The sequence below is a fragment of the Ambystoma mexicanum genome, chromosome 8, assembly GCF_040938575.1.
Source record: "Ambystoma mexicanum isolate Mex_15411 chromosome 8, UKY_AmexF1_1, whole genome shotgun sequence".
NCBI lineage: Eukaryota > Metazoa > Chordata > Amphibia > Caudata > Ambystomatidae > Ambystoma > Ambystoma mexicanum.
This window is the reverse complement of record NC_090929.1, coordinates 191,763,257-191,907,435: the sequence shown is the minus strand read 5'-3', so window position 1 is coordinate 191,907,435 and position 144,179 is coordinate 191,763,257.

Genomic DNA, 144,179 nt, shown 5'->3' with positions numbered 1-144,179 from the left:
CCTGCAGCACCTCGATCCACTAATCCCACAATGTCAAAAGCGGTACAGACTCCTCTTTTACCAAATTCCCTCATCACTGGAGCTGTGAGCAGTGGTTGGACAAAATCAGCTAACACACATTGAAGGTGCTGCCACCAGCAGCCAGAGTCTTAAAATACCTAAACCACTGCATTTAAAGAATCATCCAAAATGCTAGAAAGGTCACAAAGGAGTCTTTTCATGAAGAGTATACAGATGTACTGCTTCCATGTCCAACAGTTCCTCTATGTTTTGAACATAGGTTGACCTTTCACACAAGTTGACTCTACAACATCTAGTGCACATCTGCAGGGATGATGATAACAATGCAGCTACAAACAAATCGAAAACTAGGCACATTACAAAAATGAACTTGCACAACACCACCAATTGAATTACCTCACAAAACACTTCAAATACCTACAAGTAATGCATCACTCAAAATGCATTACAAGTACAAAAAGGTACAATCAAAGAATCATTCAGCCTTAATAACAAATACAAAAGCAACATGTACACATTTTTCAAACTTAAAAAATACAGTACAAAGTACTTGCCACTCAAACACAGTAAATGAACAAAACAAACAAAATAATAATGAACACTATCTGATAGCAATGGTCACAACAACTAACACACACAACACTGCAAAAAAACCTTCAAATCTGTACATACAGAGTAACAATTACTTTGGCATTAGCCACAATCCTGCCACATGCAAAGTCAGAATTCAGGAATCAAAAAGACAAAACTGAAGAAAATAGTGGCTTTTATACTTTCCAAAAGAAGTGAATGATATACCAATAAAATGACTAATATGTCTGCCATATTTTCAGCACAACCTATCACTAAGCCCTACACAAATGCAAAAGTAAAAACAACCAATAACAAACAATGACACTGGCCCTCATTACGACCCTGGCGGAAATCGCGGTGCTAAAAGCACCGCGGAGCACGGCGGAAAGCTGCCGATAGCGCCATGGAGGTTGGCGGATTTTCCGCCCCATGCCGACCTTGGCGGGGCGGTAAATCCCCATTCCCCATTTTACCCTTCCCCATTCCCATTTTTGCCCCATAGGGTATAATGGGAGTGGGGAAGGCGTTAATTGCGCCACCGCAAAATACGGTGGCGTAATTAACATCAAGGTCCCGTAGCGCCATGGATTTCTCCGCCCGGAAAAACCAGGCGGAAAACGTTCCATGGCGCTACGGGAACTCGTAGTAGGGCGGACGGGTCCGCCGCGAATAACGCTGGCGTAAACCCACTCCGCCAGGGTCGTAATGAGGGCCACTGACACAAACCCACCTAACATCTTTCATAGCTGCGGCTATTCGATGCGGATACGGATCACGATTTGTACCCACGGCTAAACATTTTCCTGCAAACCCAAAATCAAACTAAATTTGATTTCAAATCTTCAAATCAAATAGGTGAACAACTAAGTGCATAAAATAACACAGACAAATAACATCCTGTACTTTATCATGCACATGAGCACATGATTATTGAACAGAAAATGTATATTTCTGGATGTGGCTGTAAATATACCCGTGGCTCAGGCTGCAACGAATGAAACACAGATTAATATTGACGTGCCTACACACATGCTTTTTATAGACGCGACTATTCTAGCACCTGTCCTAATCGTCTGCTTGTAGTCATGACTATTTGCAAAAACGTCAAATTCAAAATTGAATTTCCTCTTCAACAAACGTTAAAAACTGTTCCCAACATGCCTACCAATCCCCACTCCACTCCTCATAGTCCTCCCCCACGTCCCTAGTGTCTTACAATACCCCAAAACACTAAATGCATATAAGATACCACCCCACCCAAAATGTGGGTACAATGGTAGGTGGTGTAGCACCATCCACCAATTAGAAAGTACAACACACACACACATACCCTGCTTATACAAAGCACTAGAAATTCAAACTAGCAATAATTTTCCTGAAAACAGATAAATATTGCAGATATAATGGCTGGTGGCAATTTTTCACCACCTTTTGAGGGACACAGTACTATGCCTGTACTGTGATTCACCAATATGTAGGGGGGAGCAGTTTCAGAGTGCTTTTGAGGCCGTGGTCAAGGAGCACCAGAAACATTGTCCCTTACCTTAAATTTAAGGCCTGTCCAACATCTTCCTCTGTCCACCTGCCCCTCTGTCTCTTTGGTTTGGTAACATACCCCAAACTATTCCCTCCACAATGAACCATATTCTCACAAAAACAGGAGCACGTCTGTCCACTTCATCCCTCATACTACATACCAGGGCACTTCAAATTCCAAATGTACCCAATCCACAGTGTTCAACATAGACCTTCAGCCACTCTGCCTCCTCAACGACATAGCTATAGACATTTCGATGCTCTCAAAACCCTGCAAACAAAACTTATGTTACCATCTCTTCCTGTACACCACACCCAGGAAACCTGATTGGCTGATCCCCCCATGTCCATGGACATCAGCATCTGTCCGTGGTCTCTGCAGTCCCATTTCTATGCCAGGCATCCTCAAAAGACACAGATGTGGCACGTGCAGTCCGCGGACTACTGCAGTGTCCGTGGACATCACAGCCATTCAAAGAGGTGCATGGGAATTTAAACACGATTTCAGTATGTATTCTTTAGTGGTAGCTCTGAAAAGAACCTTTGTTTTTTAGGGGTTGTTGCGGGTTTTTGTTAACAAACACCTTTTTTCCTTGTTCACAAAAAACATTCACACCATCAGACCTTATATTGTCATTCTCAAAAGATGAAATTCCTGCAGCATACAAAAAGCATATACAGCTTTATTTACAAGCTGCCTCGATTCTTCCATTTCCGTACTGAAAAGGTTTGGTCATCTCCATGCTTGCCTCTGATTGATTCCAGAAAAAATAACCTTTGCAGCAGGAAACAGTTCCATTAGGCTTTTTAAAAAATCCTTCAGAGCAACCTGCAAATACAGTTGAGTCACATACCCTAAACTGTCCAATCAACAATGCACAATTAGACTATCTGGACATTTAAAGTGAACCATACTCTGACAGAATGAGAACAAGCTTGCCCTAAGCCACAAACTACATGCCACACATTTTCCACTTCTGCCAATTCAATATTTCCAAAGATGTCATTATTTTCAGAATACACCTTCAATGACAATTGAAGAATCTCCCAAAATCCACACACGCTGCGGCCTCAAAGCCATATCCATAGCCATAGCCATCTTCACTACACACAACAATCAAAACACCTACTACCCTCTCAACCAGTACACGGTATTGGCTAATTTCCACAGTCCCCTTTCCATTCCAGGCATCCTTGAAAGACATGTGTCATGTGTTGTCTGTGGACCACTGTGGCATCCGCGGACCCTGTAGCACAGGGGCAGCCCTTCTACCCTGCCACTTTCATGTTCTCAATACTCCCGCATTGGCAGCTTTGAAAAACTCACACATTTATAATGGGAAAAGGGGAACTACAAGTGCCAGAAGGCAAACAAAAAAACTAGGACTACATAACCACCTACAGAATTGAATGGATTGTGGTGGCAAGTATGCATGTAATGCCAATGTATTAAACTTTTTTTTTTTTTTAAATATTTTATTGATTTTATATTTTAGAAAAACTAACAACACACAACACAATACAACTGTTAATTATTTACAGAAACACAAAAGAAAATACGAAAAAACTCCCCCCACCCCCCATCAAGCCAGAGCCGGCTCCCTTGTATCCTCATTCGGGGCACTGTCAGGTGGAACATTGTCCGTAGGCCCATCTTCCGAATTCTCAGATTCGTCCAAACCCTGTTGTGGGTTGGTCATAGAGGCCATCAATTGTCGCCAGGCCAGCAAGGGCCCTATCTCCTCCTCGCCCCCTCTAGTGACCGCTTCAAACCATACCACGGATTCAGCCTCCGCCCACCTCATAAGGTCCGCCCACCATAGTTCCACTCTCGGCCTGCAAGCCGATTTCCAGTTCATGCCAATCCTGCGTTTGGCCAGAACATATGCCAGGTCCCTCAGCTTGCTCAGGTGCCTAAAGTGTCTGGGCCTGGGGAAGATCCCAAGCATACACGACCAGGCAGATCCCACGTCCAACACCACTCCCCCACCTGCGAGCTTCATCTTAACCTCCTCCCAAAATCTATACACTTCCGGGCAGGCCCAAAACATGTGTAGCAACCCAGCGTCCACCTCCCCACACCTGGGGCATTTTTGAGTGATCGAGCCTCCGAACCGTGCGGCCAATGTATTAAACTTACACTCAGCAAGTGCTACATATCTTTTCCATCTGTTTTTATTTTCATTTACAAACCAGTTGCACACAGTGTTCCTACAAATGCACATATGCATTTTTTAACTTTCATGAAAATGCTCCTTAAAAGAATCCTTTGTAAATGCTCAGCATTTTCCATTCCATAAACATGTCGCACTTACCAACCTCACTCATGATACCCCTTACACTGCCACCAATGTCTGCCTCCTCAAAAAGATGTGTATATCGCCAAACTATCCATATACAGCACTTCAACTTATATATAAAATATTTTTTCAACCTCTACTATAATACACCAAACAGTGCTACAACATCAATCCACCATTGCATTACCACTAGGACACACTTTCCCTATTCTTAAAAAATACTGCAACACATTACAAATACATTTCCCCATAAACAGCACTTCTTTCATTAAAATTGCCAACACTAAAGTAACCTACACATGCACCTTTTTCTTACACCCATTTCTGTCCGGTTCTTTCTAATGCCCCAACCACCAATACTCATTCTCCAATTGTTCTAAGAACATACTTAAAATACTTTCGTACACCAGCCATAAAACAACTTTATTAACTCTTAGTCCCAACAACTCCTCCTACCTTCATAGACAACAACCTCTCTTACTAAAAGTACTTGAACATTATCACATATACCTACTACCTGTCTTTTACAATTACAGGAAAGAAGAACATTCCCAAACACAGCTACCAAAAAAAGAACACTCTTCACACCCTGCAAAGTAAGTACATTAATAGAGTATTAATCTCTCTACTATTGTAACAATGTAGTGTTACTATATATTAGCCTAGAGCAGAGGTCTTAAATCTGTGGGGCGTGCCCCCCTTGGGGGGCGCACCACCATGCCTGGGGGGGCGCATGATGCCTGGCGCAGAAGAAGAGTAACGCTTTTTTTCTTTTTTCCTGCACTGAACTGAGAATGCGCAATGGGGAGCCACTGGCTCCCATGCACATGCTCAGCCAATGGGATGTGCTGGGGGCGTGGCCATGAAACAGGAAATAAACGCAGCCTGGATGCACGCTTTCCTGCATTTGGATCACGCGTCCAGGCTGCGTTGTGGTGTCCTGTGTTCCTTGCTCCTGCTGCCGCCGCCTGTGAGAGGTAAGTGACCCTTTATTTACAACGCGGCTCCCCCGTGGCAATTTGCCACGGGGGAGCCGCGTTATTAATACAGTACCGGTCCCCCCTTCGCCTCTCTCCCCCTGCGTCCTCCACATTAGGGGGCATGGAGGAGAGGAGGCGAGCGGGGGACCAAAACTGCTCAGCCGGTGCTGTATTAATAACGCAGCTCCCCCATGGCAGATTGCTGTCTGCCATGGGGGAGCTGCGTTATTAATACAGCACCGGCAGAGCAGTTCTGCCATGGGGGAGCTGCGTTATTAATACAGCACCGGCAGAGCAGTTTTGGTCCCCCGCTCGCCTCCTCTCCTCCATGGGGCACGGAGGAGGAGAGGGGAGCAGGGGACTGAAACTGCCCTGCTGGTGTTTTTTACAATGCGGCTCCCCCATGGCAGATTGCTGGAGCCCAGCAATCTGCCATGGGGGGAGCCGCGTTATTAATGCAGCACCGGTCCCTCCTGTGCCCCTCTCCCCTCTGCAACCCCCCACATTAGGGGGCATGGGGAGAGGAGGTGAGCAGGTTTTGGGATTCTGAAAAATTGAATAGTAATGCTGTTGATGAAGGCAACGCTCTGAGCGGGAAAAGCAGAATAAATTCTGTTTCTTCTTGAAGCCCATCTAAAAATCATTTGAAGCGCTAAGAAGTTGATTATTTACCTAAAAATCCTTACACAATGTATGATATATTTCATTCAAATGTATCATATTGTGATGATCATTACCGCTCTGCTCTAATGATCCTTACCTCTTTCGAGAATTTACTCTGAAGAAGTATCCTTGTGTGCAGGGCACGGGAATATCTTTTATTCTTGGAGACCATTTCTTGGGACTTTTTTGTATTTACAATTTTTGTGCCAGGGTTGTTGTCTTCTCCCCTGCACCTTTATACTTCTAAAATGTCTTTACCACCTTAAGCAATACTTTATTTTTTTCTTAACAAGTGGTGTGCAATTTGGACAACTCATTTTTTGCAGCTTCACTCCCCCACCCCATGCCCCATGGAGAAGAGGAGGCAAGCAGTGGAGTACCTTTGCTGAAAATTTTGGGGGGACATGACATCTGCTGAAATGTTTCCCCAGCTAAATGAATGGGGATAAAATGGTGTGCCATGAAAGTTGGGGTGGGGGGGACAAATACCCCTGTCCCCTCTAAAATTACGCCCATGAAGGCAAGTGGGGGACTGAAACTGCTTTGTTCTCGCCTCTGCCTGTATTAACCTCGCCTCTGCCTGTGTTACCCTTGCCTCTGCCTCGGTTACGTGTTGTATGTGACAGCCATTTAATTTTTAATATGTCGATGGCACGAGCCTACGCTATACACAGTGTTTACTAGTCACTCCTCAGATCTGCCGGTGCTGTGTTTGTTAGACCTGCAGCACTTGCACCAGAAGACCTTCGCCTTCCAATACATTGACGGATCTTTCCTGCCCGTCGTCCAATCTTCGTATTTCCCTGGCAGGTGCCAGTGCCATTTGAGAGTAGGTAGGAAGGGCGTCTGGGGGACAGGGGTGGCAGTGCCATGCGGGTCATGTATTTGGATCAGGGATTTCAAACTTATCAATTTCTGGGGCTGTGCCTATCTCTGATGCATTTTACCCAAGAGCTGGGTTTAGCTCCTGCCATGTCTGCCATGGGGGAGCTGCGTTATTAATACAGCACCGGCAGAGCAGTTCTGCCATGGGGGAGCTGCGTTATTAATACAGCACCGGCAGAGCAGTTTTGGTCCCCCGCTCGCCTCCTCTCCTCCATGGGGCACGGAGGAGGAGAGGGGAGCAGAGGACTGAAACTGCCCTGCTGGTGTTTTTTACAATGCGGCTCCCCCATGGCAGATTGCTGGAGCCCAGCAATCTGCCATGGGGGGAGCCGCGTTATTAATGCAGCACCGGTCCCTCCTGTGCCCCTCTCCCCTCTGCAACCCCCCACATTAGGGGGCATGGGGAGAGGAGGTGAGCAGGTTTTGGGATTCTGAAAAATTGAATAGTAATGCTGTTGATGAAGGCAACGCTTTGAGCGGGAAATAAATATTCAACACTATTTTTAGTTGAATCCTCTGTATTGTAGCAAAATCGGAATGCTTTGTTCACAAATATTTGTCCTCTAATCTGATTTGAATCATTGCAAGCAATGCTTTTGAAACAACGTGGTGTTTGGCATTCACTCCTTCGTTAGGGGCACCATTCTACTCCAGCGCGCGATTACTGTTTGAAACCGAGTACAATTTTGGAGTCCATGTTTATAGGGGGGCCTGGGCCGGAGAAATTTTTCTTAGGGGGGCTTGGGGTCAAAATTTTAAAGACCACTGGCCTAGAGTATCCTTTTCAAATAAACATGTATTTAACTCATATTCATTATATTGTAGCATGCACACTCGTTCCATTCCCATTTCAGCACCACTGGTAAAACACCCACTGTTTTCCTCAAAACATCACAATCTACCTACTTATTCATTCACACCACCACTCTCTTACTCACTCACCCAAAACCATCACACCTGTGCACACTGTTAGAACCTTCCAAAGCACAGCTATCATCCCACTACACAATCACACAACATGCTATTCATCTCTACAGTCACACCCACGCAACCATGCACAATACATCCATTTACATTCCACAACTCTCAAACCCAAACTTTCTTTTTTCTAACAAGACAAAACAAGACAAAACACATTGGGCCTCATTACGGGTCCAGCGGTAACTGAGGCGATAAAACCGCCTGGTTACCGCCGGACTCGTATTACCATTCCGCCTCCGTGATTCCCAGAATTAACGGGGCATTACAACCCCAGTTTCCCGGGAATCACGGAGGCGGAATGGTGTTAATCCCGATTCCCATTGAGTCCTATAGGACTCAATGGGAATGGGGATCATGGAAACACCGGCAGCATCTCGTGATGCTGCCGGTGTTTCCTCGTCCGCCTGCAGGTGGGCGGTGTTAAACCCGCCAGGTCAGACCTGGTGGGAACATCACCTCCCACCTGCAGGAGTCGGGATCAGGCGGTCCAGAAACAACGGTGGCGGCGGGTTTACCGCCACTGTTATTTCCAGACCGCCTGATTTGTAATGAGGCCCAATGCCTACTAAAAATAAACTCTGTAGAAAAGAAAGAAAAAATAGAGCATATAAAAATAAAAACAAACCATATACTCATCCAACTCTAAAACAATTTGTAGAAAACAAAAGAGCTGGTAACCTCACTCAAAAAAACGGAACCAGCCATGACTAAAAAAGGTGAAGCCCCTCTTGCAAAGACTCAAAGTAAAAAAATATCTAGAAAGAAAAGCAAACCTACTAATGAACCTAACACTATGGGGGTCATTACGAGTTTGGAGGTAGCCAAAGTCGTGTCCGGGTCCAGGTTCCCTGAATGGGGACTTACCAGGGCATTCCAACCAAGGAGGACCTGGTAAGTCCCCATTCAAAAAACCCATCCCCATTCCCATTCAAGCCTCCATACGGCTCAATGGGAATGGGGAGGGATCTAATAACGAGCCCGTTAATTACGGGCCCGTTATTAGCTCCCAGATCCCTTAGCGGCTCCCGCTAAGGACGGCTGGTTTTACCAGCCGGCCTTAGTGGGACCCGCTAAGGGACCTCGTAATGCCGTGGTAAGGGGTTAACGGCACCGGCATCCTTACCGGTGCCGTTAACGACTTGCCGCCATATTCAAAATGACCCCCTATATGTACCAGTCTTAACATGACTACTATAAAGCAATCCAAAAATGTTACACGGTAGAGTTCTTCACAATCTCATCACAAAAGCTGAAAAGTCAAGATCTCACCTTATAAACTACTTCAGGAGACTGATCCTTCAACCCCTAATTGACTATGCATTTCTACAAAAGAGAAAATTGTTTATATTGATTTTAAACAGAATGAAACCACCAATTAAATTGTTCAATAAATTACAAAAAATACTTCTAAACACGTGCAATGTCAATATAGATACCTTTTCAAACTTCTGTGAAGGTGAATGGATTCACACAAGCAACACAGAACCATATTTCAATGAAGGGTCTTCTAAACAAGAACAAAAAAACAATTGCCATAGACAGGGTATGAAATGTTAGAAGACACTATTATGGCAAAAGAAACCCTTATAGAAAAAACAGCCCCAACAAACATTCAACCAAATGTTCCTTTCAGCCAAACAAACCGTCCAGTGTACTAATGGACATGCAGCTTAATTTGTAACATAAGGCAACACTCCTCCAAATGTTAACAACAATTCCTCAATCACTATATCGAACTAAAAGACAAAAGTAGAATGAATACTTTGTGAAACCATGGACTGTTGTCCAGTGCGTAGCCACACTGGTCTGCGAGGAGGTTCATTAGCCTGCATTTCGGGTGCTGCTTGAAAATCATCCTTCCACCACATCAAAATGTCAGCAACACACCATTCCGCTATATGGAATCTTGTGCATAGACTATTCTATACAAAATCTCCTGCTCTAGAACTACAAAATGTAAATAACATTCTCCTACATGGAACAGACAAAGAACTCCTTCAAAGAATAGAGCAAACCCAAAGTAAATACTTTGGAACTGATGTCTAAGACAATTCAGTAACTTCAGAAAACATTACTGAATACCTCACACACAAACACCTCCTAACAAACACATACATAAAATAAATAGTTTCAAAACACATCTGCTGAAATACCAGACCAAGCATGGGTCTGTTGTCGGAAAACCTTTTATAAAAAGAGCACAAAAACAGTACATATGGCCTACAAAATAGAGAACAATGACGAATCGACAATGGTTTCAATTAGCTTTATATTTAACAGCAGAAAATAAATACACAATATCTGACTCCTCAATAATTTGCACGTACTGTAACACAAAGCTTGACAATAACCAAATGCCATCAAATGCTATCACAAATAACCCATATATTCCCACTTCCAAAGGCTCTCCAACAATTTAACATGTATGAGAGCATTATAATCCAAACAGTACATCCATTTCAAGCTATAATACGCCTTCAGCCGAAAACAGCCAAATTACCTTCCTCTGAGTTACTAAAGGGCATCCGTGGCAAAGTAGTATAATATTTGCCATTAAAACTTAAAGAAAATGTAGAAACTCTAAGAGTATAATGACCAATAGAAAAAGCTTTGATTGTACTAGTTAATGGTGTAACAACAAAAGACAAAAATGTACTAGTTGACTTGAACAAAGTTAGACAAGCCCTACAATATCTAAAAGAAAACATTGAATACTACAAAGAAATAAACATAGAGGAAAATGTAAAAGAAACCATCCAAATAATTCAAGATTCACCAGCAAATGGCCAATTTGAACGTGTAGATCCTGTTACTTCAGCCAACATTTTATACCAACATACAATTCAACCACGACACTCCAAGGACACCATTGAAGATGCATTAGAAACATATAATGTATCAATCCAAAGGATCCCCAATGAGCATATGGGAAAAAAAGATTAGAAGCATGTTCTTTTCATCTACTCTTTCCTACAGGAAAAGGAGGAAGATATCATGAAATATTCAGACAAAATGTAGAATACTGAAGTGGGAGAATAGGAGAAAAGACTCCCCCCAATCTCCTCGCGCCCCTGGCCTAGAGGATCACGGCCCAGACACCCGCCACAAGATGAATTCGTCTATCTACCAGATGACCAAATACCTTGGTACAAGAACATACGGATGTGCCCACCAGCCTGCCCGCCAGCCTGCCCTACTCAAGCCGACACCTGCGGCATGGATGAACTCGACTAAGCCCTTCAACAATAAGGACCTACATCGTTAGAGATGCCATGACGACCTAGCCAACTGTCAGAACACACGTGCAACCATGCACACTGGAAACTCCCACACCAATCCACACGAAGAATATACTCAGTGCTATGACGTAGGTGACGGACACACCCACTGACGCGCCTCTTTATTATTTTTCACATACTTTTTCCGAAATGCAGAAACGCAAGACGCACAAAGCACTCGTTTACATGCTTGCTGATGCTTCTCCCGACCCTTGCATCGTGATGAAAATACAACTAAGACATGATACTGCCTATGAAGCAATGTGACACCGCAACTTAAGTGCCGTGCATTACACATCCCCAACTATGAACCAGGCCCAAGTAGGCCGCAAGCAAGAGCCTCCATGAACACTGGGCGAGCAAGAGTACAATTGCTGACCCTGCAGAACGAGCCCAGCGAGAACTGACAGCCAAGGGAGCAATGTTGCAACTCGTATGCTACCAGCCGACGCCAAGGTCACACCTGTAAGCAAAACCAGGCACGCAGAGGCAAATACAACTTTAAATGTGCAGAATTCTGCCTCAGCCACGGTCTCTCCTGACGTGACCAAGCCAAACCTGACAGGGTGCCAGACCCACGAGGGAGAAGTCGCTTGGGTCCCACACCAAGGTGTGCGGCGAAGATTTGATAAATTAGTGTTGATGGTGAAGTGATTGGTAGCTGGACAAGTGCAAGGAGCAGTCCGCTACGCTACGAAGAAGAGTGGGCGGAGCACGAAAACATCACGTGCGACCACTCGTAGACACTGATTGGCCTAGGTCGCGACCACCTGTAAGGGTGTGTGGGTGTGTGTGTGTGTGTGCGGTTTCCTACGAATTGGCGATTATTGTTCAATGAGTAGATGAGGATTCCTATTGATCGAGTAGCGAAACTCGATAGATAGATGACGTTTTCCTGTAGGCGGTAGCTAACTGGTTGCCTAAATACGGAAGATAATTGGCTGGTTAAGCCCTCCTGTTGAGGGGCGTATCACACGCGAGGCGACGCAGCGTGCGCAGTCTGATTATATTATTGGTTAACTTGTTCCAGGCCTGACAAGAGGACAGCTGTGGGGTTAACAGGGATAAATAGCAAAACTTATTTAGAGCATTCTGAAGTATGAAAAGCACTTACCGGTAGTTTTGAAAGAGGTCGGTGACGTCACCCGTAGGACTTTCATAGGATACCTCGACCACGCAGCATTGTTGAAGAGTGGTGGGGAAGTGAAAAGCAGTAAGGGGAAGGGGACGAAGGTCAACGGCAATGATTAGATCGGGGCAAGGTGGAGAGGGGGACGTGACCGCGCACGGAGAACGCCGGCCACGACGAGTGAGGAAGGAGGAGGAGGGGTGAAGAAAAGTGGGACGGCTGTATAAGAACGTCACACAGGGCACATAGCCGCAGGGGGCTACGTGCGCCTTGGCCGTAGGGGGCCGTAACGGTATTAAATGAGAGAAACAAAGACAGAGAAAAGAATACATACTTGCAAGCGTTATATTTGACTGCTTTCTTTTTAGCGGACGATCGCAAGTCCCCAAACTATGGGGCCAGGTAAAACATCTGAGATTGTAAAATTTGATAGAGTTTATTATTAGCCAGGTAATGACTACTATATCGAGGGGAGCTAACAACACAGTGCTACCATGTCATACGGGATAGGATCGGGAGGGTGGGGGAACACCCTCACTACCCCGCTACAGCATATATGCAAAACACTGTCACCCCATAGGGAGAAACTGATTAAATACAGCATAGAATGGACACAGGGGACGGACAACAAAATGACGACACCCTGGCCGCCTGACGGCAGTTTCGACCCATATGTCCAGCACTCACTACTGACCCATCTACATAACACATACAAGGGGAAGAAGTTGACGCACCATGTGGAGGTGTTTAACTTATGGAGGATGTTCCAGGGGTCCCGACCAGGACCGACCGGAATGTTCACTGTGGGGGAAAAGAAGGAGGAGAAGAAGGTTAAGGAGGAAGAAGAGAATGGGTAAAAAGAGAGTGAAAGCACACAGTGCACGGGAAGAGGACAAGAGGGAGGAGAAAAGCCTAGCAACGTAAATGAAACAGAAATAAAAAAGGAGCAGGCCGACGACATGCCCTTAGCGAAAGAAGTGAAAAAAGAGGAAGGGGGCTTATATCCTATAACGAAACTACGAGAAGTGGTAAGGCAACAATTAAGGGAGGCCGAGGGGTATTCGAACCCAGCATACAGCCCACCACCATATACAGCTACAGGTGGCTACATGGGGGGGGGTGACAAGTGCGGTAGGGCCAACTTATACGAAGATGCCCGCAAGGGAAGGGAAGACCAGTGAAGAACAAATTGCAGCCATAGGACACAACGAGTGTGTAGCTTCGCAGGTGTTATTAAAATTGCGAGGGACATTAACGGGAGAAGAGAAGGAGGTAGTAAGAAAAATGAACGAGGACGATGAGAGTAAGAGCGAGATAAAAGGGGAAGGGGGGAAAAGGAAGGAAGGGGAGCTGTTACGAGAAGAGGAGGAGATTTTGGAGGAATGATTGGCGGAGTTAAGGAATGAGCAAAACGCCCTGATCAAACAGCTTGAGAGGGAGAAAAGAGAGAGAAGGAGAGAAAGGAAAGAAAGTAAGAATGAGTGAGAAAAAATGAGGGAACGAACTGAAGAACAGAAGAGGGAAGCTGAAAGGGTAAAGGCGGCAGCAGAAAGGGTATCTCGAGCAGCACAGCGCGACAAGAAAAGGGAGGAAGAAGAGAAAGAAAAGGAAATGGAAATATGGAAGAGGAAAATACTATCAGAAACCACAAAGAAATACGAGGAAGGGAGGGTAATAGAAAGCATATTAGAACAGGAAAGAGAGAGATGGGAAAGGAGGAGAGAGGAAGAAAGACTATTAGAAAAGATGAGTAGTGAAGTAATGGAGGAATTAAAAAAGAAAAGAGAGGAAATAGGTGGAGAAATAGTAGAGAAAAAAGAAGGGGAAAGAGGAGATAGGAGAGGGGAGAGTGGGATAAGGAAATATGTACGCAGGGACACAGAAGTAGCAACAACATCAGCACAAAGGGGAGCAATTGGTAAAGAAGAAGTGGGAGGAACGGATTTAATAGATTTAAAAACAGTGACGACTCGGGGGAAAAAGACAGATTGGGGGTTGTCGCTCCTGGATGATTTTTGCAGCGAGGAAGAAGAAGGAATGGGGGGAGAAGGAAGAAACAGGGAAAGGGAAAGCTTAGATAAATTGTACATGACCCGAACCAACAGGGAATCACCATGGGCTTGCCGAAGGAGGGAAGAACCAGGGGGAAGTGAGGAAGGAGAGCAAGGAATGGCAGGAAGGCAAACACGTGCAGCTACACCCTCATCATCCCGTCCAACATGTCCACCCACACCCGCACCCGCCCCTCCCGAACACACACCCTACGCTGGCAGGCTTAGAGTTCTCCCTGGACGCAGGGAGGAAGAACGAACACACACACCCACATCAAATAAAGGAAATAATAAACGAAGGGGAAGAGATGAAGGGGAAGCAGCTATGAGCAGGGGAAATATTGTCATAACAGACGACGTAGACGACACAGAATAAGAGGAGGGGTATACGGACTCAACACCGCGACACCCGGGGGGTCAGATAGGACACAACCTAATGCCACTTTTGGAGAGAGGAGGGGTTAGACCACAATACGTCCCTTGGAAGCATGCAGACAAGGAAAATATAAAGTGTAGGCTCCCATCACTAAGTGGAGGAGCGGGGAAATGGATATATGAGGTGGAAAAACACACTGCAGGACAGAAACTGACAGTAGGAGACGTGAAGGGCTTACTAATATCAATATTAGGGGATGCAGCAGATGACATCTGGTAGAGGGCGGGCTTCCCAGGGGTCACAATAACGAACACATCACATGACGGGGCGCCATTTGCAAATTGCAGACATGCATTATGGCAAGCACTAAGGGTACAATAACCAGACACCTCAGACATAGGAGCAATTACATCACGCAAGATGCGTGAGAACGAAGATCCTGTTGATTATATCCAGAAAATTCAGGAGAAGTGGCGTATGGAAACTAGAGAGCAGTGGGACAAGACACCAGCAATATTTTACCATATACTAATACAAGGGCTCCCGGAGGCAGTGCAGAACCAATTGAAGAAAGTAGTGGGGATGGAAGCAAAGGCTTGGCCAGAAATACAACTGACGATAGTACACCATTGTAGGACGTGGCAAGAAAAGATGAAACAAAAGGAAGAAGATAGAAAAGCGGAAGAGGCTAAATTAGTGCAGAAAAAACTGACTAAGTACACGATGGAAGGTGCACTAATAACTACACCTACAACAATGACACCAAACCCCACGCAAGTAGTGGCCGCACAAGATCCCTCCCAAATACAATCACCACAAATTATAACACAACAGCTGCCACCACCCCCACCATACACGGCTAACATGGGAGGAGGATACTTGACATCAGGAACTGCATATTATAATAACAACAGGGGAAGGGGAGGAATGATGAGGGGGAGGGGATATGGCTATCATGCACAACAGCAAGGGGGAGGATTCAGAAGCTTCTACCCCACTGGGCAACCAGTATACCAGGATAATTCAGGAAGTTTCCCATGGCAGACCAGGGAACCACCTGTATGTTGGATTTGTGGAATGTTAGGACACATGTCACGCACATGTAGAATGAGACCCTCCACACCAGCGTGGGGGGAACAAGGACAACAAGGGCCTACAAGGGAACAACAGGGTTACCAACAACAGCAGGGGCTGCCACAGGGCAGCACGCAGCAACAGTTAGTAACACAACAACAGCCACAGACATATTCATAGCGCAACAACAGGTAGCGATATCACAACAACACCAAGTGCAGCAAGTACAGCAGCCCACTCAAATACAGGACCATAAGGTAACCTCCACCAATACACAGCTACAGCAAACACAACTGGGAAGGGTGACTGTCCTGGGACACAACCCTTACACAGGAAGTGGTCAATCGTTATACCCACAATAGGACAGCCCACAGATGTCCTTGGTGTGTCCCATCCTGTCAGTAACACCTAATAGTGCGGAGGAACCACGCATTGAGGTAACGATAGATGACACAAAATTATCATTCCTTGTTGATACTGGGGCAACCGGTCTTGCATAAGGGAAGGTAAATTTAAGATGTCAGGTGAGGCCATGAACACCAAAGGATTCTCTGGGGTTAGGGCGTTGGTTCCCTTTACTGATAACATCTCCTTATCAATAGGGGATTATGACATGTCCGTCCCGCTCCTGTATTCAAGGTACTCGCCAGTAAACATACTTGGGAGAGACATAATGAGCAGACTAAATATGACAATGTCCTTCACCGAGGACGGCATAATTTGTTCCACTCCAGGAATAAACATGCTCACTGCACGGCAAATTATGCAAGCATACTGTGGGCAGACAGTAACTCGGGCTGAGCCAGTAGATGGCGAACTGTTCCAGTACGGAACAGACATGGCATTCGCATGGATGCCAGGAATAGAAGGGAAGATCTGGAGGAGGCCAGCACCATATTTGTTCAGACCTGAGACACCAGCCAATGAACCGGAAGGGAAGGTGATTTCAGTGAGTATCGAGAGTATTATAGCGACTGCTGACTATATCACAGTACATGCCCAAGACCGGGAAGGGAGAGCATGGAGGGCAGTGATAGTGCTGGCTGAGGGATGCAGGCTCACCCAGGTGTCCGATGAGGAGCTCTTTTCAGAAGACAAGGAAGAGGGTGAAATGGTATTTATGATGAGTGTAGATATATGGCTAAGAGTGACATCTACCCCAGTTCCCTTTTACGAGGAATATATGGCAAAAGTTCCAACATCACTGTGGACCACCAGTCCCTATGACGTGGGCTGCATAAAGAGTATCGGCGGAGTAAGAACAAAGCTGAAAAAGGGTGCAATACTCCCTAGAGTGAAGCAATACCCACTATCAAAAGAAGCAGATGAGGGCATATACGAAACAATAACGGTCCTAATAAATAACGGCATACTGGTACCATCAGAATCACCATGTAACACGGCCGTGTACCCAGTGCGCAAAGCTAAAGGAGGGTCTTGGCGTTTTATCCAGGACCTCAGGCCCTTGAACAACATTGTGGAAGCAGAATACCCCATAGCAGCAAACCCGGCCACAATATTATGTGGAATTCCAGCAGAGGCCTCACGGTTCACAGTGATTGACCTCAAAAATGGCTTTTTCTCAATACCCCTGCATCTAGATTCACAAGACTTGACAAGCTTCACGTACAGAAACACGAAATGGAAACACACCAGGTTACCACAAGGGTACTGCGAGTCACCCTCAATTTTCAACAGAGTAATACAGATGGATTTGGGAAACGTTGAATTGGAAAGTACGGTGCTGCAATATGTTGACGACATAATAATTTGCAGCACAAGCGAGAAAAGGTGCAGGGAAGACTCATTGAAAATGCTGACAATATTGGCTGAAAAAGGTTACAAGGTAGACAAAGAAAAGTTACAGTACTGTCAGGAACAGGTATTATACATTGGTCAACTAATATCCCAACACGGAAGAAAGATTGCACCACAAAGAGCACAGGCTATATCAAACACGCCACTGCCACAAACAGTGAGGGAGCTGCAGCAGTTCCTGGGATTGTGCAACTACTGTAGAGCATGGGATTTTGATTACAGCTCATACATAGGACCCCTACTTGAAGAATTGAGAGAAGAAAAAAAAAGGGGAGAAAAAATTGGGGTGGACAAGGGAAATGAAGGAAGCATTTGACGAGTTGAAGAACGCAATATCAACTGCTCCGGTACTGGCCACCCCAGATTATGAACGACAGTTCCTTATCTTTTCACATTGCCACTCAGCAGTAATGAAAGCAGTATTGGCTCAGAAAACAAACATGGGATACAAGCCAATAGCGTTCTACAGCGGTCACTTGGACCCTGTTATGTTAGGTCATTTCCCTTGTGAATAAAGTCTTGCCGCAGCTGCATTCGCGGTAGAGAAATCATCATCTATTACAATGGGGTGCCCAACCACACTATTCCTGGAGCATGCACTATTTGCAATATTGAACAAGCCTAAGTCCACACTAACCATGCAGAGGGCGTCAGGTTATGAGATCATCTTGTCTAGACCAGAACTATCAATTGTTAGATGCAGTACAGTTAACCCTGCAAGGTTTATAGCGGAAGTTATTGAGGAAGGTGATTATGCTCACGGCTGTACGCAGACTATCGAAATGTACTCATGTACTAGAAAAGTTGAAGAGGATGCACTCAATGGAGGAGAGCTCATGTTCATTGATGGGTCATCAACAATAGACCAGAGTGATGGGATAAGGAGAACTGGGGCAGCAGTTGTAAAAATGACAGAATATTTGGTGTGTGTCCCGGTGAAATGTGTACAGTTACCACAGCATTATTTGGCTCAAGCAGCAGAATTGGTTGCACTGATCTTGGCGTTGTAGGAAAGCGTTGACAAAAGAGTTACTATATATTCCGATAGCGCATATGTCACGTCAACTGTCCACTCGGGGTTGATTAAATAGCAGAGAAGGGGGTTTAGGAGAGCTGACGGCACCCCAGTGCAACATGCTCTCTTGTTAGCTGAATTAATTGAAGTAATAAATGATCCCCAAGAAATAGCTTTGGTCAAATGTCCCATACACACTAATGGAGAAGATCATATCTCAAAAGGGAATGAAACAGCAGACGCACATGCCAAACATGCAGCGTATTTTGGTGAAATATGGAACCCCCCAGAGTCAGAGAGAGGGAGAGGGAGAGGGAGGGGGATAGCTAAACAGATGTTGATGAAAGAAGGGTATACCCATCTCCCAGCTACACAGATAATGGAATTACAGGCGGCCGCACCAATGGCAGAAAAGGAACTATGGGTAAAAAGAGGATGGATAATGTCGCCAATTGACGCACTGTGGCGTCAGGGTAATACTGGAAAGATGGTCAAGTCGCTGGCACTATTGAACACCGCCCTGGCCCAGCTCCATCACCCAGCTCATACAGGAAAGGAAGTCATTGCAGCACGAATTAGGGAAGACTGGTTCTGCCCCGAGTTAAATTCTCATGTAACAAATTTTATCAGTAATTGCCTTACATGCCAACAGTTTATGGCCGGGCACACGCTGCAAGTGATAAAAGGTACTATACCCCGGCCAGAGGGACCCTTCCTGCACATTCATATTGATTACGTTGATATGATCAATGTATGTCAAGGAAATAGGTCTGTGATTGTAGTGGTAAGGCCATTCTCCAGGTGGATTGAGGCAGGACCCTGCTCACATGCAGATGCGTTTAGAGCAGCTACATTTCTAGTGAGGGAGATTTTCCCCAGGTGGGGTGTGTGTGAAGTGCTGCGGTCAGATAACGGCCCACACTTCGCTAATGAAATGTTTCAGCACATCACGTCTTTGCTGGGTATTAAGCATAATTTTGCGTGTGCATATCACCCGCAGGCCAACGGTGTATGTGAACGCCTGAATGGCCTATTGATAGAAGAAATAGCAAAGATACAGCAAACAACAAAGAAGAGCTGGTTGTATAGTCTTCCGCTAGCTCTATTTGAGCTAAGGAATGGGCCAGGGTCTGACCACCACCTCACTCCTCACGAGGTGGTGACAGGACATCAAATGCGCCTTCCTCTAATGCCTACATCAAGAGCATTCACAGATTATGAAAACACTGCAACTGTTCTTGGTGATGAAATGTACCAATATGTGTCTTCTTTGATTACTCGTATAGCGTTTGTATCTCAACAGCTCGAGCGCACGCGGGCGGGTCTAAGAGTTATCAACAAGAAGACGCCGACAAAGAATTGGAAAAGGAAGGACTCAGCAAAATTGCTAAAGGTGACCACGTGCTACTCCGCAACTTCAATAGAAAGTGGAACAGCCCACGCTTTACTGGTCCTCATTTGGTAGAGGAGGTAGCTACGAGAGCGGTGAAGTTGCAGGATAAGCGTGCTTGGAATCACCTACACGACGTGAAGATCTACAAACTCCAGACCTGCCCTAGCGTTACCGACAGGGCCATTGGAAGAACAACGACAGCATCACCTACAGAGAAGGAGACGTCGACCACAGCTGACAACATTAGTGTCACTACACCCGATCACCCCCCAGAGTCCCCAGAGACAAGTACTGAAATAGACACTGAACACTTGCCCACAGCCCATCCCATGGTCACGAGATCGAAAAGTAAACAGACTTCTGCCAATTGAGCCCCAAACCCCCTGCCCGCTAAGGTCACCCCCAATTAAAGGACATTGTTTTGTGCACACACACACATGTAAACACTTGTATGTTTTCTCTTTTTCTTCTCTCGCACATGCAGGTACCGTGTGTAATTGTATTGCCGAGAAAATAAGTAACCAACAGCGTACATTGCCCAGGAGTAGATGCTACCCACGGACGATAACTACCCTGAAGCCCTATCACACCAATTTGTATAGCATATAAGAAGGCCAAAGTACCTAAAAATAAGGAGGGTACACGTCTATTACACTGCATTTGTTTTGGCCATAGAACAATCATTTCCCCATCTTCACCGGCACTTACCTGCTCTAAGAGATAGATCACTTAGGTTGGCGTGGGAACAGCTCTTCGCCTGGGCACTGAACGACTACTTAATAGGGAGAGCTTGATAACAACAACTAACCATAATAACAAGCGTATTGAGAATTGTCAGGCGGCCGACTTTAACGTTGCAAGAATAAGCTGCCGGACTGCAGCAAGGTAAGAGCAAATGCTGGAAAGACTAGCTTTTGTAATAAAAATGATAGGAGTATTGGTCATCACTGGTCTATTGGCTGCCTCTGTATGGCAGAAAAGTTATGCTATCAATATTATGGCTGCACCCAAACCTAACGTACCCGCTCCCACGGCTGCAACAGGTGTTACGTCAGGTGGTACTAGCAACCCTCCGCATAAGGGAAGTAGAGTTAAACGCAGCACATACTCAGATACTAAGGGTATTGATAATTACATAACAGATTCAGCACACGTCTCGAACAACATGTGGTACCAGCACACGACCCAAATAGGTAAGCAGACAACAGAAGACAGCTGTTATGTTTGCTCATTGATCCCATACGCCATGAGCGCGTCTCGAACATTAGTCGCCACAGAAATAGAAGAAAAGACGGCACGATGTATAGTATATCTGGCACTGTTCCAAACGAGAGGGCGAATTCAAGGAACGGTGATGAGAATGGAGTGGAAAACGCGAGACACATATCCGTACGAAAACAATTTCCTCAAGTCATATTTGAGTTACCACAAGAGCAGTTTGCATGCTGAAGCGTTCAGATACATGACAAGTGGCCCTGAAAAGGGAGAAACAAAGAAAGTAACACTACAATTCCTACCAGGTGATTGGTATGCCACTGAAGTTCCTGGTACACAAGGCTATTGGGAAAGGCCACTGGTAACAATAACAGGGAAGGTATACATGAACAATGAATGGGACATAGGAGTGTTCGGTAGCAACATGGTAACAAGAGAAAATATTACCACCATAAAGGAACACAATGACAGATGTTGGACGACATGGGGCAAGTACGTACCCATGCTGACATGGATGGAGAAGGATGAAGACCCAATGAGCATACTACCGCTGACCGCGCCCAAGTTATGCTACCAACACAGAGGAGATGTGGAGGTGGGATACAACACCAACTGTGCAAGTGTGTTAGAGTTACCAGAGGGGGGTGCAGGAACTGCAGTGATAATGGATCACTACTGAGCCTGTGGAAATAAGGCATATCACACCCTACCCCATTGTGGAATGGTATATGCACAATGGTACACATCAATGTACCATCACTAGTGGTGCCCCAAAAACATGTGAACATGGCTAACTTCCCCAAAATGGATGAAGGGAACAAGAGGAAGAAGAGATCGGGACAGTCACAGAGGGGTGAGGACAACAACAACAATAATGTCCTGAACAGGAAAAAGAGACAAGGAGAACCTCTGACAGGAAACTACCTGTGGGGAAGGTCGGAAACAGCACTCACTTCTATCCCACCAGAACACAGATTATTTAGCAGAGCCGCAATGTTCTTCTCGTCAATAATACACCCTGGACTACAAGCTTATGCAAACGCTAAATGGCTCCAGATAACACGATGGGAACTAATGATGACCATTAATTCAACAGTAAACGGATTCAACGCAATAAAAGAGGAACTACGAGCGGTGAGGATGGTAGCACTACAGAACAGATATGTATTGGATCTCCTCACAGTGATGGAGGGAGGAGTTTGCGCAAAGATAGGACAATCATGCTGCACATTTATTCCTGCTAACGATGCAGACAATGGTACACTCACCGAAGCAGTATCACAACTGGCCCAGATGCACTCGAAAATGATGGAAGAAAGTAAAGGAGTGAAGAAGGATGATAGCTGGTTTTCATTGTTATGGTCATGGATGCCATCATGGCTGTCGGACGGGCTGAAGATTATAGTTGGATGCATAATACTGGCTCGGGCTGCATTGATTATAATAAGGTTTTGGAAGGCCAGGAAGGCACGCACTACAGACGAAATGATCGAAATGGTTGGTATGCACCCCTTGATGCCAACTGATGATGACCAGCACACAGACACCATAAAAAAGGAAAGAGAAAAACACGCAGACAGATCATCACAAACCACCTGGACCCACCATCCATAAAGCTCGAAAACCCAAGAAACCCGAGGAGCTACATCGGAAGATGGGTATACTACAAACTGGGAGGAAGTTGTGTATATATGTATTGGTCATTTGAGGACCATGTCAACCACTACGGACACCTGGGAGGAGTAACTAAAATATGGACAGTAAGAGGAGATAGAGAAAAGGATATGTTTGTGGTCGACAAGTCGAACAGAGGGGGGACTGAAGTGGGAGAATGGGGGAAAAGACTCCCCCCAATCTCCTCGCGCCCCTGGCCCAGACACCTGCCACGAGATGAATTTGTCTATCTACTAGACGACCAAATACCTTGGTACAAGAACATACGGATGTGCCCACCAGCCTGCCCGCCAGCCTGCCCTACTCAAGCCGACACCTGCGGCATGGATGAACTTGACTAAGCCCTTCAACAATAAGGACCTACATCGTTAGAGATGCCATGACGACCTAGCCAACTGTCAGAACACACGTGCAACCATGCACACTGGACGCCCCCACACCAATCCACACAAAGAATATACTCAGTGCTATCACGTAGGTGACGGACACACCCACTGACGCGCATCTTTATTATTTTTCACATAGGTATTCCGAAATACAGAAACGCAAGACGCACAAAGCACTCGTTTACATGCTTGCTGATGCTTCTCCCGACCCTTGCATCGTGATGAAAATACAACGAAGACATGATACTGCCTATGAAGCAATGTGACACCGCAACTTAAGTGCCATGCATTACACATCCTATGAACCAGGCCCAAGTAGGCCGCAAGCAAGAGCCTCCATGAACACTGGGCGAGCAAGAGTACAGTTGCTGACAATGCAGAACGAGCCCAGTGAGAACTGACAGCCAAGGGAGCGATGTTGCAACTCGTATACTACCAGCCGACGCCAAGGTCACACCTGTAAGCAAAACCAGGCACGCAGAGGCAAATACAACTTTAAATGTGCAGAATTCTGCCTCAGCCACGGTCTCTCCTGACGTGACCAAGCCAAACCTGACAGGGTGCCAGACCCACGAGGGAGAAGTCGCTTGGGTCCCACGTCTGGGACACAGGCTGCAACAATGAAATGACCCAATGGACACCTACAGCGATGGGAATGGTCTGCTCTCAGGCATATGAGCAAATCCATGCATTGTCTGCACGAACACATAGTTACATATTGTTGCAAATGACAGGTACACCGCGAGCTGGGAACAACGATGGTCCCAGGCTGGGGGGCTTGCGAGTGGACCAATCAGAACATGGGGCACTCATCACTGACGCCACTAACATTAGCCAATCATTAGGGGTCTTCGTGTAACAATTTTCAAGTATCTAATAGAAGGGACAACCCAAGTATACCACCTGACTGACCCTTAACCACTAACAACGTTCTCTATACGTATGCTATACTAACCCTACCACTCGAGGAACCAATCCAGAGTGGCGATAGGTTTTTTGCTAACTTTCCCAGGTGACGCAAGTAGCGCGTCATACTGAGGCAAAAAGGGGCTTGCGAGCCCCAGGAATTTCGAGAGTCTGGACGGACGCGTACGATCCTAGACCCATCCCTGTCGTTGTTCAATAAAAAGCAGGACCACCTTGCTTCTTGTGTGTGTCTCATACTCATTTTTGGGAAACGCGGGAGGAGTTGGGGCCTCCCAGCCTGGAGGTCCGCAGAAGGCCCAGCCGACCCCAGGAGAAACTCCCCGACAATACATTTTCCACCTCCTGTTTGAAAGTAAACTAACAACTCTATGTTATGGAGTGGGAGCGCTGTTGCACACTGAGCAGCATGCAAGCCTCGGCGTGAGCTCTGTGGGCAGTCTATGGAGTCCAGTGTAATTTTTTATATAAAACCAGTCTGGGGTGCCACCAAATTGAAAGGAGTGTGTTGTGGACCAGGCTGGCATGTCTTGACCAAAAATCAGGAACTTTGCCCCGCCAGCACCGGAGATACATGACGGAATCGACATGTCCCCTCTGGCCAGGCATCGCGTGGCTGATTGTGTGGGTAGGCCTGAACTCGCAGAGGAAATTGCAGCTGCACTCCTGAGGACACGGCAGCCTGGCGGCACAGGGATGGCTACAAACTGAACCGCTACTTCAACTTCCCAGCTGATCCGGAGTGAGACCCTCACATCCCGCTACTGGGTGACAGTGAGACAGATCCCTGACCTGAGGACCCAGAGGTGACCAGCATAGCTCAGGTGGGATACACTGGACTTGGTGCTGTCTTGGAGACCCTACCCTCCTGCATGCCACAATGCATTGGAAGGAGACATCTACCCAAACCAGATTACACGGGGCATGGACAAGGAAAGGACTTCTGGCTCGCTCAGTGCACACTTCCGAAATATGTGACATATGCGACACTGAGCAGCGGAGGCTCTGTGGGAAGTTGGCAGTCGGAAGGAGGAAGGACACTGCTGAGCGCCCTGGCCCGTGTTGGCAGCGGACCCCCCCTGGCGGGCCCGGTGCGGGTCCAGATCTGCCCAGTTCCCAGAAGCTGAGGAGGCGACAGCGGCGAACACAGCGGCTGTTTGCGCATGAGACCATGGCCCTGAGAGCTTCCAGAGCCAAATCATCCCACTCCTCCTCCCCAGTAGCCACAATATATCATCCGGCTCTGGCAGCTTTCACCCCTGGCCCACGGGTAAGAAAAAGGGACTTGTTGCCACCACAAGCAGGGAGGCACAGTGTCGCCCGCATGTGGTGTTTACTGCTTATTGCCTGCATTTTGGGGCCAGCATAAAGAGTAGCACCAGCCAGGACCAGCCAATACCCTCCAATAACTGTAAGCAGCCGCTTACTGGGGGCACCAACTGGCTTCTGGGCAGCATGGCCGTGACACACTGGAGGCTGATCCACAACGCCCTGGATTGGCAGGTCACAGCACTGGGGCAAATACATACTACGGAGCAGAGATGGACACATGAGGCGCACACTGAGATATAGCACACTGGCACATTTGGCAGGTAAGCGCTGCAGCGCTTAATACACGACCTCACTGGCACAACTGCTCCCATTTGCTGCAGGTCCCACACAACGTACTCTGTATATTGCAGTGAGGGATCTCATGGATAGTAATGGGCGGTGAAGCTGTTAGAACAAGTGTGCAGTAAACTACAGCATTTGCATTGATAATGCTTTTAGTTACATTTGTAAGATGAGCCACAGAAGAGAAATAACTTTTGGAAATGCGTAGTGGCAGGCTCCCACCATGCCAAGCCGAGATACAACCAACCCCACTGCTCCCTAAAGACCTTCAACCTTCCCGCCTATATACTCACAAGCTGGGGGACCACAACAGGAACTATACGTCAAGCCACAACCTCACAACCTCGCAAGCCACATCATTAAAGGAGAGCACTGAGGAACAGCGAATTGTGAACCAGCAAGGAACTAGCGAGGCTTCCGCAACACCTGTGCATAACCCTTCTAGCGAACCAGCAAACTGTGGGACTGACTCAATCACAACGAGCCCACCAAACACTGCAAGAAAATGCCAAAAGGTGCACCCTTTAAAAAAGGTGCTACAATAGACAGATTAACTAAACCAACTACCAAGTACTCGAGTGCTGACAGCGAAGATGCTGGTAGGCAAGAGATGGTGATGACACCACCTCCCATTGACCTGCAAGGAGTCATCACTATCATGCAACAGGGATTTTCTGCGATGAACAAGTTGGATGGCATAAACCTCAACATCAACACGATGCGGGCACAGATGGGAAAAAGCAATGCATCATATCACTGAAGCTGAAATGCGTATTAGTACAGTGGAGGACACTGTAGAAACCCTAAAAATCACAGTGACAACTATGGCGAAAGACTTAAGCACAATCATCAGAAATGCGAGGACCTAGAAGCGAGGTTGAGGAGAAACAACATATGCATCGTGGGAGTCCCCGAGGATGCCCTGAAAGGCCCCATGGAACAAGCAGAAGAACTTCTGAAAAACCAACTGGGAGAACCAGGATGGTCCTCGATGTTTGTTGTTGAGCGGGAGGATAGCTCAGTGGCAACGTGCTCGCCTTGGAAGCAAGACGATACGCAGCAACGCAGGTTCGATCCCCGGGTCCGCGCTTAGAAACCTCTGGGTATTAAGTGTGTTATAAATAACCAATCATACATCGCTAATTGCGAGACCTAAGCCGGGAGCGTTTCCTCGGCCTATAATAGCTCGCTTAATGAACTACCGGGACAGGGACCTGGTATTAAGGGCGGCCAGCGAAAAGCAGGATCTCCGCCTGGACTCCAGCGTAATACGTATCTTCTCAGACAACACGCTGGTGGTCCAACAGGAGAGACGCACATTTGTAGGGGTGAAGAAATTGCTGAGAGAGCGCAAAATACCCTAAGCTATGTTTTACCCAGCAAGGCTACGTATGCGGTTGAAAACCAAAACCTACTTTTTCACTTTCCCGGACAAGGCAGTCTCATTTGGGGATGCCAATATCCCCCTGCCGGAGACTCAGCCTCCTGGAGAGATGGAATGAAGACGAGACAAAGACACACTCCATCTACAGTGGCGTCGGGCAGGCTCAGACAGAATGTACTGTAGCAGTGAGTAAACACTCGCAGAAGCCACACTAGTAATTGAACTGCAGCCTGCGATCAGGCTATTAAGTATGTAGGGGGTGGCAGGAGATTGTATAATACTCTTGGTAAATGCCTTTACACATGAAGAATTCTGTAACCCGAAACACCTAAAGGTATTCATGATGTGTTTTTGTAATGCAGGACTATGCTAGTTGAGTGGTAAACCCAGAAAAAGTTATTCCATTCTGTTAAAATGAGTAGCTGGTACTTCTGGACACCACAGAAGCTTTCGTCCCCAAGGTGAGTGCATAGTTTAGTTCATTTTGTTGAGGGGGGGCACAAATGGTGGGAATCACATAGTCAAAGTTCGGGGTACTATAAGGGCGGGAGCGGGGGACCTGGGGCGAAGATGGGGTGAAAAAGTTAAAAAATTGCACAGACAGAAAACAACATGTAATGATCACATTGTAGACAAGCACAGATTTATGGAGCCCAATTACCGATATGTAGGAGGGGTTGGATTACACCATGTTTGCTCGGATAAAATTACTGAGTTGGAATGTCCGGGGCCTGGGTGTCCCTATGAAAGCATGCAAGGTGATTGCATGCGCAAATCGACAGGGAGCCCAGATACTGTACTTGCAGGAAACACATTTCCTGGAAAACCATGCACACAAGTTTGCCTCTGGCTGGGGTGAGCATCACTACTACACCACTTATTCCACTAAGGCCAGAGGGGTCATGATCCTCATTCACAGATCGCTCTACGTGACAGAGAGTGACAACTGCGGCAGATCTGTATTGGTACATGGGAAGCTGAGGGGTGCAGAAGTACTGCTGATGAACATTTATGGTCCCAATATTGATGACCCCGAATTTTATTCTGATCTGTGGGGGAGATTTCAACACCATATTTGATACAGAACTTGACCACACATCAACCGCACCCAGACCCCTGATAAATGTGGGCTGCACAATACGCACACACATCACTGACCTAGATCTGAGAGATATGTCACTAAACTCCAAGTTCCAGTTGATCGACTTTAAAATATTAAATAGAGTACTCCTCACCCCAGCTTGCTTGAGCAAAATGTATGCAACAGCTCCTGGGAAATGCCCAAGATGTGCTAGTGAGGATGCTGACTTGATACACATGTTGTGGTCCTGTAGGACGCTCTCTGAATACTGAGGTAAGGTATGTGAGGCACTAGAGACTATGGTGGAGCAGCCTGTGGACTGGGAACAATCAATATGTATACTGGGGTATGTATGTAAAATGAAGGCGGTGAACAGTAGAGGAACGGATAAACAATATGGTATGGGCGAATGACCAGGAAGAGGTATACTCTAGTTTATTTCCTCGCACCAGCAGGGTGAGAGATATATAGGGGGCTTCACCAATATCTGAGCAATAGAGAGATACGGATAGTAGCGACGGTGGAATATTGTAAGTGATCTTCAATCATATGTGCCTGTATACTGTCTTTATAATATTACCTGTGTAAGCATTAACCTGATGTACATATGCTTTATGGTGTCTATTGTGCAACTCAAATAAAGGTTTTTAAAAAAACTCTATGTCATGGAGGGACACACACATTAAAAACAGGATCTATTTTTTTTAAAATGTCCGCTACCCAACTGCTTCAAAAAATAAAAGACAAAGATGAATTTTTACCATCAAGTATCACAAATCTGTTGGCAAACATGCGTGGTACAAAAGAATACTGGCTCCAATGTCACCCTGATGTACGTTGTGTGCTACTAAACCTAGCCCCACCCACATGGTTTGTTACTTTAAGCATTGCAGTGTACGCATGGGATGACTTGCACAATTTCTTATGCGCTGCAAACCAAAATAAAGATGAAATAGATATAGAACACTAGGCTAACTCTGTTCTCTTCACCCTGTCAATGTATTAAGGTACTTTCACCATCACTTCATTGGCCTGCTGCACTTCATGTGCAATACAACTACCCCTACGCTCGGAGAAGTGCAACACTTCTTTTGGAGAAAAGAATATCAATCCAAAGGAGCACCACACATCCACATGCTTTTGTCATTAATAGATGCTCCCAAATTTGGCCTTGACAGTGACATCACTGTTTTAAAGTTTATTGAAAAATATTTAACCTGTGACATCCCTTCAGAAACCACAGACAGTGTCCTATGTACACAAATCTTAAGCTTCCAAAAACATAAGTGTGGAAAATACTGCCGATGTAGATATAAAAATAAACGTAAATATTACACCAAATGTTGCTTTGGCTTCCCTAGGCCAGTTTCCAAAAAAGGACAAGTAGGACATAGATTGATGTCTTCCGTTAGAAACAGTTTAAAAGGCAAATCCCCTAAAAACACATAGACTATTAAAAGGGATGAAGCATCCAAGTACACCAATGATTACAATGCAATCATTGCCCTCTCGTGGAATGCAAACATAGACATACAATACATTTCAGACAATTCCACTGCAGTTCCAAGATATATCACAGCCTATCTCACCGAAGCTGAGAAAACAGAGCTAAAAGATCTCTGGGATGACATATTTTCTCACAAAACACTATCACAAAAACTGTACAGCTTCAATATAAAAATGCTCTCTCATACAGAACACGGGTGCTACGAGGCTGCTGGCCATTTAACAGGTACAGCCTTATGTGGCAAATCTGAACACATTGGCCCTCATTCCGAGTATGGTGGAAGTCATTGCGCTAGTTGTGCCATGACTGCCTCCCATACCGGTACCGACTCCGGTTTGGTTTAATGGGGATTTACTGGTCCTTTCTGACCTTGGAGGGACCGGTAAATCCCCACTTACCAAACCATTCCCCATTCCATTTGAGCCCCCATAGGGCTCAATGGGAATGGGGAGGGCACAAATAACGGGCTGGCTTATGCCAAGCCCGCTATGTGCGCCCGGGTCCGTTAACGGGTCCCGTCCTTAACACCTGGTCAGACCAGGCATTAAGGAAGGGAACCGCTAAGGGACCTCGTATTAAGGCGGTAAGGGATTACCGGCACCGGTCTCCTTACTCGGAATGAGGGGGATTTTCTGGCTAAACCTTGGTCTAGGTCCCAAAAAAGAGTACTGAAATCCTATCAAGAGATAGTAACAATAGCCATAAATCATCCCAACATCAAGGACATTTTAAAAAACAATTGGATTGGCACATACTATCCAAACAGAAGTACTGCTTAGGAAAACATGTGCTTGTACAACGTAGCCTAACACTACTCCTTCAAAAACAATGTCACACCAGATGAGACAACTGGCAAATATTCAGTCTCAACTTGTGAATTAAGCCTAGTAAAACTTACCAAACCCACCCTAATTCATCATATGACATTATCATTTAAATCTCTGTATCATAGAGAACTTTATTACATGGCCCTACTGAAACTTTGTAAACCTTGGAAAAAAGAAAAATAATTATTAGGTGACTATGACTCACTTTGAATTGCATTCAATGCAAATGAAAGCAGTATAGCACATGCCAATTTCAAACAATGGAAAGAAATGTTGGACAATGAACGCCAACAAGAGAAAGACATTGAAGCTCAACTAGATAAAGACACTCCTGAGGTCAGTCAGCCTTCCCTTACAGGAAGCCAAGAACCACTTGGAGAGCCACCGATTCTAAATGAAGCAAAAATAGCCATGACTGGGGTAGAAAATACCATGTGTCCATATAAACCATCTGAAGAAGACTTGTCAGTGCTCAAATTACAGCTAAATGATGAAATACCATTTATCTAGAAGTCACTGAAGAAATTGAACATGATTTAAAACATGAAACTAAAATGTGGAGCTGTAAAAATTATAAACCTCTGCTCCTGTATGTAAGTGGTAAAGCTGGCTCCGATAAATCATTCTTAATTAAAATGATCACCTAGTATCTACAAACTTTAACAAACAACAACGTTTAGGCTGTTGTAAGAACCCCCACAGGTTTACCTGCCTACTACATAGGAGGTGTAACTTTACACCAACTACTCCTGCCTTCAGTAGAACACCAACATATATTAGAATACTACAAATTATCAGCAGAGTCTGCTACTTAAGTACTCAGAATTCTGAAACAAAATGAAAATGCTCTCAATAGATGAGGTAAGCATGGTTTCCAACCTCGTGTTGGCTTTAATTCACCTCAGAATGCAAATCCTAAAAACCGACTGCAAAGAACTGTTTGGAGGAAAACATGTTATTGTTTTCAGAGATATTGTTTTCGGAGACCTCCTACAGTTAACACCAGTAAACGGTCAACCACACTAGGACACAACAATGCTGCAACACAATGTTGGAAATATAAATCTCTGGCAATATTTTCAGTACATAGAACTAACTCAAAACATGCATCAGTCTGATGACCTCACTTATGCTAACATTTTAAAAAGCATTAGAATTGGTCTGCTTACAAAAGATGTAAAATCCTTCCTAAATACTAGACTAATTCATGAGCTATACATGCGAAACACATCTGCTCCTGATGTCATGGAAAAATGAACTCAACTAAATCTAAAATTCATGTCCTGAATGCCAACCCTTGCAAGCTGTAGTCAATTCAACGAGAACATGTTAAAAAAAGAAATGCAACCATACCTGCAAATAAGCTCCACAGATAAACTAGAAGTGCACAGCATGATGCTCCCTACGTGGTAACAGGCAACTGCACAACTAAATAACTTAGAAAAATCTATCTCTAGAACAGCTTCATTGGAGAACATTTTAACTTTGTGCCTAAACAGCAGAGTCATTCTAAAAAGTAACGGTTTTGTTAATGGAGCAATTGATACAGTTCGTGGCTTCCAAGCATACCCACATGACAACAACATTCAGTTTGTCAACATCCACTTTGACAAAGTTGCAGAAGTTTAAGGAATTTGCTGCACAGTAGCACATTTCCTTCTTTTCAAAGACATGTATGTACGCAGAGAACAATTTCTCTATCTCTTGCACATCTGTGTACACGCAAAGGTCTATTTATAGTTAACTTTGATGCAAACAAAGTCAATGCTGACATTCCTTGCATTCCAGAATACAACAGACTACATGCACTGTACATCCCCCATCAATATATGTACCCTGTACCTCTAAAATAAAACCTTTAAAAAGAAAAGTAATGCAAACAGAATCTACAACAGATCTCCCAACAATACCGCTATAGAAACATCGACCAACTCCTCCTCCATCAAATAATACAACCACAAAACTGTCTACTACAAACTCAACTGCACATCCATCAAAAAAGAAAGAAACAAGTATATCTTCTCCAAATAAATCTGCAGGCCCATCAAATGGTGCAGACACACAACTCTCTGGTCCATTTAAATTCAGCAACACAACTGGAGTAAATTGCTTTGTGAATGTAACAATCAATGTTCTCTTCCAATTGCCACCAATTGTTCACAACATTTACTTAAACGGCTCAGACCAGTTGTGTTTGCAAATGTTGGTCCTTCATAGAAATGTCACAAATAATCCTGACAGCACTTACAGTGTCTCAAGTATAAGGCAATAATTGGACTACTGTGCAGGAATTGAATATTTACCATAACCACATAAGATGAGCCTCAATAATCCCTAATGATGAAAGCAATGCTGACAGTGGATGGTACCAAGAATTGGGCTGTCGTAGAAGCTATAAACGTTGCTTACAGTTTTGCTGTGCCTAACAGTTGAGAGCCTGGTACCCGCTGCTCTGCAGCCTCGCGGTAGTGCTGCCGGGCGCACTTCCTGTTGATCCCCTGGTCCCAACAAGGACAATTTTGTCGGAGGGGAGAACTGGCTGGAGTGCTCAGAGACCCCAGGAGGGGCGGACAGAGCAGACGTGGAAGCAAGAGCCGATCGGATAATGGTCGGTTGATGAACACAGGTATTCCAGCCTTGTATTCCAGTCCGCAGAGTTTCATGCTGAGTTTCCAGTCTGCTCCAGTCCTCTCACTGCCACAGACGTGCTTCGTGCTTCTCTGCTGCTCCTGCCTCTGGGATCTTCGTTTGATGGTATACACCTTTAAGAAAGTGAAACCTCGATCTGCTACAAAAACTCATTTCTGCGCGGAGCGCGTGCAGAGTTTCGTGCTGAGTTTCCAGTCTGCTCCAGTCCGCGCCGGGACCCGGAGGGTAGACCAACGCGCGTGCAGCTCATCCATGCCCGAAGGACGCTGAGGTAGTCACTGATTGACTTATTGACTTATTGACACTCGCCAGCTGTGCCCACGCCTCTGCCCTACCGCAGCTTCCTCCGCCGCCCATTTCTCCAGACCGTCCAGATTGATCGCTACCCGTCCCTTCTCTCTGGCCTCTTCCGAGCCCTGCTACCCACCCACCCCCACTTTTCCCCATTCCTTCCCCCCTTTCCCTTCCCTGCCTCCCCATCCCTTCTATCCTCACCCCCTTCCATGGAGGAAGACCCGGACCAGCGTCTACTAAGGAGCCGAGTGAAAAAGAACTTACTTCTCTCGTCTGTTTCCACCACCGCTATCTCTCCACGGCAAGCGGCTGCGGCGAACGCCATGCAATCCCCTCTGGACACGGCCCCCCCTAGAAGCATTCTTCTCCTTCCTCAACTACCTGACAGCAACGTTCAGCCGTCAGGGATGCGGCCGCCGCCGGCCTTAGACTCTATGGACCCAGTGTCCTCACATGCCCTCCTCAGGCCCGGAGACCTGATGATTCCAGCACCTCTCAAGGCATCCAGAGGCGGCTCCCTTGAGCCTTTCACAGACTTTTGGCCGGTTCTAGCACCTGATGCCACGCGCCCTCTTACTGCCTCGGCGAGCGGCCCGTCCTGTGCGGGGACCGGAGGGTTCCCGCCAGGGGGTCTGAGGGCGCCTGCGTCGGCGACCACAGCCACCCCGGCCTTCTTGAATTCTATGGCACCTGACCTCACGTTCGATCCTCGACCCATTTCTGCTTCGCCTACTGGAACACCTTCACCTGCATTGGCTCCCCGGCTGTGGGGGCATTCTCCTCAGCCCAGTCCAGGGCACAACCTTCTACGACTGAACTCCACCTTAACTCTCAGAAGAACCTGGCCTATAAGACCACCATGGCCACGATTCATGCCATCTCGGATGACAGCCGGCTCACTCCCGACACGGTTGGCCCCGCCTGTGTACAGAATTTGCCAGCAACTCACCCTGCATCAGGGGAGCCCTCCATCGACTCTGTACAGGGAGCAGCCTTTCCACTCTTGGCGGCTGTTGATGATTTGACTGGCCCACCATCAAACACAGCCGCGGACCACATCCTGCCTTCTGTTCCAACTTCGGAACCCCAAAACAAAGCTCAAAATAAAACCCAGGAACAACTTCTGAAGCCTCTTTTGGAGACAATAAATGACTCAGACACCTGTCCGCATAAATCAAGTTCATCCAAAAACAAAAAAAGAACGCTTTACAAAAAAAATGCCAATTCCGCATTGAAAGCTACGCCCTCACAACCATTGCACAATAAACTACCGACCTCAACAAAAAAGCAGCAAAACCTTCCTGGCACTTCACTAAAAAGTAGCAGGCAGGCAGTCCAAAAGCACTGCCCCGCACCAGGGCGGAAAAAAGAGGGGGTATGCTAAACTTCCTCTACCCACCCCCTCCTGTCAACCGCCCTGTTGAACTTTTTCAAGACTCAAGGGAAAAGAAAGCTATTTACCGACTCCGAACTTTCAGACGCAGAAATTCTGGAAGCCCTTGACGAAACCTCACCTGCCCCTAAAACCAGGAAAACTCTCGTTACCCAAGACTCCCAACTCCCTCCACCTACTCAAGCTCTTGCCCAAACCCTTGCATGTGGTGGAAACCTGTTAGATACTCTGGCTCTGACAATCCTGGACTCTGATCGCGCACACAGCACTGTTCCAACTGCCCCACCAGATGGCCAGGCGAAGAAGACCTCGCCTCCCATTCCAAGTCCGGAGGTCAGTCCACTCCCTCCGTCAATTACCAACGATCGACCGGTCAAACAGGGCCTCTCGGTCATTAAGGACTTTCTACAGCCCAAAGCTTACCCACGTCACAGAGAAATGTCTGCCCAACCTTGGACCAAGACGCACCTATCTACTTACACCCCTCTGGCTATGCCACGAGATTTCTCAGGCAACACCTCCCTCTTGGAAGATCACGAACTCCACCCGAACTCTGCAACTGCAAGGAAGTTCAATCCATCAGAATTGAAAGGTAGTACTTCAAGGCACAGGCACTCATTGGCAAACCCCACATCTCTAGGCCCCAGAGACACACCACTGAACACTAGAAGACTCTTGGATCCCGCTTCCCCTCCCCATAAAGACTTACCAAGTACCAGAAAAGACTTAACCACAATCATGTCCGCAATAACCATCGCAATGGCCCCCTTTTGTAAACTTTACGAAACACTAGGTGACGCATCAAGAGACAACACGGCTATCTTAGCTACCATTCAGTCTAAGATAACCTTCCTGGAAGGCTACATAACCGCCATCGACTTGAAGTACGACATCCCCCATATCCAAAAAGACTTGCCACTTCTGGTGCCGGACGCCCCTCAATCTCCTTCCATCTTGACGAAGAGTCCTTCACCGAAGACCATGGCCGATATGTCTACCCAGACCCTCCAACCCAAGTCCTCCAACGACTTTGCTCCAATATTCGCAAACAAACCGAAGCTGGTGCCATCTGTCAGCATGTCTACTTCGATTCTTAAGCTAACCCCTGCAACCAACCCCAGTCTGACCCAACGGAGGGCCCAAGGTAAAAAGGTTTTAAAACTAGCGACGAATGATCATCAGCCAACCTCGACCCGTCAACCGTCCAAACGCTTGCTGGAAACGGGCGCAGTCAGCTCTAATCACCACACGCCGCTGGCCAGTGCAGACCCCGCCGGGTCCCGGCCACAATCCGTGACGGACTTGACCCAGTCCCCGATATCACCAGCAGATTTCCTGAATTCAAGTATTCTTTCAACAGCGTCTGCGCAAGAACTTTTCATCGGCTTTGCAACCCCCAAGTCTTGCCTGACACCACACTGCTGTCATCGGGGGAGTCAGCTCCTCAAAGTCTGACTCGGACGCGGCATTCTAACTCTCCCCTAAGTGCTTCACCAGAACCTCAGAGCAGATCCAGACCAAGACCCTATCTAGATAAATCCACGGCGTCGAGGACCATCGCCTCCCACAAACTAACTGGAAAGAACGAGGCTCACTCTGAGAAGGACAGCCCCATCCGCCTTTTTAAAATTGAGCAGATATCTAACAAAGACAAGTACACCATTCTGAACAGAAGAACCGTCTTAAAAATAACATCGTCCATAGTCTCCCTAAAGCAACTGAAATCGGACGACTTCAAGCGGGTCGAGCCTTACCACAGGGACAATAAGGCCAAGGCCTACCTGCATATCTACAGCTCCGCAATCCAGGACATATGCAAGCAAGCAGGCGAAGAACTCAAATCACGCGGTCTTCTTCTGTCGGAACTAAAACCCCTCGATCAAAAAACAGCCACCCGAGAATCCTATTCTAAGAACAGAAAAACCAATTAACACAGTCCACCCCAACGACACGTTGACCGCAGAGATGAACTGAGGACCCACTTCACTGACGCTCCAAGAAAATTTACATCCCGTCATGAAGCACCTGACTATCGTCCTCATTCCTCCCAGCTAAGAACTCCATCTAAAGTTGTACGGGCCGAGGTACCAGCTCGGACGGACTCTCATTTCAACTAAGGCAGACAAGAAATATCCACGTGCCGCCCGACCCACCACCAACAAGATAAATTTTGCGCGGACAGAAGAAATCAAATTTGGAGACAGCGGTCTCCCCGAAGAGAGGTACATATCCAGAGACCTCGTAACCGAGCTCTGCCCCCCCCTATCACCTGCGCCCAAAAAGTCCTCAACATCGGGTGGTCCATGGGACTGGATTAAAGGAGCTCTATCCTCAAACAGAGCTAAATAGCAATCACCGGAGGAAGCCGACGTTCGCCTGCATCCTCAACTACTGACGTTAGCCTCCTGGAACACAAGAGGACACGCTCACCTAATTAACGAGAACTGCTTGGATCTGGGACAGTTCGATATTTTTTGCCTGCAAGAAACATGGCTTCAAGACAAACCCTCGATGGACGGATACAACATCGTGATCTCGCCAGCTGTCAAAGGCCTCTTAGGCCGGCCATCGGCAGGACTTCTAATTGCGGTGCGGTCAGACCAAAATCTAAAAATCGTGAAGACCACGGCCAACTGTTATGGGGTCCTGGCGGTGCTAATTGAATGGAATCATCTGGCTGAAAACTCTAACTCATCCCCAAAAGGCTGACCCATGCCTCCCCTCGCTCTGATCACTGTCTACTGGAATCCCCAAAGGACCTCGACATCGCTCTTCTGCCAAACCATGGCTGAAACAATTGATTTCATCCTTATCGATTGAGACACCCCATGGGTACTTATCTGCGGAGATCTCAACGCAAAGTGCGATCAATCCACGGATCTACGTACGCAGCACACTGAGCCTACACAAGCTGAACTAAGAGGCGAAGCATGGACGACCCTTATGTCCTCCAGGAATCTACACAACGCCGCCAGGATTCGGGAAGGTCAGCCCCACTTACCTACATGGAAGAGAGGCCAGTGGTCGGCTACCCTGGACTACATCTTCGCTTCAAAAGCCCTGTGCGCAGAAATCCAATGTTTTCAAGTGGTTGAAACTACAGCGAGTGACCACAACATTCTAACGCTGTCATGGTTTTCCATGGCTCGAAAGACAAACCACTATCTGCCTTCAGTGGAGTCTAATCGACAACAATCACGGCTGCGTCTGACATCTGCCAACATAAGGGCAATTACTCATCAATATGCTGCCGAAGCGGCGGGCGAGTTACCCTCCGCCCCACCTTGTAGACCGAACTACCTGCCTATGCTTCTAAACTACAAGCAGCATTCACCGTCGGGTGCGTCCCACCTTAAGACCCACACCCACCAGTACGATGAGAAAATAGCGCTTAAAAAAACTGCATTAAGGAAGTTCAAACGCAACGCCAAGGCAGAAAACTCTATCACCGCTTGGAACCTGTGGATTAGCGAACATCGAATCTACAAATCATGGATCAGAACGCGCCGGGCAGCCTTATATCAGCACGATGCAGAATCAATGCTCAGAGCCCTTACAACAAAAAAAAACAGCCGACTTTTGGTCCCTGATAAACCACACTCAAGGGGCTACTGCGACAAATATGATCAACGCAGTACCGGAGCAAGCCTGGGTTACCTTTTTCAGCGACCTTTTCGCCAGCCCGACCCCACTGTCAACTCTGCGTTCGGACTCCACAGACGCCCCGTGGATAAACCTGTCAGCTGCACCAGACATAACTCTGGCCATTAAAAGGTTAAAATCGTCAAGAGCTCCAGGCCCGGACGGCCTGTCCAACATAGACCTAAAGAAACACCTCCACGAGTGGTCCACCTTTATCAGCATCTTGTTCGACCATTGCAGAATAACCAGGAAGATCCCACTGTCATGGTGTAAAGCTATCATTATCTCCATTTTCAAACAGGGAAGCAGGGATCTTCCAGGAAACTACCGCCCGATTGCCCTACTGGACATTATGGGTAAGCTCTTCGCTTCTCTCCTCCTAGTCCACTTTCAACGCTGGGCAAAAATGGCACCGTGCAGTGATCCTCTTCAAACGGGCTTCAAGAAGAACGGCAGCACTGCACTGAGCATCCTTATACTAACCCTCCTAAAGGCAAAAATAAAACAAGGCTCACAGCCAGTGTATGCTGCATTTATCGACCTCTCTCAGGCCTTCGATAAAGTCGACAGAACGAGACTATGGGCTAAATTGAAAAACTGGAACTGCCCTGAATCTGTCCTAAACCCAATAATGGCTCTCCACACTGGCACCACTCTTAATGTTCGGCTGAACAGGCAAGGTGCCCTCTCCAGGGAAATCCAATCCAACAGAGGAGTTAAGCAAGGCTGTCCGCTGGCTCCCGCGCTCTTTGTTGCATTTTTGGGGGACTACAAATACTCTGAAGGCATGATCCACAGCTTCCCCCCGAAGTTCGGAAACACCACCTTGTCCTGACTTCTTTACGCCAATGACATGATCTTGTTCGATCAAACTCCCATCGGTCTACAACGGCAGCTGGACAACCTTGCAGTCTATATGTGCAATAACAACCTGCAAATAAACCGGGCCAAAACCAAGATCATGATTTTCACGAAAACCTGCCACCCCCGGAAAAAATCTACGTCGTGGTCAGTGAATAAAATCAGAATCGAAGTGGTTTCCCACTTCAAATACCTGGGGGTGTTTATTGATGGATCAACCCAGGAATTGAAAATGCAAGCCCATCTCTGGTCGAAAACCAAACTGTTGACCTCACAACTCAAAGCGATTGACAGGAAGTTCGGCAAATTTTCGTTATCCCCGGCTATCAACTTCTACAAGGGAAAAATGGTCCCAGCCATAACTTATGGCATGGACGCCATGTTCACCATTCCAACGCACCTCTGGCGAAAGTTAGAGGGGTACATCTGGAAAACTCTCCTTGGCCTACCTAACGCCAGTCCCATTGAAGCGATTAGAAGAGAGCTAGAGCTGCTCTGGTTAAGTGCCACTGTTAGTGTGGCCTCTCTCGCTCTGTTCAGGAAGACCCTAATCAAAGATGTCCTCCCGATCTGCAACATCATCGGGCAGGAGTTGGCCACTACGACCTGCAAAGCTGTCCTTCTCTGGATGCGCCGCCAAGAATCCATACTGGATGAACTGGTATGTTCCAAATCCGATTTGATCACGAACCCCCAAAGAGTCAACGAAAAACTGAAGATCCAAGACTGGATCAACATCATCGACAAAGCTGCTGCAATTAAATTCTTAAAACACCTCCCTCCCACGTATAACAAGCTGAAATCCCCCATGGGGTACTGTCTAAAATTCCCAGACAAAAAACTTTGATCGACATTCTTAAGAGCTCGATTCAATCTGCTCCACACGAGGGAAATTCTAGGGATAAGATCTGTATCCACTACTACCACCTGCAGGCTATGCAATGCCCCGGATTCCATCGAGACAATTCGCCACCTGCTGCTAAATTGCCCTTCGCTGGAGCAAGCACGCTCAGCTTTTCTAACCACATTATGGCACGATTCCATCCTGATCGAAAAAAACACATGGTGATGCTGCTTGATCTCTGGGGAAAAACCCCGCTGGGCGGTTGCCATGGCTAAAATAATCGAGGAGGCCTTTGCCAAAATCGCGAACCTGGGACTGCAACCCCCACTTGATCAGCACGACTCTTGATAGGCCTGATCCACTTGAGGTCCCCTCCTGTCAGCTTGTGACTCTCTACCGAAACGGGGTCTACCCAAACTACCCATCTTTCCTACTGGTCGATCACGAGTTACCCTCCACGCCGTTTTGGCCCTGACCCCACCTTGGAAACCAAAAACATCCCTATAAATGAAATATTTCAGATTTCATACATGTGGTAACATACATGCACTCTCTGCAACCATGTTTCACAAGAGCACATCTCTAATGAACAATGTGCATATGTATCCATGCCAAATTGTGTATTCATTCAATTTCCCCAGCTTCTGCAGAATGCAGATCATGGCATATTATGCCATTTTTACAATTCAGACAATCGTTCCAGTATGCAAATTACCTCACATAGCCAACATGTCATACTAATGCTTCTTAGGTACAATGCAGATGGTACCAAAAATAATGGTAAGCTTATTAGCTTCACACATGGCCAAGTTTTTTTTGCAAGAAAACCTTCACAACAGTAGGTATAATATACCACACAGCTGCCACAACCACTAGAGGGCACTATACTGCATGTGTCAAAAAAATGAGTGGTTGGTTTGAATGTAACAACACCTCCGTTATTCCAAAACATAGGTTACCAGCAGATCTAGCAAATATCTACTTAATATTCCTTCAACATAAATGTACTCACTAAACTATAGGACAATAAACAGAATTTGCCAACAGGTATCTAACTACATCCATAATACAACAATGGTACTTTTAAAAGTCAAGATAGTTAGAATATGCCAACAGGTGTCTAATTACTTAAAAAATACCCTTCATTTCAATACACTTGAAATACGCCATCAAAGTTTTTGTTAATGCAAAACTTCTTCTAAGTCTTATGTAGTTAGAATATGCCAGCAGGTAACTAACTATGACTTTTTCGGCCATCAAGTAACCCAAAATATCTTTTCCAGACTTTTCCCTCAGTGACCTGTCCGCACTCACCGTCTGCTGTCCATAGATCCAACATGGTGGGCATTTCAAACATATGATGCACCTCACACTTTTTAATATGCAATCAGCAGGCTTGTTTGATGTCTGCAGACATCACGGTGGCCCGTGGACCAATTGGAGGCCTGTCCGCGGACCCAACAGGGGAGTGAGTCTGTGGCCTGAGCACAGATATCACTGATTTATTTTACCTACCTTTTCGCAGTTTTAAAAAAAACGACTGAATTGATTTACACCAAATTTACAAAAGCATGTTTTTCGTGATCCAGCTGCCGCTCCTGCCACAAATTTGGTGAAAATCAGTCCTGTGGTATGGGCTGTAGGCCTGAGCACAATTTCTTTTCCATTGCTATTATGAGGAAAACCACACATTTTGTGACCCCTCAGGAAGAAACCAAACCCAACTTTGCAGAATCAATCCGAGGGGGCCATATTTTCTTTTTGCATTATATGGGGCGTCCAAGGGGGCGAAGTTATAAAATGCTCAAAAAGTGCTCTTCGTATGGGGTGAGCAACTTAACCATAGCTACACAACTGCTACCACAGGCCCTGTAATATATATGTTACAGGGCCTGCAGTAGGGGCCTTGTATTTATGGTTAAGTTGCTCAACCCATTGGTTGGCTTATAATTCTGGTGCCGTTTCATGAATTTCCACATTGCACAGCCCTCAGTAGCGGCCGTGTAGTTATGGTTAAGTTGCTCAACTAATCGGAAGAGCACTTTTTGGGCACCTTATAACTTCGCTCCCCGTGGACGAATCCTCACCAAACTTTGCAGACAAAGTATATGAGCCCCTCTTTTTTATGGAAAGTTTAGGGAGGTTTCGTCCAGGGGGGCCAAATTTAGAGGGGGGATCCATAAGATGTTTTTTTTTCCATAGACTGAATGGACACAAACTTTGCGCACGAGTACAGGTCAAATCGTTGGATGGATTTTCATGAAATTTGCAGCACGAGCAGCGGCTTGGTCCCGAAAGCGTGTTTTGTAAATTTTGTGAAAATCAGTCCTGTACTTTTTTTTTAAATTAGGTGATATGTACCTCTAAAAAAATGTGTGATATCTTGCTCCGCTCCACGGTCCCATTTCCCTGTTCGCTCCGCGATCACAAGTCTGATTGGGCTAGAGTGTGGTGTGATGTTGGCGGACATTGGACGCACCCGGTAGTTGGCAGGAGGGAAGCATGAGGTGCATCATAATTTTCGGTAACGCTGCCATGTTGTATCCGAGGACAGTGCAGCTCTGAAAGGGGCTGCAATACATGCTTTGCAGCATCTGGTGGTGGGAAGACAGAATGGAAAGGATGAGGGTCAGAGAAGTGAATCATCTGATATATTTCATTAGGTGGAAGAAGATGGTGGTGTGTCAGCGGTATCAGTGCATACTGCGGCAATTCGGGCGTACGTCCTTAGGCGAGAACCTTGTGTAGTGAATGTGGGTAGCCTTCGTTACGGCTGCATAGGTGCTGAGGCAACCTCTTTCTGTTGCTACTGCTGGCAGGCTCAATTGCAGATGCCGAGTGCATGTCACATGACATCAGCATTTTTACATAGGGTGTAGTATGCTTTTTTGTGTGTGGTAAGCTCCTAGTGCCTTGCATGCACGGTGGCAGCCTTTGGATGCATGGCTGCAGGCTTTGAACCAAAAAGTATGTCCATTGGTAGCAAGTACATTTCACATTGTTGCCTTGGGTGTGTGGTTTGGCAGCATTGTACACATTGCTGCTTGGTACTGGTAGGCTCAATTGCAGATGGCGAGTGCACAGAACATAACATGAGCATTTTTACATAGTGTGTAGTATGCTTTGTTGTGTGTGGTAAGCTCCTAGTTCCTTGGATGCATGCCTGCAGGCCTTGGATGCATGGCTGCAGGCCATGCACCGAAAGGTATGCACATTGGTTGCAAGTACGTTTCACATTGTTGCCTTGGGTGTGTGGTTTGACAGCATTGAACACATTGTTGATTGCATGGGTGTGGTGATTGTTAGCATGATCTCCAGTTTTTGGTACATGGCTGGAGATGGTGGAGTGAACAGTCCTGCGGTGTGTCCACAGGGCAAAGTGTTGAAATACTGTGTGTATATGAAGTGTATAGGGTTCCAGTGGATGGTGTATATGGTTGCGTTGTCGCCATTGTGCAGATTAATCAGTACTGAACTGTATTATGCTGTAGTGGTTCTTTGTTGTCAATAGAGTGTTGGGGCCAGGGACAATGTTGTGAAGATTTTGTGGTTTGGTTGGAAGTAGTAAAATGCTATATGAATGCAAGTCATTAGGGGTGCCAGAGGCTGCATTATGTTTGTGGGTTCTGGTACCTGATAACATGTTTGCATGCATGGCTGCATTATGTTGTGCGAGTATGGTAGGACTGCCGGTGTCTTTGTTATGCTTCGGGGTTGTGGTACTGGTCACGTGCTGGCATGCATAGCTGCATTATGCTGTGGTAGGTGTGGCCAAGGTCTAGGCTCCTGGGTGCATGGCCGAAGGTCGTAGGCTGTAGGCCATGCCCGCAAGAGGGTAGGTCTTGGCCACACCCACCGCAACCTAATGCAGCCATGCATGCTAACAATGTTATACTGGTGTATGGATGCCACAAGTATGTTTATGGAGTCATTTTTCTTTTCACCTTCGCTCCTTTGGGTAACTTGTTATAAAGATATGTGGGTTCTTCGGAGCAGTAGAAGTGAGCAGGGACATCGTTTTCGGGGTCTTCCTTGTGACCTCTGGGGTCTCCCTTGCGACCTCTAAAAAATAAAAAAATAAAAAGTTTAATTTTTTGAATTTTCATTTTTGTAATGCAACCTCCTGGGCTGTGACCAGCACCATGTGGCTTTTTATTTCTGTAGTGGCTGGCTTTCTTGTTCAGGTCCCCTGAAAAAAAGAAGAAAAATAAGAACAGGAGTGCCACAAGTCTAACACTTTTAGCACTGACCCTAAATAAGAAAGAATACGAATATCAAATAAAGTGTCTTTCTGGAATTCTATACAATTATTGCTCGACTCATTAAATGTTTATTTCAGGTACACTTCAGGGGGTGCATCACTGATTTAGTCTGTTCTAAAATGCCTCAACTCAGCCTTTCATCCTTCTGAGGGCGATAAATGAGTACCAACACTGTAACATTGGGTGTATATTGTTTCTATATAAAGCGCTTAAGCGTAAGTGCTATATAATAACACATCATTATCATTTGGCCATGGACGTCTGGTTGCATTCACAGTAATTTGGTAATATGGGCCTATACACACTGACCTTAATGATACATGTGGCGATCCATTCTTGTATGAAATGTACATCACATTATAGTGATATCGTAACCATATTTTTCGTAGTGTAAAATGCTATGTGATGCCACTTCCTGTTTTGTCAACGGGTGAAAGGTCATGTTCCATCGCTTCCCGCGATATCACTTTGGGGTGGAGTCAAATGATATCACTTCCTGTGATGTCATCAGGGGGGTCAAGGGTCATGTGATATCACTTCTGCTACCCCTGGAATTTTGGTGAAATGACGTCCCTGGAAGTGAGCTGTGAAGCGTACACTTCTATATGGTGTAGGTTACAGTACTTGTTCCACATTAGGGAGCAATATGACACTACTTGGGTTCGTGAGGTTAGTCTCCGAAGAGACCCTTAGCTTAGGCAGTGCAATAAGTTATTGTGCCATGAAACGAGTTGCTCTGCATCACACATTTAAAATATGTAAAATGTACACAGCCACCCACATATAGCTGAGGTTACATAGAACTTACTTTTACCTACACGGAGAGAAGCTACTACCTTTCACATGATGCACTGAATGTACAACTGCTAGAGTGTATCAATGTACATTTACGGGCCCCAGCTGCTATCTCTATGTGTAAAGTCTTAAGACTGAACGGTGTTGGTTGGCAGACTGTGTGTGCGCGATGGCTGTGCATATGTGGATGGTATGGCCATTTTACGCACTGTTATGCCTTTGGGCAAGGACATTTCACGCCCTCTTGTTCACAGAAGGGAACACATTACTTTACAACTCCTTTACCGATTGCACTTGATTTCCAATGTCTGCTTAACAGTGAACTGAACTGATTGTGTTGTATGTGTGGTAGATTATGGCCATTGGTGAGAAGGTTTTGTTGGCAAGTGGTACCTGACAGTGTGAAGGTTGTTAGTGTGCAGTTATTTTTGTTTCCATCTGCATTACATGTTGAAAGCATTCTTATTACGTATTGCCTATGTGATTGTATATGTAAGGTGGAACGAATACCGGAAATGCAAGGCCTACACAATATGGTATGGTTTGCATTTTGTGCCACTTGCTAAAATGCCATGGAATCTCAGTTAGGCGTAGATATATAGAGAAACCGTTCGTTCAGGACTTGTTCTGGAATATCATGATTGCAGAGAGACTTTGTATGTTGCCACATGTAGGAAGTCTCAAAGATTTAATGTATGGGTATGTTTTTGTTTACCTATATTTGTACGAACTACATGAGAACTTTCTGCACATCCCCTTCTCTGTTTAACATGGCCTTACCATTCTAGCACTGTGGGATGTTTTAACCATGCATCCGACCCCTACCTCAAAAACTGTGCAGTACTGGCATTCAAAACATCATGATGGCCAGAGCTTCCCAGAAAATGCCCAGGGAAATGCATGAAGAATAGGCTGCCACCCATTTTTGCCGATGTTATGGGCACAGAAGGGCACTGCCTAAAACCACCATTGGACTACCCACACAGTAGCCTGAAACCATCGGGAATGGCAATGCTGATTGCCAAAAGCAACCTAGAACTGTGGGGAATTCATTTCTTAAATCCCAAAAATGGTTGCATTACCAGTACTCACCACTATCAGAAAGCCGGCGTTTTAAAACAACACCAGACATTTGTGTAAAACTGAATAAATGAACCCAAAGCAGGCCAAAGAAAGACTTACTGAGAGGTAGATACAATGTAAAGTTATATTCTGAAGTGACTTGAATGTTCATAACAAGACTGGCTGAGCTCTGCAGGTCTGCAGCAGCCTAACTGAAACTGGATTTAATACTACCAAAAATCGAAAATGTTTTAAATGAACTGAGTGACCTACTTTTGAGTGTCACATAGTTTGTCACTGTTGAAATGTCATTGTTTTGAACTTAGAATCAGCATTCTAGCTGCATTTGTAAAAATTGTCTTGACTTAAACTGGGGAACAAAAAGTGACATTTTATCTGAAACCTGGCTTAATGAAACTGAATTCTGCCCACCAGCTACCCCCGACAGGAGTTGAGACTTGCACAACAGCTGTGTTCCCAGGCCTAGCTGCCTTTTGCTGTTCCCACCAAAAGGGATATGACACTTCTCTGATTGAATTACCTGGGCTCTGCAGGAAATTGAACAAAGCCCTGTCCTGACTCAGGCAAATGTTTTATTATGGGGGTCGTAAAAGTGGCTTCCTCCTGGAAGGAAAGGGGAGGAGCACTGCCTGTGAGAGCAAGCTGGCTTGGCAGAACTGGACAAACCAGAAATTCAACCTTGTGCTGGGGGAAACCACACCCCTTTGGGGCCAGAACATAAATCTAAAAAGATGGATCATTCATAGAGCGGACTTGTGAAAATTTTATAAGTGATATCATTATTCTTGTGATTTTTCTGTGCACATTTGAAGACATGGTAGGACCCGGTGGTATGTTCAGGGGGGTTTTAGCGGAAAAGATGATATTACTCTAAATGTATGTATGTTAAAAATCTGACACTCCACCACACACCATGGGCACATCTGTGTAAATGCGGGGAAAAATCCAATATTGGTAACCCGACTAAAAAGTGAAATATGTTACCATTTTTGAACCCAAGCTCCTAGGAAGAGCAGATTTGGGACAGAGACTACCTCATGTGATAGGTAATATGTACATGCAATGACAAACCACTATGTATTTGAGAAATGTGCATTTTGAATCAAATATAGATTTGTGGGCAAAATGACCAGGGGAGGATCCTCTGACCCATAAAACCTACAGCATCACTCTGACTCACAGTTCCTTCCCCAATCATGGGAGAGGGGAGAATTGGGCCAATGACAAGTTGAAAGAGGGGCTGGCTAGTGATGCTGCACACACACCCACTTTCAAAACACATAAAAGCAGACAGTCAGGACAGATAGAGACATTCAATTCCATTTGCTGCGGAGCATGCTGCCGGACCATACAACATCCAGAGATCCAGACTTCAAATCCATCAATCTACAGAACCTGTAGCAGTACTTAGAAAGCAGAGCAGTATCCAGAATCCAGAGAGGCTAGACCAGCAGACCAGAGAGCTGACCCAGATCACTGTGAAGAGACCCAGACCAGACCGGAGTCCAGTCCAAAACCTGACCAGATCCGTGGCGAGGCCTATTTTAAAATATATTGTGAGTACCTAGCAGAACTGTGCAGAACCAATCTCTTAGTTAAAATAATCTAATCCAAACTATTTTAATCTAAGTACAACTGCTTCCTAGTTGTCACTTGTCATTTGCAAAGCTGTCACCTGTCATTTTCTAGCTGCAAGCTGTAACCTGTCGCTTTGAACTTTTGAAATTTCAAATCCGAAAAACTACCTTTATTTAATCGTCCGTATCTCCGGAACCGTTTGGGCTAGGAACTTGGTTTAACGTTCCTCTGAAGGCTTAGTATCTCAGCTTTTCAACAAGCTTAGAACCGACCTGCTACTCCTTATACTTTTCCCCTAATCACGATTCTCGCACTCGTGAATTTTACCACGATTTGCGATTTGGTTAAAAATCCAGCCACGTGTGAAAACAGCAGCTTCATTGCTTTCCTTTGCCAAAAATTCGTTTAACCGGCTAGTTACTCCTAAATCCTTGCTAAAGTGAGCCTGAACTCATCCCAAGTATATTTCACTCACCCTGAACATCCTAAAGGGAATTAAAACCATTTTCAGCATATTTCTCACTGCATTGTCACCATAGTCAAAGCATTTTGCCTGTGTTTCAAAACTCCTATCTGTTGTATAAGCTGCTGGGGGGGAATTGAACTGAATTCTATTTGATTGAATTCCTAAGAACTGTGTCATCTTCATCTCCTTACAGTGCATAAAAGGGGGGGGGGTGAATTGTCCAAGAAAGTGATTACATTGGCCCTCATTACGACCCAGGCGGTAAGTTACCGCCTGGGCCGTGACTTTACCACCATGGCGTAAACTATGTTTACGCCATGGTGGTTGGCGGACTTACCGCCCCATTCCGACCTTGGCGGGGCGGTAAGTCCCCAATCCCCATTTACCCTTCCCCATTCCCATTTTTGCCCCATAGGGCATAATGGGAGTGGGGAAGGCGTTAATTACGCCACCGTAAATTACGGTGGCGTAATTAACTCCATGGTCCCTTAGCGCCATGGATTTTAACACCTGCTAAAAGCAGGTGTTAAATCCGCCATGGCGCTAAGGGACCTCGTACTCAGGCGGTAAGGGTCGGCGCTGTTTACGCTGCCGTAAACCCCTTACCGCCTGGGTCGTAATGAGGGCCATTGTCTTTTGCTGAAATCCTATCAAGTTAATTTCTGTACTGCATTTCATTCCACATTGCATCCATTTGAAACCATAAAAGTATTGTTGCTATCGTATCCATCCTATAACCACTCATCATTGATTATAAAGAAGTGTGCTAGTGCCAGACTATCCATTATTGATTACTGCTCAGATTAAGTGTGATATTCAATTATTAATTTATTATAAAGTGTGGTATATATATTGTTTAAATTATCAAATATACCTTTTAAACTTGCAAAACAGAACTACTTCTTGGCTTGGCTTGAACTACTTCAGGGGGGTTCCAAGAGAGGGGTGTTATATAGGGGTAGTCATCCAGAACGCATGAACTGGACGTAAAGATATATCAATAAGGGTTTCCATTCAGTATCCCAGACTAGGCATTGATTTAGCTGTAGTGTTGAATTGAATCCTCTTACAGCACAGTAGTCCAATTCCTGTCTTAATCCTGATATTCTACAACTGTTTGTAGGATTTTTTGCAGCACTTCTGTGCAGGAGTACCATTTGTAAACATAATTGGTCAGTGCCGTTTACAGAACTGTTTTCAAAAATTGCTGGCATGGGTAATACATAATTGATTCCTACATTTGCATAGTAATGTACACCACTTGTATTGCAAAATTTGAATGGACCAGGTAGTTTTGTGTTTGAGTACTATTTCCTTAGTAGATTTTACAATGGTGTGTTGCTAACAATTTCATATGGTGGAACATACTTTTGCAAGGTGGTTCCGAAATGTAGCTTACCAAGTGTACTGTTACTCCTGTGTATTTCTGCACTGGACAGGAGTTAAGATTTTGTAGTATGTTAATTCGTCCTTTTTGTTCCCTTTCATATAGTGGTCGAGGAACTGCTGCAATGACTTGATAGAGGTCTGCCACCCGTTACACATTGATGTTTACTCTGGATTGCATTTTCAAGGTGAAACGTTACTGCCTTTCAGAACAGAGGTGCTTACTGCTACTGTGAAAGAATATAGTAAGAAAATATGTTTCTTAATGGCATATTGAGTGCATTTGGAGACTACAGTACTTAAAAGGGTTGGAGGATGTGTTGGAAGGAAGACTTAGTGTGTATGTGTAATGGGATGTATTTTTATATGAATGGAAACTTGGCAGGATTAGTACCGTTGGTGAGGGGGCAAAAGCTTCACTTGTGAGTGTGTTGTACGATGTGCAGTTTAGCATTTGTATGCATTACTGTATGAGTATTTACTTTGCAAATGGGTTACTTGTACTTTTAGAAGGTTGAGAAAAAGTTTCAGAAAGGTGTTCAGCTTGGAATGGAAAATTCTTTTGCGTGTGAAATGTTATGACCTTTTCTGCATATATATGCTTTCCACATGAGTAGAGCAATTATTTAACTTTTTGGTTTCATTTATCCACATTTACTATTGTGGATGCACAGATCATTTTTTCTGCTTTTTTACATAATGTCATACTCTGTGCAGTGCGTAAGGCAAGTGCTTAGGTTTATAGTGATAGTTTTGAATCAAAAGATTCGAAAAACAAACGTTTTGAAACAAAAGTTTTGAAAACAAAAGCTGTGACATGCTATATTTAACATGCAAAGTGCATTTCTTTCAAAACCAATCCGTCGACAATAGTCATGGATTGGTTTCAATTCAAATGCACTTTTACATGTTAAAAGTAGCATTTCAATGCTTTTTTTTGTAACGTTGAAACGTTAGATGGAGCTGTCCAGTGCTGTAATTTCAGCACTGGACAGCTCCATGTAATGTTTTAACGTTTTTATGCATATTGGCATTTAAATGTTTTTTTTTTACTTTGTAACGTTACATGGAGCTGTCCAGTGCTGTAATTTCAGCACTGGACAGCTCCATGTAACGTTTCAAGGTTTTAGTGTGTATTGGGCGTTCCCCCTCCAGGCCCCTCAACTTGCACGCCACCCTCCCACCCCCCAACCCTAACCCAAGCCCCACCATAACCCTAACCCATGTCGACGGCACTTTCAATTTTTTTTCAAAGTAATTGTTATTCGAAAGAATGGTATTTCGAAAAAAAAAATCAAAAGTTTGCCTTTCGAAACTTTTGTATTCGAAAAAATTACTGGACACCAAGTGCTTATGCATGCAATGTATGTAGTTGGTTTCTATTGGTAGGGTGCATTAGGTGATCCTTTTCTGCTACCATTTTTTTACGAGTGTTATACGAGATACATTAGTGAGCACAACACTTGTGCAATTGCCAGAAGAAAAGAAGAGATTAACTATTTGGATATTGCAATGGTTGATATGGGTAAATGAAACATTTGAAAGGCCATGCCATTGCAAGTGGTATTTGATGGTAGGTGATGGAAGAAATTAGTGTATGTTTCCTGAGTAGCTTAGAGGCATTTATAACAGATGTGCAAAAGTTATGTATACAATATATTGATACCTGTCCTTTCTGCTGGCGGGTGGCGATGTGCATTATTCTGGATGCATACATTTTGCATACATTTACAGAAGTTTCAACTGCAGGTGCTTTACGATTACACTAGACTTGTACTGTGAATGGTTTACGGTACATATGGGGTGTTGCATAGAAATGATATTGTTAGCTGTCGAGGTCTTGGGTGTGAATGGTGGATGCGTGTGTAACTGTTTAACAGTACGCTATGAGGGAGTGCTGGCAAAAGAGTAGTGGAAAGGGAAGAAGCACTGCCCCTGCTTCACTAGGTCATGGTCCTCGCAGTAGGTGGGTAAGCGCACGTGCCACTGCCTGCACTTGTCAGCATACTGGGTGTGCAAATGGGAATTTGGGGAGTATCCACTCAGGTGGTGAGGTTGTGCCTCAATGGAAGGGGCGGTAACAATTTTGTTCATTGCTCTGTGTAGTGAGGATGGCAGAGATAACGTGGGTGATGCCTTTGTGCAAGATCTGCATAGGTATGCCCTGGAAAAAGGCATTGCTGAAAACTTTGATATGGAAGGAGTAGAGGCTTTGTGGTGAGGTGTGCGTGTGTGCAGCTTCGGGGCTGTGGTTGCACTTTGCAGACATGTGGCCACTGTCATTACTGTTCACAGTGTTGTCGTGCACTATGGGGCATTGCATTTGGGTTACATGCCTTGTGCACGTTTTTGCTGTGTCAACTCAAGAAGTTATTCAAAGCAGTGAAGCAGATTTTCCCCACTGCCACAGTCATTTTTTCATGTATGCCACCAAGAAGAGTATGGGATTATCCGAATGTAATTTGTCCACAGTCAGAGGTCGGAATGTGTCTAATTAACAGAAGCATGTTTGGATTTTTGTGTGCAGCTGTGATGTTCTACTGTGACAATGACATCCTTAATCCTACAAATGTGTACTTTTTCCATGCTAATGGCATTTCTTTGACCACCATTGGAAATACCCGGGGTTTTTCAGGATGGTAGGCATGGCAATGGCAATGGGACTGTGGAGGCTAATGGATTGGTCAGTCAGATATCTGGGTGTGGTGGGCAGTGTTGCAAACTTGGCGACGTTCTCCCTGCATTAAGGGGAAATTATGGAGCCCTAGTGAATTTTTGCACTGTAAAAGTGGCTACCGACAAATGCACATACTTTCTGACATTGTTTTTTTCAATTAGTTTGCAAACCCATACAAAAAAGTTGCTAGATTTTTCACTAGCCGTGTAGCTAGTAGTTGGCCATTGTTTCTGAGTAAATACTGTGCAAACTGCACAAGTTGCATCACATTTTATCAAAAACTGGCACTTGGCTAATATTGAAAAAGTCTGCCACAAAAAAGATGTAAGAGCCATTGCAACTGTGGGCCACTTTTTCATTGGTGCCTGAGAAAATATTATGGCGCAGTTCAAATGTGACGCTCACCTAGCAGGAGGTTCTGCAGATCAGAAGCAGCTAGGTGAGGTGCTTTGGCAGAGCAGTGCATTGTGTAGGTACTAGAACTGTCACATTTCCAGTGCTTTGCAGTTCCATTAGTGTTCAAACCTGTACAGCTATTTAGGGCTGAACAACTTTCTGGGTTGAAAGGGCCCTGCAGAGGAATTGTATACGTTGTTATTGAGTTCCTCCACATTCAACGTCCCGCAGTAGTTATGGTTAACTTGCTAATCTCATAGGAAGACCACTTTGTGGTTGGCTTATAACTTCGCTCTACCTGGGCGAATTTGTATAAAACTGTGGAAAAAAACCATATGGCGCACTCAGAATGTTTTGGGGAAGTTGGGTGACGTTTCGTGGAGGGGGGTGAAAGTTAAAAAACTTTGCGCAGGCCTACAGTCCAAACGGCTGGATGGATTTTCACCAAATTAGTGGCAGGAGTGGCACCTTGGTCCAGAAAGCGTGCTTTTGTGAATTTGGTGATAATTAGTCCTGTATTTCTTTTAAAAGCAGGTAAAATGTACGTGTCAAAAAATTAGTTGTATCTGGCTGCGCTCTGTGGTTCCATTTCCCTGTTTGCTCTGCAGTCACACGTCTGATTGGGCTGGAGTGTGGTGTGATGTCGGCACACATTGGACGCGCCTGGTGGTTGGCTGGAGGGAAGCGTGATGTGTGTCAACAATTTGGGTAATGCTGCCTTGCTGTAGCCGAGGATAATGCTGCACCGAAAGGGGCTGGAAAACATGCGTTGTGGCATAAGGTGGTGGGAAGATGGGATGGAAAGAGAGGGGCAGTGTATATGTGTGTACTGCGCCAATTTGCGGCTAGCTTGAATGGTGACTGCAGGCAGCCTTTGTTACGGCACGATACATCCTGAGGCGACTTGTTTGTGTGGTGAGTGCTAGCTGCCACAATTGAAGATAAGGAGTGTATTGCACATGACATGAGCATTTTGTGTGGTAAGCATGTAGCACCTGTGATGTATGACTGGACATGTGATTGTGCATTTCCGATATTACTGATTACTGCATTGTACTATAATGTATTGATTCTTCGTACTTAATAGACTGCTGGGAGCAGGGGCAATGTTCTGAAGATTTTGTGGTTTGGTTGGCAGTAGAAAAACACTATGTGAGTGGAAGTGGGTAGAGGGGCTGTAGACTGTGTTATGTTTGTTGACTTTGATAGCTACCTACATGTTTCGATGCATGGCAGTATTATGGTGCAGGGGTTGGGTAGCAGTGCCGGTGGCTGTGTTACGTCAATGGGTTGTGGTACCTGGCCACATGTTCACATGCATGGCTGCATAATGTTGCCGTGGCTTTGGCCAAGGCATAGGCGCTTGGGTGCATGGCCAGAGGTTGTAGGCCATAGCAGTGCTCGTGGTTGTGTAACATTTGTGGGTGCTGGTACCTGGCCACATGTTGACATGCATGGCTGCATAACATTGCAGTGGGTGTGGCAAAGGCCTAGGCTTTTGGGTTAATGGCCCAAGGCCATAGGCCGTAGGCCATGCACACAAGAGCCTAGGCCTTGGCCACACCCACCGCAACATTATGCAGCCATGCATGGCAACCGTCTGATACTGCTATATGGATTTTCTTTTCAAATTGCCTTGAAGGTCTACATTTGGCACAAATCATGCATTCCAATGAAGCCTATTTTACAATGAGCTGTACCCCTGTTGATAGAGAGGTATGGCAGGTTTGCAGTTCCTGCCACCATGCGGCTAAAAAAACAAAGTCAGGCGTGGTATTACCATGTCATTGTGCATTTCCGCTGCAAAGTACACCAGTTACGTACACCTTCCTCGTGCACTAGTTGCAAGTAGGTTTCACATTGTTGCCTTGTATGTGGGGTGTGTCACCATTGTACATATTGTTGGTTGAATGGGTGTGGGGATTTTTGTTCCATCCTACAGTTTTGCGTCCATGGCTGGAAATGATGGAGTCCACAGTCCTGCAGTGTGTCCACTGGGTGATGTGTTGGAATATGGTGTTCATAAAAGTGCGTAGGGTTCCAGTGCTTGTTTTATGTGGTTGGGTTGTGGTTATTGTGAAGATTACAGAGTACTGCATGGTACTATGCTGTATTGGGTGTGTGTACCTAATAGACTGCTGCGCGCAGGGCCAATGGTCTGAAGATTTGGTGGTTTCATTGGCAGTACAAAAATACTATGTCAGTGGAAGTTTGTAGAGGTGCCGATTTTCCTACCTACCTACATGTTTGTATGCATGGCTGTATTATGGTGCCGGAGTTGGGTAGGAGTGCCGGTGGCTGCATTACGTTTTTGGGTCCTAGTACCTGGCCATATGTGTGCATGCATGGCTGCATAATGTTGCGGTGGGTGTGCCCAAGGCCTAGGCTCTTGAGTGCATGGGCAAAGGCCTTAGGCCATGCACCGAGGACGGTAGGCATTGGCCACACCCACCGCAGCGTTATGCAGATATGCATGCCAACAATGTGATACTGGTATATGGATTTTGTTTTAGAATTGTATAGAGACTGTACATTTGGTCCAATTCATGCTTAGCACTGAAGCCTATTTTATACTGAGCTTTTCCCCTGTTGATAGAGAGGTATGACAGGTTTCCATTTACGGCTACCATGCAGTTATAAAGACAAAATGAAGGCGGCAAAGTGTTACTATTTGATTGTGCATTTCCAATGCTAAGTACTCCACTTACTTACATCTTCTCTTTACGTATATGGGGAAATGTTGGTACATTGTACATGGTGCACTGCATGTACAGCTGACACAATATATACATTTACATTTATGGCCCCTATCTACTATTTATATGTGCAGTGAGTTATGAATCAACAGTGTATGTTGGCAGACTCTGTGTGCAATGGGTGCGCATACGTGGGTGTGAGGGCCATCTTATGGACTTTAGTGCCTTTGGGGAAGGAGATTTTTGGGCCTGTGCTTCATGAAAGGAAACAAATTCCATTAGAACTCTTTCAAAGATTGTACGTGCTTTCCACTGTACGAAGTGTAGTGACCTGATCTGGTTGTGTCGCCTGTGTGGTACATTACGGCTATTTGTTGTGAACGTTTTTCTGCCACATGGCACCTGTACGTGTGTGAAGGTAGTAAGGTTGCACTTACTTTTTTTACATCCTCATTGTACATGGAAAGCATTCATGTTATGTGTTGCCTATGCTATTGCATATGTAAAGTGGAATGATTATCGGAATTGTGCGCCGCTGAGTCATAACAGGATTTTTAAACCAAGGACAAGCCACATATACACTCAGCAACAATTTACATAACCTTTATTTCCACACATTCATAGATACTATTGGGAAGGGTAAGGATTAGCAGAAGTGGATAAATATTGTGGGGAATTGGGGATTAGTACAAGTTGGTCGTGAGGGGAGGAAGGGATTGAGATATCACCGTAACGTCTCTGATCACACAGATTGTGAGGGGATGGCGGGCTGTGAAATGGGGAAGGGGTACATGTGCAGGTCGGGCAGTGGTATTTTATTTTGTCCATAATATGTATTTGTACATAATCTTTTAAGGCGGCAAAAGTGTTCACCAATTATTCCATTTTGGCTGCCAGGCTGTCCACTTTGCCATTTACAGCATTTCTTTCCTTTCCTTTGCCCGTATGCTGTTGTGGAAGGGGTGCCGCTTGAGCTGCATTGCTTTCTTTTCCAATATGTTCTCTTAAAGAAAAATATATATACATACATATATATATTTAGTGAAAAAACGTTGTTAAAGGGACATTATGGTTAAGTTACACTAATAAAATCCGATGAAACTCACTGAAGAAACTTTCTTAGAGGGACGTTATGTTTAAGTTGCACTCACAAAAACCCTTGAAATTCATTGAAAAAACATTGTTAAAGGAATCTTATGTTTGCAATTAAAATTGAAAAAGCAAAGAAATGTGCTATGCACTGCTAAGACTAAGAATAACACTAAGACTAACATCCAGGACATCAAAGACGACATCACAAACAGCATCATCGATGACATCACTGATGACATCACATATGACATCATCCTGATAGATAGTACCTACAGAGACTGCTATGAAGAGTGCTGCTAGCAATATTTGAAGGGTGTTTGCGAGGCATCTCATGAACTACTCCATGTATCACAAAATGCACTGATTGTTCTTACCATAAATGAATTTTTAGTTTTTCGATTTTACCTTGCACCCATAACGCCCGTTTAACAAAGATTTTTCAGTTAATTTCATAGGTTTTCATTAGTGCAACTTAAATATAACATCCGTCCAACAATGTTTTTTACTGAAATTCAACAGGTTTTATGATTGAAAATGTTTCATGAGGTTACAGCACTGTATATAAGTTATTCATAATTCCTCTTTTAACATATATGAAAGGACTATAAACCTCCTTTACAAACATATTGTCAGCAGCATATGCTGGGGATGCAAGTCATGATTGAATTTCCTTGGTCATGAAGCTCGACCATGGCCCTGGCCCCACCAAAGAAAAAGCCATTATGCACTACATATAGTCTGCATATTGGTCCAGTGTCCACCATAAACCCATAATATGACATTTGCCAGCGTTCATGACTTGCAGCCATGGCCAGTGGCCACGATCCATTAGGAATGGGATTTTGCCATGCCGCAGTCCATGGCCCCGGTGATGCTGATTTTTGCATCTGCCCAACCACATTGTCAGTCCCTGGTGGCAATGGCCAGTTTTTCCCCATAACTGGGCCCTGGGTGCCATGAGCTGTGGGTAGATTGTCCGACCCAGCTATATCACAATTTTTTGTACGTACATGTTGACACTTTTCCACAAAAAAAAACAGGGCATATTTTCAAAAGCATGCTTTCCGGTCCTTGGCAATGCTCCTCGCACAAGTTTGCTGCAAATGCGTCCAGCACTTCGGGGTGTAGCCGCAAGCAGAATATTCTTTCTCATTCAAGCTTATCCCCGATGTAGAAAACGATGGGACCCTTCTACAATTCGGGCGTAAGGGGGTGGCCTCTACCTTGCTTTGAAGCTAAGCAAGGTTGGTCCCGGCTACTGCATGGAAGGAAGACAGTCCACAGTCCTGGATGCTGTGTGTTTTCTTAGTTTCAACTGTCTCATGACACACTAAGAAAACAAATGGTATACGCAGTACTTTTTTTAAAAAACCACTCTACTGTCAGTCCTTGAATGTATTGCACTCTAAAGCTTTCATGAGGCCCCTATGAAAATAGCTTATATCTCTGGCTAAGGAGCTTCAAATTGATGGAGAAATGCAAATCCAGCATTCACGAGCGAGTGAGAATACACATTCTGGAAAAGCCATGTCTCCTGGTATGCGGTTGTTTCAGAGTGCAACGTGATAAAGACTTGAGTGAGTACATGATTTGGAGAAGCATAGCCTCATGTTAAGAGAGGCAGAGTAGTGGTTATAACTATACAGGTTGACAGGTTGCATAGATCAGAGGCAGTGAGAAGGGAGCGGAACACATTAAAGAGACTGAGTATCTAGGATAGAAAATATAGGTGAGAGGCTATGGGTGCAATTCTGCTTAGGAGGTATCATTAAAACATAAGAGCCTAGACCCCGAAGGCAAGAGTTACAAATTACAAAATCTCACTGAAATTAAATCTCAGTGAGAGCAAAGCTTTAGACGGACATTCAGTAGGCTGCATAATTAGTAGGAATGGTTAGTCATGATAGTGCTCTGGACTAAGAAGTGGTATTGAACCTGTAGGTTTTCAGAATGCCAGCAGCACTATCTGGTTATGTTGGGGATTGTCAGATATACAGACCATGTGGTACATGTAAGGAAGTTCAGGCAGGCGAGGTTGAGGAGGTGCTCTCCTTGTCTTGCAATGCAGGTGTTTGTACAGCAGCGGCTGTCATACCAGGTGTAGACACAATGATGATGCCGGGTGTGATCTCAATGCACATTGCTTAAAAACATTATGAGTTCTCAAAGCCTGCAATCTTTTATACATAACAATACCACTGTCAAAACAGATCAAAATCAGTTTGCCATTGATGAACGTCTTTCAGAGATGGGTTGAAAGTGTTTTAAAATGGACAGTGGGCATGGCTGAAGACCATGGCCAGTGGTCTGGTAGTATTCTAAAATATAAAGTGGGCAGGGCCATATATTTTCTATACGTTTTCACTGTATATTTTATATACTTTTGTCCACTGTTTTTGCTTCCGTCGACATCCGCAAACATCTGATGTCATTGTGGAACATCCGGACAGTGCCAGATGACCATGCGCTTGCGTGCGGCATGATGACATGTCCATGATCGCGTTTGCACTTCCCGTTCTAGTCTTTGCTTCAAGGACAGTTTGGAACTGCATTTTCTACTGATCTAGGAAATTTCAAGCTCAAATTAAACCCTTGCACAGCTCCTACACCTATTCTTACTCATTATCCATCAACATTCTAGTACAAAGCACATACTTGGAAGAATAGTAGCAAAAATGTTATTTATCTTTAAAATGGCATCAGCTATTGCCATCCCTCCTCCCCAAGAGCCACCGCCACCACCAGCTGGAGGACAACACAAAAAAGCACAGTATTTCCAAAGACAATGAAGAGGACCAAGAAGATGAGGTAGAGGAAGTGCCTACCTCTAACACCAAGAGAGAATCATGTGCACGGCAGTTCTTTACCACTGTTGGGAATGCACCAAAGGCTAAAGCTACAAAAGTGAAATGCACTGAGTGCAACTCAGTCAAGGACTACCTGGACATTACTCCTACGCGACCACCTCCATGCTCCGCCACAACAAATCCAACTATCCCAATACTCTCAGAAAAATTCTTCCTTTCTTAGCAACTAGTAGGCTGTCTTCCTCCACATCATCTTCCTCAACCAATACTGTAACCACACAGCCTACTTCTGTGGGACACAAAATCCCAGCAGCTACCTGGCAAGCAATAAAAGAGGCTGTTGATCCATATCTTAAAACAACAAAAGAAAGGTTCTTTTAGGAACCATGTTTCACAGTAAAAAAATAACAAAAAAAAATCTTATAGGCTCCATATACTTTACATTTCTCAGTAAAGTACATAGACTCAATACTTTTTTTTCAACATTTCCTTTAGCATTTTTTGTTATTCTAATGGAATAATGTGATGTTCATCCCCCGTTCCAGGGACCGAAACGGGGGATAACGGCCCGGCAGCCCAAGTTATCGGGCCAAGCAAACTGTGTCTGTGTGTGCCCTGATGCCTGCGGGCTTTGGCCCATTATAAATAAATAAATAAATAATGAGGGCTCCAGACCATTATCCTCCATTGCCGCCCCTCCGATGGGGGATAAAAGTCATTAGAACACCTGGTTTCCAAAGCGGGAACCCGCGGTGCTAAAAAATAGATTGTTCTTCCTACAGTGGGATGCCTGCAGCATCCCGCTGTAGGAAGGAAAATCCTTTTTCAAGCTGGCTACCATCGAAAGAGAAGGTGCGCTCCGTACAGAGCCCCTCTTCCATTTCCATGGCAGCCTGCAGAACCCTATGACCATATTAGCATGAGCACATTTTTTCTTTTTCTAACCTATCCTACTTTCGAATAACTTTACCTCATAGCCGGTCCTAAGTGGACATGGCTACTTTAACACAATTTTTCATCCCTCGCAGTCATGGCCATTAGCCAGATTGTCTCGGTCATGACCTTATACCATGACCCGGACAATATGGCAACTGCCCATGGCCACAGGCTATACCTCAGTCATTAAATGTATAGCACTATTTTTGGTACCTACATTATGACACTTGTAAAAAAATAAAACACGGGCACATTTGCAAAACCATGCTTTAAGGTCCTTGCCAATGCTCCATACACTGGTTTGCTTGAAATCCGCCCATGTTTTATTTTTTCTAAAGTGTCAAAATGTATGTACATACAATAGTCATATAACTTAGCCCCACTTGACTAAATCCATTCAGTCTTTACACAAACATTGAAGGTTGGGTCTTCAATATTTCTCAAAACCTGTGTCCACATTCGTCAAACGGAAACAAAGTTATAAGCCATCTAAAAATGTTGAGACCCCCCCTCTAATTTTGCCCCCTCTTGAGCAAATCCCACCAAACTTCAGAAAAACATTCATATATGAATATATAAAATCTTTTTGCAAACGTTTGTGTAGATTTATCAAATAGCACAACATTTATAAGCCTTTACAATATTTTGGGACCCCCTCTAATTTTGCCCTTTTTTGACAGAATCCCACCAAACTTTGCAAAACCCATTTATATCTAGATCCAAAATCGTTTTGCCAACTGTTTTGCAGATTCGTCAGATGGCACCACATTTATAAGCCTTTACAATATTTTCGGACACCCACTCTAATTTTGCCCCCTCTTGAAAGAATCCCACCAATCTTTGCACAACCATTCAGAATTAGGCATACAATAAAATTCCAAAATGACATTTCATTGAGTGGCACCAACATTATACGCCATCCAAAACTGCTTTTCACCAACCCTCTAATGCAGAAATAGCCACAGATGTCATAGGACATCTGAAGTGTCCATGGACACCACAGGACTGTCCCAAGACATCTGGAGTGTTCGCAGACTTCAGGGATGGAAAACACCAATTTTTTGGCTTCTTATGGCTATATCCCATCCTCATCACCCCCAATGCCCCAGAGATTGTTGGTTGGGTTTGACAAGTGCAATGTTGCATTTTTTTGTTAGGTTTCTACCGCAGTGTCAGCGGACACCGGCAAAAGTCTCCAAATCCGACATGGCGGGCATTTCAAGAAAACTGAAGCATTTCACTCTTTTCCCTGTGCCATCAGTGGGCGCAGCCGATGTCCTCGGACTTCACGTCACCCATTAGGCCAATGAGATGACTGTCTGCGGATCGACAGGGAATAGGGTCTGCGGACCGAACCCAGATATCACACATTTGTTTGACCTACTTTTTGGTTGTTTAAAAAAAAACTACTGGATGGATTTACACCACATTTACAAAAGCCCACTTTTTATAACCTACCCAAAAAGTGCTCTTCCTAGGGGGGTATATATATATATATATATTCAGATTTTATCTCTCTCTCTTTCTCTAAAAGATACAAGGCTCAATCTGCAGAGTAAACACCAGTGATGGAAAGGAAGAGTGATAGAACTGTTGACACACTCCTCCTATCCCATAGGACTAGGTTCTCCTTAAAGATGTGAGTTTATGAGTGAGGAGACGGGTGCTAACAACATTGTTGAAGTACAAGCCTGATGTCAATACTCTAGACTAGTTGATCTAACCAGCCTTGCCCAGGCACCATAGCCAGATAGCCCTTACACGACCTAGGTTCACAGCATTACAAACGGATTTTAATGGGGAAGGTTTGCCCAGAATTTGTCCAAACAAGCAGGGCAGCTTCACCTGGCAAATCTTCTGTGGCACCAGTAATGGTCTGACACTGTGTGAGTGAAGTGGTGTCTTCTTACTGAAAGGACATGGAAAAGGATGCCTCACTTTAACTGACATGTGGGCCCATAAACAAAGTACACTCTTCCTACCTCAGCTCACAACAAACACACACACCCACACACTACATTACGCCCCTGAGGGGGGACGTTTACAGATTTGTCAGGAGAATATTGTCATGCAATTTGTGTGGTTTCCAGACAGGGGGCCTCATTACGGGTCTGGCGGTAACTGTGCTGGTAAAACCGGCAGGTTGCCGCCAGACCCGTAATGAATTACAAGTGCCTGACTTCCCGGTGCCATCGGGCTATTCTGAATCCGGGGGCCAGGAAGTCAGGCACCAGTAATATTGTAATTCCCCATTCCCATTGAGTCCAATAGGACTCAATGGGAATGGGGAACACGGAAGCACTGGCACTGTTAATAATGGTGTCAGTGCCTCCGTTACGGCTTTCTTACCGTGGCCGCGGTGTCAGACAGGGTCAGCCCTGTCGGGGCACAACGGCTCCAGCAAGCAAACACGTAGTGTGCCGGTCCAGTAACAATGGTGCGGGTAGGCTTACTGGCACTGTTGTTACCGGACAGGCACACTCATAATGAGGCACAATATGCTTGTAAGCACAAATCCATTGTTGCCAGGCTGCTTTGTCAGCTGGTCTTGTCCATCACTGTTGCTCATACATTGGACAGAAACAGCTGCAACGGATCATCAAATGTCAGGTCAAAATTTTGAGTGTAAAATACTTGATTTTGTCTTCTGAGGAAACAGGGATGTGTCATAATTTGTGTTATGGGTGTGATGTCATGGACAGTTTGGAATGTACTGATATCAGTGTGGAATGCTCAGTTGTGAGTGGCTTTGAGTTGTCGGTCCTGGATTGTTTTGAAGGGAAGGTTTAGGCCCGGAGTGGATTTTGATGTGGTGTAGGTTAGCAGGGGCGTTCTGTGTAGTGGTTTCGAGTTTTGTGTTGTGATTTCTGTGTGGTGTTACTCTCTGTTGGTTGTGTGGTAGGATTCCATTCCACAGGTGTCCATGTGAGCATTGGCCCGTGTACGTTGTAGTTCATGTATCCATTTGGACGATGTGCCACACGTTTGATTTGTGAGGAACTTATTTGTTGTTGGGTTGCTTTTGAATAGGTAGTATGGAGGGAGAGGAGTCATAATGTGTCTTATGGGTGTGATGTCATGGACAGTGTGGAATGTACTGATGTCAGTGTGGAATAATCCGGTGTGAGTGGCTTTAAGTGTTCTGGGAGTGTCAGTTGAGATCTTAAACTGGCTGGATGGGATGTGCCAGTGTTTCTGACCTATGTAAAACACTAGGAATAAACTTACCTGAAAACGTGCCTGCTGGCTATGGCGTAGTGTCTGTCTTGAAGAACCCCATTACTTCAGGATGCAATTGGTTAGTATTTCTACACATTAAAGAATTGTCTCAGAGCCCACCCATTCCCAGTTACAAATGTTAACTGGTTGTTGTTATTTAAACAGTTGAGAAGTAATGATGACAAGACATTTTGGGCTCCGATCAAGATCTATACAGCTGGACAGTCATCTCATGAAGATAATTCAATATCAGAGGCTGAATGGATCAAAGCAATTACTGATCTATATTATGATACTAAACATACTGCCCCCGATACTGAAACATGGCTGCCATTAGCGAGTGAGGAGTTTGATTTTGAGACCATCGATATATTGTCCATCATTAAAGGGCTTAAGAACTCAAGGGCACCTTGACCAGATGTATTAGAAATGTGATAATCAGGGCTAACCCTAACTTTTGGGAAATGATACTGCAGTGCCTCTTCCGTGATATTATGGTAACAGGTCTGATCCTGACTAGCTGGCGGGTGTCCATATTAGTATCAGTATTCTAGAAAGGAGACCAGAACAATCCTGATAACTATAGGCTCCATGCCATGTTAGACACTAGTCAAAGATCTTAACTAGAATGATCCCAAAAAAGATTAATAAATAGGCTGAGAAAAAAGGCCTGATACACAAATTCCAAACTGGACTCCGCATAGACCACACTATTATACATAATATTTCTACATTGTGTTATGGCCGAGGCGGCGGGTCTCAGATCCAGGAAACGTTTCCTTTGCTTTGTAGATTTTTCAAAGCAAGTGACTCAGTGTCCACTTGTCTCTGGAAAAAACTGTGTTCCTAGGGAATTGATCCTAGATTATTGCACTATATCAGGGCACTATACACTGACACCTCTGTAGTAGTGTGTGTTAATCAAGAAGGACAAGTAACACAACACATTCCTACCAATGGAGGTGTCAAGTAGGGGTGTGTACTTGCATCCATGCTTTTTAATTTGTATATCTCAGACCTGGACCTTGCGATTGGTGCAGCCCCTAACTTTGCTCCTTGCATTAGGGGTGAACCAGTAGCATGGCTATGCTGATGATACAGTGTTACTGGAGTACACCCCCATTGATCTAAAACATTCTATCTATGCTTTTTTTTGTATACGAAAAAGAATAATGTGAAAATCAATATTAGTAAAACTAAAGATGTAATCTTGGAAGTGGATGAATCACTTTTAGGTGGACAATTAATGGGAAACCTCTTGAAGTAGTAGAGAAATATATGTATCTTGGGGTCTCAGTCAAATCCTGCCCGCAATGTATTTGTTGTGGTGATTTTATTATGCCCAATGAAAACTACTGCACTATGACAAGTGCAGTTTGTCATGTTATAAGCACAAGGGCAAAAAATGCCATTGGGCAAAAAAGATACATGTTCACTCCTTTATTGCCCCAGGACAAAGTTTGCCCTAGGGCTAATACAGAATGGCATTAGCACTAGGGCAAACCTTACCCTGGTGAAAAAAAAACAATCGGAAATGCATCTTTTTTACAATATGGCAATTTTTTTCCTGGCGGTTATACCATGCCAAACTGCACTGATCATGGTGAAATAGTTTTCTAATATATCCAAATGTTTAAACGAAAATAGGGAAATCTTTGCCCTAGTGCTAATACCGTGCAAAATTTGGACTTGACCGGTGCAAAGTTTCTGTAATCTTGCCCCTGAACTCCTGACTCACAAGAACAATGATACTGGTGGCATTCCCATCTACAAATATCACTTTTTAGGTTTAGCGTTTGCAAGCGCAAACGAGTGGTCAAGTTCCACTGCTTTTTTCAGTATCAACATCATATATCATGAGGATTCTTCCCAACTCCACGAAATTCTTTCTCCTGACTATTGTGGTCATTTGAGCTGCCTCAGCCCAATGGTCTTCCGACAACAATTCTAAAGGCACCATTCTTTTCAATGCTTGCTTGGCTTCCCTGGGCATAGAGGAAAGTTTAGTATGTCAAGTTCACTTTCCCAACTTGCTCAACACTTTCTTAATGTCCCTAAACCATGGGCTAACTCATGATTTGGGAAGGCAAACAGGTCATTGGCAATACCTCTGAATACAGACTGTGGTACTTTCCATATTTTCATCCACACTAAGGCAAACCTCAGCAGCATCTTGTCTGAGATCCAAACAAAATGGGCATCCATGTCAATTATTAGGTTTGTGTTAGAACTTGGGACACCCACATTTTTTCAAAGAAATCATTCTCAATGACCTAAAATTATTTTCCTGTAGTGAGGTCCCATATTTCAGACTATACAAAACTTGGTTTAGTGTCTTAACAGTGTATATTTTCCTTGCCATTTAAAAGGACTGCAACCCAAAGTCCGGCATAAGCCCCTTAATACCCCAGCTGATTGCCTGATTTAAGTTTGTGGATTAGTTACAGTACTACTGCATGAGGAATTCGCCAAAAACAAACCCCAAGATTAACATAGGATGTAACTATTTCCAAAAATAGACCATTATTATGATGCTTCAATTTGGGGCTATTTTCTTTCCTAAGTACATAATTTTAAATTTGGTTGACTTAATCCTAAGGCCTTGATCTACTCAATGATGCTAAAGACACCATGGCCCTCATTAGGACCCTGGCGCTAAGGGGTTTGCGCCAGCGTTAGCTGCGCCGACCCCTTACCGCCAACTACGAGTTCCCATAGCGCCATGGTCATTTTTCCGCCCGCTTTTTGCGGGCGTAAAAATCCATGGCGCTATGGGACCTCGGTGTTAATTACGCCACCGTAGTGTACGGTGGCGTAATTAACACCTTCCCCACTCCCATTGAGCCCTATGGGGCCGAAATGGGAATGGGGAAGGGTAAATGGGTCAATGGGGACTTACCGCCCCGCCGACCTCGGAATGGGGCGGTAAGTCCGCCATCCGCCATGGCGGAAAAAATCCGCCAGGGTCGTAATGAGGGCCCATGTAGTTTATATGGGCATTCTCTGTTTTGGCCAGGGTGACAGTTTTGTCCTAAAATAGAAGAAACACAGTATGGTGCCATTGCACACGTGGTATGCCCAACAATACCAACGGATGTTGTTTATTGAGCCCGTTAGTATATAAAATACAGACGTGGTGCACCCTTCTGTTAACTGAGAAAGTCGGGACAATCAAGCGTGTCCTTCTGAATCTGACACCAGTTCAGGTATTTCTAGTATAAGGTAAAAGTGCAAGGAAGTAGCCTCGAGAAAAGTTACGAGCAACTTCTCCTTCCTGATAATACACAAATTAGCCAGAATGAGGTGTATGGTGAGACACTGGTCAATCGTGCCCATACCCAGTTGCAAACCCAGCTGCGATGGTGCAAGGATTTCATTAGTGCTTGGCAAATCTAATAATCTAGCGTGTAAAATAGATTCAAAGTTATTTGCATGCAAATCCGTCAGGGAAATTGGGCAATAGCATGAGGGGGGCACTTGTATCTCCTTTTTAGAAATCGGGACAATAGCTGACCTTTTTCAAGAATTTGGAATAACCGTCAAGTTCAACATTCCATTAAATGCTTTCTTTGATAATGGGCTCCAGATAGAGGGTTCACAATTTATTAGCCCGGGGTATCCAGTCGGGCCCAGGTGCCTTCCCACTTTTTAATTTGATGATTGCACTGATGACTTATTAGCAAACAAAATGATTTGGGAATCATGAGCAGTGTTTCACCTCACTCGCCTCCAAGTATACTTTTAGAAAGACATGCATTACTGACATTCATTCAACAATATCTATTCTACTGTAATATTGTTGCAACCGTTCAAAAGGCAAATACAATCCTTTACAATTCTACATGACATTTTAAAATACAGTACTGAATCAATTTCTCTAACTAAATGTCATATTTTACTAAATAAAGTGCAGAGAAATTGCAGAATACAGTCCATACAATGTCCCTGTCCAGTATAAAAGGGTTCTAAATGACATACACATTTGTTACAAAAGACAATTTTAGAAAAGTGAAAATGTGTCTTATTGTAAACGGCATAGGACAAACATTTGTCCCTAACTGATGTTTTAATAGATGTCTAGTAATTAATGGTGTTTACAATTATTATGCATACATTTTAACTTGCGACACATGTATTCTAAAACCTAACATTTACAAATTTCGTCTAAACAGGTAGGTATTTACCCGCTCTGCTTGCCCTACATGCGCATGTTTTTGTCTGTGTATTGCTTAGACTTTCACCAGGGACTTCTTTTTCTTGTATAGAGGTTACATAAACACTCTCTCACAAGTTTCATGCATTAGTCTGTGAAAATGAGCAAAATACACGTAAACTACACTGCTACCCTGCTACACAACATGGCCAGTGCAGAATTAACGTGACGGTGTTACTACCGGGACATTTCCGCACTGGCCAAGTACAAGTTTGCCGGTGGGGTGGAGGAATTACCTCCATCTGAAAGTTGGTGGTAATTCCACCACCCTACCACCAAAGAAAGCCGGTATTATCAGTGCCGTTAATGCCGGCAAGTCTTCCATGGAGTCTCATGGGACTCCATAGAATGGGGATTTACCACCATTACCGGCACTCAAAATCCAGCTGTAATTCTGCAGACTGAGTGCCAATAACAATATGTGTCAACATCCTTGTAGAATTACAGAGAGGATATTCGCAAAGTTGTGGTAAGACCTTTTGTTTCTGACTCTGACAAATGTCCACTTGGTAAAACATCTACCACCCTTGATTGGAAGGATATATTACATCATTTTCCAGTAAGCACAATTTCCTAGAGAAAAGTAGGGATGGAAAAACACTCTTAACTATACACCTGAATAATAAGGTACATATTATTTTCACCCAGTTGAAAACGTACCTGCATGCCTGGCGACATCTATGGGCCTCATTACGACCCTGGCGGTAAGGGGTTAACACCAGCGTTAGCTGCGCCGACCCCTTACCGCCAATTACGAGGTCCCCTAGCGCCATGGTGCTTTTAACACCTGCTTTTAGCGGGTGTTAAAATCCATGGCGCTAAGGGACCATGGAGTTAATTACGCCACCGTAATTTACGGTGGCGTAATTAACGCCTTCCCCACTCCCATTATGCCCTATGGGGCAAAAATGGGAATGGGGAAGGGTAAATGGGGATTGGGGACTTACCGCCCCGCCAAGGTCGGAATGGGGCGGTAAGTCCGCCAACCACCATGGCGTAAACGTAGTTTACGCCATGGTGGTAAAGTCACGGCCCAGGCGGTAACTTACCGCCTGGGTCGTAATGAGGCCCAATGCCGTTAACTGGAACATCGCATGTCATTCGAGTATTTTCTCAATAAACCTCTCCACTTGGGAAAAAGCATAAGAAGAAAACGGTATCACTTTATCTACTCATAGCAAAAATATCATTACATACAGAGGAACACCTCAAACGCACCCATTGTCTCTCCTGATTGACAGAAATGTCCCTGTGCAGCAGAAACCTGCCACATCTTTGCATTCTCCTTATAAGGGCATCGCTTAACACCTTGCATACTTTGCTGGTCGAAAAAAATAGAACTACTGGATTGAACGTAGTTGTAGCTCTTAAGCTTAAACCTGATCGAGCTTAAGAAAGCTGTGCAAATGGCTCAAAAACATTGTTCTTTATATAAATGACGTCAAAACAATGACAGTAACCTATCTGGAATATAGCCCAACTACTGCCTAAATTGACTAATTGACGCATTTCGTAATAGAACTGCTAAAAGCATGGAAATTGTAGTTTTTACCACCCAATTCAGAAATTCAAGCTGGTATCAACCAGGCAACAATGACAGAGTGCATTTTCTTTTTCAAAGGAAGAATGCATTTTTGTTTCCTCATCCAAAATATATGATAGTCTACAGGAAGGCAGACATCTGCTGGTGTACAGAATTAGAATTTACAGAAAAAAATGTTCAGTTTCAAGGAGAGCTGTTCAAACAAATAAAGGGAACTGCTATGGCCATTACTGTGGCTCCTAGCACTGCAAATCTCTATGGGAACTGTTTTGAGGAGACTGTAGTTTATGGACAAGACAATCCATTTAAAAACAACATCCAGGAGTGGAAACTGTACATAGATGATATCCCAAAATAGGGATTTGCAATTGACATTGAGTATCAGAGATGACCATATTGATTTTCCCGCTCTTACGATATATGTATAGAGAGGCAGATGTACACATCATCTGTAGTGCCCACCCCCTCACCTCCGTCATATTGGAAGAGCAACAAAAAGGCACTGTGAATGACACCTGGTATCGCCCCAATTCTGCATTGAAGATAAGAAAGATGCTATGTGTTCAGACAACCGTATCGAGTTTACCCCCAAATTGATGAGGTAGAAGGATGTCTGCATACACCATTGAACATAGAAGAGCTATAAGAGAAATCTGACAAGATTACCTTGATGTCATGGAGAGAAGATACAAGGACACACTGAAATCATATAAGAATACTTAAAGAAAGAAGATGTGACTGAAGTAACAAAGTAACTGAACATGCAAGTACGATGAAATCATATACATTGAGAAGATAAATGAGAAGGGATGGAGTAGATGTAGATAAGCAGAAACGCAAGGTAGTTGAGACATATTGAAGCTTGCTGCAGTAGAAAATATGACACAGGTAAAGTGGCCATGATGAAAAGATGGACGCCGGTTTTGTATAATAGTGAGCGAGAAACCTGAAGGAGGGATACCAGAGCTGGAGAGCTGACAGGCCCTGAAAAATAGCTTTGTGCGAGGAACAAAGAATACGTGTTTGGTTTGAGATCAAGGATGCCACATCAAGAAATAATTGCAAGGCACAAGAGGAGTCAAAGAGGATAAGCTGCATATGCACGTAATTTTTCTCTTAGATCAAGGAAAGGAGTGAACTATGCAAGTGCCAAGTATTTAACAATCAAAGATGCAAAAAGCATATGCAAAAAGCATATGCAAGTGGGAGGAACCAAGTCTCCTGAGGCCTAGAGGAGTAATTAACTTTATTGGATTGGATTAGCGTCGGAAGCGGCCACGTCACACGTCACATTGCTGGAGATTGAGCGTGTGTTTGTAGGTGCGGCTTGACGCGGATAACGGGCCCTTTGGGTGCTTTCCTCTAGTGGCGAGGAGCCGGAGGCCGGAGGCAGCAACCCAGAGACGTGCGACGGGGTGAGGTGGGGCGCAACTGTGGAGACCAGGATGGACGCTGCTCTGGTGTAGGGGCTGCGGAGGCCTGGGAGAGCCGAGAAGTGGATCTGAGCCGAGCCGAGTGGACTCGTGGCTTAGATAGCTCCCTCGGCTCCCGCAAATCGCCTGCAACTTCCTGCGGGAACGCTGACGTGCGCAGCAGAGGTGAGGCACAGCGAGTGGTGATCTGGGGGATTGAGCTGGGATTCTTCTCGCCACCCCCCCTCCCCCCTTTTGCCAAGGGAGCCTGGGCTGCAGTGCCCCCTCCCCCCCCTCGTCCTTCCTTCCCCTTTTCCCTCTGCCTTCTGGTCTCTACTTCTGCTATTTGGCACACGTGTTGTGCCATTGCATTTAGCACAGTTGCCTGGAACCTTTGTACATTCCCCTTGCTCCCTTGCCTGCTTTGCCTGTACTCGGAATAACGGCATGTTAGTCAGAGGTAAGGGAAGGCGCAATCTATAAACGTGGGTCTTAGTTATTCACACATACTGTGGATCAGGGAAACCTTAGGATATTTGATTGAGCCTAGGACACAACTGCTGTGCCCACTGATTGAAAGTTCTATTTGTGCCCTTGCACTAACTGTGCTAACCACCAGAGGATTTGCTCAAAACACTCCTAAGATACCCTGCTCGTAATTCCCAACGTTTTGAAAGTGCCAAGGGAGCATTACACATTACCAACAAAAGGCGATCTCGTTGGATATATTATCCACGGCTCATTCCCTTATTACCCTGACCCGTCAAAGAAGTGAAGGAACAAACTCACTATGCTAACTGTCAAGAAGTGCTCTGCCACGAGATACAATCTTCGGAATCAGAAGGGCAGAACCTCTACCACAGGGTTGAATAAGGGTAAGGGTACGAAGCCTGTTCTGAAGGAAAGAGGTATTATTACAGACTTTTTTCCACCTCCGCCTACTCCAAATCCCACAAGTCCATTGCCAAGCGAGGAGAAGGAGCCGAGCATTCACAGCAGAACGAACAATTCAGTGTGCCTAGGGGAGAGCATAATTGACAATAACTCACTGCTAGACCTCTGCCTGTCCATGCAGAGAGCCATGACTCCGCTGCCGAGAAGCAACACGAGCAACCAAATCAATAGTTACCAGCATCAGACGATAACCTCACAACGGGAAGCGTTAGACAGATTATCCGCTTCCCCTAATCTTGACGTCCACTTAGACTCGCAGGAACCAGAAAACAACAGCGACCACGGAGAAGGCAGTACAAGCTTCTGTTGCATCTGTACAATTTGCATTAAACATATTATTGAAGATGTGTGGGAAGATACTAGACGTCACCCTCGCAATCGCAACAAGCGATACCGAGAAAAACACTCCAAAGGAGACCGAGCCGGAACTCATCAATACTAATACGCATGATGGCTCTGACTCTGGAACCCAGGACCCAAACACTACCAATAATTCGGAAATTTACCTCTCACGTAAACAAAGACGCCTGACAAAAAAGGCGATTGGAAGAAGAAAGCGTCAAATGGCAACAATTATACTACCAGACACAGTAGAGACAGTGGAGGAAATCTCGAGGCCAACAGTAGGCAGCACTCCCAAAAAGGGACAGAGGAAAGCCAAACGGAGAGCGGCACGTGCACGGAAACGTACTGCAGTAAAAGAGGGGAAGCTCACTAGCTGGCTTATGAATAACAAATGCAATACCTTTAAATCAGCAGTGGCACTAGAACCAGAATCATCTCTATGCAAAAAAGAACAGGATACAAATGTATCCCAGAATAATACAAATAATCTATCAGCTATCTCAATACTCCCGACCAACGAGCCTCAATTATTAACAGCAGCACCAGTTGAGGCAAGGGCAATCTTATAGTACCTAGAGGCGGAAGAATCTGCCTGATTAAAAATCTCTATCAATCTAGTAATCATGACTGGATTACCAGATCAGCATTGATGACCAGACTGCATTCCATTCGGCAGCTGAGAGTGCTACGATCCGAGGACTTTGTATTTGTCGAACCATTGGAAGTCATGAATTCAAGTACATCGGCCCTTCATTGTAAATTCCTAGCTACTGCAGAGCTGCTGCGTAATTTTAAAACCAACTTGAGGGAAGTTGACCTGGAAATAGATGCTGATCCTAATATCACTGATCCCCAGTGGCCGACCCAGATCCCAAGTCCAATTATGGAAGAAAGGACCATAGCACAGCTACCTAAAGATGATTCTGTTCAGTTGGTAGATATACAGAAGGTGCTCAAATGGTTAATAGAGTCTCTACCAGGAATAACATCAAACCAATGAGATAAAACCATAATATCTTGGAACTGCCGGGGATCCAGCCATCTACAATCGCCTGATGGCTCAATCCCCTTATTAATAGGCCATACCTGCATATGCTTACAAGAGACGTGGCTTACCTCCCGAGCCCTGCTAAATGGGTACACCATACACCAGGAATTGGCAAAAAAGGGACTAAGGGGAAGACCATATGGAGGCCTATTAATCGGCATTTTGCATCCGCTAAGATCTACCCGCATTTACACGAAAATGGACGAATTTGTATTAGCAGTAGAACTGGAGCTCCCTGGCAAAGATAAAACGGAACACGTTCTCTTAGTTAATATATATAACCCACCTGAATCTTCTCAGAGCGAGTTTATCCAGGAAGCTTGCCACAATTTGTTGATCAACTGGCTGACAGAGCCGAAGAAAAATTTGGTAATCTTTGTTGGTGATTTTAATTGCCACTTAATTGGCGAGTCGAGCACCAGTAACAACCCCTTGCTGAAGAAAATAGGTAAATTGAAACATGGAAGCGTAAACACGGAGGGACAGCTATGGCTTAACTTCTTTAAGTCATGGAACTTTGAAATATTAAACGGCAGAACCATCAGTGACTACCCGGGAAAACCAACATGGGGAAACTCTATATCTAGTAGTACATTGGATTATATGTACGTGAGTCCCACCATGACCACCTGAGTCACAGATATGAAGATCAAGGACAATGATTGGAGCGACCACGCTACTCTTACACTCTCTTTCAATTATATTACACAATATACATCGCATAGATCTATTGGAGAGTTGAAGACGAATCATGCTCTCTCCAAGATTCGGTGGTCTGATAATAACATTAAACGAGCCACAGAATATACAATCAACTATCCCAATCTGTGTCGTACAGAACTCTTTGCCATGACCAGCAAGGAGATTGAAGAATGGATCGCAGCATTCTCAAACACCTATGCAGCGGTTAAAACAAATATGCGGGCGCCTGAGGCTAAGACCACTAATATATTCGACATTGAAATTAGAGACGCCAAACGAACTCTAAGAGCTGACCTGAGGAAATTACGTAAAGCTTCCATTACATCGTACAACTATTTGACTTTAAGCAAGAAGCTGAAAAATGCCTATAGAACATGGCTAAAGCAGAAACGCTATGCAATAAAATTGCTCAAATGGCAAACAACAGTCCAAACACTATGCACGGGGAACTCCCGAACTATATGGGGATTACTGAGTACGGCTCGTGGTGACACCAGTATCCCCTTAACCAACTCAATCGGTATTAGCCAATGGGAGGAATTCCTGAAAACCCGGAACGGTACGGATCAGGCAAAGCCACAGGAGAGGATTCTCCAGGATCTACCTATGACCCCTTTTAAAGTGTCAGTCGAATCTCTGATAATTAGGATAAAAAAGCTCAAATCTTCAAGAGCTCCGGGACCCAATGGCTTAGCAAATGCCGTATTAAAGAGCAACCCGGAGTATTGGGCAGAGATACTTGTGATCCTTTTTGAAAAGATTCTGAAGGAAGGTCAAATCCCTGAATCCTGGCAGACAGCAATCTTGATTCCTGTATATAAGAGAGGCGACCGTACAGACCCTGGTAATTACCGTCTACTTTCTATGCTGGACTGCACGGGCAAGTTATTTGCAGCATACCTTCTACAAGAACTCCAAACATGGGTAGACAGAGAAAAGATCCTTGACCGTTTCCAATGTGGATTTAGAAGCGGATATTCTACTACACATAACCTGGTAGTAATGGATATTCTCTGTAACAAAGCCAGAACATCAGGTAATCCACCTTTATACACCTTGTTCATAGACTTCAAGTCCGCTTTTGACCTAGTCCCCAGGGAATTACTATGGGCCAAACTCGAAAAATTGGGATGTCCCAAAGAAATACTACATTATCTCAAGTTATTGCACTACAATACCACAGTCTCCCTGAAGCTGGACGCTAAAGGGAATATGACTAATAAGATCAATCAAAACTGTGGCGTGAAACAAGGATGCGTTACGGCACCAATATTGTATAACCTGTTTGTTCACGATATACCTAAAGTGCTATCATTGGAAAATAACTGCCCCCCCAAGATTGGATCCACCCATTGTGTGGTGCTAGCATATGCTGACGACTTAGTCATCTTGGACCACACCATTAGCGGCATTCGAAGATCAGCTGAGGCACTATGGTCCTATACTCAATCGAATGGGCTGGCTATTAATCTGAATAAAACACAGATGGTAATGTTCAGTTCCAAGAAGACAGCAAGAATCGGTCTAAACATATTTGGGACGGAAATCAAATATACCCCATACTACAGATACCTGGGTGTCGAGGTTGAGCCCAAGGGGCACTATACCATTTGCAAACAAATCAGAATCACAAGAGCTGCCCAAGTCACAGCACTTATTTATCGTTTTTCTACATCCTATTGTGGTTACACCATCTGGGCAGCACGCCAACTGTACCTTCAGGTCTTAACACCGATGATAATCTATGGCCTTGAGGCATTACAATTGATAGACCTTGACTGGCTTCAAATCCTCGAAGGAAAATTTTGGAAAAAAATACTCGGTCTCCCGGGCTGTATCCCAATGGCCATCCTTAGATTAGAGCTCGGCCTTATTTCCTGGAAGTCTCTTGTACTCAGGAAAAGAGCTGAATTATATCTAAAAGCAACACCTGATACAGCCAATTTATTGTTAGCAGCAATTCACTGCGAAATCAACAAAGCGTCTTCATATTCTATTATGAAAAAGAATATTATTAACTACCTTGAAGCGATTGGCTGGACACAAAAACAACAAGTGGTCTCCACTCTTTTGCTGAGAGCGCTAGCCAAGAAATCTGAACTACACGATTGGATCAGCAATTTTGCGCATTTGGAAGATCTGAAGCGCTATAAATTTGTGCAATTCATGAATTACACTCTTAAAAAACCATTACCATACCTGAATCTATGCCCTTCGCCACGGCTACGACGATTCATTCTTCTGCTAAGGATCGATCAGCTACCTGTACTGGCTATAAGTGGGATTAAGAACAATCTCCCCCTACCTGAACGTTACTGCAGGCTGTGCAAGGTCAGAATGGAATCTGAAACGGGCAAACATGTCCTTACTAGATGTGTCGCTATGGCAAAGGTCTATACAATATTTTATACAGACTTTGTCCATAACTTGGAATACGTTGGTAGTAACGAATTCTGGCAAAGAGCCGTTAATGCAAAGGGAAAAGGAATGAAATTATACATTGCTATGTATAATGTTTGGACGATTGCTGAGAAATCATTGGGCATAAACATATAGCAAATTGCCAACTCAGGGATGTTTTCTTTGGGAACGTTATTCTTAGGGGAAAAAAAAAAAAAAACAGTTTACTAATTTGCCATCAGCAATTGCTTTCTGGACTTGAAGTTTTGATTACGTAAAAGAACTAATATTTATTCACTGGTGGATTTATGAATCCTTTTCTGCTTATTTGTGCCTTTTATGCTACTATTTTCTTTATTCATTCAATATGTTAGTATTTATTTTTAATGATTAATTGTTTTCTAAATGTAATTTTGTATGTCATGTGAAAAGCTTATAATAAACTATAACACATTAATAATAAATTAAATTAAATTAATTGCACCCAGTATAATTGAATCAAATGAAACTAAGCAAAAGGTCATAATGGACAAAACTGTGGTCTCCACACACGTGGTGCAAGACTGGAAAATGGCCTATTCATTAAACTCCAGATGAAGATAGCAATGTACCTTGACTCCCTTAAAAGTCCTGAGGAAGAGAACAGTCGGCAAGGTCAACTGCAAAGAAGAAGCCTTGGCTCAGGGCCTAACTGATGATAGATGGTAGGCAAATTGGACAAGTGGGCAGCAGCATCACGTTGTTCCCCACACCTAGGTTTCATTTTGGTTATGTGCTGCTAATGAGCCGAATGTCCATGGTTGGGAGAGAATGCCAACCAATCATGAGGGCCTATGTAGCAATGAACCATACAGTGTTGCAGAAGCCAATCCGCTGCTGTTACTCTGCTATTCATCTGTATTATGCCTAGTTAAAGGTAGTTTAAAGCGTGCCTATCAGATAAGGGGCAGCAAATTGTGTTACTAACGCCTAAATAAACTATACGTATATATGTTCCCTTAACCAATATCTCCTGTAGATAGGTTTTTACTCTACGACACGTCGGAGGATGTCATAGCTAGCGTACATCGAAGTATAAAGCTTTTGTGCAATGGAAATGTATCTGAGAGTGAGTGGGCTGCAATCTGTTTTCTTCACCGGGTTTCCCTACTTTATTGAGCTGATAATAAAGTAGTACTTTGCCATATTCTTTGAGTCTATTGGTAATTCCATTTGGCACTTGGAACGCTCCAGGTGCTACTGCACATATGTCTATGATGGGTCACCTAAGATGAAACCATATCACAAACAGACGGACAGAAATGCGTGTTAGCATAAATGTAACCATCACCCCAAACATCTCAAAGAGGATTTCCCATTTGATCAGTTTCTCAGACTGAAAAGAAACAGTAGCTATAAATCTGCTTATCGGGAAAAAGCCAATCAGGTGATAGCAAAACTGATAGATAGAGGTTAACGCGAAGAGATCTTGAAAACACTGGCCGAATGAGTAGGAAATAATCACTGCCAGGGTCTTTCTGAGCACAATAATGATAAGACTACTCAGAATAAGCCGTTGCTCACCTTCAGAAGAAGTGCTATTATAAGAGATAGAGTAGTCAGCTATAGTCTCAAAACACAAGTGTCTAAAGACCAGACATTGCCTCAGATGTGGCTACTGCCATAAATTAAAGCACACCACCGTTGGGGTAACTGTACAATGTCTGATCATACGTTAAAAACAGAAAACGTGGATTTGGGGCTGCAACAACCATGGAGATAACACACCCTCACTAATTGCAATGGCAAAATAGTCATTTATAAGATCATATGTCCGTGCAGATTTAGATACGTAGGAAAAACAGAGAGGAAGGTTAAGAGCAGTAAAATCGAACATAGGAGCTGCATAAGAAAACAAGTATTGGAGGCACTGATGGTCAAGCATTTTATTGAGTTATAGCATAAGGCAGAAGTTTTCAAATGGGTAGTTCTACAATAAAAAAACGAAGAGGGGTCTGGGTATGTCAGCGTTCTCCCTATTTTAATTGGATGCAAAATATATTAATTCAATCACTAATCCATTTGTTTAGTACAAATTGGGCCTCATTACAAATCAGGCGGTCCAGAAATAACGGTGGCGGTAAACCCGCCGCCACCGTTGTTTCCACCGTTGTTTCCGGACCGCCTGATCCCGACTCCTGCCGGCGGGAGGTGATGTTCCCGCCAGGTTTGACCTGGCGGGTTTAACACCGCCCGCCTGCAGGCGGACGAGGAAACACCGGCAGCATTACGAGATGCTGCCGGTGTTTCCATGACCCCCATTCCCATCGAGTCCTATAGGACTCGATGGGAATGGGGATTAACACCATTCCGCCTCCGTGATTCCTGGAAAACCGGGGTTGTAATGCCCTGGTAATTCCGGGAATTACGGAGGTGGAATGGTAATACGAGTCCGGCGGTAACCAGGCGGTTTTACCGCCTCGGTTACCGCCGGACTCGTAATGAGGCCCATTGTGTTTAATAAGTGTGCAAGACAGCTGACACGTGTTTCGACCAACACCTGGCCGTCCTCAAGGCTGTTAGTTATCATTTCAACCAATATTAAACAAAATATAAGCAACATTCCAATAGGTACATGGATTCGGCCAGCATGGTAGCAAAGAATGCCTTGTCATTAGAACAGAGGATAACATGTGTCAATCTGTATTAAACACATATATGGGGCAAGAAAGCAGGTCAGCAATTGCAAATGCAAAAGCACTGGCCTACACATCACCTATCTTTGCATGGCACCAATGTTGCTCCTGCTTAACTGCCACTGGCACACCAGGTGTCCTCACTTAGAAGTGTCAAACCCCAAGCTCCACGCCCTCACAGCAAGGTGTCCAGTGTTCTACAGCGTTTCCACCAATTCAAAACGTCAGGACACCATGGTTACACATGCTGTGTGATTAAATGCTCTATACAAGTACAAAGGTTATATACAGATAAACCCCCTACTCAATCCCCACACTTCTTCAAACCAACAGTGATCGCAGTCATAAAGGTGAAATAGACATGTAAAGACATATACCCCCTTTGCCTAATGTGGTAAAATGGGCCAAGGGAAGGCTATACTGTAAGAAGGGGCGTGAATATGAGCCAATTGTAATACAAAGAGCAAAATTACAACAGATTTAAAAAAAAAAAGATTTTCCAACTGAAGGTCTTAAAAATGTATACTTTACTTTCATAAATCACGTCTACACTTTATTATCACAAACACTATCACCCCCTCCCCTTAAAAGGAAAACAGATAAATCATAATGTAATAATACAAGCACTCTGGACACTTAGCAGGGAGGAAATATAGGCAAGAAATGCAACAAGGATTTCAATAAAAATGTTTTTTTAGAAAAAGATGCAAAGGGACTTATCCAGTCTTAAGGGCCCCAAAGTTGGGCCAGCGAGACAGGGTCACTTCAAAGTACCTGATTCCAATCTTGGGTGCTCCTACTGTATCGAGACAGACTTCAAGCCATTTTGCTAGCTTGTCAAGCAGGGTTCAGAGGCAGCCAGTCACATTGATCCAAGGCAGCGAGTCTGGACCAAGTCATTTTGTCCAAGAACTCCATGCAGCTGTAGGCAGCATTGAGCAAAGCACGTCGAATGGTTCGCCAGGGCCAGTTTGATGATCTACTGTTGTTTGAGACGATAAGTACTGCTGGTTAAGGTCAACGAGTGATGCGATGGTCCAGCGGTTTAAGTTAAGCTCGATTGTGAAGTGCCAGTGGTTGGATACTTGGAGCAAAGTGGTGGTTCAAAGTCATTTACATGGTGCACTAGTGCTCAGGCCAGACAAGTAATGGGGCTCTTCTGAGACGATGCAGCATTCAGCAGGTTCGAAAATCAAGTGCAAAATGCAGCACTGGTGGGTACCATTGATTTGAAGATGCCCCAAAGATCGCTCAAAGCAGTTTGATGGTGAAATATAGGGATGCTATCTGTTCCTGGCTCTCAGGATGATGTGAGCCAGAATCCAGGGCTCAGGAACAAATTGTGATCATTTTTCTTATTCGGCCAACATCAAGAAGCTAGATAACACCTGCATGAGTCCTTCACCTCCAGTGAGGTCTGGGAATCAGCATAGCTGGCAGCGAGGCAGGTCTTGATCCAGCAGGAGGTCAACCGCAAAGTGCCCAGCAAGTGGATAGAGAGCACAGCTTACCTGAGTCTTGGAATACTGACTCTTTACCTCACTAGCTAAGGACTAGACTGCTCTGCCAACAGAGGTCCAAATCAATGTTTCCTTGAGTTGTGGATGGTCCAAAGGGGAATCAAAGAACGTTTTGGAGACCCCCTGTTCTATAGGCAAAGGTCCACTGGGGATTAGACAAAAACAAACCTGCTTTAAGGGTTCTAAGCTCTACCCTTGGGATATTTGCAGGCCGATTCATGGAATAATTAGCGCGGCGCAAGTGGCCAAAAACGTGCGATTCACAGTGGAATAGCGAAAATCGCAGTGCAAGTGCGAAAATCGCACGAAAAGCAGCGCACATCGATTCATGGAAGGCCGTGCGCGAGAAAACCATCGGATGTGCGCTAAAAAAGTGCACGGCGCATGTTGGCGCACAGGCCAACTAACGGCGTGCGCCAGGTCACAGCGAAAATCGCACAGGCCACAGCGAAAATCGCACATAGCGCGGCGCACACAACAAAAGTAGGCGGAACACGGGGCGTAACACTCGGAATGGGGAACAACTTGCCAAAATGTGGGCGTCACGGGGGAAGTACAGGGTGCAAGTGCGCGGAACGCCCACACGCTCGCCTACAACACGTATTCATGTAATCGAATAGGGCAAAAAAGCGCAGGTCAAACCAGCGCACAGGCACAAACACGACCGCCACAAGAAAGCAGGCGGTAGCGTCTCTGCGCTTGTAATAAATGTGCGCCAAAAGGTGCGCCAACAAATAGAACCTATATACAGCTATGATGAATGTCCTATACTGTGGCCCTCCAGGACAAATGACGTGCAAAGGGGTACCCACAAAAACGGACACCCGCTGACTGAAAAATAACGTGTGCGTGTATTCCGGGGTGCGCGGGAAGTTTCACACGCAATTTGGCAGGGTATGTGGATTTCAGGGGTGCGCGGGAAGTTCCACACGCGATTTGGCCAGGTACGTGTGCGGGAATTTCCACACCCGATTTGGCTGGGTACGTGGATCTCAGGGGTGCGCGGGAAGTTTCACACGCGATTTGGCAGGGTACGTGGATTTCAGGGGTGCGGGGGAAATTCCACATGCGATTTGGCCGGGTACGTGCGCGGGAATTTCCACACGCAATTTGGCTGGGTACGTGTATTTCAGGGGTACGCGGGAAATTCTACATGCGATTTGGCTGTGTGCTCCCAGGTATTCCCTGTACACCCTCCACGGCCCCTGCAGGCAGCCGACACCACAGGGGACTACCCTGCACACCTGCTCATGTCACCCAGCACCCCCAGCCCCCAGCACTGTGGGCCACCCTCCACCAGGCCCCCACTCATGTCCCCTATCACTCCCACCCCCCAGCAGTGCAGGGGCAGCCTCCACCAGGCCCCCACTCATGTCTACCACCACCCCCACCCCCTAGCAGTGCAGGGGCAGCACCACCAGGCCCCCACTCATGTCCCCTATCACCCCCACCCCCCAGCAGTGCAGGGGCAGCCTCCACCAGGCCCCCACTCATGTCTCCCACCACCCCCATCCCCCAGCCACCATGGGCAGCCCCCACCAGGCTCCCACCCATGTCTACCACCACCCCCCAGCAGTGCAGGGGCAGCCTCCACCAGGCCCCCACTCATGTCTCCCACCTACCCCACCCCCCAGCCACCATGGGCAGCCCCCACCAGGCTCCCACCCATGTCTACCACCACCCCCACCCCCAGCCACCAGGGGCACCCTCCACCAGGCCCCCACTCATGTCTCCCACCACCCCCACCCCCCAGCAGTGCAGGGGCAGCCTCCACCAGGCCCCCACTCATGTCTCCCACCCACCCCCCAGCCACCATGGGCAGCCCCCACCAGGCTCCCACCCATGTCTACCACCACCCCCACCCCCCAGCAGTGCAGGGGCAGCCTCCACCAGGCCCCCACTCATGTCTCCCACCACCTCCACCCCCCAGCCACCGGGGGCAGCCTCCACCAGGCCCCCACTCATGTCCCCTATCACCCCACCCCCCAGCAGTGCAGGGGCAGCACCACCAGGCCCCCACTCATGTCCCCTATCACCCCCACCCCCCAGCAGTGCAGGGGCAGCCTCCACCAGGCCCCCACTCATGTCTCCCACCACCCCCACCCCCCAGCCACCGGGGGCAGCCTCCACCAGGCCCCCACTCATGTCCCCTATCACCCCCACCCCCCAGCAGTGCAGGGGCAGCCTCCACCAGGCCCCCACTCATGTCTCCCACCACCCCCACCCCCAGGCCACCATGGGTAGCCCCCACCAGGCTCCCACCCATGTCTACCACCACCCCCACCCCCCAGCAGTGCAGGGGCAGCCTCCACCAGGCCCCCACTCATGTCTCCCACCTACCCCACCCCCCAGCCACCATGGGCAGCCCCCACCAGGCTCCCACCCATGTCTACCACCACCCCCACCCCCCAGCAGTGCACGGGCAGCCTCCACCAGGCCCCCACTCATGTCTCCCACCACCCCCACCCCCCAGCCACCGGGGGCACCCTCCACCAGGCCCCCACTCATGTCCCCTATCACCCCCACCACCCAGCAGTGCAGGGGTAGCCTCCACCAGGCCCCCACTCATGTCTCCCACCACCCCACCCCCCAGCAGTGCAGGGGTAGCACCACCAGGCCCCCACTCATGTCCCCTATCACCCCCACCCCCCAGCCACCAGGGGCACCCTCCACCAGGCCCCCACTCATGTCTCCCACCACCCCCAGCCACCATGGGCAGCCCCCACCAGGCTCCCACCCATGTCTACCACCACCCCCACCCCCCAGCAGTGCAGGGGCAGCCTCCACCAAGCCCCCACTCATGTCTCCCACCACCCCCACCCCCCAGCCACCGGGGGCAGCCTCCACCAGGCCCCCACTCATGTCCCCTATCACCCCACCCCCCAGCAGTGCAGGGACAGCCTCCACCAGGCCCCCACTCATGTCTCCCACCACCCCCACCCCCCAGCCACCATGGGCAGCCCCCACCAGGCTCCCACCCATGTCTACCACCACCCCCACCCCCCATCAGTGCAGGGGCAGCCTCCACCAAGCCCCCACTCATGTCTCCCACCACCCCCACCCCCCAGCCACCATGGGCAGCCCCCACCAGGCTCCCACCCATGTCTACCACCACCCCCACCCCCAGCAGTGCAGGGGCAGCCTCCACCAGGCCCCCACTCATGTCTCCCACCTACCCCACCCCCCAGCCACCATGGGCAGCCCCCACCAGGCTCCCACCCATGTCTACCACCACCCCCACCCCCCACCAGTGCAGGGGCAGCCTCCACCAGGCCCCCACTCATGTCCCCTATCACCCCCACCCCCCCACCACCAGGGGCACCCTCCACCAGGCCCCCACTCATGTCTCCCACCACCCCCACCCCGCAGCAGTGCAGGGGCAGCCTCCACCAAGCCCCCACTCATGTCCCCTATCACCCCCACCACCCCCAGCCACCATGGGCAGCCCCCACCAGGCTCCCACCCATCTCTACCACCACCCCCACCCCCAGCAGTGCAGGGGCAGCCTCCACCAGGCCCCCACTCATGTCTCCCACCACCCCCACCCCCCAGCCACCGGGGGCACCCTCCACCAGGCCCCCACTCATGTCCCCTATCACCCCCACCACCCAGCAGTGCAGGGGTAGCCTCCACCAGGCCCCCACTCATGTCTCCCAACGCCCCCACCCCCCAGCAGTGCAGGGGTAGCACCACCAGGCCCCCACTCATGTCCCGTATCACCCCCACCCCCCAGCCACCAGGGGCACCCTCCACCAGGCCCCCACTCATGTCTCCCACCACCCCCAGCCACCATGGGCAGCCCCCACCAGGCTCCCACCCATGTCTACCACCACCCCCACCCCCCAGCAGTGCAGGGGCAGCCTCCACCAAGCCCCCACTCATGTCTCCCACCACCCCCACCCCCCAGCCACCGGGGGCAGCCTCCACCAGGACCCCACTCATGTCCCCTATCACCCCACCCCCCAGCAGTGCAGGGACAGCCTCCGCCAGGCCCCCACTCATGTCTCCCACCACCCCCACCCCCCAGCCACCATGGGCAGCCCCCACCAGGCTCCCACCCATGTCTACCACCACCCCCACCCCCCATCAGTGCAGGGGCAGCCTCCACCAAGCCCCCACTCATGTCTCCCACCACCCCCACCCCCCAGCCACCATGGGCAGCCCCCACCAGGCTCCCACCCATGTCTACCACCACCCCCACCCCCAGCAGTGCAGGGGCAGCCTCCACCAGGCCCCCACTCATGTCTCCCACCCACCCCACCCCCCAGCCACCATGGGCAGCCCCCACCAGGCTCCCACCCATGTCTACCACCACCCCCACCCCCACCAGTGCAGGGGCAGCCTCCACCAGGCCCCCACTCATGTCCCCTATCACCCCAACCCCCCCGCCACCAGGGGCACCCTCCACCATGCCCCCACTCATGTCTCCCACCACCCCCACCCCGCAGCAGTGCAGGGGCAGCCTCCACCAAGCCCCCACTCATGTCCCCTATCACCCCCACCACCCCCCAGCCACCATGGGCAGCCCCCACCAGGCTCCCACCCATCTCTACCACCACCCCCACCCCCAGCAGTGCAGGGGCAGCCTCCACCAGGCCCCCACTCATGTCTCCCACCACCCCCACGACCCAGCCACCATGGGCAGCCTCCACCAGGCCCCCACTCATGTCCCCCATCACCCCCACCCCCCAGCAGTGCAGGGGCAGTCTCCACCAGGCCCCCACTCATGTCTCCCACCACCCCCACCCCCCAGCCACCATGGGCAGCCTCCACCAGGCCCCCACTCATGTCCCCCATCACTCCCACCCCAAAGCAGTGCAGGGGCAGCCTCCACCAGGCCCCCACTCATGTCTCCCATCACCCCCATCCCCCAGCAGTGCAGTGAAGTGGGAGAATGGGAGAACAGGCTCCCGCCAATCCCCTCTCGTGCTTGGCCTAGAGGATCACGGCCTAGACACCCGCCACTAGAGGAGTTTGCCTATCTACCAGACGACCAAATACCCTGGTACAGGAACATACGGATGTGCCCACCCACCTGCCCAGCAGCCCGCCCTGCCCATGCCGACACCTGCGGCATGGATCAACTCGACTAAACCAACACATCGTTAGAGATGCCATGACGACCAAGCCAACGGTCAGCACACCTGTGCAAAACATACACACCGGACACTCCCACACCAATCCACATGAAGAACATACTCAGTGCTATGACAGAGGTGACGAACACACCCACGGACGTGCATCTTTATTATTTTCCACATAGGCTCTCAAAATGCAAAAACGCAAGACGCATAATGAACTCATCTAAAAAAGGCTTGCTCACGCTTCTTCTAAAACCATGTACCTTAATGAAGAATATAACGGAGACACGATACTGGGCATAGAGCAATATGATACTGTAACCTAAAGCGCAGTGCACCAACGATTCCACCTATGCACCAGGCCCAAGTAGGCCGCAAGCAAAAGCTTCCATGAACATTGAATGAGCAAGAGCTCGGTTGCTGACCCTGCAGAATGAGCCCGGCGAAAACAGACAGCCAAGGGCACAATGTTGCAATCTCGCACGCCGCAAGCCGACGTCAAGGTCGCACCTGCAAATTAAACCAGGCACACAGTGGAAAAAACAATATTAATTGTGCAGAATTCTGCCTCAAACACGGTCCCACCTCACGTGACCAAGCCAAACCTGACAGGATGCCAAGGCCAGGGGGAAGGAGACGCCTGAATCCCCCGTTACAAGACAAAAGCAGATACAGTTAAAAGACTCAATGGACATCTGCAACAGTGGGAGTAGTCGGCCTTCCAACACATGAATAAATCCTCACATTGTCTGCACCTACCCATAGTGAAACATTGTTGCAAATGGCAGGTGCACCGCGAGCTGGGAACAGCGATGGTCCCAGACTGGGAGGCTCGCGAGCGGACCAATCAGAACATGGGGCTCTTATCACTTGCGCCATTAGCATTGACCAATCCTCAGGGGTCTTCATGTAACAATTTTCATGTATCAAATTGAAGGGACAACCCAAGTATATCACCTGACTGACCCTCAACCACTAACACCGTTCTCTATACGTATGCTATACTAACCCTACCACTCGAGTAACCAATCCAAAGTGGAGATAGGTTTTTGCTAAACTTTCTAAGGTGACGCAAGTAGCGCATCATACTAAGGTAAAAAGGGCCTGCGAGCCCCACGATTGAGTGTGTGTCAGGACGGACGCGTACGATCCTTGACCCATCCCTGCCGTTTTGTCTAATAAACAGCAGAACCACCTTGCTTCTTGCGTTTGTCTCATACTCTATCTCTTTTGGGATATACGGGAGGAGTTGGGGCCTCCCTGCCCGGAGGTCTGCGGACGGCCCGGCCGACCCCGGCAGAATTTCCCCGCGACAAGTTGGAGGCACTGCTGAGATCTGTTTAAGATCTGATTTTTATTTTAATTTTCCAAGTACTCCCGTTGCGAGGAGGCCCGGCAGCGCGGCCCCCTCTGCCGCTGCCCCCTTCTGAGGACTAATGGACCATCGCGGAACTGCGAGAAGACCGGACAGCACAATCCGGATATTGGCCTTCGGGAGCCGATTGAGAAGTATCCCGCCCGCGGTTGGCGATTGTCCAGACGTGGTCCAGACGAGGGGAGGTGGCGAGCCGCTTGGAGGGGTGAACGCAGTCGAGCGGCCCCGCATCAAGAGAACTTGGTGAGTATGCCACGCACAACAAGCAATGTGAAATTGTGAGGGAGGGGGAAGGAATTAAATCCGGGAGGTGGGAGGTGTTGCACAGGTGCGCGGCGAAGGTTTAACAATTTAGTGTTGGCAATGAAATGAATGGTAGCCGAACGAGTGCGAGAGCAGTCGGCTACGTTACGCGAGAGAGGGGGGCAGAGCACGAAAACATCACGTGCGGCCGCTCGTAGACACTGATTGGCCTAGGTCGCGACTACGTGTAAGGGTGTGTGTGTGGTTTCCTACGATTTGGTAATTATTGATCAATGAGTAGATGAGGATCCCTATTGATCGAGCAAGAAACTCGATAGGTAGATGACGTTTCCCTGTAGGCGGTAGCTAGCTAGTTGCCCAATACGGAAGATAATTGGCTGGTTAAGCCCTCCTGTCGAGGGGCGTATCACACGCGAGGCGACGCAGTGTGCGCAGTCCGATTATATTATTGATTACCTTGTTCCAGGCGAGACAGGAAGACAGCGGTGGGGTTAACGGGGGTAGATTGCAAGTGTATTAAGAACTTACTAGTAGTTTGAAGAGATCGGTGACGTCACCAGTAGGGCTTTCATAGGATATCCCGAGCACAAGGCATCTTTCCTTCTGAGAGTGGTGGGGAAGAGAATTGTGGTAAGGGAGTGGAAACGGAGATAAACGGTAATGAGTTGATTGGGGGAAGGCAAAACGGGGGACGTGGCTGCGCACGGAGAACGCCGGCCACGGCAAGCGTAGAAGAGGGAGGAGGAGCAAATGAAAATAGGATGGCTATATAAGAACTTCACAAGGGGTACGCAGCCGCAGGGGGCTACATTCGCCTCGGCCGCAGGGGGCCGTAAGGGTGTTCTGTAAAGGAAGAAAAGAAAGAAAAGAATATACAAATGTAAATACTATATTTTAATAATTTTCCTTAGCGGACTATCGCAAGTCCCCAAACTCACGGGGCCAGTTAAAGGTATAAGGCTGTGTATCGTAAGTGTTAGTAAGATAATAGCTACCAAATAGGGGAAGAATAACAAGTGGAGCGCTACTATGTCATATGGGGCAGGATCGGGAGGGTGGGGGAACACCCTCACTACCCCACTACAATACATATGTACAACACTGTCACCCCATAGGGAGAAACTGATTAAGTATAGCATAGAATGGACAAAGGGGACGGACAACAAAATGACAACACCATGGCCACCTAATGGTAGCTTCGATCCATATACCCAACATTCACTATTAAACCATCTGCATAACACATACAAGGGGAAGAAGTTGACACACCACGTGGAGGTGTTTAACTTATGGAGGATGTTCCAGGGGTCCCGACCAGGACCAAATGGAATGTTCACTGTGGGGGAAACACCGGAAGAAAAAGAGATCAAGGAGGAAGGAGAGAATGGGGAAAAGGAGAGTGAAGGCCCAAAGAACATGGGGAACGGACAAGAGGGAGGAGAAAAGAATAATAACTTAAAAGAAAATGAAATAAAAAAGGAACAGGGCGACAATATACCCCTAACAAAGGTAGTGAAAACAGAGGGAGGGGGGCTGTACGTTTAAGAGAACTAGGAGAAATAGAAAGAGAACAGTTAAGGGCGGCTGAGGGGTACTTGAACCCGGCATACAGCCCGACACCATATGCAGCTCATAGGAAGATGCCAGCAGGGGAGGGGAGGACTGGAGAAGAGCAAACTGCGGAAATAGGAAATGATGAGTGGGTAGCTGCGCAGATACTATTAAAATTACGAGGTTCATTAACAGGAGAAGAGAAGGAGGTAGTAAGGAAAATGGACGAGGATAATACCAGGGGGAGTGAAATGAAAGGGGAAGAGCTGTTAAGACAAAAGGAAGAGATTTTGGAGGAACGACTAGCAGACTTAAGGAATGAGCAGAATGAACTGATCAAACAGCTCGAGAGGGAGGAAAGAGAGAGAGTGAGGGAAAGGAAGGAAGGTAAGAACAAGTTGGAAAAAATAAGGGAACGAACTGAGGAGCAAAGGAGAGAAGCCGAAAGGGTATCAAGAGCAGTACTACGAGAGAGGAAAAAGCAAGAAGAAGAGAAAGAAAAAGAAATGGCAATGTGGAAGAAGAGATTACTATCAGAAATGACTAGGAAATACAAAGAAGGGAGGGTGATAGAGAGTATATTAGAAATGGAGAGGGTGAGATGGGAAAGGAAGAAAGAGGATGAAAGGATATTGGAAAAGATGAGTAGTGAAGTAATGGAGGAATTAAAAAGGAAAAGGGAGGACATTGGTAGAGAGATGGAGGAGAGAAATGAAGGGGAAAGAGAAGATAAGAGAGGGGAGAGTGAAGTAAGGAGGTATGTATATAGAGACACAGAAGTAGCAACAACGTCAGCACAAAGGGGAGCAGTTGGTAAAGGAGAAAAGGGAGAACCGGACCTAATAGTCTTAAAAACGGTAACGATCAAGGGGAAAAAGACGGAGTGGGGGCCGCCATTTACAAACGACTTTTGTAGTGAGGAAGAAGAAGGAATGGAGAAGGAAGGAAGAAATAGTGAAAGGGAAAGCCTAGATAAACTATACACCACCCGGACAAATACAGACTCACCATGGATTTGTAGGAGAAAGGATGAACTGGAGAGAAGTGAGGAGGAAGAGCAAGGAATAGCGGAAAGACAGAAACATGAACCCACACCGTCACCATCTCACCCTACATGCTCAACCACCTCACGCCCATTACGTACAACCAAACTCGCGCCCTTTACAAACGAATTGACACCCTATGCGGGTAGGCTTAGAGACCTCCCTAGACGCAGGCAGGAAGGACGAATACACACGCCCACACTAAATACAGGAAATGATGAAAGAAGGGGAAAAGATGGAGAAGAAAGAGTTACGAGCAGGGGAAATACAGACGAAATTGACGATGTAGGAGAGACGGAAGAAGAGGAGGGGTGTGGGGACTCGATTTTATGGAACCCAAGGGGTAAAACGAGACACAATGTAATGCCACTTCTGGAGAGGGGAGGGGTTAGACCACAATACGTCCCTTGGAAGCGTGCAGACAAAGAAAATATAAAGTGCCGGCTCCCATCATTAAGTGGAGGTGCGGGTAAATGGATATATGAAATGGAAAAACACACCGCAGGACAGAAACTGGCAGTGGGAGATGTAAAGGGCCTTCTAATATCCATATTAGGGGATGCAGCGGATGACATTTGGATGAGAGCGGGATTCACTGGGGTAACAATAACAAACACGTCGCACGATGGGGCACCATTCGCAAATTGCAGACATGCACTATGGCAGGCACTGAGGGTACAGTACCCAGACACATCAGACATAGGAGCAATTACCTCACGCAAGATGCGTGAGAACGAAGATCCTGTTTATTATATCCAGGAAATCCAAGAGAAGTGGCGCATGGAAACTAGAGAACAATGGGACAAAACACCAGCAATATTCTATCATATACTAGTACAAGGGCTCCCAGAAGGAGTTCAGAAACAACTGAAGAAAGTAGTGGAAATGGAAGCAAAAGCATGGCTAGAAATACAACTGACAATAGTGCATCATTGTAGGACATGGCAAGGAAAAATGAAACAAAAGGAAGAGGACAGGAAAACGGAAGAGGCTAAACTAGTACAGAAACAACTTACTAAATACACAATGGAAGGGGCACTAATAACTACACCTACAACAATGACCCAAAGCCCCACAAAAGTAGTGGCAGCAAAAGATCCCTCCCAAATACCATCCTCACAGACGATAACACAACAGGTGCCGCCACTCCAACCATACACGACCAACATGGGAGGAGGATACTCAATGCCAGGAGCTGGAAATTATAATTACAACAGGGGAAGAGGAGGAATAATGAGAGGGAGAGGATACGGATACAACACACAACAGCAGGTGGGAGGACTTAGAAATTCCTACCCCACGGGCAACCAGTATACCAGGACAACACAGGAAGCTTTCCATGGCAGAGTAGGGAGCCACCGGTGTGTTGGAGTTGTGGATTAGTAGGGCACATGTCACGCACGTGTAGGGTAAGACCAGGAACACCATCATGGAGTGAACAGGGACAACTAAGGCCAACACAGGAACAGCAGGGTATACAGCAACAGCAGATGTTGCAACAGAGAAATGAACAGCAACAACTAGTAACACAACAACAGCCACAGACATTTTCACTGCCACAACAACAGGTAGCGATAACACAACAACCCCAAGCACAACACACACAACTGGGTAGGGTGACGGTCTTGGGACATAACCCTTACACAGGAAATGGTCAATCGTTGTACCCTCAATAGGACAGCCCACAGACGGCCTTGGTGTGTCCCATCCTGTCGGTAATACCTAATAGTGCGGAGGAACCACGCATAGAGGTAACGATAGGTGACAAAAAATGATCATTCCTTGTTGACACCGGGGCGACCCGGTCTTGCATAAGGGAAGGTAAATTTAAGATGTCAGGCGAAGCCATGAACACCCAAGGATTCTCTGGGGCTAGGGGGTTGGTTCACTTTACTGATAACATTCCCTTATCAATAGGGGATCATGACATGTCAGTCCCACTTTTATATTCTAGTGCCTCACCAGTAAATATACTGGGGAGAGACATCATGAACAGGTTGAATATGACGATCTCCTTTACGGAGGACGGCATAATTTGCTCTACTCCAGGAATTAACATGCTCACAGCACGACAGATTATGCAAGCATACTGCAGACAGACAGCGATTAGGGCTGAGCCAGTAGATGGTGAACTATTCCAGTACGGGACAGACATGGCATTCGCATGGATGCCAGGGATAGAAGGAAAGATCTGGAGGAGGCCAGAAGCCTATTTGTTCAGACCAGAAACACCAGCCAATGAACCAGAAGGAAAGGTGATTTCAGTGGACATAGAAAGCATTAAAACAACAGCTGATTACATTGCGGTGCATGCCCAAGACAGAGAAGGAAGAGCATGGAGGGCAGTGATAGCACTAGCAGAGGGATGTAGACTCACCCAGGTGTCAGATGAGGAGCTGTTCTCAGAAGAAAAGGAGGAAGGTGAAATGGTGTTTATGATGAGTGTGGAAATATGGCTAAGAGTGGCGTACAAACAAGTGGCACAGAAAATTGCAATGGCACTTGAGGCACCCACATCCACCCCAGTTCCCTTCTTTAAGGAGGATATGACAAAAGTACCCACGTCATTATGGACTACCAGCCCCTATGACGTGGGGTGCATAAAAAGTATAGGGGGAGTAAGGATAAAATTGAAAAAAGGTGCAATACTCCCCAGAGTGAAACAGTACCCACTATCAAAAGAGGCAGATGAGAGTATATATGAAACAATAACGGCCCTTATAAATAATGGCATATTGGTCCCCTCAGAATCACCATGTAACACGGCTGTATACCCAGTGCGCAAGGCTAAAGATGGGTCTTGGCGCTTCATACAGGACCTCAGGCCCTTGAACAAAATAGTGGAAGCCGAATACCCCATAGCCGCAAACCCGGCCACAATATTGTGTGGCATTCCAGCAGAAGCATCACGATTTACAGTGATCGACCTTAAAAATGCTTTTTTCTCAATACCATTGCACCCAGACTCACAAGATCTGACAAGCTTTACTTATAGAAACACAAAGTGGAAACACACCAGATTGCCACAAGGGTACTGCGAATCACCCTCAATATTCAACAAAGTAATACAGATGGATTTGGGTAATATTGAAGTAGAAAGCACAGTGTTGCAGTATGTCGACGACATAATAATTTGCAGCACAAACGAAAGAACATGCAGAGAGGACTCATTAAAGATGCTGACAATATTGGCTGAAAAAGGTTACAAGGTAGACATGGAAAAGTTACAGTACTGTCAGGAACAGGTACTTTACATTGGTCAGCTGATATCCCAACATGGAAGAAAGATTGCACCGCAAAGAGCACAGGCCATTTCAAAAACGCCAGTGCCACAAACAGTGAGGGAACTGCAGCAATTTCTAGGTTTGTGTAACTACTGTAGAGCATGGGTATTTGATTACAGCTCATACATATGACCCCTGCTTGAGGCGTTAAAGGAAGCTAACAAAGGGGAGAAAAAGTTGGGGTGGACAAGGGAAATGGAAGAGGCTTTTGATGAACTGAAAGAGGCGATATCAACTGCTCCGGTACTGGCAACCCCAGACTATGAGCGACAATTCTTTATATTTTCACATTGCGACTCAGCAGTAATGAAAGCAGTGTTGGCTCAAAAAACAAGCCTGGGCTACAAGCCAGTTGCGTTTTACAGCGGCCACTTAGATCCTGTGATGTTAGGTCATTTCCCTTGCGAACAAGGTCTCGCCGCAGCTGCTTTTGCGGTAGAGAAAGCGTCATCAATCACCATGGGGTGCCCAACCACGCTATTTGTGGAACATGCACTATTTGCAATATTGAATAAACCTAAGTCCACCCTAAGCAGGCAGAGGGCATCAGGTTATGAGATCATCTTATCTAGAGCTGAACTATCAATTGTTAGATGTAGCACGGTCAACCCTGCAATGTTTTTAGCAGAAGTAATTGAGGAAGGAGATTATGCACACGATTGTACGCAAATCACTGAAATGTACTCATGTACTAGAAAGTTTGAAGAGAACGCACTAGAGGGTGGTGAGCTACTGTTCATTGATGGGTCATCAACAATTGACCAAAGGGATGGCATAAGGAGGACTGGGGCAGCGGTGGTAAAAATGATGGAGGTACCGGTGTGTGTGGCAATAAAATGTGTACAACTACCACAGCATTACTCTGCCCAAGCAGCGGAATTGGTCGCACTGATCTTGGCGTTGAAGGAAAGCTTTGACAAACGAGTGACCATATATTCTGACAGCGCATATGTTACGTCCACTGTCCACTCAGGGCTGTCGAAATGGAAAAGAAGAGGGTTTAGGAGAGCTGACGGCACTCCAGTTCAACATGCTCTCTTATTGGCGGAACTAATTGAAGTCATAAATGACCCCCAAGAATTAGCTTTGGTCAAATGTACCGCACACACCCATGGAGAAGATCATGTCTCAAGAGGGAATGCAGCAGCAGACGCACATGCGAAGTATGCTGCATATTTTGGTGAGTTATGGAACCCCCCAGAGTTAGAGAGAGGGAGAGGGAGGGGAATGGCTAAGGAGATGTTGATAAGAAAAGGGTACACCCATCTCCCAGCCACACAGATAATGGAGCTACAAGCGGCTGCACCAATGGCAGAAAAAGAAACATGGGTAAAAAGAGGATGCACAATGTCACCAACTGACGCACTATGGCGCCAGGGTAACACTGGAAAGATTGTAATGCCACTGGCACTATTGAACACCGCCTTAAGCCAACTACACCACCCAGCCCACACAGGCAAGGAAGTAATTGCAGCACAAATTAGAGAAGATTGGTTCTGCCCCGAGTTAAATTCCCATGTGTCAAATTTTATCAGCAATTGTCTCACATGCCAACAGTTCACGGCCGGTCACACGCTGAAGGTGATAAAAGGTACTATACCCCGGCCAGAGGGACCCTTCCGACATCTCCATATTGACTATGTTGATATGATCAACGTATGTCAAGGAAATAGGTATATGATTGTAGTAGTATGCCCATTCTCGAGGTGGATTGAAGCAGGGCCCTGTTCACACCCAGATGCATTCAGAGCAACTAAATTCCTAATGAGGGAGGTCTTCCCCAGGTGGGGAGTGTGCGAGGTACTGCGGTCAGATAATGGCCCGCATTTCGCAAACGAAATGTTCCAGCACATCACATCCTTACTGAACATCAAACATAAATTTGCATGTGCATACCACCCACAGGCCAACGGTGTATGCGAACGCCTGAATGGCCTACTAAAAGAGGCAATTGCAAAAATACAGCAAACAACAAAGAAGAGTTGGTTGTATTGCCTTGCGCTAGCCCTATTTGAGCTAAGGAATAGACCAGGGTCCGACCACCACCTCACCCCTCACGAGGTGGTTACCGGACGTCAAATGCGCCTTCCCCTGACGCCAACATCAAGAGCATTCACCGACCACGAAAATACTGCAACTGTTCTTGGTGATGAAATGTACCAATATGTGTCTTCTTTGATTACTAGTGTAGTGTTTGTGTCTCAACAGCTCGAGCGCACGCGGGGCGGGTCTAACAGCGATCAACGAGAAGACGCGGACAAAGAACTGGAAAAGGAAAGACTGTGCAAAGTTGCTAAAGGTGACCACGTACTACTCCGCAATTTCAACAGAAAGTGGAACAGCCCACGCTTCACTGGCCCTCATCTGGTAGAGGAGGTATCAACAAGAGCAGTAAAGCTACAAGACAAACGTGCCTGGAATCACCTACACGACGTAAAGATCTACAAACTCCAGACCCGCCCCAGCGCCACCGACAGGGCCACTGGAAGAACAACAACAGCGTCACCAACGGAGGAAGAGACTTCTACCACAGCTAACGGCCTAAGTGTCTCCATACCCTGTTACCCCCCAGATTCCCCAGAGACAACTACCAGAAAAGAAAGGGGTGATCCCCATAACGCCCACCCCATGGTCACACAATCAAAGAGTAAAGAGATTTCCGCCAGTTGAGCCCAAACCCTCTGCCCATTCGCCCCCTACCCACTGCAGTAATAACTGAACTGAAGGACATTGTCTTGCACATATACATATGTAAACACTTGAATGTTCTCTTTCTTTTCTCTCGCACATGCAGGTACAGCGTATTATTGTACTGCTAAGAAAGTAGATAAATAACAAATTCACTGCCCAGGAGTAGATGGTACCCTCAGATGATAACTACCCAGAAGAATTGTCACACCAATTTGTATATGAAATAAAAAGGCCAACGTACCTGAAAAGAAGGAGGGTATGCGTCTACTACACAGCATTCCTTTTGGCCATAGAACATTCAATGCCCCCCCTCCAACCATACTTGCCTGCCCTAAGAGATAGATCGCTTAGATTGGCGTGGGAACAGCTCTTCGCCTGGGCACTGAATGACTATTTGGTAGGGAGAGCTTAAAAACAACAACTAACACTAATAACAAGCATATTGAGAATTTTCAGGCGGGCAACTTTAACGTCGCAAGAATGAGCTGCCGGACTGCAGCAAGGTAAGAGCAAAATGCCGGTGAAATTAGCCTCTGTAATGAAATTGATAGGGATTTTAATGATCACCGGGTTCTTGGCTGCCTCTGTATGGCAGTACAGCTATGCTATCAATATTATTGCTGTACCCGAACCTAATACACCCCCACCCCCAGCTGCAACAGGTGTTACGTCAGGTGGTACTAGAAAAATCCCACGCAAGGGAAATAGAGTTAAACGCAGCACATACTAAGATAATAAAGGTATTGACAACTACATACAAGATTCAGCACACATCTCAAACAACATATGGTACCAACACATGACTCACATAGGTAAGCAGACAACAGAAGACAGCTGCTACGTTTGCTCATTGATCCCATACGCCATGAGCGCTTCTCGAACATTCGTTGCCACGGAAATAGATGAAAAGATAGCACGATGTATAATATACCTGGCACTGTTCCAGACGAAAGGAAGATTTCAAGGGACAGTGGTGCAACTGGTGTGGAAAACACGAGATAAATATCCATATGAAAACAACTTCCTCAAGACTTATTTGAGTTACCACAAAAGCAGTTTACATGCTGAAGCATTCAGATACATAACAAGTGGTCCTGTAAAAGGAGAAACAAAGAAAGTAACACTACAGTACCTACCATGTGATTGGTACGCCACTGAAGTTCCTGGTAAACAAGGATGTTGGGAAAGACCAGTGGTGATAATAACAGGGAAGGTGTACATGAACAACAAATGGGACATAGGAGTGGTTGGCAGCAACATGGTAACAAGAGAAAATATTTCAACTATTGATGGACACAACCATAGATGTTGGATGACTTGGGTCAAGTACGTACCCATGCTCACGTGGATGGAGAAGGATGAAGACCCAATAACAATACTGCCGCTAACTGCGCCTAAGGTATGCTACCAACATAAAGGAGAGGTGGACGTAGGATACAACACCAACTGTGCAGGCGTGATGGAGTTACCTGAGGGGGGAGCAGGAACAGCAGTAGTAATGGACCATTACTGGGCCTGTGGAGAAAAGGCATACCATACACTGCCCCCTCTGTGGAATGGTATATGCACAATGGTGCACATTAATGTACCATCACTAGTGATACCCCAGAAACATGTCAATGTGGCAAACATCCCCAAAATGGATGAAGGGAACAAGAGGAAGAAGAGATCTGTACAACCTCAGAAGGGGCCAGAGAACAAAAACAACGGCAATAATACTGTCCTGAATAGAAAGAAAAGACAAGGAGAACCCTCTGACAGGAAATTACCTATGGGGAAGGTCGGAAACAGCACTCACTTCAATTCCGCCAGAACACAGACTATTCAGCAGAGCAGCAATGTTCTTCTCCTCAATAATACATCCAGGACTGCAGGCTTACGCAAACGCAAAATGGCTCCAGATAACTCGATGGGGACTAATGATGACTATTAATTCTACAGTAAATGGATTCAACGCAATAAAAGAGGAACTGCGAGCTGTGAGGATGGTAGCACTTCAGAACAGATATGTACTGGACCTCCTCACAGCAATGGAAGGAGGAGTTTGCGCAAAGATAGGACAATCATGCTGCACATTCATCCCTGCCAACGATGCTGACAATGGTACACTGACAGAAGCAGTTTCACAATTGGCCCAGATGCACTCCAAATGATGGATGAAAGTAAAGGTGTGAAAAAGGATGAGAGCTGGTTTTCAATATTATAGTCATGGATGCCATCTTGGCTGTCAGATGGACTGAAGATTATAGTTGGATGTACTATTTTGGCTGGAGCTACACTGATCATAATAAGATTTTGGAAGGCCCGGAAAGCACGCACCACAGACGAGATGATCGAAATGGTTGGTATGCACCCCTTGATGCCAACAGATGACGGCCAACACACAGGCACAATCATAAAAGAGAGAGAGAAGTTGCGCAACCAGATCATCACCAACCACCTGGACCCACCATCTGTGAAGCTCGAAAACCCATGAAACTCAAGGAGCTACATAGGGAAATGGGTATACTGCACTCCTGGAGGAACCTGTGCATATATGTATTGGTCATTTGAAGACCATGTTAACCACTATGGACATTTGGGAGGAATAACTAAAATATGGAGAGTGAGAGGAGATAAAGAAAAGGATATGTTTGTGGTCGACAAGTCGACCAGAGGGGGGACTGAAGTGGGAGAATGGAAGAACAGGCTCCCGCCAATCCCCTCTTGTGCTTGGCCTAGAGGATCACGGCCTAGATACCCGCCACGAGAGGAGTTTGCCTATCTACCAGACGACCAAATACCCTGGTACAGGAACATACAGATGTGCCCATCCACCTGCCCAGCAGCCCGCCCTGTCCATGCCGACACCTGCGGCATGGATCAACTCGACTAAACCAACACATCGTTAGAGATGCCATGACGACCTAGCCAACGGTCAGCACACCTGTGCAAAACATACACACCGGACACTCCCGCACCAATCCACATGAAGAACATACTCAGTGCTATGACATAGGTGACGAACACACCCACGGACGTGCATCTTTATTATTTTCCACACAGGCTCTCAAAATGCAGAAACGCAATACGCATAATGAACTCATCTAAAAAAGGCTTGCTCACGCTTCTTCTAAAACCATGTACCATAATGAAGAATATAACGGAGACACGATACTGGGGATAGAGCAATATGATACTGTAACCTAAAGCGCAGTGCACCAACGATTCCACCTATGCACCAGGCCCAAGTAGGCCGCAAGCAAAAGCTTCCATGAACATTGAATGAGCAAGAGCTCGGTTGCTGACCCTGCAGAATGAGCCCGGCGAAAACAGACAGCCAAGGGCACAATGTTGCAATCTCGCACGACGCAAGCCGACGTCAAGGTCGCACCTGCAAATTAAACCAGGCACACAGTGGAAAAAACAATATTAATTGTGCAGAATTCTGCCTCAAACACGGTCCCACCTCACGTGACCAAGCCAAACCTGACAGGATGCCAAGGCCAGGGGGAAGGAGACGCCTGAATCCCCCGTTACAAGACACAAGCAGATACAGTTAAAAGACTCAATGGACATCTGCGACAGTGGGAGTAGTCGGCCTTCCAACACATGAATAAATCCTCACATTGTCTGCACCTACCCATAGTGAAACAATGTTGCAAATGGCAGGTGCACCACGAGCTGGGAACAGCGATGGTCCCAGACTGGGAGGCTCGCGAGCGGACCAATCAGAACATGGGGCTCTTATCACTGACGCCATTAGCATTGACCAATCCTCAGGGGTCTTCATGTAACAATTTTCATGTATCAAATTGAAGGGACAACCCAAGTATATCACCTGACTGACCCTCAACCACTAACACCGTTCTCTATACGTATGCTATACTAACCCTACCACTCGAGTAACCAATCCAAAGTGGAGATAGGTTTTTGCTAAACTTTCTAAGGTGACGCAAGTAGCGCGTCATACTAAGGTAAAAAGCGCCTGCGAGCCCCACGATTGAGTGTGTGTCAGGACGGACGCGTACGATCCTTGACCCATCCCTGCCGTTTTGTCTAATAAACAGAAGAACCACCTTGCTTCTTGCGTGTGTCTCATACTCTATCTCTTTTGGGATATACGGGAGGAGTTGGGGCCTCCCTGCCCGGAGGTCTGCGGACGGCCCGGCCGACCCCGGCAGAATTTCCCCCCGACAGCAGGGGCAGCCTCCACCAGGCCCCCACTCATGTCTCCCACCACCCCCACCCCCCAGCCACCGGGGGCAGCCTCCACCAGGCCCCCACTCATGTCCCCTATCACCCCCATCCCCCAGCAGTGCAGGGGCAGCACCACCAGGCCCCCACTCATGTCCCCTATCACCCCCACCCCCCAGCAGTGCAGGGGAAGCCTCCACCAGGCCCCCACTCATGTCTCCCACCACCCCCACCCCCCAGCAGTGCAGGGGCAGTCCCCACCAGGCTCCCACCCATGTCTACCACCACCCCCACCCCCCGCAGTGCAGGGGCAGCCTCCACCAGGCCCCCACTCATGTCTCCCACCCACCCCACCCCCCAGCCACCATGGGTAGCGCCCACCAGGCTCCCACCCATGTCTACCACCACCCCCACCCCCCAGCAGTGCAGGGGCACCCTCCACCAGGCCCCCACTCATGTCTCCCACCACCCCACCCCCCAGCAGTGCAGGGGCAGCCTCCACCAGGCCCCCACTCATGTCCACTATCACCCCCACCACCCCCCAGCCACCATGGGCAGCCCCCACCAGGCTCCCACCCATGTCTACCACCACCCCCACCCCCCAGCAGTGCAGGGGCAGCCTCCACCAGGCCCCCACTCATGTCTCCCACCACCCCCACCACCCAGCCACCATGGGCAGCCTCCACCAGGCCCCCACGCATGTCTCCCACCACCCCCACCCTCCAGCAGTGCAGGGGCAGCCTCCACCAGGCCCCGACTCATATCTCCCACCACCCCCACCCCCCAGCCACCGGGGGCAGCCTCCACCAGGCCCCCACTCATGTCCCCTATCACCCCCACCCCCCAGCAGTGCAGGCGCAGCACCACCAGGCCCCCACTCATGTCCCCTATCACCCCCACCCCCAGCCACCAGGGGCACCCTCCACCAGGCCCCCACTCATGTCTCCTACCACCCCCACCCCCCAGCCACCATGGGCAGCCTCCACCAGGCCCCCACTCTTGTCCCCTATCACCCCCACCCCCAGCAGTGCAGGGGCAGCCTCCACCAGGCCCCCACTCATGTCTCCCACCACCCCCACCCCCCAGCAGTGCAGGGGCAGCCTCCACCAGGCCCCCACTCATGTCTCCCACCACCCCCCAGCCACCGGGGACAGCCTCCACCAGGCCCCCACTCATGTCCCCTATCACCCCCACACCCCAGCCACCAGGGGCACCCTCCATCAGGCCCCCACTCATGTCTCCCACCACCCCCACCCCCCAGCCACCGGGGGCAGCCTCCACCAGGCCCCCACTCATGTCCCCTATCACCCCCACCCCCCAGCAGTGCTGGGGCAGCCTCCACCAGGCCCCCACCCATGTCTACCACCACCCCCACGCCCCAGCAGTGCAGGGGCAGCCTCCACCAGACCCCCACTCATGTCTCCCACCCACCCCACCCCCCAGCCACCATGGGCAGCCCCCACCAGGCTCCCACCCATGTCTACCACCACCCCCACCCCCCAGCAGTGCAGGGGCAGCCTCCACCAGGCCCCCACTCATGTCTCCCACCAGCCACACCCCCCAGCAGTGCAGGGGCAGCCTCCACCAGGCCCCCACTCATGTCCCCCTGCACCCAGGTCCTCACAATACCCAATCATGTGCGTTGTGGTCAGCCTCCACAGCCAAAAGGCCCTACCAAGTAACCCATTCACCCACATGGAAATGGAAATTACATGTTGCACCCCCAATGTTCATAAAGCAAATGAACCCATGTCCGTCACACACAATGGTTGCAATTGAATGGGAAAACACCCAACATGACATGCATGAAACCAATGAGATGATACCACACATTGAAGTATGAAAACAAAATTGTATTAAAAAAATTGAATGCAAATGAAATTAAACAAACTACAATGGCAATGAAATAAAGATAAGCTGCATGTCCGTCAAAAAAAATTAAAACTACAAATCCAAATTCAAAAAAATGTTGTCCAAAGTCACATTAAAAATAAAATCAATCCGAGAGAGAAAAATAAATGCAAAGACCTTTGCTCCATGGTGAATAAATAAAAACAAAAAAAATAAAACAATCCAATGAAGAACTATGTACAAAACATCCAAGGGTCCATGAGCCCAACTGAACAAAGGAAACCTACAAAAAACCCTAACTAAAATGCAACTATATACAAAAAGTGGAGCAGTGTCGGTCGACTCCAAATCATAAGAAGAAACAAAGGAAACCTAAAACTAAAGAACTATATACAAAGGCAGCGGGCAAGTCCAGCGGCTCACTCCGTGGTGTTCCGGGCCAGGGCATCATCAAACTCCTCTTCGATCTCCCGGAGGCGGTCCTGTTCCATGGCTCCGAGGGTCCGCAGGGACAACGCCCTCTGCTCCTCCAACCCCCTGAGGATTGCCTCGAGGCACTCGGCCCGCCTCAGGGCCCTCCACATGGAGTTCTCCGCCCTGACCATCGTGAGCCGCGCCTCTTCCGCCCGCCGCCGGTCTGCACCTATCTGCTGGCCCAACCGTAGCCACACGGAAGACACTTCCCGTCCTGGTTCCTCCTGCCCTCCGGCCGATGCCTGCCCCTCCGATGTTGATGGCCCGAGCCATGATGCCTCCCACGTTGACTCTGCTGCTGCCTCCGACGCAACCGCCTCTGCCAGCACGACGGCATCCAGGCTGATGGAATCCACCGACGCCGTCGCGCACGTGCCCTGCTTGATGATGCCGGCACATCCTCCATCTGCTGGGGTACAGTTGCTGTGGTGTCCAACCCTGCTGGACCTCCGACTCCCGACTGTGGCAGGGATGGGATCCCCACCGAGCTGGCTGCATTGGTCAGGGCAGGTCCACAGGGGGCCCTGGTGGCATCTGGGCCGGAAGACGGCAAGGAGAACGACCGGCGTATAGCCTCCACAGAGTAGGAGAGGGCCGCCAGATTGGCCGACACATGCAGGAAACCCCCGAACATGGAAGATCCCAATTGGGCCAAGTCAGCACGGTGCTCTTCGTGATGACGTGCGTGCTCCTCCCGGGAAGCACGCACGTCATCACGAATTGCACCCGCGCGCATCGCGACCCCAATCAGGACCTTCTCCATACAGCCACAGGTTCCCTCGTCCACAGATGGAGGGGAGTCAGGTGACATGGACATCCCCTCTACCTGCGGAGGGCCTGGGACGGGGCATCCCTGCTGGTGCATGGTGGTGCACTCACAGGGTCAGGGACAGCGACATGCACAGGCCCCTCCACGGTGACCTGTGCTGCCTCCTGCCCCTGCCCCTGGACTGCACCACTTGCGCCAGCAGGGATGCCCCCACCAGGCCCCATGTGTGCCTCAGTGGCGGCCTCCTCCTCCTCTGTGGAAACCACCAACCTGGATGGCTCCTCACCGTCTTCCGCCATAGCAGGCCTCTGTGGGGGCTCACCCACCGCTTCCGCTGCAGCCGTGGGGGTATCCCCGCCGCATTGCTCCGCAGCGCCGTCTCCGCCCTCTTCTTCACTAGCCGCTGCGTAGAGGGAGACATAGAACACAAGCATCAGGGTACTGTACAATGGTCCCCTAGACAGGAAGCAATAGCAGATGAGTACCACTGCCAAAGTACACTTCCATCATGTACCTCCACAACACATGGGTCAGTCCAGGCAAAACACACACAGTAACAGGCATGGTGCATGCCATGGACATTTCCATACATGTCCAATGGACTCTTGAAACATACAATGATATGGAACTCACATGCATCATGGGTCATGCCTATCACATGCACACACTTCACCTCAGTCACATCCATCTGGCTTCATACACCCCAAACACAGCAGATACAAGGATTACTAGGCTGCATCAGTGAATCTGTGCATTGTCACACACATGTGTCATGCATCCATGGCATTCACAAGTCACAGACACGCAGGTCAGGCACACAGACATGGCTACCATATATGTAACTGGCATCAGCACCCATCCCTCACCCCCACCCATGTCCAGGAACAGAGACTGGCATGCTCTCATGTGTAAAATCTGCATAGGGCTCCCCATGTCGCATTTAAACACATGCAACGACCATGTGGTTCACACATCACTGGTCGCACATGCATTACCATGATGTCCCTGCACACATACATGCGTTCATGGCCTATGTCACACATACAGGCAAGTATCAGACAACCAGCACACCGCAACATGCCCTGTCTCACACAGCAATGCTTGGCCACTTACCGCTCAACTCCAGACGGGTCTCCCTCTCAAGGATCTGGGCGTGGAGCGCTGGGCGTACGTGTTCCAGGACCCTCATCTGGATGGAACTCATGCGGCCCCGGCCACCCTCCACGAGGCGCCGGGCCTTCACGAGGGTCCTGGACCTCAAGTCCTCCCAGCGCTTCTTGATCTTCTGGACGTTGCGGGTTGCCACCCCCTCCGCGTTGATGGCAACCACACAGTCGTCCCAGATCCTCTCCCGTCCTTCCTTACTGGCGTGGGACAATCCAAAGAGGGCATCATCCTGCCCCAGGACATGCTCCACCAGGACACCAACTTTGGTGGCAGTGAAGCTGGTGCCCCTCTGCCCCTCTGGCCTGGGGTTGCCACTGGTGCCAGATGTCAAAGTGCCCTACATGGCAACCCCAGAGGCAGGAGTGGGTGGGCAACTGGGTCCTGGTGCTGGGCTGTGGAGCGATGTTATCCCAGTCGGGAGTCTTCTGTTCCAGCAGGGGTGGACACAGCAACTGGACCCCTGCAGATGGCTGATGTGCAGGCACCAAATGGCAGGGCATGGTGGCAGCAGGCCGGCAGGCAGCAGCAGATGGCACGTGGGAGGCTGCTCGGGACACTGGGGGGCAGTAATTCGGCCTTCTGGGCAGGAGCGTGGTCTTCCGTGTGTTTTCGCGTGGCCAGCTTGATACGGAGTGATTTGGCACGTGAAAATCCTGCACGTCAGTGTGAAATTTGAGGAAAGGCCCTTAGCGCGTAAGCGTGTCAGCACGCATACGTGATTCTATTTGACCAAAGGCCCTCAGCGCGTAAGCGCGTCTGTGACGTGACCCGCACGGGTGTTTCCCTCATAGCACGTGATGACGGAGCACACGTGGAAAGACTGCACGTCAGAGTGTCATCATAATTGGACAAAAGTGCGCGTACACGCGATTGGCCTATGTACATTTATTTCAGGGGTGCGCGGGCACTTACACACGCGAGTACATCAGCGCACGTGTATTCCGGGGTGCGCAGGAATTTCCACACGCAATTGGCCTGGGTACTGAATTTCAGGGGTGCGCGGGAAGTTTCACACGCTCGCCTACAACACACGCAAAGAAACACGTACGCCAGTAGGAAGCAGGCATATGTCGACCCGCGACGCATAAATTTGCGCGCAAAAAACTAACAAGCTCAGACGCCAGGATGAATATACCATTCCTAGCAGCAGTGGCCGTGGGCTACCAAAGGAGGAGGAGGAGGATAGTCAGGGCCAGAATTTTCACACCCAGAACCAGCCTTTTCGGGATGCCTGATGACCAGGTGTATGGGAGGTACAGGTTTCCACCACACATAATACTGGACCTGGTGAGTGAGTGGGAGGATGACCTCACATCACCCACCCTGTGCTCCCAAGCACTCAGCCCCCTGGAGAAGGTCCTCAATGTACTGCACTTCTTAGCCACTGGATCATTTCAGCGGACAAGTGCCATAGTGGGTGGGGTGTCACAGGCCACGCAGTCACGCTGCCTACACCAGGTCTTGAACATCATCACTGCACGCCCATCAGTCCGCAGGCACATATACCTGCCCAGAACACCTGCAGAAAGGCATGCTGCCGCCCTGGATTTTGTACGGTGTGGCACGATTCCCCAAAGTGCTAGGTGCCATCGACTGCACCCATGTGGCTCTACGTCCCCCCAGGGCATCTGAGCACATCTATAGGAACCGCAAGCACGGGCATTCCATCAACGTGCAGGTAGTATGTAATGCCAAGGGAATCATAACCTCAGTATATGCCAACTATCCCGGGTCCACCCACGACAGCTTCATTTACCGAATGTCCACCCTAAGCCGGGACATAGAAGCTGGGCGGCATGGCGATACATGGCTGCTTGGTGAGTATGAATGCCACTGCACATGCATGCATGTCAGATACTGAGCAAGGTCAGAACCCCACCAATGATACCCATCACCACCTCCACAGGGGACAGTGCCTACCCTCTCAGCCCCCACATGATGACGCCAATTCGGAACCCCACCACGCCACCCGAGGTAAGATATAACACAGCCCACATTGCAACCCGGGGCATAGTGGAGCGCACATTCGGAGTGCTTAAGTCACGCTTTCGCTCCCTTGACCGTACTGGCGGGCAGCTGTTATACGCTCCCCCAGTAGTGTGCAGGATCATAGTGGCAGCATGTGTCCTACACAACGTTGCAACACGCCGGGGCCTGGCCGTGGACATGGTGGTGCCCCCACATCCCCAACCACATGCACACCCGCTGCGCATGGTAGGGGAAAGGGCACGGGGGGAGGCAGCCCGTACACAGCTAGTGGCTAATTACTTCACATAGAAATCACACCCCTGTGGAGTGCACACTGCCCTGGCACATACCATCTGACAATCAATGATGACTCAACCTGACAATGATCCTGAATGTCTGGAGAATCAACCGTCAAAACCATATCAGCCTGAGATTGTTCACCTGGAAGTGTTACAATGTGTGCATCCCTACCAACACAGACACCACCAATGCAGTTTCGTGAAAAAACACATTCATGCAGCTAAAATGAATACCCACTTGCAAAATGCAACATGAGGACAGTGCCATGTCACCCAACCCATCCCCAGCACCGCCACACGACACACCATGCCATGTCATGCTATGTGCGCGTAAACAAAGTAATCCCCACAACATGACACAAGTGTCACAAAGTACAGTGTCTCTAATTGAAACTCGCGACACCTGAAATGCTCACAGTAATGCAGGACCAACAACACACTTGAGCAGGTATTTAGCAATAACACTTATCAGCTACTGACCCTCAAAACTACCATTAACATGACATTACGAATGTAAGAAATTAGTAGTCTCACCACCTGGAAATGCCTGCACTCCCACCACTTCCAACTGTACAGAGTTGCCACCATGTAGAGTTGTAGGTGCACTGCTGCCAACATGGACTCCATCTCCAAAGTAGAGGGCCTTGTGTAGACATGAGGAGAGGACCTGCAAATTAGGAGGTAGACATGGATGATGAGTTACACATCAATGCAACATGCAGTGTACAACACAACAGCAATATGCACTAGGATGTATACACAGTATTGACTAGACTACCCACACATGTAGTGGGAGTCCAATGTCACCATGTACGTCAATGTCACTTGGGCACACCCTTTGCAAGCCCATGGAAACGGGAAGCAGGAGGGGTGTGTGTGACAAAAACCCAAGCATCTGAACCAAATACATGACAAGCCTGCATGTGCCCAGCCACAATGCAGCGTATGCCCACTGGAGCCACACAAGGCAACAAACTGTCCCAAAAAAAAAAAAAAAATCAAAAATGGCCATTAATGGGCCCGGGGGGGTTGGGGAGGCCACCCAGGAGGTCCGAGGACAGGGTGCACACCAACACCCACCTGTGTGGATCTTGCGGAAAAAAAAACACCTCCATGGGCTCATGGCCCACACGGCTACCCTATTGTGGGAGTATCACTGCTGTCGCTATTCTCACCCTGTGCAGCTGCATCCGGAGGTGGTGGCACTATGGGAGGCAGCCCACGCAAGGCCCTAGTCTGTTCCTCCATGGCTGCAAGCATGCGGGTGTGGTAGGTCTCGTTATGGAGGATGAGTGTGCGGAGGTCCCCATGCAACAACTCACGGGATACCCGGACCTCCGCCCTAGTTGCCTGCATCTCAGCTGAGGGCGTACGGGTGAGACGCTCCAGCTGCTGTTCTGTCCTTCGGTTTGTTGAAGCCTCAAGCTCAACAAGAGTCGTCCTGAGGTGAAGGAGTTCCAGCCTCAGGGCTTCCCTGTGGCCCTGGGACTCTATGGAGATGGCTTCCTGCAGAGTCGCCAGTGCCGCCCGCCTGTCCCTGTTGGACGCCAACATGTCCTCCCTGTGTGACTGGCAGATGGAGTCGGTTGCCTGCTGTAGTCGCTCCATCAGCCTTTCGGGGGGGACAATGGAAGTGGCCACCCTATCCATGGCCTGAGCCATCATCTCTGATGATGCTGCCTGTTGGGTTGCCATACCGTAAATGGATTGCTCCCATGCGGTATTGCCAGGTGGCGTACGGCCACCACGTCGGCGGGCACCACACCTGTTTGGGGCAAGGCGAACTGCGCCTTGCTGTGCCGGCACTGCCTGAGGCTGCAGGACTGCATTCCCCTCTGATCTGCTGGCCCAGGAACAGGATCAGATGTCGCGGAGTGTGACCCTGCATCCGTAACCACCAAAGGCGTAGCTGCCAACACTGACATCCCCATTGAGGGTTCTGACCCTGGTGCAGGTGGGTCGGACAGAACAGAATCCCTCCCAGGAACACTCACCTGCAACGGCACGTAGGTCTCATCATCCGAATCAACACCTGAGTACAGCTCGGGGGAGGTGCAGCCAGAGACACCCCTTGAGAGCACGACCTGCAGCAGTTGTGGGTTCTCACCCACCACCACACCACGTCCCTCACTGGTGGTCGGTCGGCCCTCAGACCCCTCCTGGGTCTGCACCATCTCCACAACCCCAGCAGTATCAGGTGCGTCTTCCCCTGCAAAGACATAAAAGAAAACAAATGGAAACAGGCATTAGCACCATGGCACACAATGAGGGCTGAGAAGCAACAGAACCAGTACTTGATTGACACATGTCCCACATGACTAAAACCCTCCCATGCATGCACCCTCACTGCGTATGAAGGGGAGGCAAATGGCACACATTGATGACACCAAGATGGAAGATGAACACATTTGCTGCATGCTGCCTAGCAGTGGCATCACACATTGGCCTGTGATTGCCAGGTGAAATACACATGCCATCACACAGATGGCATGTACCATTGCTATTGAGTGAAGATGGAGAGGAGGGCAGCACTTATTCATTCAGTCCAGTTCCCTCATGTAATAGCTTTTCTAATTCAAACAGGTCTGATTTTTCACCTGGAGCTGCCAGTCCAAAATGGTCCGATTGCACAGGGACATGTCTAAACAAATGATATCCAGGTAACAAAGTCACTCCACTTTTCCATAGCCATCTCAGACATGTGACTAGAGGACTGAGAAATGCCTAGTAAAAGTGGTGGAATGCAAACAATCTGCCTGAATGAACAGAGAAAAATAAGCAACAATGTTGTGGCAAGGTGACACTTCAAGGGCATCTGGCGTGCTGTTGGGCTAGATGTCTACTGTTGGCAGAAGGGATACTGCTATGGCCAAATGCTGCTGCGCAGAATGTATTGCATGAAGCACAAGGGTGACCCAAACAACTCAGGCGCACACACCCTCACCTGGCACACAAACAGAAGCCCTCACACACACACCATGCACATGGATGACACACACATGCATGTGCACTCACCGGACAATGCCTCATAATCAGGCAGATCTCCCACGCCTTGGATCTGTTCCTCCGTGACGTAGGTCCCAGTGACTGACTCATGTGGAGTGAGTTCCATGTCTTCTACTGGAGACCCACCTCCAGTCACTAGAGTTGCGGCATGACTTGAGGCCAGATTATTCTTTGCCCTGCGCTTTAGGTCATTCCAGCGCTTATAGCAATCATTGGCTGTGCGCCTCACGATTCCAAGGGCACTTACGATGTCCGCAACGGTCTGCCAGTGTGCCTGGCGTTGTGCAGGTGTGGTCTTGGATCCTGCAACAATGACCATTTCGTTATCATGTGCGGACACATACTCGACAAGTGCATTCAGTTCGGCATCCGTGAAGCTGGGCTTCCTCGACGGGCCGGACTGTGTAGCCGTGTCTGGGGCATCAGCCTGTGCCGTACGAGCACTCTTCCTCTTCCGCTTGGAAGGTGGTGGTGATCCTGAGTGTCCTACACCGCTCTGGACACTAGGGGCAGGAGCCCTGGTGGACTCTGTATCAGGAGTGTGGGATTGCACACTCAGCATGGGAGTTGGTGCAGGCATTGGCTCAAGTGTAATGGTGTCAGGGGGAAGATCAGCAGGATGGACTAGGACCGACACTGTCCTGGCTGGGTGTGTGAGAGCTGGGGTGGATGGAGCCGCAGCTGCCCCTGCAGCCTCTCCACCCTGCCTACTTGGGGCAGCAGATGACCTTGCTGCCCCTGAATCATGTGGCCTGATGACATCAACGTGCACCAGCGCACATGTCATAGGCCTGCTGACCTGGAAGTCAGCCATGGAGTCAGCCAGGTCTGGTGCCACAATGGGCTGGTCCAACAAGGGCTGAGCATGGATGGTGTCAGCCACATCACCCTCAACCAGGGGGGGCAGGGGGGGATTATGGGTGCCCTTGACTGGTCCTCCACACATGGGGGGACAGGGTCACCCTGCAAGTAACGACCACGTCCCCTACCGGATCCACCACGGCCACCACTTGTGGCTCGTCCACCTTTGCCACCCTTACGGATTCCTCGCCTCCCAACAATGGCACTGATGTTAATGTGCGTATGGGAGTGGCTGTAAACTATAGTCCTGGGCAATTGGGGGTCAAAGGGGTTGGGTACCAGATGGTAATCGTACCCTAGTGCTCTAGCAAGGCTGAATGTGACCCCTGGGGAAAGATGACGGGTCACGCAATGCACAGGAAGCCCAAAAAAGGGAGATAACGTGCACGCAACCCCTCCTAGACCACGTGTGCAGAAAAAAAACCTGCACTACGCTGTGGCACCCAGTAACACAAGAATGAACGTATGCGTGTCACACACAGCCTAGAATGACCTCTGAAGGGGTAGGCTACACACGGGGCAAGCACAGATGTTAGACACGTGCGTGACTCACCGTCTGCCAGGAAAAAGAGCGTGAAAAAGAAGCGCGTGTGCGCGTTGGCAACACCCCCGCCAAAAGAAGAATTGTACTGAAGTGGGAGAATGGAAGAACAGGCTCCCGCCAATCCTCTCTCGTGCTTGGCCTAGAGGATCACGGCCTAGACACCCGCCACGAGAGGAGTTTGCCTATCTACCAGACGACCAAATACCCTGGTACAGGAACATACGGATGTGCCCACCCACCTGCCCAGCAGCCCGCCCTGCCCATGCCGACACCTGTGGCATGGATCAACTCGACTAAACCAACACATCATTAGAGATGCCATGACGACCTAGCCAACAGTCAGCACACCTGTGCAAAACATACACACCGGACACTCCCACACCAATCCACATGAAGAACATACTCAGTGCTATGACATAGGTGACGAACACACCCACGGACGTGCATCTTTATTATTTTCCACATAGGCTCCCAAAATGCAGAAACGCAAGACGCATAATGAACTCATCTAAAAAAGGCTTGCTCACGCTTCTTCTAAAACCATGTACCATAATGAAGAATATAACGAAGGCACGATACTGGGGATAGAGCAATATGATACTGTAACCTAAAGCGCAGTGCACCAACGATTCCACCTATGCACCAGGCCCAAGTAGGCTGCAAGCAAAAGCTTCCATGAACATTGAATGAGCAAGAGCTCGGTTGCTGACCCTGCAGAATGAGCCCAGCGAAAACAGACAGCCAAGGGCACAATGTTGCAATCTCGCACGCCACAAGCCGACGTCAAGGTCGCACCTGCAAATTAAACCAGGCACACAGTGGAAAAAACAATATTAATTGTGCAGAATTCTGCCCCAACCACGGTCCCACCTCACGTGACCAAGCCAAACCTGACAGGATGCCAAGGCCAGGGGGAAGGAGACGCCTGAATCCCACGTTTCAAGACACAGGCAGATACAATTAAAAGACTCAATGGACATCTGCGACAGTGGGAGTAGTCGGCCTTCCAACACATGAATAAATCCTCACATTGTCTGCACCTACCCATAGTGAAACATTGTTGCAAATGACAGGTGCACCGCGAGCTGGGAACAGCGATGGTCCCAAACTGGGAGGCTCGCGAGCGGACCAATCAGAACATGGGGCTCTTATCACTGACGCCATTAGCATTGACCAATCCTCAGGGGTCTTCATGTAACAATTTTCATGTATCAAATTGAAGGGACAACCCAAGTATATCACCTGACTGACCCTCAACCACTAACACCGTTCTCTATACGAATGCTATACTAACCCTACCACTCGAGTAACCAATCCAAAGTGGAGATAGGTTTTTGCTAAACTTTCTAAGGTGACGAAAGTAGCGCGTCATACTAAGGTAAAAAGGGCCTGCGAGCCCCACGATTGAGTGTGTGTCAGGACGGACGCGTACGATCCTTGACCCACCCCTGCCGTTTTGTCTAATAAACAGCAGAACCACCTTGCTTCTTGCGTGTGTCTCATACTCTATCTCTTTTGGGATATACGGGAGGAGTTGGGGCCTCCCTGCCCGGAGGTCTGCGGATGGGCCGGCCGACCCCGGCAGAATTTCCCCCCCGACAAGTTGGAGGCACTGCTGAGATATGTTTAAGATCTGATTTTTATTTTATTTTTCCAAGTACTCCCGTTGCGAGGAGGCCCGGCGGCGTGGCCCCCTCTGCCGCTGCCCCCTTCTGAGGACAGGACCATCGCGGAACTGCGAGAAGACCGGACAGCGCAATCCGGATATTGGCCTTCGGGGGCCGATTGAGAAGTATCCCGCCCGCGGTTGGCGAGTGTCCAGACGTGGTCCAGACGAGGGGAGGTGGCGAGCCGCTTGGAGGGGTGCACGCAGTCGAGCGGCCCCGCATCAAGAGAACTTGGTGAGTATGCCACGCACAACAAGCAATGTGAAATTGTAAGGGAGGGGGGAGGAATTAAATGCGGGAGGTGGGAGGTGTTGCACAGGTGCGCGGCGAAGGTTTAATAATTTAGTGTTGGCAATGAAATGAATGGTAGCCGAACGAGTGCGAGAGCAGTCGGCTATGTTACGTGAGAGAAGGGGGCAGAGCACGAAAACATCACGTACAGCCGCTCGTAGACACTGATTGGCCTAGGTCGCGACTACGTGTAAGGGTGTGTGTGTGGTTTCCTACGATTTGGTAATTATTGATCAATGAGTAGATGAGGATCCCTATTGATCGAGCAAGAAACTCGGTAAATGACGTTTCCCTGTAGGCGGTAGCTAGCTAAGTTGCCCAATACGGAAGATAATTGGCTGGTTAAGCCCCCCTGTCGAGGGGCGTATCACACGCGAGGCGACGCAGTGTGCGCAGTCCGATTATATTATTGATTACCTTGTTCCAGGCGAGACAGGAAGACAGCGGTGGGGTTAACGGGGGTAGATTGCAAGTGTATTAAGAACTTACTAGTAGTTTGAAGAGATCAGTGACGTCACCAGTAGGGCTTTCATAGGATATCCCGAGCACAAGGCATCTTTCCTTCTGAGAGTGGTGGGGAAGAGAATTGTGGTAAGGGAGTGGAAACGGAGATAAACAGTAATGAGTTGATCGGGGGAAGGCGAAACGGGGGACGTGGCTTCGCAGGGAGAACGCCGGCCACGGCAAGCGTAGAAGAAGGCGGAGGAGCAAATGAAAATAGGATGGCTATATAAGAACGTCACAAGGGGTACGCAGCCGCAGGGGGCTACGTGCGCCTCGGCCGCAGGGGGCCGTAAGGGTGTTCTGTAAAGGAAGAAAAGAAAGAAAAGAATATACAAATGTAAATACTATATTTTAATAATTTTCCTTAGCGGACTATCGCAAGTCCCCAAACTCACGGGGCCAGGTAAAGGTATAAGGCTGTGTATCGTAAGTGTTAGTAAGATAATAGCTACCAAATAGGGGAAGAATAACAAGTGGAGCGCTACTATGTCATATGGGGCAGGATCGGGAGGGTGGGGGAACACCCTCACTACTCCACTACAATACATATGTACAACACTGTCACCCCATAGGGAGAAACTGATTAAGTATAGCATAGAATGGACACAGGGGACGGACAACAAAATGACAACACCATGGCCACCTAATGGTAGCTTCGATCCATATACCCAACATTCACTATTAAACCATCTGCATAACACATACAAGGGGAAGAAGTTGACACACCACGTGGAGGTGTTTAACTTATGGAGGATGTTCCAGGGGTCCCGACCAGGACCAAATGGAATGTTCACTGTGGGAGAAACACCGGAAGAAAAAGAGATCAAGGAGGAAGGAGAGAATGGGGAAAAGGAGAGTGAAGGCCCAAAGAACACAGGGAACGGACAATAGGGAGGAGAAAAGAATAATAACTTAAAAGAAAATGAAATAAAAAAGGAACAGGGCGACGATATACCCCTAACAAAGGTAGTGAAAACAGAGGGAGGGGGGTTGTACCCTTTAAGAGAACTAGGAGAAATAGAAAGAGAACAGTTAAGGGCGGCTGAGGGGTACTCGAACCCAGCATACAGCCCGCCACCATATGCAGCTCATAGGAAGATGCCAGCAGGGGAGGGGAGGACTGGAGAAGAGCAAACTGCGGAAATAGGAAATGATGAGTGGGTAGCTGCGCAGATACTATTAAAATTACGAGGTTCATTAACAGGAGAAGAGAAGGAGGTAGTAAGGAAAATGGGCGAGGATAATACCAGGGGGAGTGAAATGAAAGGGGAAGAGCTGTTACGACAAAAGGAAGAGATTTTGGAGGAACGACTAGCAGACTTAAGGAATGAGCAGAATGAACTGATCAAACAGCTCGAGAGGGAGGAAAGAGAGAGAGCGAGGGAAAGGAAGGAAGGTAAGAACAAGTTGGAAAAAATAAGGGAACGAACTGAGGAGCAAAGGAGAGAAGCCGAAAGGGTAAAAGCAGCAGCAGAAAGGGTATCAAGAGCAGTACTACGAGAGAGGAAAAAGGAAGAAGAAGAGAAAGAAAAAGAAATGGCAATGTGGAAGAAGAGATTACTATCAGAAACAACTAGGAAATACGAAGAAGGGAGGGTGATAGAGAGTATATTAGAACGGGAGAGGGTGAGATGGGAAAGGAAGAAAGAGGATGAAAGGATATTGGAAAAGATGAGTAGTGAAGTAATGGAGGAATTAAAAAGGAAAAGGGAGGAAATTGGTAGAGAGATGGAGGAGAGAAATGAAGGGGAAAGAGAAGATAGGAGAGGGGAGAGTGAAGTAAGGAGGTATGTATATAGAGAGAAAAGGGAGAACCGGACCTAATAGACTTAAAAACGGTAACGATCAAGGGGAAAAAGACAGAGTGGGGGCCGCCATTTACAAACGACTTTTGTAGTGAGGAAGAAGAAGGAATGGAGAAGGAAGGAAGAAATAGTGAAAGGGAAAGCCTAGATAAACTATACACCACCCAGACCAATACAGACTCACCATGGATTTGTAGGAGAAAGGATGAACTGGCGAGAAGTGAGGAGGAAGAGCAAGGAATAGCAGAAAGACAGACACATGAACCCACACCGTCACCATCCCACCCTACATGCTCAACCACCTCACGCCCATTACGTACAACCAAACTCGCGCCCTTTACAAACGAATTGACACCCTATGCAGGTAGGCTTAGAGACCTCCCTAGACGCAGGCAGGAAGGACGAATACACACGCCCACACTAAATACAGGAAATGATGAAAGATGGGGAAAAGATGGAGAAGAAAGAGCTACGAGCAGGGGAAATATGTACGAAATTGACGATGTAGGAGAGACGGAAGAAGACGAGGGGTGTGGGGACTCGATTTTATGGAACCCAAGGGGTAAAACGAGACACAATGTAATGCCACTTCTGGAGAGGGGAGGGGTTAGACCACAATACGTCCCTTGGAAGCATGCAGACAAAGAAAATATAAAGTGCAGGCTCCCATCATTAAGTGGAGGTGCGGGTAAATGGATATATGAAATGGAAAAACACACCGCAGGACAGAAACTGGCAGTGGGAGATGTAAAGGGCCTTCTAATATCCATATTATGGGATGCAGCGGATGACATTTGGAGGAGAGCGGGATTCACTGGGGTAACAATAACAAACACGTCGCACGATGGGGCACCATTCGCAAATTGAAGACATGCACTATGGCAGGCACTGAGGGTACAGTACCCAGACACATCAGACATAGGAGCAATTACCTCACGCAAGATGCGTGAGAACGAAGATCCTGTTGATTATATCCAGGAAATCCAAGAGAAGTGGCGCATGGAAACTAGAGAACAATGGGACAAAACACCAGCAATATTCTATCATATACTGGTACAAGGGCTCCCAGAAGGAGTTCAGAAACAACTGAAGAAAGTAGTGGGAATGGAAGCAAAAGCATGGCCAGAAATACAACTGACAATAGTGCATCATTGTAGGACATGGCAAGGAAAAATTAAACAAAAGGAAGAGGACAGGAAAACGGAAGAGGGTAAACTAGTACAGAAAAAACTTACTAAATACACAATGGAAGGGGCACTAATAACTACACCTACAACAATGACCCAAAGCCCCACACAAGTAGTGGCCGCACAAGATCCCTCCCAAATACCATCGTCACAGACCATAACACAACAGGTGCCGCCACTCCAACCATACACGACCAACATGGGAGGAGGATACTCAATGCCAGGAGCTGGAAATTATAATTACAACAGGGGAAGAGGAGGAATAATGAGAGGGAGAGGATACGGATATAACACACAAAAGCAGGTGGGAGGACTTAGAAATTCCTACCCCACCGGGCAACCAGTATACCAGGACAACACAGAAAGCTTTCCATGGCAGAGTAGGGAGCCACCGGTGTGTTGGAGTTGTGGATTAGTAGGGCACATGTCACGCACGTGTAGGGTAAGACCAGGAACACCATCATGGAGCGAACAGGGACAACTAAGGCCAACACAGGAACAGCAGGGTATACAGCAACAGCAGACGTTGCAACAGAGAAATGAACAGCAACAACTAGTAACACAACAACAGCCACAGACATTTTCACTGCCACAACAACAGGTAGCGATAACACAACAACCCCAAGCACAACAAACACAACTGGGTAGGGTGACGGTCTTGGGACATAACCCCTACACAGGAAATGGTCAATCGTTGTACCCTCAATAGGACAGCCCACAGACGGCCTTGGTGTGTCCCATCCTGTCGGTAACACCTAATAGTGCGGAGGAACCACGCATAGAGGTAACGATAGGTGACAAAAAATTATCATTCCTTGTTGACACCGGGGCGACCCGGTCTTGCATAAGGGAAGGTAAATTTAAGATGTCAGGCGAAGCCATGAACACCCAAGGATTCTCTGGGGCTAGGGGGTTGGTTCCCTTTACTGATAACATTCCCTTATCAATAGGGGATCATGACATGTCAGTCCCACTTTTATATTCTAGTGCCTCACCAGTAAATATACTGGGGAGAGACATCATGAACAGGTTGAATATGACGATCTCCTTTACGGAGGACGGCATAATTTGCTCTACTCCAGGAATTAACATGCGCACAGCACGACAGATTATGCAAGCATACTGCGGACAGACAGCGATTAGGGCTGAGCCAGTAGATGGTGAACTATTCCAGTACGGGACAGACATGGCATTTGCATGGATGCCAAGGATAGAAGGAAAGATCTGGAGGAGGCCAGCAGCCTATTTCTTCAGACCAGAAACACCAGCCAATGAACCAGAAGGAAAGGTGATTTCAGTGGACATAGAAAGCATTATAGCAACAGCTGATTACATTGCGGTGCAAGCCCAAGACAGAGAAGGAAGAGCATGGAGGGCAGTGATAGCACTAGCAGAGGGATGTAGACTCACCCAGGTGTCAGATGAGGAGCTGTTCTCAGAAGAAAAGGAGGAAGGTGAAATGGTGTTTATGATGAGTGTGGAAATATGGCTAAGAGTGGCGTACAAACAAATGGCACAGAAAATTGCAATGGCACTTGAGGCACCCACATCCACCCCAGTTCCCTTCTTTAAGGAGGATATGACAAAAGTACCCACGTCATTATGGACTACCAGCCCCTATGACGTGGGGTGCATAAAAAGTATAGGGGGAGTAAGGATAAAATTGAAAAAAGGTGCAATACTCCCCAGAGTGAAACAGTACCCACTATCAAAAGAGGCAGATGAGGGTATATATGAAACAATAATGGCCCTTATAAATAATGGCATATTAGTCCCCTCAGAATCACCATGTAACACGGCTGTATACCCAGTGCACAAGGCTAAAGGGGGGTCTTGGCGCTTCATACAGGACCTCAGGCCCTTGAACAACATAGTGGAAGCCGAATACCCCATAGCCGCAAACCCGGCCACAATATTGTGTGGCATTCCAGCAGAAGCATCACGATTTACAGTGATCGACCTTAAAAATACTTTTTTCTCAATACCATTGCACCCAGACTCACAAGATCTGACAAGCTTTACTTACAGAAACACAAAGTGGAAACACACCAGATTGCCACAAGGGTATTGCGAATCACCCTCAATATTCAACAGAGTAATACAGATGGATTTGGGTAATATTGAAGTAGAAAGCACAGTGTTGCAGTATGTCGACGACATAATAATTTGCAGCACAAACGAAAGAACATGCAGAGAGGACTCATTAAAGATGCTGACAATATTGGCTGAAAAAGGTTACAAGGTAGACATGGAAAAGTTACAGTACTGTCAGGAACAAGTACTTTACATTGGTCAGCTGATATCCCAACATGGAAAAAAAATTGCACCGCAAAGAGCACAGGCAATTTCGAAAACGCCAGTGCCACAAACAGTGAGGGAACTGCAGCAATTCCTAGGTTTGTGTAACTACTGTAGAGCATGGGTATTTGATTACAGCTCATACATAGGACCCCTGCTTGAGGCGTTAAAGGAAGCTAACAAAGGGGAGAAAAAGTTGGGGTGGACAAGGGAAATGGAAGAGGCTTTTGATGAACTGAAAGAGGCGATATCAACTGCTCCGGTACTGGCAATCCCAGACTATGAGCGACAATTCTTTATATTTTCACATTGCGACTCAGCAGTAATGAAAGCAGTGTTGGCTCAAAAAACAAGCCTGGGCTACAAGTAAGTTGCGCTTTACAGCGGCCACTTAGATCCTGTGATGTTAGGTCATTTCCCTTGCGAACAAGGTCTCGCCGCAGCTGCTTTTGCGGTAGAGAAAGCGTCAGCAATCACCATGGGGTGCCCAACCACGCTATTTGTGGAACATGCACTATTTGCAATATTGAATAAACCTAAGTCCACCCTAACCACGCAGAGGGCATCAGGTTATGAGATCATCTTAAGGGAGGATAGCACAGCGGCAGCGTGCGCGTCTTGGAAGCAAGACGACACAAAGCAACAACAGGTTCGATCCCCAGGTCCGCGCTTAGAAACCTCCGAGTGTTTAAGCGCGTTATAAATACGTAACTAAAACAAAGAAAAAAATCTAATCTTAATCTGTGTTTCCTCTGTAACAGCGCCTCGATGCCTCATGGGCTGCAAGTGCGCTCAACAAATGCAAATAAAATAAAAATAAAAAATAAAATCTTATCTAGAGCTGAACTGTCAATTGTTAGATGTAGCACGGTCAACCCTGCAATGTTTTTAGCAGAAGTAATTGAGGAAGGAGATTATGCACACGATTGTACGCAAATAACTGAAATGTACTCATGTACTAGAAAGGTTGAAGAGAACGCACTAGAGGGTGGTGAGCTACTGTTCATTGATGGGTCATCAACAATTGACCAAAGGGATGGCATAAGGAGGACTGGGGCAGCGGTGGTAAAAATGATGGAGGTACCGGTGTGTGTGGCAATGAAATGTGTACAACTACCACAGCATTACTCTGCCCAAGCAGCGGAATTGGTCGCACTGATCTTGGCGTTGAAGGAAAGCTTTGACAAACGAGTGACCATATATTCTGACAGCGCATATGTTACGTCCACTGTCCACTCAGGGCTGTCGAAATGGAGAAGAAGAGGGTTTAGGAGAGCTGACGGCACTCCAGTGCAACATGCTCTCTTATTGGCGGAACTAATTGAAGTCATAAATGACCCCCAAGAATTAGCTTTGGTCAAATGTACCGCACACACCCATGGAGAAGATCATGTCTCAAGAGGGAATGCAGCAGCAGACGCACATGCGAAGTATGCTGCATATTTTGGTGAGATATGGAACTTGAACTATGGATATTGATTACTAGTGTAGTGTTTGTGTCTCAACAGCTCGAGCGCACGCGGGGCGAGTCTAACAGCGATCAACGAGAAGACGCGGACAAAGAACTGGAAAAGGAAAGACTGTGCAAAGTTGCTAAAGGTGACCACGTACTACTCCGCAATTTCAACAGAAAGTGGAACTTTCAACAGCCCACGCTTCACTGGCCCTCATCTGGTAGAGGAGGTATCAACAAGAGCAGTAAAGCTACAAGACAAACGTGCCTGGAATCACCTACACGACGTAAAGATCTACAAACTCCAGACCCGCCCCAGCGCCACCGACAGGGCCACTGGAAGAACAACAACAGCGTCACCAACGGAGGAAGAGACTTCTACCACAGCTAACGGCCTAAGTGTCTCCATACCCTGTTACCCCCCAGATTCCCCAGAGACAACTACCAGAAAAGAAAGGGGTGATCCCCATACCGCCCACCCCATGGTCACACGATCAAAGAGTAAAGAGATTTCCGCCAGTTGAGCCCAAACCCTCTGCCCATTGACCCCCTACCCACTGCAGTAATAACTGAACTGAAGGACATTGTCTTGCACATATACACATGTAAACACTTGAATGTTCTCTTTCTTTTCTCTCGCACATGCAGGTACAGCATATTATTGTACTGCTAAGAAAGTAGATAAATAACAAGTTCACTGCCCAGGAGTAGATGGTACCCTCAGATGATAACTACCCAGAAGAATTGTCACACCAATTTGTATATGAAATAAAAAGGCCAACGTACCTGAAAAGAAGGAGGGTACGCGTCTACTACACAGCATTCCTTTTGGCCATAGAACATTCAATGCCCCACCTCCAACCATACTTGCCTGCCCTAAGAGATAGATCGCTTAGATTGGCGTGGGAACAGCTCTTCGCCTGGGCACTGAATGACTATTTGGTAGGGAGAGCTTAAAAACAACAACTAACACTAATAACAAGCATATTGAGAATTTTCAGGCGGGCAACTTTAACGTCGCAAGAAAAAGCTGCCGGACTGCAGCAAGGTAAGAGCAAAATGCCGGTAAAATTAGCCTCTGTAATAAAATTGATAGGGATTTTAATGATCACCGGGTTCTTGGCTGCCTCTGTATGGCAGTACAGCTATGCTATCAATATTATTGCTGTACCCGAACCTAATACACCCCCACCCCCAGCTGCAACAGGTGTTACGTCAGGTGGTACTAGAAAAATCCCACGCAAGGGAAATAGAGTTAAACGCAGCACATACTCAGATAATAAAGGTATTGACAACTACATACAAGATTCAGCACACATCTCAAACAACATATGGTACCAACACATGACTCACATAGGTAAGCAGACAACAGAAGACAGCTGCTACGTTTGCTCATTGATCCCATACGCCATGAGCGCTTCTCGAACATTCGTTGCCACGGAAATAGATGAAAAGATAGCACGATGTATAATATACCTGGCACTGTTCCAGACGAAAGGAAGATTTCAAGGGACAGTGGTGCAACTGGTGTGGAAAACACGAGATAAATATCCATATGAAAACAACAAGAGCAGTTTACATGCTGAAGCATTCAGATACATAACAAGTGGTCCTGAAAAAGGAGAAACAAAGAAAGTAACACTACAGTACCTACCATGTGATTGGTACGCCACTGAAGTTCCTGGTAAACAAGGATGTTGGGAAAGACCACTGGTGACAATAACAGGGAAGGTGTACATGAACAACAAATGGGACATAGGAGTGGTTGGCAGCAACATGGTAACAAGAGAAAATATTTCAACTATTGATGGACACAACCATAGATGTTGGATGACTTGGGTCAAGTACGTACCCATGCTCACGTGGATGGAGAAGGATTAAGACCCAATAACAATACTGCCGCTAACTGCGCCTAAGGTATGCTACCAACATAAAGGAGAGGTGGACGTAGGATACAACACCAACTGTGCAAGCGTGATGGAGTTACCTGAGGGGGGAGCAGGAACAGCAGTAGTAATGGACCATTACTGGGCCTGTGGAGAAAAGGCATACCACACACTGCCCCCTCTGTGGAATGGTATATGCACAATGGTGCACATTAATGTACCATCACTAGTGGTACCCCAGAAACATGTCAATGTGGCGAACTTCCCCAAAATGGATGAAGGGAACAAGAGGAAGAAGAGATCTGTACAACCTCAGAAGGGGCCAGAGAACAAAAACAACGGCAATAATACTGTCCTGAATAGAAAGAAAAGACAAGGAGAACCTCTGACAGGAAATTACCTATGGGGAAGGTCGGAAACAGCACTCACTTCAATTCCGCCAGAACACAGACTATTCAGCAGAGCAGCAATGTTCTTCTCCTCAATAATACATCCAGGACTGCAGGCTTACGCAAACGCAAAATGGCTCCAGATAACTCGATGGGAACTAATGATGACTATTAATTCTACAGTAAATGGATTCAACGCAATAAAAGAGGAACTGCGAGCTGTGAGGATGGTAGCACTTCAGAACAGATATGTACTGGACCTCCTCACAGCAATGGAAGGAGGAGTTTGCGCAAAGATAGGACAATCATGCTGCACATTCATCCCTGCCAACGATGCTGACAATGGTACACTGACAGAAGCAGTTTCACAATTGGCCCAGATGCACTCCAAAATGATGGATGACAGTAAAGGTGTGAAAAAGGATGAGAGCTGGTTTTCAATATTATGGTCATGGATGCCATCTTGGCTGTCAGATGTACTGAAGATTATAGTTGGGTGTACTATTTTGGCTGGAGCTACACTGATCATAATAAGATTTTGGAAGGCCCGGAAAGCACGCACCACAGACGAGATGATCGAAATGGTTGGTATGCACCCCTTGATGCCAACAGATGACGGCCAACACACAGGCACAATCATAAAAGAGAGAGAGAAGTTGCGCAACCAGATCATCACCAACCACCTGGACCCACCATCTGTGAAGCTCGAAAACCCAAGAAACCCAAGGAGCTACATAGGGAAATGGGTATACTGCACTCCTGGAGGAACCTGTGCATATAGGTATTGGTCATTTGAAGACCATGTTAACCACTATGGACATTTGGGAGGAATAACTAAAATATGGAGAGTGAGAGGAGATAAAGTAAAGGATATGTTTGTGGTCGACAAGTCGACCAGAGGGGGGACTGAAGTGGGAGAATGGAAGAACAGGCTCCCGCCAATCCCCTCTCGTGCTTGGCCTAGAGGATCACGGCCTAGACACCCGCCACGAGAGGAGTTTGCCTATCTACCAGACGACCAAATACCCTGGTACAGGAACATACAGATGTGCCCACCCACCTGCCCAGCAGCCCGACCTGCCCATGCCGACACCTGCGGCATAGATCAACTCGACTAAACCATCACATCGTTAGAGATGCCATGACGACCTAGCCAACGGTCAGCACGCCTGTGCAAAACATACACACCGGACACTCCCACACCAATCCACACGAAGAACATACTCAGTGCTATGACGTAGGCGACGGACACACCCACGGACATGCATCTTTATTATTTTCCACATAGGCTCTCAAAATACAGAAACGCAAGACGCATAATGAACTTATCTAAAAATGCTTGCTCACGCTTCTTCTAAAACCATGTACCATAATGAAGAATATAACGAAGACACAATACTGGGGATAGAGCAATATGATACCGTAACCTAAAGCGCAGTGCACCAATGGTTCCACCTATGCACCAGGCCCAAGTAGGCCGCAAGCAAAAGCTTCCATGAACATTAAATGAGCAAGAGCTCAGTTGCTGACCCTGCAGAATGAGCCCGGCGAAAGCACACAGCCAAGGGTACAATGTTGCAATCTCGCACGCCGCAAACCGACGTCAGGGTCGCACCTGCAAATTAAACCAGGCACACAGTGGAAAAAACAATATTAATTGTGCAGAATTCTGCCTCAAACACGGTCCCACCTCACGTGACCAAGCCAAACCTGACAGGATGCCAAGGCCAGAGGAAATGAGACGCCTGAATCCCACGTTTCAAGACACAGGCAGATACAATTAAAAGACTCAATGGACATCTGCGACAGTGGGAGTAGTCGGCCTTCCAGCATATGAATAAATCCTCACATTGTCTGCACCTACCCATAGTGAAACATTGTTGCAAATGACAGGTACACCGCGAGCTGGGAACGGCGATGTTCCCAGACTGGGAGGCTCGCGAGCGGACCAATCAGAACATGGGGCTCTTATCACTGACGCCATTAGCATTGACCAATCCTCAGGGGTCTTCATGTAACAATTTTCATGTATCAAACTGAAGGGACAACCCAAGTATATCACCTGACTGACCCTCAACCACTAACACCGTTCTCTATACGTCTCCTATACTAACCCTACCACTCGAGTAACCAATCCAAAGTGGAGATAGGTTTTTGCTAAACTTTCTAAGGTGACGCAAGTAGCGTGTCATACTAAGGTAAAAAGGGCCTGCGAGCCCCACGATTGTGTGTGTGTCAGGACGGACGCGTACGATCCTTGACACATCCCTGCCGTTTTGTCTACTAAACAGCAGAATCACCTTGCTTCTTGCGTGTGTCTCATACTCTATCTCTTTTGGGATATACGGGAGGAGTTGGGGCCTCCCTGCCCGGAGGTCTGCGGACGGCCCGGCCGACCCCGGCAGAATTTCCCCCCGACAAGTTGGAGGCACTGCTGAGATCTGTTTAAGATCTGCTTTTTATTTTTTATTTTTCCAGGTACTCCCGTTGCGAGGAGGTCCGGCGGCGCGGCCCCCTCTGCCGCTGCCCCCTTCTGAGGACTACAGGACCATTGCGGAACTGTGAGAAGACCGGACAGCGCAATCCGGATATTGGCCGTCGGGAGCCGGTTGAGAAGTATGCTGCCCGCGGTTGGCGAGTGTCCAGACGTGGTCCAGACGAGGGGAGGTGGCGAGCCGCTTGGAGGGGTGCACGCAGTCGAGCGGCCCGCATCAAGAGAACTTGGTGAGCATGCCACGCACAACAAGCAATGTGAAATTGTGAGGGAGGGGGGAGGAATTAAATACGGGAGGTGGGAGGTGTTGCACAGGTGCGCGGCGAAGGTTTGACAATTTAGTGTTGGCTATGAAATGAATGGCAGCCGAACGAGTGCGAGAGCAGTCGGCTACGCTACGCGAAAGAGGGGGGCGGAGCACGAAAACATCACGTGCGGCCGCTCATAGACACTGATTGGCCTAGGTCGCGACTACGTGTAAGGGTGTGTGTGTGTGGTTTCCTACGATTTGGCATTTATTGATCAATGAGTAGATGAGGATCCCTATTGTTCGAGCAAGAAACTCGATAGGTAGATGACGTTTCCCTGTAGGCGGTAGCTAGCTAGTTGCCCAATACGGAAGATAATTGGCTGGTTAAGCCCTCCTGTCGAGGGGCGTATCACACGCGAGGCGACGCAGCGTGCGCAGTCCGATTATATATTGTTGATTACCTTGTTCCAGGCGTGACAGGAAGACAGCTGTGGGGTTAACGGGGGTAGAGTGCAAGTGTATTAAGAACTTACTAGTAATTTGAAGAGATCAGTGACGTCACCAGTAGGGTTTTCATAGGATATCCCGAGCACAAGGCATCTTTCTTTCTGAGAGTGGTGGGGAAGAGAATTGTGGTAAGGGAGTGGAAACGGAGATAAACGGTAATGAGTTGATCGGGGGACGGTGAAACGGGGAACGTGGCTGCGCACGGAGAACGCCGGCCACGGCAAGTGTAGAAGAGGGAGGAGGAGCAAATGAAAATAGGACGGCTATATAAGAACGTCACAAGGGGTACGCAGCCACAGGGGGCTACGTCCGCCTCGGCCGCAGGGGGCCGTAAGGGTGTTCTATAAAGGAAGAAAAGAAAGAAAAGAATATACAAATGTAAATACTATATTTTAATAATTTTCCTTAGCGGACTATCGCAAGTCCCCAAACTTACGGGGCCAGGTAAAGGTATAAAGCTGTGTATTGTAAGTGTTAGTAAAGTAATAGCTACCAGATAGGGGAAGGATAACAAGTGGAGCGCTACTATGTCATACGGGGCAGGATCTGGAGGGTGGGGGAACACCCTCACTACCCCACTACAACACATATGTAAACCACTGTCACCCCATCAGGAGAAACTGATCAAATATAGCATAGAATGGACACAGGGGACGGACAACAAAATGACAACACCATGGCCGCCTAACGGTAGCTTTGATCCATATACCCAACATTCACTATTAAACCATCTGCATAACACATACAAGGGGAAGAAGTTGACACACCACGTGGAGGTGTTTAACTTATGGAGGATGTTCCAGAGGTCCCGACCAGGACCAAATGGAATGTTCACTGTGGGGGAAACACCGGAAGAAAAAGAGATCAAGGAGGAAGGAGAGAATGGGGAAAAGGAGAGTGAAGGCCCAAAGAACACGGGGAACGGACAAGAGGGAGGAGAAATGAATAACAACCCAAAAGAAAATTAAATAAAAAAGGAACAGAGCGACGATATAACCCTAGCAAAGGTAGTGAAAACAGAGGGAGGGGGGTTGTACCCTTTAAGAGAACTAGGAGAAATAGGAAGAGAACAACTAAGGGCGGCTGAGGGGTACTCGAACCCGACATACAGCCCGCCACCATATGCAGTGACAGGTGTCCACAAGGGAGGGGAGCGGACTAGTACGGCGGGATCAGCCTATAGGAAGATGCCAGAGGGGGAGAGGAGGACTGGAGAAGAACAAACTGAGGAAATAGGACATGATGAGTGAGTAGCTGCGCAGATACTATTAAAATTACGAGGTACATTAACACGAGAAGAGAGGGAGGTAGTGAGGAAAATGGACGAGGATAATACCAGGGAGAGTGAAATGAGGGGGGAAGAGCTGATACGACAAAAGGAAGAGATTTTGGAGGAACGACTAGCAGAGCTAAGGGATGAGCAGAATGAACTAATCAAACAGCTCGAATGGGAGGAAAGAGAGAGAGCAAGGGAAAGGAAAGACGGTAAGAACGAGTTGGGAAGAATAAGGGAACGAACTGAGGAGCAAAGGAGAGAAGCCGAAAGGGTAAAAGCAGCAGCAGAAAGGGTATCAAGAGCAGTACTACGAGAGAGGAAAAATGAAGAAGAAGAGAAAGAAAAGGAAATGGCAATGTGGAACAAGAGATTACTATCAGAAACGACCAGGAAATACGAAGAAGGGAGGGTGATAGAGAGTATATTAGAACGGGAGGGGGTGAGATGGGAAAGGAAGAAAGAGGATGAAAGGGTATTGGGAAAGATGAGTAGTGAAGTAATGGAGGAATTAAAAAGGAAAAGGGAGGAAATCGGTAGAGAGATGGAGGAGAGAAATGAAGGGGAAAGAGAAGATAGGAGAGGGGAGAGTAAAGTAAGGAGGTATGTATATAGAGATACAGAAGTAGCCACAACATCAGCACAAAGGGGAGCGGTTGGTAAAGGAGAAAAGGGAGACACGGACCTAATAGACTTAAAAACAGTAACGATCAAGGGGAGATAGACAGAGTGGGGGCCGCCACATACAGATGACTTTTGTAGTGAGGAAGAAGAAGGAATGGAGAAGGAAGGAAGAAATAGTGACAGGGAAAGCCTAGATAAACTATACACCACTCGGACCAATACAGACTCACCATGGATCTGTATGAGAAGGGATGAACTGGAGAGAAGTGAGGAGGAAGAGCGAGGAATAGCAGAAAGACAGACACATGAAGCCACACCGTCACCATCCCACCCTACACGGTCAACCACCTCACGCTCACTACGTACAACCAAACTCGCGCCCTTTACAAACGAAATGACACCCTATGTAGGTAGGCTTAGAGACCTCCCTAGACGCAGGCAGGAAGAACAAATACACACGCCCACATTAAATGCAGGAAATGATGACAGAAGGGGAAAAGATGGAGAAGGAAGAGTTACGAGCAGGGGAACTACGGACGACATTGACGATGTAAGAGAGACGGAAGAAGAGGAGGGGTGTGGGGACTCAATTTTATGGAACCCAAGGGATATAACGAGACACAACTTATTGCCACTTCTGGAGAGGGGAGGGGTCAGACCACAATACGTCCCTTGGAAGCATATAGACAAAGAAAGTATAAAGTGCAGGCTCCCATCATTAAGTGGAGGTGCAGGTAAATGGATATATGAAATGGAAAAACACACCGCAGGACAGAAACTGGCAGTGGGGGATGTAAAGGGCCTTCTAATATCTATATTAGGGGATGCAGCGGATGACATTTGGAAGAGAGCGGGATTCACTGGGGTAACAATAACCAACACATCGCACGATGGGGCACCATTCGCAAACTGCAGACATGCATTATGGCAGGCACTAAGGGTACAGTACCCAGACACATCAGACATAGGAGCAATTACCTCACGCAAGATGCGTGAGAACGAAGATCCTGTTGATTATATCCAGGAAATTCAAGAGAAGTGGCGCATGGAAACTAGAGAACAATGGGACAAAACACCAGCAATATTCTATCATATACTGGTACAAGGGCACCCAGAAGGAGTTCAGAAACAACTGAAGAAAGTGGTGGGAATGGAAGCAAAAGCATGGCCAGAAATACAACTGACAATAGTACATCATTGTAGGACATGGCAAGGAAAAATGAAACAAAAGGAAGAGGACAGGAAAACGGAAGAGGCTAAACTAGTACAGAAAAAACGTACTAAATACACAATGGAAGGGGCACTAATATCTACACCTACAACAATGACCCAAAGCCCCACACAAGTAGTGGCCGCACAAGATCCCTCCCAAGTACCATCCTCACAGACTATAACACCACAGGTGCCGCCACTCCAACCATACACGACCAACATGGGAGGAGGATACTCAATGCCAGGAGCTGGGTATTATAATTACAACAGGGGAAGAGGAGGAATAATGAGAGGGAGCGGATACGGATATAACACACAACAACAGGTGGGAGGACTTAGAAATTCCTACCCCACCGGTCAACCAGTATACCAGGACAACACAGGAAGCTTTCCATGGCAGAGTAGGGAACCACCAGTGTGTTGGATTTGTGGATTAGTAGGACACATGTCACGCACGTGTACAGTAAGACCAGGAACACCATCATGGAGCGAGCAGGGACAACTAAGGCCCACACAGGAACAGCAGGTGATACAGCAACAGCAGACGTTGCAACAGGGAAATGAACAACAACAACTAGTAACACAACAACAGCCACAGGCATTTTCACTGCCACAACAACAGGTAGCGACAATACAACAACCCCAAGCACAACAAACACAACTGGGTAGTGTGACAGTACTAGGACACAACCATTACACAGGAAACGGTCAATCGTTGTACCCTCAATAGGACAGCCCACAGACAGCCTTGGTGTGTCCCATCCTGTCAGTAACCCCTAATAGTGCGGAGGAACCACGCATAGAGGTAACGATAGGTGACAAAAAATTATCATTCCTTGTTGACACCGGGGCAACCCGGTCTTGCATAAGGTAAGGTAAGTTTAAGATGTCAGGCGAAGCCATGAACACCCAAGGATTCTCTGGGGCTAGGGGGTTGGTTCCCTTTACTGATAACGTTCCCTTATCAATAGGGGATTATGACATGTCAGTCCCACTTTTATATTCTAGGGCCTCACCAGTAAATATACTGGGGAGAGACATCATGAACAGGTTGAATATGACGATCTCCTTTACGGAAAACGGCATAATTTGCTCTACTCCAGGGATTAACATGCTCACAGCACGACAAATCATGCAAGCATACTGCGGACAGACAGCGATTAGGGCTGAGCCAGTAGATGGTGAACTATTCCAGTACGGGACAGACATGGCATTTGCATGGATGCCAGGGATAGAAGGAAAGATCTGGAGGAGGCCAGCAGCCTATTTGTTTAGACCAGAAACACCAGCAAATGAACCAGAAGGAAAGGTGATTTCAGTGGACATAGAAAGCATTATAGCAACAGCTGATTACATTGCGGTGCATGCCCAGGACAGAGAAGGAAGAGCATGGAGGGCAGTGATAGCACTAGCAGAGGGATGTAGACTCACCCAGGTGTCAGATGAGGAGCTGTTCTCAGAAGAAAAGGAGGAAGGAGAAATGGTGTTTATGATGAGTGTGGAAATATGGCTAAGAGTAGCGTACAAACAAGTGGCACAGAAAATGGCAATGGCACTTGAGGCACCCACATCCACCCCAGTTCCCTTCTTTAAGGAGGATATGTCAAAAGTACCCACATCATTATGGACTACCAGCCCCTACGACGTGGGGTGCATAAAAAGTATAGGGGGAGTAAGGATAAAATTGAAAAAAGGTGCAATACTCCCCAGAGTGAAACAGTAACCACTATCAAAAGAGGCAGATGAGGGTATATATGAAACAATAACGGCCCTTATAAATAATGGCATATTGGTCCCCTCAGAATCACCATGTAACACGGCTGTATACCCAGTGCGCAAGGCTAAAGGGGGGTCTTGGCGCTTCATACAGGACCTCAGGCCCTTAAACAACATAGTGGAAGCAGAATACCCCATAGCCGCAAACCCGGCCACAATATTGCGTGGCATTCCAGCAGAAGCATCACGATTTACAGTGATCGACCTTACAAATGCTTTTTTCTCAATACCATTGCACCCAGACTCACAAGATCTGACAAGTTTTACTTACAGAAACACAAAGTGGAAACACACCAGATTGCCACAAGGGTACTGCGAATCACCCTCAATATTCAAAAGAGTAATACAGATGGATTTGGGTAACATTGCAGTAGAAAGCACAGTGTTGCAGTATGTCGACGACATAATAATTTGCAGCACAAACGAAAAAACATGCAGAGAGGACTCATTAAAGATGCTGACAATATTGGCTGAAAAAGGTTACAAGGTAGACATGTAAAAGTTACAGTACTGTCAGGAACAGGTACTTTACATTGGTCAGCTGATATCCCAACATGGAAGAAAGATTGCACCACAAAGGGCACAGGCCATTTCAAAAACACCAGTGCTACAAACAGTGAGGGAACTGCGGCAATTCCTAGGTTTGTGTAACTACTGTAGAGCATGGGTATTTGATTACAGCTCATACATAGGACCCCTGCTTGAGGCGTTAAAGGAAGCTAACAAAGGGGAGAAAAAGTTGGGGTGGACAATGGAAATGGAAGAGGCTTTTGATGAACTAAAAGATGTGATATCAACTGCTCCGGTACTGGCAACCCCAGACTATGAGCGACAATTCTTTATATTTTCACATTGCGACTCAGCAGTAATGAAAGCAGTGTTGGCTCAAAAAACAAGCATGGCTACAAGCCAGTTGCATTTTACAGTGGCCACTTAGATCCTGTGATGTTAGGTCATTTCCCTTGCGAACAAGGTCTCGCCACGGCTGCTTTTGCGGTAGAGAAAGCGTCAGCAATCACCATGGGGTGCCCAACCACGCTATTTGTGGAACATGCACTATTTGCTATATTGAATAAACCTAAGTCCACCCTAACCACGCAGAGGGCATCAGGCTATGAGATCATCTTATCTAGAGCTGAACTATCAATTGTCAGATGTAGCACGGTCAACCCTGCAAGGTTTTTAGCAGAAGTAATTGAGGAAGGAGATTATGCCCACGATTGTACACAAATAACTGAAATGTACTCATGTACTAGAAAGGTTGAAGAGAACGCACTAGAGGGTGGTGAGCTACTGTTCATTGATGGGTCATCAACAATTGACCAAAGGGATGGCATAAGGAGGACTGGGGCAGCGGTGGTAAAAATGATGGAGGTACCGGTGTGTGTGGCAATGAAATGTGTACAACTACCACAGCATTACTCTGCCCAAGCAGCGGAGTTGGTCGCACTGATCTTGGCGTTGAAGGAAAGCTTTGACAAACGAGTGACCATATATTCTGACAGCGCATATGTTACGTCCACTGTACACTCAGGGCTGTCGAAATGGAGAAGAAGAGGGTTTAGGAGAGCTGACGGCACTCCAGTGCAACATGCTCTCTTATTGGCTGAACTAATTGAAGTCATAAATGACCCCCAAGAATTAGCTTTGGTCAAATGTACCGCACACACTAATGGTGAAGACCACATTTCGAGAGGGAATGCAGCAGCAGACGCACATGCAAAGTATGCTGCATATTTTGGTGAGATATGGAACCCCCCAGAGTCAGAGAGAGGGAGAGGGAGGGAAATGGCTAAGGAGATGTTGATAAGAGAAGGGTACACCCATCTCCCAGCCACACAGATAATGGAGCTACAAGCGGCTGCACCAATGGCAGAAAAAGAAACATGGGTAAAAAGAGGATGCACAATGTCACCAACTGACGCACTATGGCGCCAGGGTAACACTGGGAAGATTGTAATGCCACTGGCACTATTGAACACCGCCCTGAGCCAACCACACCACCCAGCCCACACAGGCAAGGAAGTAATTGCAGCACGAATTAGAGAAGATTGGTTCTGCCCCGAGTTAAATTCCATGTGTCAAATTTTATCAGCAATTGTCTCACATGCCAACAGTTCACGGCCGGTCACACGCTGAAGGTGATAAAAGGTACTATACCCCGGCCAGAGGGACCCTTCCGACATCTCCATATTGACTATGTTGATATGATCAACGTATGTCAAGGAAATAGGTATATGGTTGTAGTAGTATGCCCATTCTCGAGGTGGATTGAAGCGGGGCCCTGTTCACACCCAGATGCATTCAGAGCAGCTAAGTTCCTAGTGAGGGAGGTCTTCCCCAGGTGGGGAGTGTGCGAGGTACTGCGGTCAGATAATGGCCCGCATTTCACAAACGAAATGTTCCAGCACATCACATCCTTACTGAACATCAAACATAAATTTGCATGTGCATACCACCCACAGGCCAACGGTGTATGCGAACGCCTGAATGGCCTACTAAAGGAGGCAATTGCAAAAATACAGCAAACAACAAAGAAGAGTTGGTTGTATTGCCTTCCGCTAGCCCTATTTGAGCTAAGGAATAGACCAGGTTCCGACCACCACCTCACTCCTCACGAGGTGATTACCGGACGTCAAATGCGCCTTCCCCTAACGCCAACATCAAGAGCATTCACAGATCACGAGAATACTGCAACTGTTCTTGGTGATGAAATGTACCAATATGTGTCTTCTTTGATTACTAGTGTAGTGTTTGTGTCTCAACAGCTCGAGCGCACGCGGGGCGGGTCTAACAGCGATCAACGAGAAGACGCGGACAAAGAACTGGAAAAGGAAAGACTGTGCAAAGTTGCTAAAGGTGACCACGTACTACTACGCAATTTCAACAGAAAGTGGAACAGCCCACGCTTCACTGGCCCTCATCTGGTAGAGGAGGTATCAACAAGAGCAGTAAAGCTACAAGACAAACGTGCCTGGAATCACCTACATGACGTAAAGACCTACAAACCCCAGACCCGCCCCAGCGCCACCGACAGGGCCACTGGAAGAACAACAACAGCGTCACCAACGGAGGAAGAGACTTCTACCACAACTAACGGCCAAAGTGTCCCCATACCCTGCCACCCCCCAGATTCCCCAGAGACAACTACCAGAAAAGAAAGGGGTGATCCCCATACCGCCCACCCCATGGTCACACGATCAAAGAGTAAAGAGACTTCCGCCATTTGAGCCCAAACCCTCTGCCCATTGACCCCCTACCCACTGCAGTAATAACTGAACTGAAGGACATTGTCTTGCACATATACACATGTAAACACTTGAATGTTCTCTTTCTTTTCTCTCGCACATGCAGGTACAGCGTATTATTGTACTGCTAAGAAAGTAGATAAATAACAAATTTACTGCCCAGGAGTAGATGGTACCCTCAGATGATAACTACCCAGAAGAATTGTCACACCAATTTGTATATGAAATAAAAAGGCCAACGTACCTGAAAAGAAGGAGGGTACGTGTCTACTACACAACATTCCTCTTGGCCATAGAACATTCAATGCCCCACCTCCAACCATACTTGCCTGCCCTAAGAGATAGATCGCTTAGATTGGCGTGGGAACAGCTCTTCGCCTGGGCGCTGAATGACTATTTGATAGGGAGAGCTTAAAAAACAACAACTAACACTGATAACAAGCATATTGAGAATTTTTAGGCGGGCAACTTTAACGTTGCAAGAATAAGCTGCCGGACTGCAGCAAGGTAAGAGCAAAATGCCGGTGAAATTAGCATATGTAATAAAGTTGATAGGGATTTTAATGATCACCGGGTTCTTGGCTGCCTCTGTATGGCAGTACAGCTATGCTATCAATATTATTGCTGTACCCAAACCTAATGCACCCCCACCCCCAGCTGCAACAGGTGTTACGTCAGGTGGTACTAGTAAAATCGCACACAAGGGTAATAGAGTTAAACGCAGCACATACTCAGATAATAAAGGTATTGACAACTACCTACAAGATTCAGCACACGTCTCAAACAACATATGGTACTAACACATGACCCACATAGGCAAGCAGACAAGAGAAGACAGCTGCTACATTTGCTCATTGATCCCATATGCCATGAGAGCTTCTCGAACATTCGTTGCCACGGAAATAGATGAAAAGGTAGCACGATGTATAATATACCTGGCACTGTTCCAGACGAAAGGAAGATTTCAAGGGACAGTGGTGCAGCTGGTGTGGAAAACACGAGATAAATATCCATATGAAAACAACTTCCTCAAGACTTATTTGAGTTACCACAAGAGCAGTTTACATGCTGTAGCATTCAGATACATAACAAGTGGTCCCGAAAAAGGAGAAACAAAGAAAGTAACACTACAGTACCTACCATGTGATTGGTACGCCACTGAAGTTCCTGGTAAACAAGGATGTTGGGAAAGACCAGTGGTGATAATAACAGGGAAGGTGTACATGGACAACAAATGGGACATAGGAGTGGTTGGGAGCAACATGGTAACAAGAGAAAATATTTCAACTATTGATAGACACAACCATAGGTGTTGGATGACTTGGGTCAAGTACGTACCCATGCTCACGTGGATAGAGAAGGATGAAGACCCAATAACAATACTGCCGCTAACTGCGCCTAAGGTATGCTACCAACATAAAGGAGAGGTGGACAAAGGATACATCACCAACTGTGCAAGCGTGATGGAGTTACCTGAGGGGGGAGCAGGAACAGCAGTAATAATGGACCATTACTGGGCCTGTGGAGAAAAAGCATACCACACACTGCCCCCTCTGTGGAATGGTATATGCACAATGGTGCACATTAATGTACCATCACTAGTGGTACCCCAGAAACATGTCAATGTGGCGAACTTCCCCAAAATGGATGAAGGGAACAAGAGGAAGAAGAGATCTGTACAACCTCAGAAGGGGCCAGAGAACAAAAACAACGGCAATGATACTGTCCTGAATAGAAAGAAAAGACAAGGAGAACCTCTGACAGGAAATTACCTATGGGGAAGGTCGGAAACAGCACTCACTTCAATTCCTTCCAGAACACAGACTATTCAGCAGAGCAGCAATGTTCTTCTCCTCAATAATACATCCAGGACTGCAGGCTTACGCAAACGCAAAGTGGCTCCCGATAACTCGATGGGAACTAATGATGACTATTAATTCCACAGTAAATGGATTCAACGCAATAAAAGAGGAACTGCGAGCTGTGAGGATGGTAGCACTTCAGAACAGATATGTACTGGACCTCCTCACAGCAATGGAAGGAGGAGTTTGCACAAAGATAGGACAATCATGCTGCACATTCATCCCTGCCAACGATGCTGACAATGGTACACTGACAGAAGCAGTTTCACAATTGGCCCAGATGCACTCCAAAATGATGGATGAAAGTAAAGGTGTGTAAAAGGATGAGAGCTGGTTTTCAATATTATGGTCATGGATGCCATCTTGGCTGTCGGATGGACTGAAGATTATAGTTGGATGTACTATTTTGGCTGGAGCTACACTGATCATAATAAGATTTTGGAAGGCCCGGAAAGCACGCACCACAGACGAGATGATCGAAATGGTTGGTATGCACCCCTTGATGCCAACAGATGATGGCCAACACACAGGCACAATCATAAAAGAGAGAGAGAAGTTGCGCAACCAGATCATCACCAACCACCTGGACCCACCATCTGTGAAGCTCGAAAACCCAAGAAAGCCAAAGAGCTACATAGGGAAGTGGGTATACTGCACTCCTGGAGGAACCTGTGCATATATGTATTGGTCATTTGAAGACCATGTTAACCACTATGGACATTTGGGAGGAATAACTAAAATATGGAGAGTGAGAGGAGATAAAGAAAAGGATATGTTTGTGGTCGACAAGTCGACCAGAGGGGGGACTGAAGTGGGAGAATGGAAGAACAAGCTCCGGCCAATCCCCTCTCGTGCTTGGCCTAGAGGATCACGGCCTAGACACCCGCCACAAGAGGAGTTTGCCTATCTACCAGACGACCAAAGACCCTGGTACAGGAACATACGGATGTGCCCACCCACCTGCCCAGCAGCCCGACCGGCATAGATCAACTCGACTAAACCATCACATCGTTAGAGATGCCATGACGACCTAGCCAACGGTCAGCACGCCTGTGCAAAACATACACACCGGACACTCCCACATCAATCCACACGAAGAACATACTCAGTGCTATGACGTAGGCGACGGACACACCCACGGACGTGCATCTTTATTATTTTCCACATAGGCTCTCAAAATGTAGAAACGCAAGACGCATAATGAACTTATCTAAAAAGGCTTGCTCACGCTTCTTCTAAAACCATGTACCATAATGAAGAATATAACGAAGACACGATACTGGGGATAGAGCAATATGATACCGTAACCTAAAGCGCAGTGCACCAACGGTTCCACCTATGCACCAGGCCCAAGTAGGCCGCAAGCAAAAGCTTCCATGAACATTAAATGAGCAAGAGCTCAGTTGCTGACCCTGCAGAATGAGCCCGGCGAAAGCACACAGCCAAGGGTACAATGTTGCAATCTCGCACGCCGCAAGCCGACATCAAGGTCGCACCTGCAAATTAAACCAGGCACACAGTGGAAAAAACAATATTAATTGTGCAGAATTCTGCCTCAAACACGGTCCCACCTCACGTGACCAAGCCAAACCTGACAGGATGCCAAGACCAGGGGAAAAGAGACGCCTGAATCCCACGTTTCAAGACACAGGCAGATACAATTAAAAGACTCAATGGACATCCGCAACAGTGGGAGTAGTCGGCCTTCCAGCATATGAATAAATCCTCACATTGTCTGCACCTACCCATAGTGAAACATTGTTGCAAATGACAGGCACACCGCGAGCTGGGAACGGCGATGGTCCCAGACTGGGAGGCTTCCGAGCGGACCAATCAGAACATGGGGCTCTTATCACTGACGCCATTAGCATTGACCAATCCTCAGGGGTCTTCATGTAACAATTTTCATGTATCAAACTGAAGGGACAACCCAAGTATATCACCTGACTAACCCTCAACCACTAACACCGTTCTCTATACGTATGCTATACTAACCCTACCACTCGAGTAACCAATCCAGAGTGGAGATAGGTTTTTTGCTAAACTTTCTAAGGTGACGCAAGTAGCGCGTCATACTTAGGTAAAAAGGGCCTGCGAGCCCCACGATTGTGTGTGTGTCAGGACGGACGCGTACGATCCTTGACCCATCCCTGCCGTTTTGTCTAATAAACAGCAAAATCACCTTGCTTCTTGCGTGTGTCTCATACTCTATCTCTTTTGGGATATACGGGAGGAGTTGGGGCCTCCCTGCCCGGAGGTCTGCGGACGGCCCGGCCGACCCCGGCAGAATTTCCCCCCGACAGTACGCTGTCTGAGGAGACAGGACAACAGTAGAAGGGAACGCTGTTTGAGGGAACAGGCCCAGGAAAAACCAGAAAAAGAGAAAAAAGAGAAAAAGCTGTCAGAGGTAAGAGGGAGTACGAACTTGAAACGCCGTGAAGTAAATCGCGTGTGAAACGACAAGAAGAACAGATTTCACCCACTCGCTCTCCACGAAAAGCACGTACAAGGAAATGGTGTTCTACATGTACCTTTTATGCAGGCCCACACGTCCAGCGTCACTTCCGCGTGTACGCGCTAGGGCCATTTCCACCAATTACACGCTTTGTCACTTCCGCGTGTACGAGCTAGGGCCATTTCCACCAATTACACGCTTTGTCACTTCCGCGTGTACGCGCTAAGGCCATTTCCACCAATTACACGCTTTGACACTCGGACGTGTCTTTCATTTTTTTAACACGCAACATTTCAAACGTGTGCCATATTCAACGTGCACGTGACTTCATAGACGCGCATACGCTGGTGGCCTTTGGGCCTATGAATGTACAGACGTGTGCTGACGCGCTTACGCGCTAAGGGCCTTTCCTCGAATTACACGCAGACGTGCTGGATTTTCACGTGCAAAATCACTCCGTATCAAGCTGGCCACGCGTTCACACACGGAAGACCACGCTCCTGCCCAGAAGGCCGGATTACTGCCCCCCAGAGCCCTGAGCATGCTCCCACCTGCCATCTGCTGCTGCCTGACTGCCTGCTGCCCACGTGCCCTGACATTTGCTGCCTGCACATCAGCCAGGGGTGCTGTTGCTGTGACCACCCCTGCTGGGACCGAAGACTCCCGACTGCTTTTCCATCGCCCCACAGCCCAGCCCCAGGACCCAGTTGCCCACCCACTCCTGCCTCTGGGGTTGCCATGTCGGGCACTGCAACATCTGGCACCAGTGGCAACCCCCGGCCAAGGAGGCAGAGGGGCACCAGCTTCACTGCCACCGAAGTTGGTGTCCTGGTGGAGCATGTCCTGGGGCAGTATGATGCCCTCTTCGGAAGGTTGCGCGCCGACAAGGAAGGACGGACTCGGATCTGGATGGACATCGTGACTGCCATCAACGCGGAGGAGGTGGCAGTCCGCGACTACGAACGTGTCAGGAAGCGCTGGGAGGACTTCAGGTCCAGGACCCTCAACAAGGCCCGGCGCCTCTTGAAGGCAGCGGATGCTAAGGGGCGCCGGGGCCACTTGTCGGAAGATCAGATGAGGGTCCTGGAACGCATATCCCCAGCGCTCCACGTCCAGGTCCTTGAGAGGCAGACCCGTCTGGAGTCGAGCGGTAAGTGTAGATGCATACTGATTGTAAGCTGTGCGTGTGGTGTGCCAGGAGTGTGCAGGTTGAACATGTATTTTTATGTGGGCAAGTAGGGGGGGGGGTGTACAGGGCCGTGAGGGTGACACATGCGAGGGGTCTCATGTGTGACACATGGATGGTGCTTGTGTGTGTGGGCTTGCATGGCACAGGATGTGGAGTAATGATTGTCAGGTGTGACATGGATGTCGATCGGAACACTGCGACAGTTGGCGGAGGTGTACACATGCATGCAAGTTTGGTGGTGTGTGTGCATGTGTAGTGTACTCCCTATGTTGCATGTGATGTGTGGATGACCTTTGGCTGCTCATGCTGTTGTATGTGAATGGATGCTGCTGGCTGTTGCAATATGGCTGTGGTATGGCTCATGTGTGCAAGTTGAAATGAACATGTGTGTAGGGGATTGTGATGCCATGTCTGAGGTTTACCAATGCCACTCATGTATGACTGTCATGTGTGTATGCGTCCATTGTACAGTGCCCTCATGCCTGTGTTTTCTTTCTCCCTGTCTGCAGTGTCAACTGATGAAAAGGGCGGAGAAGGTGCTGTGGAGCACAGCGGCAGGGGTCGCACCACCAGCCGGAGACGCAAGGCCCGGATCCCCTCCCAGGTTCTGATCTCGTCGGGGAGTGAGGAGTCCGGTGCCGTGTCCCAGGCCGCAGCTGCCGAGGGGAGGTCCAAGAGGCGGAGGTTGGAGTTGGACTCCTCGGCAGCAGAAGGGGCAGCTTGGACCCCACAGGGCCCAACGGAGGAAGATGGCACGGAGTCATCCAGGTTGGTGGGGGGTTTGGAGGAGGAGGAGGCCGTGCAAGCGACAGAGGCGGAGTCTGGAGGTGGGGATTCCTATGGTGCTAGTGGTGCAGTGCAGGATCAGGGACAGGAGGCAGCACAGGCCGCCGCAGAGGTGCCTGTGTGCAATCCTGTCCCTGCTCCTGTCACTGCATCATCTTGCACCAGCGGGGATGCCTACCTCCAGACCCGTTCTCAGGGAGGGGATTGGCTTACAACACCTGGCCTTCCTCTACCTGCGGATGTGGCTATCCTGCACCAGGTTGAGCCTGTCCAGGGTGGGGTGGTGTTGCGTCAATGGGCCATGCAAGCTGACCTGCAGTCTTTTCATGATGAGTGTGCACGTCTTCTCGCATGGCTCGTTGACCGCGTTGACCCACTGGGACAGCTCACCAGGGCTGGATTCCTCCATTTCCTGGACCTTGTTCCGACCCCCTCCTCCACGGAACCCCCTATGCCCCAGTCGTCCTCCATACCATCTTCCCACCCATGTGTCACCTGGGTGCCCTGTGGAGCTGCCTCCGACCGTGCGGACCGGGTGGACAACAGATCCCTGCCACAGTCGGGAGTCGGACATCCAGCAGGGGTGGCCACATCAACAACTGCACCCCAGCTGGAGGAGGATGTGCAGGCACCATCGGACAGGGCACATGGACAGCAGCAGCTGCAGCAGAAGGAGGCTGTAGGTGGGAGCCACGATAGCTCGGGGCCTTGAACATCGGAGGGGCAGGCATCGGCCGGAGGGCAGGAGGACCCTGGACGGGAAGTGTCTTCCGTGTGGCAGCGGTTGGGCCACGCCATAGATGCGGAGCGGTGGCGGGCGGAAGAGGCGCGGCTCACGATGGTCAAGGCGGAGAACTCCATGCGGAGGGCCCTGAGGCGGGCCGAGTGCCTCGAGGCAATCCGCAGGGAGTTGGAGGTGAACATGTCGGCGTCCCTGCGGACCCTCAGGGCCATGGAATAGGACCGCCTCCGGGACATAGACGAGGAGTTCAATGATGCCCTGGCCCGGAACACCACTAAGTGAGCCGCTGGACTGGCCCGCCGCCATTGTATATAGTTATTTAGTGATAGGTTTCCTTTATAGTTTATTTTTATTTGGAGTCGACGGACACTGCTCCACCTTTTGTATATAGTTCCATTTTAGATAGGTTTTTTGGTAGGTTACATTTCTTCTGTTGGGATGATGGACCCTGAATACTTTGTACATAGTTGGACTTTGGATTTGGATATTTTTTTTACTATTAATATTTTTTTCCATGGAGCAATGGTTTTCTATTTCTTTTTTCCCTTCATTTCCTTTTTATGGACTTGAACTTTGGAAGACATTTTTTTGGATTATCATTTATTGATTTTAATTTGAAAAGGGACAGCCAGCTTAATTTTGTTATTTTTTACTTGTGTATTTTGTTTAATTTTGATTGCCATTACTGTTGTTTTTAATACATTATTTTGATTTTTTCATTCTTCAATGTGTGGTTTCATCTCATTGTTTTTATGCATGTCATGATATGGGTTTTCAGGTTCACTTGCAACCATTGTGTGTGTGTGAGACACGTGTGTTGATTTACATTGTTTCCATTGGAGTAGTATCATGGGCGCATGTAATACTTGGTTGTGTCTTTGGGCTGTGGTGGCTGACCATGAGGCCCATGCTTGAGGATTGTCAGGGCCTGTGGGCAGGGGGACATGAGTGGGGGCCTGGTGGAGGCTGCCCCTGAACTGCTGGGGGGTGGGGGTGGTGGTAGACATGGGTGGGAGCCTGGTGGGGGCTGCCCATGGTGGCTGGGGGGTGGGGGTGGGTGGGAGACATGAGTGGGGGCCTGGTGGAGGCTGCCCATGGTGGCTAGGGGGTGGGGGTGGTGGTAGACATGGGTGGGAGCCTGGTGGAGGGTGCCCCACAGTGCTGGGGGGTGGGGGTGGTGGGAGACATGAGTGGGGGCCTGGTGGAGGCTGCCCCTGCACTGCTGGGGGGTGGGGGTGATAGGGGACATGAGTGGGGGCCTGGTGGAGGCTGCCCCCGGTGGCTGGGGCGTGGGGGTGGTGGTAGACATGGGTGGGAGCCTGGTGGGGGCTGCCCATGGTGGCTGGGGGGTGGGGTGGGTGGGAAACATGAGTGGGGGCCTGGTGGCGGCTGCCCCTGCACTGCTGGGGGGTGGGGGTGGTGGTAGACATGGGTGGGAGCCTGGTGGGGGCTGCCCATGGTGGCTGGGGGGTGGGGGTGGTGGGAGACATGAGTGGGGGCCTGGTGGAGGCTGCCCCTGCACTGCTGGGGGGTGGGGGTGTTAGGCGGAAACCTGTGCAGTTCCCCCTGGGACCACTGCAAAAGATTTAGGACTACAGGCGTTGGCAGTGAACCTACTTGGTAGCAGTCTGCACCACACAGATTCACGTGGTAGCTGTGGCTGAGCAGTCAGACTTCTCTCAAGAAAAGTTGAGCAGTATGTGGAGTATACAAGATAGGGCAATTCTTCACAGCAAGACAAGCAAACACGCAACGAGGCTTAGTGTAAAGATATTAAGGTATTTATTTATAACAAAACGTCTATGAAAAACACTAAGGCAAATCACGGCAAACAAATCAAACACAATTACTCTACGAAGTAGACGATCAATCCCCCTAGCAATATCGACAACTCTAGGTTCTACCGGTACCACTTATTTTCAGACAGAGGTGTATACCTCAACCCAGATGACACTCGAATATTGGTTAGGACAGGAGAGAAAAAGATAGGCAGGTTATGAAATCAACACAGTTCGATCATAGCGGATAAAATGCAAGGCAGGAAGGCAAGAATCACAATAGATCGTAAAGTTCAGGGGCCAGGCCCACTCGGAGAGAGGCAAGGCGCAATGTCCCAAAAAGTCTCTAGGGGAGATGCATTCAAGTCTGTATCGCAAATTAGTATCGGTAGATCGAACCAGTTCAGAACAAAGAATGAGAAAAGCTTGGAGGCGACCCAACGGAACGGAGAGGATTAAGACACCTCACTCGAACCGATCGAAAGGGAAGCCAGGCGGACATGGTACCTTGTTGTGGAGGGCAGCTCCGGCAGGGGCAGTTGTTCCTGGTGGTGGATGCACGGCGGGTCTTTGCCAAGAGTAGAGATGATCTCGTCGTTGAAGAAAAGGAAGTCCGGTGCACCACCAGGGAAGAGACCAGCCACGGAGTGCTCCGTCACAAGGCACCACCTTTTAGTCGAGGTTCAGGGGTAGTGGCTATCCGGTTGCCGAGGTGCTCTGCACGGGCAATTCGACCACTGCGTCCTGAGGCGAATAAAAAGCAAAGGGGACTGGTTGTTCCCACCAGTCAGGGGAAGAGACTCTCCGGCAGGGATATCTCCTCTGTCGTCGGGAAGTGGTGAGTCGGTTCCGCAGGGCTCCACCGGAGATGTCGTCGTGCAGGTCGGCTCAGCATTACCCTCGTCGGATTCTTAGGTCCTGTGGCGACTTCTGAAGATCCAGTCCCAAAAGCCCTGCTTTTATGCAGAAAACCCCCATTCATTCAGCCTAGCTGTCAATCAACACATGCTAAGTGGTGAGCGGGAAGGCTCACCACCTGGGCCAATCACTCCAGAGTGCGACCGGAGTTGGCAAGGCAACTCGGTCCAGGGTGCCTAAACCCCATCCCACACCCCTGTGGTAACCAAGACAGAATGGCACCACTTTGGAGGGTCTCTGTACAGAGCCCGCCAAAAGTGGAACAAAGGGCTCGACCTTTGGTTTAGGAGTCACAGAGACGAACACAGACGCCATTTTACAAACCGAGTTCTGGCAGAAAATACCACCCGATAAACCTATTTAAGATAAGTAGATCGGTGGTACGTTAGAGATTAATGAGAAAAAGTATCAATCTCCAACAATGGGACGAATCCCATAGGGTTATGTTCGGGGACGAACATAACAAGTAGTTTCCACTGCCACCAGCCAAAACTCGACGAGGGGGGACGGGACAGTGCCCCCTCGAGTAACAGATCCAGGAGTAATCGAATTACCCCTACTAGTACGTCCACAATAAGATGGTTTGTACTAGTTCTGTTAGTAAATTT